At 39.0% G+C, this 144179-nt stretch overlaps 2 protein-coding genes and 2 long non-coding RNA genes across 4 annotated transcripts; 2 read left to right on the top strand and 2 right to left on the bottom strand.

The window, feature by feature from the left end:
- Positions 1 to 8386: 8386 nt before the first annotated feature.
- LOC100730113 (serine palmitoyltransferase small subunit B-like) lies at positions 8387 to 30435 on the bottom strand. The gene is made up of 3 exons (XM_013160009.3): positions 29508 to 30435; positions 20096 to 20190; positions 8387 to 9921 (listed from the first exon to the last, which is right to left on the bottom strand). Exon 3 carries the CDS (start codon positions 9884 to 9886, stop codon positions 9677 to 9679), a length of 210 nt encoding a protein of 69 aa, XP_013015463.1. The 5' UTR covers positions 9887 to 9921; positions 20096 to 20190; positions 29508 to 30435; the 3' UTR covers positions 8387 to 9676.
- Positions 22088 to 28126, top strand: LOC134476140 (uncharacterized). Its single transcript, XR_010047653.1, has 2 exons — positions 22088 to 23685; positions 26086 to 28126. It is a non-coding gene; the product is annotated as an uncharacterized LOC134476140 (long non-coding RNA).
- Positions 30436 to 40515: 10080 nt separating the features above from the next.
- Positions 40516 to 71701, bottom strand: LOC100730389 (serine palmitoyltransferase small subunit B). Its single transcript, XM_005006740.4, has 3 exons — positions 71520 to 71701; positions 57035 to 57129; positions 40516 to 42043 (listed from the first exon to the last, which is right to left on the bottom strand). The coding sequence occupies exon 3, from the start codon at positions 42006 to 42008 to the stop codon at positions 41778 to 41780; it is 231 nt and encodes a 76-aa protein (XP_005006797.1). The 5' UTR covers positions 42009 to 42043; positions 57035 to 57129; positions 71520 to 71701; the 3' UTR covers positions 40516 to 41777.
- LOC134476138 (uncharacterized) lies at positions 42039 to 47600 on the top strand. The gene is made up of 2 exons (XR_010047651.1): positions 42039 to 46004; positions 46616 to 47600. It is a non-coding gene; the product is annotated as an uncharacterized LOC134476138 (long non-coding RNA).
- Positions 71702 to 144179: the final 72478 nt, after the last annotated feature.

The raw sequence follows: 144179 nt of genomic DNA on the forward strand, positions 1-144179 counted from the left end.
AGGTACTGGATATTTTGTTTTAGTAACTAAGGCAGAATTTGGTACCAGAAAGGTGAGGTCATTGCTGTAACTACACCTGACCATATGGTTCTGGAGTCTTTGATAATGGCTTATGGGAAGAGATTGGAAAGGCTTGGAGAGATAGGCTGAAAAAGTAGTGATGGCTGCAGTTTAGGCTGTTCTGTGTAGGAGAGATTCTGGTCTGAGCTCACAAGACCAGAAGGTTTATAGAAATCCTACAGGTAAAGACCAGCCTTGGGAGTTTTCTGCTGAGAACAAGGACAGCATTGGCTGTTGAACTCCAGATGATGTGTAATAAGACTTGATGGAAAGTTCAGAATGTGGATCATCTGGAAACAACTGCAAGGAGAGAGCAGAGCAGGCCTAAGATAGAAGCCATGAGAGTTACAACCACCAGAAGTACCCTAGGCGTAGAGCCTCCCAAGCCCTTTCACATCTTGCCACACATTGCCTTAGATGCTGCATATGGAATTATAGGACTTAATGTCTGCCCTGCTGGATTCTGGACTTGCTCTGGACCCATTCCTTTGTATCCTCATGTGTAATGTCTATCTTGTGCCACTGAATGTTGGAAGTGTTTAACTTTCTTTTCATTTGTATAGGAGTTCATGGCTAAGAATGACTTAAATCTCAAAGGAGACTTGAGACTTGGATTTTTTAGCAATGCTGAAACCGTTAGGACTTTGGCAACTCTTAGAGATGGACTCAATACGTTTTGCATAAAGAAATGTATGTGAGTCCTTGGGAGTCCAGGGGTGAAATATTATGGCTTGTGTCTAGATGTCCCCCAAAGCCTCATGCACTTTTAGATGGGGTTCTTTTGGTGGTAACTGAATCTAGAGTTTGTGATTGATTCACGGTGCAATGCTGAAACTAACAGAAACGGGGTTAAGGATGAGCGATTATTGGATCAGTCCACCAAGTGGGTTGGCACTGCCCGAATCCGAACAGACTGGATAAAATAAAAGGAGTAGAGAGTGATGTGTTTTCCCCTTTTTGCTGTCACTTTTTTGCTGTCTTATGCCACCATGTTGTCTCTCTGCCATGTGCCACCCTGCCTTGGAGCCAGCCAATTATGAACTGAAGCCTCTGCAAATTGTGACCTAAATAAACATTTCCCCTTCTCTGGATGTTGTGTAGTTTGTCTCAACAACAAGAGAAATTAACAAAGACATAGCTCAACAAATACTGAATTTCTGGCACTATTGTAGTACTTGCCATGTGTTTTCTCACTGCTCACAACTTTCTAAGTGGATATGATTTCTTCAGTAAAGATTTCTTGAGGATTTGCTGGGTCCCAGGTAGAGTTTCAGGTGATGAAGATATAGCAGTGCACACCAGTCCCTGTCTTCTTGATCTTATTGTCTAAAAGAAGAATTGACAGTGAAAAAAGCATGTCATAAATCATAAAAATTTCAAGAGCAAGAAAGTGTTCTATTACTGGACTTGTGGCCATTCAAATAGGCTGGTTCCCAAGTCACCTTTGTCCTGAGTAAAGAGGGTTTGCTTAAAAAGTTAATAGAGAAAATGTCATGACATTGTTATATAAGATACTCCCATTTGTCAAGAAGTGCACAAACGGGCATGTGCAGAGGATTTGCTATAACTTGTAGAGCCTCTTTCATGTGGGCACTGACTGTAGATGATGTCAGGTAGAAACTTGTTCTGCTCCTCCCTGAAGTCTCTGACTCTCACAGGTAACTCTTTCAAAGTCCAGAATGGGTGTGCTTTGAAGGTGGGAAAGCTTGTGTTTAGCAATGAACCTGGGAAATTGAGTTAGATTGTTCAAAAGCCTCTTTAACCTTCTAAAGGTAGCAGAGAATTTGGTGTCTGCAGACATTTGTTATTAGTAGTAGAAAGCAAGGAATTTCCAGACATCCCATTCCAGCTTCTGCATTTTCTCACTTGATCTTGATACTCTATCTCTGTTTTCTGAAGCTCCTGATTATCTTCCTCTTAGCCTAGTTTCTGATCTCTGTTTTTAGCTCAGCTGGATAAATTGAAGTCTACTGGTTTCTTGTCTTTAAATTGGTTTCTCAGATTGATAAGACTCTTATCATCCTGCTAAGTTTCACTTTTTCTCTGCCCCTCATTGAGGAGGCAGGTAACTTCCATTTACAATTTCCAGCATATATGGATTGTCCTTAAAGCATATTGACTAAGCTTGGGTTTAGTGTCCTATCTTGGCAATGAACTCAGACTCACTTGGAGCAGCCTTGAGGAAATAAGAAGCATCATATCTTCCCTGTTTCTTCTTTAGGTTCTCAGTGTTATCAGGCCTTAGATAATTTTGTTTCACAAGACTTATGTTCTCACAACTCTTTGAAACAAGATCACCTTCATGATACAGCTAAAAAAAATTATCCATTATAAGTTTGAACAATGTAGTCACATTAACTAAAAAGTGAGATCACCAAAACAAAAATAAAGTAGCATTCCAATAGAGTCCTTTTTAATTCTCTCTCATTACTTTCCTGGTAGCTGAACCATCCCAGAACTAGCTCTCAGAGTATATAAGTGGAATGAGGTTTTAATAGTCTGAACTCACCAAAATGTAACATCTTTCCTTTTGTTTCTTCAAGGAGTTACTGGTTCATTATTGTTGGAGAGTTTGAAGCTCCATGCTGTGAGAAGGAATGATTTTTCTCACTTTCTTTTGTTTTGAAATATTTATTCATTTTCTAATCAAGGATTTTTGGGCTGGAGGTGCCACACAGGACGTGTGCTTAACATTATTAGTAAGGCCCAGGGTTCAATCCCAGCACACATAAGTTTTTTCATGAAATTTTTCTCTCCTTTCCCAACAGACCAAAAACATTACCTGGACAATTTAAGGCTTGTGTATGTCAAACAGTGTAGCAAAACTGAACTTTATTTTTGCCAGTAATATAAAATTTTCTTTCAATTTGAAGGAGGAATGGTCCACTCTATTTACAAAAGCAAGTCTTTTGGGGCCCAAGTAATATAACCAAGTGGCAAGAGGAATATTTACATTAGAGAGCAAAATGATTTTAGTTGCAGATTTATGGGTGGCTGATTGATTTATCATTTAAGATGTAGCTCAGGCATCATTTTCTGTAAGAAGCCTTCTCTGAATTTTCCCAGCCTCAATTTTACTTAAAGGCAATAGGTACATGAACTTGGATGGACGATCACCCTAGATTGCATTCTGCCTGTATCTCAAAGTGCTTGTGTTGTTGATTGATCTCCTGTAAACACACAGACTAAGTGAATGACAGAAGTCAAAAGAAAACAAGATTTGGAATAAGGGATGACTGATATGGATGATTTTTCAGTGACTAAATGTTTACTGTGGAATAGATGACTTCAGTTCAAATCCCATGGCTTTACCTTCAGTAAATCATGTAAATGCTCTGTGCCTTGGCTTTCCCCATTGTAAAAAGGAGATAATAATGGTATCTACCTGACAAAAATGTTTTGTGGATTATATATGTTACATAGGCAAAATGTTTAGAACAGTCTGATATATAGTATGTGCCACAAAATATTACTATTTATTCTTATGGTATGTGGTTGGCCTCATAGGAGATACAGAATTTAATATTGAGTTGGAGGAGAATAAGTTTAATTAGGAAGATAGACGCAAGGTGACAGTAAGCATGCCCACATTTTTATATCACTATGAAGATTAGTTAAGGTGTTATAAATAGATATTTTCATTTTGTTTTTATTGATTTTCAGCCACTGAAAAGGGGATTAAAATGAATTCTATGGTCTTTGGTCCAGCAGAACTTAAATTCTGCTTCCTTTCTCCTGACTTTATGATAAACATCAATATGTTGATGATGGTAATTTCTCTCACAAGCAGACATAGCCCCAGAAATCTTCAAAACATGACCCTTAAGGGGGCTTTGTCAGTAATTGAAGAGCTGATGAGTGATAAAACACATATTCATCCCCAAGTTAATCTTTCAATTCACAGTAGAAAAGGTGAAGGCCAAAGAAGTTTGATGACTTGTCAGTGCCACACATAGTTAGCCAGAGCAAGAAGTGGAGGTTGGGTTACTTCACTCTTCAATTTGTGGTTATCTTGCTCATTGGCATCATTTGATTATCTTAGTTTCTAATTAGGATGGTTTCTGCCACAAATTATATTGCTATAGTTTTAGATGATTAAAAATCGTGAATATATATGTCAAGTTATATATATATATATATATATATATATTTGTGCATATATACATAAAAGATATGGTACACTAAAGATATATAGCTGCAAGATTAAACACAAAAAGAAGCATGGCACAGTCAGTCATGTATGAGGTGCCCAGGGCATCTCTGTGAAATACATACAGCTTTATATGCTCTGCAGCTGCACTGATGGTGCACTCCATCTGGCTTAACCAAATTATTGTGACATGATCTTGTACTCAAGTTGCAAATAAAAAGTCTTTACCGAGCTTGGCAGCATCAGACTGAGTGTATTTTATTGCTTCATGCCTGTAAGCATAAACAGTGATATTTCACTGCCCTTAAATGATGCGTGGTGAAATGATTGATGACATTATGTGGAACAAAATTCAGCAGGAAGTGTGAACTTAACTATTTAGAACTTCAAGTTCTCATGGGAATTTTACCAAAGAATACTAGGGATGTGGTGTTTGTAATGATTAAGACTGTGTCTCGAGAAACAGTGGTGCCTTGACCTTATCATAGATTTGTTTGGTCAGAGGACCCATTGAGAGGGAGAGACCAAGAAGAGGATCCATGTTGCATCTCAGTTACTTAATCGATATTCACAAAAAGTTGGGGGAAGTAGTTTTCAATCTTGGCCAAATACTAGAATCACCTGCACAGCTTTTCATGCTGAGATCCCCTTCCCCAAGAGTTCACTTAATTTTTCTGTATGAGATCAAGCATTAATGGTTTTTAAAGTTTCCAGGTGATTCTAATGTACAGTCAGAGCTGAAAACCAATGGTCCAGTGTTTGAGGAGCTACCTAGTCACAGATCTTTACGAATGCATCAGGTTTTTAAAAATTTCTTTTTATTTGAAAATGTTAAAGTTAGGTATGAGACTAAAGGTAGAAGAAGCAGGAAAAAATGCAAGCAGGAATGATAGTCTCTCAAAACCTTCTCTACTATTTGAGATGCTTCATAGCTCACATATCAGTGAATGGCTCAGTACAAATTCTAGTGACAAATCAGTCTGGCATATACTTCAGTGTTGCTAACCTGAAAGCATAAAAAGCACTTCATTAATTCATCGTTCTACTACTTCACGAACTTTAGTGAGAATGCTTGGTGCAAACAAAACATGGCCTGTGTCCTCCTGGGCCCTGCCCAGCTGTGGCAGCTGACACAAGAGGCACAGAGTGTGCACCTGTGAGCCATGAATTCCCCTTTTCCTCCCCTTCTTCTCTGGCTCAGTTAAATGTAGCTCAGGGTTGACTACTGCCTTTGCAGTAAGGTGAGAGAAACAGACAGTAGAAGATCTGATTTGACAGCTGAGCTTCACCTATTGGCTAAACCTGGACACGAACCATTTCTCCATGTTCCTTTCCATCCGGTGCAAAAAAAAAAAAAAGAAAAAAGAAAAGGGCTATAGAGGGGCAGTAACCTCTCCTGGAGGCTGAACACATGAGTAGACAGGATGAGGGCCATCAAAGGGTTACAAGACCTGAGGTGACAGAATGAGAGGAAGGGGAAGACATGGATTGCTGAAATGAAGATGGACAGGGACCGCTTCCATCGAAATCAAGCCTTTTGAGTTTGTCACCTGACTTGCACATTAAGGACTGATTACTCTATGAGGTTTTGTGTCCTTACTGCTGTTTGTTATTATTTACGACTATTGTCCTCTCAACAACGATGTCACTGAGACTGTAAACACTACAGCATTTCAGAGAAGGTCAGCTTCCCATCAATAACCAGCCAAATCCAAACAAAGCTGGAATGCCTATCGTCACTAAGATTTCATAGAGTACAGATTTTGTTTTAAAGTGGAAGAAACTTTGGGGTGACTTACTGCCCCTTCGCCATTTTCCAGATGAAGCTGTTAAACATGTAGGAATGGTGATGACGTGGCCAGGAGAGGAGTGAGGCAGAGGAAACCTCCAGACAGGCTTTAGAGAAAGGAAGACACTTGTTCCCTGGAGGATGGGCTCCTTGTTGAGAAGTTTTATTTTCCCTTTGAGACAAAGTAAATTATTTTAAGCAAAAGAAGCCGAAGTATGTAAGAAGACAAAGTAAATGTAAAACATTTAGATATAATTCGTGAGGTAAAGGAAATTCATTGATAATAAGATCAGAAAAAATCTGTAATTCACTTGTGTTAAATAAAGTTAATGGGAGGCCACTGTTTTACACTAAACTCCTGCTTTAATCCCCGACAGACCAACCTAGAAAGGAATGGAGTCACTCATGCTAGGTGCAACACGATCATATTGTATTAGGAATGATTGGTTTAAAAAACTAAAACCAAATTAGAAGAACAGTAGCAACTGGTCAGATGGGGCCCCATTTACCTAGCTGCCATGATAAAAAGTTCCTTCTGCCTTGACCCCATAAAAAAAGCAACTTTCAAACATCAGTCTCTTTTCATTCTTATTTCTGCTTTATTCAGACCTTTTCTGCCTATAAACCCTGTCCTTTCTGCTCAGTCACTGGAACAGGTATTCTTTGTAGAATGAGCTGTTACTTAATTCTAGAATCACTACTAAAAGCCAATTAGATTTTAAAATTTGCTGGTATTTTGCTTTTTTACATTTGTGAGACCATCACAGTTAAGCTTAGAAAAAAAGGGAAACATTTCTCCCTTTTCCCTTCACTTTTTCTTCCCTCTTTTCTCTTCCTTCCCCTCCCTCACCCTCAAATGCCCCCTCTCCAACACCCCTATCCCTTTCTCTGGGTGTCTGGGCAATCCAAGCAAGGATTCACCTGATCTCAGTGACACGGTGTCCTTCTCTACTGTTGCCTTCCTAGTTGCAGGGACTATGCCAACCAGGAAGTGAGCATGTCGTGTGTGTGTGTGTGTGTGTGTGTGTGTGTGTGTGAGTGTGGTTGCTCCATGTGTCAACTCCTGGGCTTGACACTTGGATTCACAAATAAAATCAAATCCATGCCTTTCAGGGGCACACTGGTGACAGGACCTGAATATATTAATGATGGAAAAAGTAGAAAATGTGGACTAATCTTTTTGTTTCCACAAGTAATCAAGACGTATCAGTCAAGATCCATAATATCATTATGTTATGCCTGCTGCATTTTTTTTGGCATTTTTGTTTTGTTTTTGCTGTTTAGGTGCACAAGTGTACAGAAGGAATAGTTTTTACCAACACCAGGGAAAAATATTTTATGACTCCCAGTTCAGGGAGTGGCTGAAGTTCACTGACACCAAGGAATTTTTGGCTTTTCTTGTTTTTAAGGTTGGATACACATCATTGAAATATCCAACTAATACAAGCAAAGGAAAAGTACTTAAATAGTGTTTCTAACCGAGGAGATCTCTGGTCAACACAGAGTATCTCTGCCAAGTTGAGAAAATCAACAGAACGGAGAGTTTTCTTTCCTGGTCCACAGCGCTAGGTTTTTTCAAACTATATTTTTTTTACTCTTTATTATTTTTGATTATTCAGAAGTAATTATCTTTAAACTGTGCCTTGTGGTAATCCTCTATTAAGTTTTATTGTATCTACTCATGTTTATTTTTAGAAGGAGCATTTTGAGGTCAGGAAGTGTCTAAGTAATTATATTCCAAGGGTACTTCTCAAGGGTCCAGGTGCTTAAGGATGTTGAATCATTGTGAACTGAGAATGCATTAAAGTTCATGCTTCACTGAGACTCCTCTGTTAAATACTTCAAAGTGGCAGCAAGCTTTCAAAGTAGGTTTAGGAGGCATAGAAATGGGTCAACAGCACCCTAGCTATAGCAGCAAAGGTGGCAACTGGGGTTTGGGTTTGTAGTCCTTTCCACCTCGGCCATCTTTTCAAGCTCAAGCCTTCTTACTTGAAGGGACTTTGTTTTCTAATGTATTGGTGACTTGTTTCCTGCCGCCTTTCATGTTGTCTTCTCATGGGCTTCCGTGCGGCAAATATTTGCCTGTCTCAGTATGGTCTTACCCTGGGGATTTACATCCTTACTCTGCTGTTAGTAGCTGATGGGCCACGAAGAAGAAATGCAACCTTTGTCTAAGTTCTAGGGTCCTTACTTGTAAGTGGCAGACCTTAAAATCTTCTTCAACATGGGGAATATGTCTGCATGCAGAAGTTCCTTGGTAAATGTTCGCTTTATTCTACCACTTTAAGATCCATTACTACATTAGATTAATAATAAATAAGTTGAAGAGATACGACTCACCTAGATAAGTAGTATAATATGAGGAAAGAACAAATCTGAAGTGAATATTTTATTTATAAAATTAAACTTAATTTTATTTTGCAAAAGTCAACAAAAACATATTCAGACTTGATTTCTCTTCAAAACATGTGTTTGTTTGCTATTTAACAAACATGCAAGTTAATTTGGCATGCCAAACATTTTTCTTTCTAGCTCTCCTTGGATTTTTTTCCCTAAAAAAACAAAGGCACAAATATTGTCCAAACCCAATGTATATTACTATCTTCCAGAATTACTAACATTAGTATTTATTAAGAGGAAATAAAAGCTGCAAGGCTTGGTCTTTGGCATTCACATTTGATTCAGCAGTATAATTAAAACTTATATTTGCTTTTAAAATAACCATTTTGAAAGAAATGCAATAAATTTTGTTTCTGCTCTGCAAAGGAGCCACTGTATCAAAGCATTTAACTAGAGCTGCTGAGTTCCTGCTGGTAGACTATTACTTCCAGCCTACTTATTAGCTTTTCTTCCTGTACTCAGTACATGCTTTTTTTCCTCCACTGAGTGAAATCATAGAAAGGAAACAAGTTTTTCCCTCTCTACCCCCCAGTATCATGCAAAGGCAAAGCAACATCAAAAGTCACAATATCTGAATTTACTTTGATTATATTTAGTTTCTTAGTATGCATTATGACACTTACTTGTTTATCTAAAATTACCATTGTTGATTTCAAAATTTAAAACAACTTATGACCCATGTTGGAAAGAAAATAATTTCCCCCAGCCTGCTCTTTTGCATTCAGGTTGGAGAATTTTAAGTAAATTTAATTAAAAGAAATAAGAGCATTTTAGGTATTATCAGTTTACTAGAAAATAAAACTTTAATGGGTCAACATAACTTATTCACATCTTTTTCTATATTGTAAACAAAGATAGGATACTTTTGACAGTAGCGTATAAAGGATTTTTTTTTGTAGTATATACTTCAGTATAGAATATATATTAAGGGAGCATTTTAATACAATTCTGGTAGGGTCTCTTATCAGATTATTTTTCAGGAAAAATTGGTAAAAAGCCAGCCTAATTAAAAAAAAGTAAAGTGATAAATTCTGATTGAGTGAACGTGGTATATGAGGTCAAGTCATTGTATTTTCTACGCAGCATGTACAAAAGAAATTAGAGAAATATCTGTCTGAAACTCAGGCAGTATGTAAGAGTGCACAGAGAAGAATGCTTTTCTGGCCAGAGAGTGAAAGCTGACCTAGTAGTCACCTAAATCAATGAGTTACAAGCAACATAAATATGTAATACCACTGCAAAGAGTGCAAATCAGATCAATTGGAAATTGTACTGTGTTATCCACAAAGTTTTGAGAAAAATTCCCAAGCCAGGCGAATGTGGATAGGGACAAAGACATAGGCAGTGTACACTACCATAGCAAGGATGGTCAGTAAGACAGTGTTGAACATGGATTGCTCCCAGGGCTCCAAGACAGCACAGCATGTAATGATTTGGTATTGATAGTAGAGCCAACAGAAATATTCTTTCACATGCTTGAAATCCATGCTTGCAAGCTTCTTCAAGTTGTGGCAAATCTACCCTGTTAAGAAAAGTAATAGAATAGAAGAAAAATAAAATAAGAATCCAAACACAAAATTTTCTAACATTTTCATGACCTTAGCATACTAAAATCGGTGCAAGAATGTTAAAGATCATTGAATATATTATTAATATGAATACTACACAGAAAAATACACAATATATTAATCACAGAAAAGAGTTCAGACTATTAATGATAATTGCTGTAATTTACAGAAATTGTACTATTAATTGCATCTATCTAAAATGATAATTGCTAGCAATAATTCCAGTGATAAAACTACCTAAAATGAATTCTAACCATATTTTCTTTATCCATGTTTATATACAAATGGGATGACCATGAACTTCTCTATTTCCAACAATACATACATATTCTGGCAGAAAAATTAAAGAATGGCATGAAGAAAAGTTAATATAGCAGTCCTCAAGCTGTTATCTTCAGAAAGGTCTACTTAGTTATTTTGGTCCTTGACTGGTATCTGAGAATTTGGCTTTTGAAATTCTTCATTTCATTCCCCAAAAGGTTAGAATATTTCAGTATGGTTAGACTCTACAAACTATGCAATTTATGATGAAAAGATACCATTTGATAGTCTGAAATTTTACAAATTTATAAATTTTATAAGTTTTATAGATTTCCAGACAAAGTGTGGCTAGCACCCACTTCACAAGCTCTAGGACAAGGTGGTTTGGTCACTGAGTGTCTAATGGGCATTTCATGGGCAAAAACATGACACACACAGATTCTCTTTGGCTTGCAAGGGAGTTATTTCCCAATAAGTGCATAGTAAATTGAAAGTATGGTAAGTTGAAAAAAGTGCAGTCAGTACCCCTAACCTACTGACTGTCAGTGCTGAGGTATTAATTAATAAAGTGCTAGGTGATGTGTGGATTGTTTACCGTGTCACATGGCAATGGTGTGTTTTTCGTTGGCAGAGAAAGGAGCATACTTGGTGTGATTGCTCACGGGAACATCAGAAGCCTCCACATGGATCTCTCCTGTGTTGCTTTTCCTTGCTGATCCTGTTGTATATACCTTTGGTGTAAAAGCTCAGCTCTAAGTACAAATACAGTGTATGAGGCATCCCATGCATCCTTCTAGATGTGACCTGCATTTTTTTTTTTTTTTACCAGTTCTGACTGCAGTAAAGGAGCAAAGATGAACAGGGTTATTAAGTGTAGGGAGAAATAAGTGACAGGAGTGTGCTGATCCATTTGTGCTGTTACAACAAAACCCTGGAAACATGTAACTTACAAATAAATTTATTTCTCACAGCCTATGGTTGAGAAGGCCAAGATCAGCACCAGTAGGCTCGATATCAGGTGAAGGCCCTGTCTCTGCTTCTAAAATGGCAACTTGAAGACTGTGTCCTTACAGGGAATTTCCACCACAGGTGGAAGGTCTAAAATTGTGGGATGCTGTGTGCAATCCTCTTTATAACAGCCTAAAGCCTGTCTAAAGGGAGGAGAAACCCTAATTGCTGAATCACTTCCTAAAGGCTCCACCTCTTAATATATTGCTTTGCAGATTAGATTGCAGCATGACATTTGGAAGGGGTATAATAAACATTTCAACCATGATCATTTCAGTGACTGAGATTATCCTGGCATGAGATTTTCTATGGAAAGTTTTGAAAGTTTGCTGCCTGGGCACTCACACTTGCTTTCTGCAAATGATCAGTGTTTAGGGTAGTTCGAGGTGAATGACAGAGAATGTGGAGTCCATTAACTAGGTATCCAGTGCCAGACTGCACTGGATAAAGGTGAGCTCAGATAGATGCAGTCCTTCCCCTTAGGAAGTGTGGGCCAGGTGAGGACAAAGATAATAATCAGATAATATATTCAAGTATATGATTGTCAATTATGTAAGGGTTCTGGGAGAAAATGCAGTGTATAAGGGGATTTGGGAAACCCGATCTAGCATAAGCGTGTGTGTCAGGAAGAGATATTGGAGATGACATGCAAGAATGGTTAAGTTCCAAACACGTAAAGTGAATAGACATCTGGGAGATTGGCCACCATGCAGAGGACAACTTTTGCAAAAATTAGAGGTGGGAAGGAGCTTGGAGGCAGGTGGTCAAGGAGCCAGGGAACAGAAGAAGAAAAATAGGGAGCATAGTAAAACTAAAGAGCAGGATAGCTATCCTATACCCAGAAGTAGGGGGTATCTAGCTTCTAGTCTTTTTTTTTTTGGTACCAGGAGTGGAACTCATGAACTCACCCTTGCCAGGAAGGCACCATACTGCTGAACTACACCCCACGCTCTAGTCTTTAACCCATGAGTGAGGGAGGCCTCCTGGTTATCAATGAGGAGAGGCTGTTGTGGGATACAGAGGAGATGAGTTTAGCTCACGTTACACACTGCATCCTAAAGGCAAGTTGAAATGATGTTGGATATCAATCATCTAGAGAAAATCTGTGCCTCTACTTTTCCTATGGACACACTCTTTTAGAATTATCTGTGTCCTGATAAATGTTTAAAATATCCTTAGTACTCCTTTAAACTTTATAGATAATATAGTCCATTTGGATGTATCATTGACTTTCCTGCTCCATACTGTAGTGTCTAAGGTATACTAACTAATCTCCAGCCCATTGTTTTCTTTTTAAAGATAGTTTCTTGCTTAGGCAGTTCTGGTGGACATTGATTATGGCCTTGTGAGAGACCTGAAACCACAGGCACCAAGTTAAACTGTGTCCAGATTCCTGAGCTATAGAAACTGTGAGATAATTAGTGTTCATTATTTTAAGCTGCTGAAAGTAAATCAATCAATCAATCAATCAATCAATCAATCAAAGAGATAACACCTGAAAAGCATACAATATGTATTAGACTAAAGGACGATGTGTGATAAGAGCTTCATCACAAATACCCACATTTACAATGATTCAAAATCTGATCATTTTACATATACAACCATACTGCTAACCTACTGTTAGAATTTAAACATTTTTTTTCTTGAGTTTGAACAGTCTTTCATTTCTCACCCCTTGAAGTAGCCATCTCTGATACATGGAAATTTCTCTTGTTATCACATCACAATTTAATCTCATGGAGTCTGTCATTCCACTAAAGCATTTTCCCCCTTTCTTTGTTTCATTTTTCTCTTATTGATGAGAAGTGAGTTTAAATGTTGTTTATTACTTGTTTCTTATATGCAAAGGTGAGAAGACAGAGTTGGTTATTATTGGTAGGCCACCTGTTACAGTTTATTGTTAGAATATGCATTATTTTTAGGTTCTAGATTTACTTAGGTAATGTATTTCTCCTTTCTCATGAGTCCACTTTATTATCTCTTGTGCCACTGAGCTAAATCTCCAAGCCCCTAGTTGCTATTTTTTAAAATTTTATTTAAAAGGAAAAAGAAAGAAAAACAGGAAAAGGGTCCAAGTAATACAGAGTTTCAAAAAATAAACAGTAAGAAATCACTAGTTAATAGATTACACATTCTCATCTTACAAATAGTTGTTCAAGTTACAAAAGCATACAAAGTGGACATTCAAACAGTGAGACTGCAAGAGTTCTGTTCAATGATCCAACAAAAACAAAAAAAAATATGGTTATCTATCTTATACTCTTAAATATACTTGTGGTTATATCCTTTAGAGCACTTTTTTTTCCCCTCTGTTTTTTACAATAACAGTTACACATTTTGGGTTTTATTACTGCCACAGGTCTTAATACTTTTAGTTGCTATTTTTTAAATGTCACTACCCTTTGATCAATAGGTAAAATGTTTCTCTCACTAGATTTCTGTGCACTGGGGAAGGTGGAAAAGTTTCACCTCTTGTCCCAGACTGACAGAGAGGAGATCTGGAGTCCGCAGTGGGGAGGAGCTCTGTTCTGACCTAAGTAGGTAGGGAACTAAGCAATTGTAGTTAGTGTAAAGACATCCCTGCTAACAGAGCCCTTGGAGTCAGGACATGAAACCAGAGTAAGGGGAATATGGGGGAGGCGATAGCTAGACTTACTCATGAAGTTGTGTTGTTTTCTGCTCTTGGGATTATGAGTAGTGAGAAGTTAGGCAATTGCAGTGAAAGATGGGTTTACATGGAATTTTGCAAAGATGTAGCAAAGACTACAACCTTCCATGGTCTAAAAAAGAACATACTCCAAATTATTGGATTTTACCAATAACTGCCTTCATGATTAAAAATGACCTAGCATGTTTTGGGTTAAATTTGCTTCTGAAGCATCAGAATCAAAAGCTGAAAGTCAGAAGAAACCACAATTGATTGGGGAATAACTGCTTCCCAATTCATTTTGGAATTCTGTATTAAATTACTCAGCTTTTTTTGTGCTTTGTATTTTGAACCTGAAATCTGAGAAGTGATAAAAAGTGTCCAGCTTGTTCCAGAGAGACATTCTGTATCTAAAAAGAGGGAATGTCTACATTAGAAGTAGATGTCTTGGGAAGTATCTCAATATGACTTACTCAAAGGCAAACCTTTCTTTAAGTAATTTATTTATGAAAAAATTAAAAGCCCAGTGATTTCCTTCTAAAGAGCATAGTACAGAAAGGAGGATAAAAAGCTGTTTTACAGAGGAGAAGGCTATTAGGCACTAGCCAGCTGAAGAAGGGCAGCACTGACAGTGCTTAATCATGTTGATGATAACAGAATAACATCATAGAAGTGGCACTTTATCTCTGTGGTCTTCTCAATAACTCATAAATCTAATGGTGACAAAATTAGGTAACTTCCAGCAAAAAACTGTCCTACAAGATACTTGACTAGAGTCCGTCAAAACCCTCAAAGTCACCAAGAATCCAACAGAATGTAAAAAAATGGTCACAGCTCAGAGAAGTTTAAGGCAATCAATGACTAATTATAACATGGTATCTCAGATTGAATTCTGAATCATAAAAATGATACAAGCTGAGTAAATCCAAGGAATTTAGTTAAAAATAGAATCCTAATATCACCTCACTCATTGTAACATATGTGATATGCTAATTAAGATTTCAAAAGGTGAATCTGAGCTCAGAGTACAGGAGAACTCTGTACTACCTTCCTGGTTTTTCTGTAATTCTAAAATTGCTCTAACATTAAAGTTTTTTAAGAAAATTTCAAAAGAAAAATAACAATTAGCAAAGTCTTTCTATCAGTGTTATCTTTACTGTAAACTCAGGTTAAAATTGCTTATGCTGTTCTTCCCTTCCTGGAAAACTTTCTCCAATAACTCTTGTTCACAGGTTTTGCATATTCTAAAAACAATAAAGAGAGAAAATGCAGTGTACCCTGTTGCCTAGGGTACACAATGGCACACAGTCATAGAACTGAAACAAACACCTCAGAAAATTTCTATTACTTTTTTTTCTAGTCTTTCCTACTCTATTTAATTCTGTGCTTTCAGGAAACCTCTTCCAATTGTGACCTAGCACAACAATTGTTTGTGTGATCAAACCCAAGATCTGGCATATGGTAGGCAAACACCCTGCCACTGAACTATATCCCCATTCTTACCACATCAAGGTCTTTACCCATCAATTGCACCTTGTCATTGGAATAAGCCTTCCTTTCAGGCTTATCTCAGTGATCCCTTCTTTGTTTCTGTATTGCCAGCCTTCTTTTGCTAACCTGCTCCTCATGTTGGCAGCAGAGTGAATGTCAGCAGTGAAACATGAAGCTCAAGCCTTCAGAGTGAGCTGAAACACTAGCGTAAAAGTTTGTGATGCACCACAGCCAAGGAAGAAAGTTACACAACTACAGTGCAATTAAGGGACTTACTTTACACATTCAGGGATGAGTTGGATAATTCTAGAGACTCCCCAGAGAGGAAGAAACAAACATGTGTAAGTCAAAGCACGCATTGCTTTTAGGGAACTAAAGGTAGTCTAATTAAATTTCATAACTTTGTACTTAGAAGTGAATTACAGAAGTAATGTACTGGAAGAAAAAGTTATCACTAACAAGACAGCCAAGTTGTTGTTGGTGCAGAGTGTTTATGACTATCGGAACCAACTTTTTGCCCATAGTTTTTACTAACACCAACAAATGCAGAAAAACAGAAAACATGTTTCTCCAGTTCAACTATTAACTGATGCCATGGTGCAACATGGTGTGTGGAGTAATTGTAATTTCAGAGCAGTCCTTCCTTTTTGGCATAATATGACAGACTTGAGTGAAAGAGTCTTTGCTGGGAAAGAAAATAAGGAATATGATTTTAATGAAAATGTTTGTAATAATTTAACATATACTAAACTCAGGTTAGTTCAGTTTCAATGTTGTATGGCTGTCAAAAAGAAGGTATTGTTTTGAAACTAAAAAGACTGGCAAGTATGCGAATGGGAAGATGTTTTAAATAGGATGAGAAACTGGTGACATGTCTCATCTTCTGCCGGTTGTACTTTGACTTACCAACATGGGAACAGGGCAAATATCCCTGCTTATTTCTGGCAGTACTGGAGTAGAGACTGGGTTTCTGGCCCGGGACTTAGCTACTATGCTTTTCTAGGGATGAGGCTCTGTACTAATATATATATGCATGCCACAATTTAAAACTTGCAATGAATAACCTAATGCTAACAATTAGGACTGATATTTTAAAGTAAACTTAAAATAGCCTAAGCAATACTTTTTGAAAAGTCATTGAGAGTCTCAAGTTGGAGTGACACCAAGACTGGCTAAATTGGATAGGTGTGCTTTCAATAGCCGAGCAAACAAATCACCCTAAAAGCCTTCAAAATAATGATTTTCAGGTTCCACTTGATATTCCTTCTTGGCATTGAGGAAAACTCAAAACTGTAAAATTCCAAAGACCCTTCTGAGAGAACTGATATGTTTTGGTTCATTCTTGGTGTCAGTTAAAATTCTAGTAACTTTGATCCTGCAGTATTGTGGGACTTACAAATTCTGTAATATGATACCTGCTTTTGAATAAAGGGTTCAGAAGAGTCTAATATGTAGAGTATTTAGGCAGTACCAAGCACAGAAAAACAGTTAAACGTTTGGCTGAAACTGCTTTTCTACTGCTAGTGTTAACCCCGTTTCTGGCAATTGTGTTCCATGTTCATGGGGACAGTTTTGCCCTTTGGTCCTTTTCCTCATGTCTTTCTCAGCTGTCAATCCCACAGTGTGGTCAAGGGGCCACTTTATAATTATTTATTTCTAAGACTTTGTTTGTCTTAATAGCTACAATCTGACCATGAAAAATTAAACTTTTATCTCATCCTCTTATCATTACCAATTGTGATTATACTTCACGACCCTTCAAAAACTGAACACTTTTAGCCAAGGAGCAATTTGAGGGTGAAAGTGTATTACTGTAATATTCATTTGCCAGGAGCATACCTGCCGAGCACTTAGTCCCAGACTGTTGCCAAAGGGAATTTTGTAGGGTCATCAAAGGCCACTCCAATAGTGTTTCCGCTTTCTTGTTTCCCTGGGGACTACCTGTGGTGTGGACATATTACCTGGCTTCACCCCTCATCTGCCCCACAGGACCTGGCTGTCCACACTGCGCTCCTATTGCAGAGTGGAGAAGCCCTGAACCTGTGCTTGTTTTTTTTTTTAAATAGGAAACAATTGTTCGTTTCCTGAGAACTTATTGATTCTCAGGTGAATACAGAGAAAGCTAATGGTAACTGAACATATTAATATATATATATATATATATATTTTTCAACAGATTTTGTAAGCTACTTTTACTATGGACCTAAATTGTATACTCATTTTGAATAGGTGCATGCTTGATGTTAGGACTCATACCAAAAGAGCATCTTCTAATATGTGGATCAAGACATTGTTGATGGTTGGATGGAGGCACCCCCCAAAACATGTCTGTATACCGAAACTGGCAAATGTAACTTTATTTGAAAGAAAAGGTTTTAGATGTAATTAATTATATGTAATTAATTTTTATGGGAGTATCTCGAATTACCTGGATCAGTGCAAAATATAGCAATGCCACTGTCTTTTAGGAAGCAGACAGATAGAAGGCCTTGTGAAGCCACAGGTAGAGAATGGAGTGAATTCGACACCAGGAAGAAATGTTGGAAGTGCCAGGAGCTGGAAGAGGCAAGGAAAGAGTCTTCTATAGCCTCTGCAGTAAGCAGCCCAGCCAACACCTGGACTTCAGACTGTGCCTTCAGGACTATCTGAGAATATGTTAATGGTGTTTGAGCCAACAAATCTGTTGTAGTTTGCTACAGGAGCACTACGAAGCGAAAATGGAGATCTGTGAAAGCATGATCTCGTAACATGGAACTCCATTCAAAGAACAGAGACGCCCCATAGCATGAAGGTGTGGTGGGCCAAGGGTGAATTCTTATGGTGCATCATACCTATGTTAAAGATAGAGAAGGTAAGGCTCACGGTGCCATGGTGACCAGGCGGGGCCTGGGAGATGATTCTGCTGACTGACAGTGCTGGAGTTGTTACATACTTGGGTTCCTGGTCCTGTCTGGAGTTGAATCCCACTGCTGTTCCAACCAACTATGTGACTCTGGATAAGTAATAGACACTTCTTTCCTCATTTTTCTCAACTGGAAAACAGCAGGTCTAACAAAACTTCACTTCTGTACCTATAAGACTAAAAGCATTGAGAATAATAACAAGAGCTAAGCGAATGTTAGCTATTGTGATCACTACCAATCTACACTGCTATACTACTGCCAGAACCAGAGAAAGAAGACAGCAGAACAGGATCATCTTTAAGGCTGGACCGAAGACCTTTACCAGGTACCACTTTCAGAAAGATTATTCTACAGAACTTTCAGTTCTGCTGTGGCTGCCTTAAAGGAGACAAAAAGCCTTAGCACTCTGGAAAACTGTTCTTGCAAGGTAAGAACTATACCAAGAGGTTCAAATGTGTCACCTCCACTCAATGGTGAAAGAACTGACGCACATTAAATTTTATGCCTTGCTTATTTTCAGAAGCCAATTTGGAAAGCTGGATGTGGTGACGCATGCCTGTAATCTCAGCACTCGAAAGGCTGATGTAGAAGGATCACTGGGAATTCAAGGCCAGCTTATAAGACATAGTGAAACTCTGTCTCAAAAAGAGGAAACAGAAACAATCGTTGGAGACAACATTGGAATTCAGTCTATGATGCTCTCACTCTGAAATGTTCTTTCTGTCACACGACATTGCCTTCTGGAACCAATTTTGCAAATGCTAAGTGATCAAGAAGTAGTTTTTGAATTAGTAAAATCAAAGCTCATTGTCAATAACTTTATAGAAAAATTAGAGTATTCAAGAGTATTTTAAAAAGAAGTTATTTCCAGAACATAAATCAAAACATAAATTTCAGAACATAAATCTATTGAACTATTTCAGTAATAAGGGAAAGATTAGGAAACAGCCATTCTCAAGATAAACCTGTTCCTTTTTGTCCACAGCTGCCACCCCTTCTTGTGCTGGCTGGGAGGTCACTGTTACTGTAGATGTAACAGTGAGCATACGACAAGTGGTATTCTAGATGGCTATTTGTTTTTCTTTATTGTTTCTAAAGAATAATAATGCGGACAAAAATAAAGAAAAATGAATGTCCTACCTTGTCCTATCATTCTCACTTTCATTATGAACATTTTTGAAAGACAATGTTTTCAATTTAGTGTACTTTTCTTTGTCCCACTTAGTTCATTAAATGCTTATTTAGACTCACCCTTCTCTTATAGCAAGGCCTTGCAGGATAAGATGCTGCCCACTTAAATAAAAGATGCAGGATCCTGAAACAGAAGCAGGCTTAACCCAACACCCATAAATGAGGCAGTAACTGGTGCCACGCAGTTCTGACCCTGGCACTTGAATCAAGACTGGCTTGTTCTAGGTCACAGCATACTTAACTTGAGGCTAAGGACTTACATGGGGAAAGGGTGGAATTTTATGAAAATTTTGCTGAAATGAAAGCTTTTCTGTACACATTTCAAAGAAGTTTGCACTATCTGTAAACTAAGAACCACTTTTTGAGTGTCCTTCCTCAGGCCTCCCCCTCAACCCTGTACCTGCTGCACTTTGTACTATGAGACACTGCTAACCAAAGCTAGTTACCACATTTTATTCATTGATATCATCTTAAATGCCAATATAACGTCCATTGTATTATGAATTATCTATTGATTGCATAATAAGACAGAATGAGAAGCATCACCTTGTTAATGATGTCACCTTGCAGTCAAAGATCAGATTTCTAAACACAAGACTGCTGGACATATCCAGAGCAATTTACCTTGCCGGAGGTATCCAGCTCTGGTCTTCTGTTTCACTTCTCCTCAGGATGATCTTGAATAGTGAATTCTCCTTTCTGGGTTTCTACTGCTTCATCTGTGAAATAAGAATTTGAATTAAACCTCAAAGTGTCTTGAAACCTTAAAACAATTGTGTTCCATGTAAAATGTCATCAAACCATTAGGATGGATAGTCACTCATGAGAATTATTTTTAGAGCAGGTCACAGTGTAGGAACACACCACTGGCTGCTGATTTCTACACTCTGAGGGCTCAGGGTGCTGCAGGTGCCAGGGTTGAGGGTATGTTGAGAAAGGACAAGGAGACACGAGCTAGAAGCCTCACCTGGTCATTTTTAATCTGCTTCATATTTTGGGGTTGACTTAATGTGTAGAAAATATTTCTTGATTTTATTTTTTTTAACAAAGGAAAATGGTTTAATTTGGATCATGGTTCTGGATGCTGGAAAGGCCAAGATCAGGGACCAGCATCTGGCCAGCACCACCTGCTGCTTTGCCTCATGGTAGAAAAGCAGACCAGAGAATATGTGTAGAGTATAAGGTGATTCCAGGCTCAGCTTGTAATACCTGCTGCCCATCTGTCTGTTTGTCCATCTTTCTACCTACCTACCGCTCACTATATATCTATATAGCAATAAGTAATAATTCCACGTCTTTTAGGGATTTATCTATCTGTCTGTCTGTCTATCAATTACCTTGGACAGTTTTGATTCTTTCACCCCCATCCCGCACCTCCTCTTCCCCATCTCCAAAATTTCTGCCTATTTCCTATCATCTCACCTTTATTTTACTCCTAACTAATTACAAACAAATTAGAAGCTATAGCCAATAAAAATCAACAATTGTAAGAGTGGAGATGATCAGGTCGCAGCTTTTTACCTCTTAAAAGGTTGACTTTTTTTTTATTATTTCAGGTCAGTAGATTAATATGTTACATGACCAATCTGTACAATGATTTACTTAAATCATTACGAGAGAAGGGGCTAGGTAACATATATTGTTCACAAACCTCATGGAAATCAAGTAGGCCTTTTCCATAGCATCTGATGTAGTGAGTATTAGTGACACTGTATTTGCTTATTAAATAGAAAGCTTAGGGCATGTATATAAGTAGTTGTTGAATTTTTTATTGCATAGTATCATACTATTAGTAATTAAATGACTACATATTCAGTATCATTTACATATTTACCTATGCACAATAAAGTACATAAATTTTAGTTTTAAAGTAACAGAATTTATTTTACAATTTTGAAATAGTGAGTCAATTTTAAATTCTTAGAGTTTGTCATTGCTAAAATAGCTAAGTCTTGTTATTCATTTCTGAATTTTGTAAATTTCATAGGTAGCATATTTAACTTCAAAAAACTTTTTGAAGAGTAGAAATGTAGTTTTTAGGAACTGTTCTAGAAATAGTGCAATCAGGTTGTCATGATGACTGCAGCGACAAAAAATTGATTTTTATACAAAGGTAGAGAAATACAGATAACAGCTAAATCAGAAAAGGTTGTTGATAACTTCATGAGAAATGTTGTTGCTATGTAAATAGCTTGGTTTTTAAGAAAGAAGAATTGCTTTATCTATTAAAATCATACTTGATACTGTAAAAGTAAAATATTCTCCCTCAAAAATCACAAGAAGTTACAAAATACTGTACAAATACAGACATAATTTTACCTCCTTAAGAAAAAACATGACTCAGTATGGTAGTACACTCCTATAATCCCAGCCCTCTAGGAGGCTGAGGAAGGAGGATTACAAATTTGAGCCTGGTCCAGGCAATTTGGCAACTTGGTCAGAGTCCATCTCAACATAAAAAAGGGCTGGGGATGAAGCTCAGTGAAAAGGCCTTGGTTTCAATCCCCAAGACCACAAATTAAATACATACAACAAAAACCAAAGATATTGTTCACAATGTGGAGGTTTTTTTCCTATGCATTCTTTCCTTTAAACTTCTTTGAATTATGGTATGTATTTAATTTGTATTGTTTTTAAAATTAATTTTACTGATAAAATTTTTATATTATTGTTGTTGTTATCATCATTTTGTAATCCTGAGGATAAAACTCAGGGACTCTCTATCACTATGCTGCATTTACAGCCCTGTATAGTTTTTATTTTGAGATAGTGTCAGTAAGTTTCACAGATGCTTCAAACTTGTGATCTTGCCTCAGGCTTCTGAGTAGCTGACATTATAGTCATGTGCCACCAAGTTGTTAATGTGTTACACTTAAAAATTACCTGTCTAGTGATTTAATTCGGATAAATGTTAAGTTCACTCAAGATTTATTCTCTTGATGCCACAAATATTTGTTGTGCTACTAATATGAGCCTAGAATTTGCAAGGTAGTAATATGATACTCCTAAGCAGAGGATGCATAGACGGTATATGACAAAAAATCCAAATATTTTCAGTCATTACTCTTTGTGTCAAGATCTGAGGTGTTTATCTGGCTGTTGTTTATCAGACAAAGCAGGTAAGAAAATATGTATGCGTGTGTATTTTTTTATGTAGATAGTGTCAGATTTAATTCTGTTAAATTTAAAAAGTTTAAAATTTTCTTTCCAAACAGATGTTCAGCATTTATGTTTTCATGATAAGAACAGAAAATTTTGAGACAAAGGGCAGGTTCTTCTATTGATTGGTATAGCTTCCCTGTATCCTGGGCCGGAGTGTGCGTGCCAGGGAACAACACACCAGATATTACACGCTTTGTGTTGTGCACCGTGGTTGCCAAGCCAGGAGTTCCCAGGGCCATCCATCTGCGGCTCCAGTCTGAGTAATTAAAATAAATATTTTAAGTAGAGTTTTAAATTCCCCATGAGTTCCCTTTGGTTGGGGAAGAGTCCGAGGGTATTATTGCTGATAGAAGCAGAGGAAAGAATTAAAGTTACTGAGTTTTCATAAGCGGTGATAGGTTAACTGTTTTTGTTTAGAAGGGAATAGATAGTTCTCTGTGAGGAGGGGCTGTGATAATTTTGACTAAAGGTTTTGCACACAAAGGGTTATTAGATTTCTCAAAAGCATAAAAAACAAGGTAATTTAGTACTTTGGGCTGGGCAAGATTTAATTTCAAACAATGTTTTTTCACTTTTCTTTCTTTTTCTACATCAGCGAACAGTCACTGACACTTACTGGGCATGACATTCTGTAAGGCACAGAGTGCAGTTCCACATCATGAGCAGGGACTCCTGCCTGTCCATGGGGATGGCTGGACTTAGGTGCAGGTGCAACAGAGGTATTATTTCTCCTGACTAGTGGCTCTGGACATGCCTTGTTGAGATTTTTGATTCTTCCTGTCTTTTTTTTTTCTGGTTGTTTTAATTTTTTTCAAAATGCTGCTTAGTTATGTTCCCAAATTTTCGTTTTTAATCTTTTCACAGATTACCAGCTTGGCATCACTTCAGCTTACAATTATTAACTGACATCATTTGATCTTACAATGGAGCTGAAGAGAAGGGATGCAGTATTTCAATAGCAACTCATCACCTTGGAAGCTACTATTCTATGGTGATCATAATAGCAGACATCTATTGAGCATTTTGTGCTCTAGAAATGGACTAAGCCCTTTGTAGGTATTACCTGATGCAGCTCACTTTATGACACCATAGTGGAAGCATTGTTTCTATACCTAATTTACAAATGAAGAAATTGTAGCCCTGGAGAATTTAAAAAATCCGTTTCATAGCAAATGAAGTACCTGCTCTTATCCACTCTGTCAGTCTTTCTTGTTATGCAGAACTAATTCTAACCATAACCTGGCAAATCATCCAACTGTTTGACTACTCATCTGTCCCTCCATCTCTTCATCCAGCCATCCATCCATCCATCCAACCATCCAGCCAGCCAGCTAGACATTCAGTGAAGTATTTAGCAAGGACGGAGAAAGGTTATAAGCTTCAGTAGGATAGCTATGATCTCTATCCTCAAACCAATTTCTAGAGAGTAAGAGAGACAACGCATCCTCACACAGCATATGTGAGGTGCTATGACACAGAAGTGTTAGGCAGTCCAGGGTACAGGAGGAGGCCGTAGGAGAAAATGTCAGGATTGGGATAGCAGGTGGGAAATTCTCATTCTCATCTCAGTATTCTTCAGGTATTTTGATACCAGAGCCATATTATCTAAATTCTACGAGGAAAGGTCTTTGAAACATGGTTTTCTTTTGTCTTGTTCCCCTAGTGCCTGGTACACAATAGCTGCTGAATTAAATTTTGGTAAATAAATGAGAATTGTAATGCAGGATTTAAAAAAACTTATTTGTATTTTTATTCTCAGTGTTCTTTAACAATCTCCCTCAAGTCGAAATAAATGCTCTCTTTTTGATTTATAAAATCAAAAATAGAGCTCCTGCTCCTTGTAAACCTTTATCTAATAGCTCTCTTCTGGGAACACTGCCACACCCATTATATTTTACTAAAACAAGCCCTCTTTGGATACCTTGTAAAGTAGGTTACCTGAGTGGAAATTCTGGGACCATCTGGTGAAATAAAACTTACCGGTGGCTTTTTTCTTCCCTTTTTCCCCCTAGTTGATCTGTGGGATTTGATGCTCTACTTATTCTCAGTAATTTGGAAACGTGTCCTCTTTTAACCTTTTGAGAATGACCCTTAAGGTTTTCTGCTCCTTATTTTTCTCTACTCTTACTCTTCAAAAACTTTAACTATGAGGAACTGGATCTTAAGTGTTTATATACAATATTTTGGAAGGTTACAAGAATTCATAGCTAAACTAGAGAACAATGTCCAGGCTGATCATTTACTTGAGTGCATGAGAATTTTTGTCATTATAGGACAATGTTTTTTTAGGTTATAATCCTTCAGTGTGAGTGTTGGCTATTTCTACCTTGTGCCTGCTTAGTTTATGTTGAGGGATAATATATTTTCCTTCATGAACTGGTGGAATACCTAGGTAGCAAAAACAATGCTTGTGGTTAAAACTAATGGGAAGGAGAACCCAAAGTTCTCAAGGGTAAGAAAGAAGTTAATTTGGAGCTGGCTATCCTTGTGGCCTATTGAAATGTGAGGTTAGGGCTGAGGCCAAATCAGTCAGACAACTAACAGGGCATAATCTGTCACAGTCCTGGAGATGCAGGGCACATGTGTAGAACCCAGGAGCCAGGATGAAGGCAACTCATGAGCCTGTGCATAGAAGCTATCCAAAAATTTTCCATTTTTCATTTACATCCAGCATAAAGCCAAGCAGGTCTTTGACAGGACAATTTAAATCTGGCACCAGGCCAAGTGAGTTTTGGCTAGAAGGACCATCCTGCATTTGCATGAGAATGAAGCCAATGGGAAAGAAGCCCTCCAGGAATGCTAGATTTAAAAGGCCCCTTCCCTTTCCTCCTGGGCTCTGAGTCTGTTCACTGGCCTGCTGCCACTCTTCAGAGCATCCTTCTTTTCTACTTTCAATAATACAACCTGCTGTCTTTTCTGCGTGTCCTATCCAATTCTTTGTTCCCTGGGAGCCTGGAAGGAATTTCCCCAGGACTCTTTATCTAGTAGCACTATCATTTATATAATTATGGAATCTTACTTCCTAGGCTGATCCCACAATTTAAAAGAATACCTCACTGTGTTCCTTTATTTTTGTCCAGAACACTTATCTCCTTTCCTTGACATACGCATTCACTTGTTATTGTTGATGTTTGATGACGTCCTTTCTAAAATGTAAGCTCTTTGAAGCAGGATTTTTTGTCAGTTATGCTTATTACTTATGTAGGGCCTAAAAGTGCTGTGAGAAAGTATAGATGTAAGTAAATATCAGTTGAATAAACAGAATTTTAATCTTGATGAAAACAAAAGTAACAATGATTTAACTTTCCTGAATTTATTTAACTCATAGATAAATTGTTAAACATTAAAAAATGTTTTGTAGAAACCTTTTAATTGCACAAAAATGACAATAGGCCATGTAAAAAAGTGATGACAGAACTTATTGCATCAGCATGGTTTGATTTTCAAAACAGGTATGGAGCGCTGGGGATTTAGCTCATAAGCACTGCCTGGCACATGCAAGGTCCTGAGTTTGACTCCTGGTACCAAAACAAACAAACAATAACAAACAAACAAACAAGTATGGAAAAGGATAAGCCTGTTCTAGGATGAATGAAAAATGCTTTCAGTTTCCTACAGCAAGTAGACTTGGCGCCTTAAAGGTAAGGATACAGAGTGATTCAGTGTACTCATAACTGTTCCAGCAACACTGCAGATGTTCATCACCTCCAGGAGATTCTGAGAGTGTCTAATTTCATGTTACTATTTCAGGACAAAGCACTATCTCCCAATTCCATGATCCTTAGTACAGTCTCAGGAAGCTTGTGAGATCCCAAAGTAAAACAGACCACCAGAGAAATGAATTAATGGTTCAGAAGCTTCTTCTGCCTTGGAGATCCTCATACTCCTAGCAGATGCTCTCCTGATTGAATCGCACTGTGAGTCCTATGGTGGCCCCTCTGGCTCCTCCAGGACCAGCTTTAAAGCTCATTCTGCTTTAATGAAACTGGCTGATGTTGGCAGGGACAAGTTTACTTTTTAATGAGATTCAGACACCTCCTGCTCTCACTGAGTGTGGCTTATCACAAACTCAACACTTGATCTGAGGAACAGATAAAAGTCTAGCTTTTCTACAAGCAGGAGGAACAATTGCACTCACAGGTTCTGGATAGTACAATGAATGAATGAACCCAAAATGGGCGGACATTGCATGCAAATTTTCTATAGACCTATATTACTGACACCTGATTTTTTTAATAGAAGGAATTTTGGACAGGTGTGCAAATATGTGCAAATCATACAGCTATGTAACACCCATGCCATTTTTTAATTATTTTGTATATTTCAAAGTGGTCCTTTGGGGAAAAGGCCTCACATAACCTATTGTTGTAGTGTTACATGGGAGACTAGGAATTTCAAATTTTATATTTATTTATTTCTTACCATGTGTAATTTTAAAGCTGCTTTGTTGAGATATAATTTACTTAGAATATGATTCACCTGACTTAAAATGTATAGTTATTAGTTTTTAGTAGTATGACTGTCATAGTTACACAATAATAACCATAGTTTTAGACTATTTGTATTACTCCCAAAGACACTACATACATTTTAGTAGTCACTCCCGTTTCTTTCTAACCCACCCTTTCACTCCAGCCTCTGGCACAATTAGTCTAGTTTGTGTCTCTGTAGATTTGCTGAATGTGGATTCATTCACTGGATACCAGGATTGTTTCCATTTTTTGGCATGTTATCATTAGTATTGCTATGAGCATTTGTGTATGAGTTCGTCCATGCAGGTAAGTTTTCAGTTCTTTCAAGAGTTTCCTGGGAAGGGAATTGATGAGTTATTTGGAAACTGTGCAGTTTTAGAGAAATTGCTGAACTGTCTTCTCCAGCAATTCCATGATTTTATACTCCAATCAGCAAGGCATGACAATTCTGAATTCTCTATGCTCACGCACCAAGGATCAAGCCCAGGGTTTCCATATACTAGGTAAGCATTCCATTTCTACCTGTAGCCCTAATTTCTCCACATCTTCTCCAACCCTTGTTATTATTATTATTATTTTGCGTGTGTGTGTGTTGTAGTTGTTGTTATAACACTAAGTCTAACTATGGGTTATTTTATTTTTTGGGTTTTTTTTTTTTTTTTGTATCATCAAGCTATTCATCTTTGGCCTTAAAAGTGGAGGGTGGGATGCCAGTTGAAAGCAGAAAGCCTACAGGAAAGCTTGTGCAACAGAAAGCTGAAGAGGATGAAAATGTTGGTGGTCTACTTCTTGGACTCTATCGTAGCTGCAGACTGGAGTGTGGCTAAGAGGGAATACCATGTTCTTGGCTGTGTTTGCTCAGACAAGCACTTTTCACTCAGGTAGATCATCACCACACCCGGATGCAGAAGAGTGGGAAATGGATTGTGGCTCAAAGGCCACCAACTTTGCTCTTCTTACCGCAATGCTATAGATTGTTTTGAATAAATATTTCACTTTCTATTTTTCATTTGCCATATTACTTCACGATAATGTCTGAGGTCCACTTATTGTTGTTTTGTAAATCATGTATGTGCAAAGATTTCCACACCACTGATGTAGAAGTTGAGTCCCATTTAGGAAAATTCTGCTTCCTGGATAGATGGTGTTAAAATAATTTATGCTGACAGAGTAACAGTAAAACTGTCAAGGCTGGTTTTTGTAAAAATATTTGCTAATTTGTAAATAGTGGATTAAGAAAACCGGTGAAAATTGAGGACTGGTTGACTTTCAATATCATATCCAGTAAAATTCTAAACCACTCAGGCATTTGGCTTGACAATCCATATTAATTTATTGTTATTAAGCAGTTGTATAGAAATATTTGAGTAAGACTGACAGTGCATTTCATAGCAAAGTATGTCGGTGCCTTAGTAGTAGTCTATATACAAATCATACTTATTAAAAATCATTACAAAGATAGCTTTTAAGAAGTATAGTAATAATTCAAAGGTGGAAGTCCAGTTATTAAAACTTCATCAGTTTTTGTACAAATTTTAAAAGTTGTTTGGAAAACATGATCACATATTTCTTAATTTTGGTTTAATTCAATATAGCTACTGTATTATGAGGTCTTTTGTAAAACAACCTTGTCAACTTCCTTGATGCATTTATTAGCACTTTGAAGGCTAAGATTTTACATTTAAAATTTCCTTCCATTCTTTACTTGATCATGAGCTGGGCCTATCTGTGAACTGACAAGCTGAATACATTTTAGTTGAAACAAATCTAGAATCTCACTGTGACCTACCTAGTCTAATCTCCTTTCCCAGCCACATGCACAGTTCATCATACTCCTTAGATGCTGAAGTTTGGTTATTTATAAATGATCACTTAGGCATTTTTGAGGAAATACATACTGCTTAATAATCATGAAAAAGTGTTAAAATACATTCCGTGTTGAAAATTATTCACCTTTTTGGTAGTTGACTTATGTATATTATTGCCTAAAGTCGTTTATACTCCCCCCCACAGAAAGAAAGAAAGAAAAAAGTATTGCATAATGGCATGAAACTAGACAAAGATAACGATTTAAGAAAACCTAGTATGTCCCAAAGATACTTTTCTTGAATAGTTATTAAAGATCAATGTGGATAAATAATGGAAATAATTAATAATTTTCTTTTGAGTGGGCAAGTTTCAGTATCAAAGTTTGGCTTCTGCTGAGTGAAACATCTTCGTTTGCAACATAGTAAAAGGAAAATGGAAAAACCCATTCATCTAAAAAATTGTAACGCAGTTAAACAGTAAACTGATACACTGCACTAAAGCTCAGTATTAACCCCCCTCCTTCGGTACACACTGGAACTGTGTCCAGGCTGAGCTGCTTTAGGGTTGAAGCAGGTATTCTGGAAGATGCTTACCTCTGGGTTGCAGGCAATTCCCTGCGGCTTTAGCTGAGCACGGATGCTCTGGCTCCTCCCCAGCTGCTCTGAGCTCCTCTCTGCGCGGGGCACCCTGAGACTCCCGGAGTTAGGTGTTGGGCCCCGCCTTCCGCATCACTGCTAAAACTCCACTTCTGCCAGACTGATTCCGGTGATTAATTATTGACAAAAGGAAAACACTCTGACGCAAACTTGTGTCCAACCGCAAGGCTCCCGGCGGCTGGGTCCTTCCAGAAGCGTGTGCGGCTGCACCGCTCCCCTCCCCCCTGCTCCCGGGTCCCAACTTCCAGGCGCGGCCCCTGTCCTGGGCGATCAGGCTTGTCTCGGAGGAATGCAGCACAGCGACTTCTGCGTTTTAAAATGTAGTTGTCTGCAGCTCGTTCTCACTTCCTCGGGGACCAGCCTCTTAGGAGGGGGCGCTTTCCGGATGGCAGGGGAAACCCGGGCTCCGAGAGCAACTGAGGAGGAGGCTGAGGCGTCGCTGTCACCTCCAGCTGCTGCAGTAAAACCTAGAGCAGAGGAAGGGGGTAGTGGGGAGGGGACAGGGAGGCGCCTGCCCCTCAACCGCGCTGGGAGCCCCGACACTACCCAAGGGGCAAGTCCTTTGGTGGTAGTGCGTGTGCGTGTGCGTGTGTGTGTGTGCGCGCGCGCTCATGGGGGTGATGATAGGGCGGTGGGGGGCAGAGGATAAACAGGAGGTGCCGAGGTGAGAGGTCGGGGGCTGAGCCTAAGTCGGGTTGACCAGCTCAAGGAGAAGCCTGCGCCCTGCACGCACCCGCCAGGTTCCAGCACGAGGCAAAGGTGCCAGCTGATGCTGTCCGAACTCGTCAGGCTGCTCAGCGAGTCCGGGGCTCGGCCCGGGCAACAGCCCGCCGAGCACGCATCCCACCGTGTTCGTCCGAAACCGGAGGAAGCGAGCCCTTCAGCCCGGTGCCAGTGCCCCCTCCCGGCTCCCTGCGCCTGCCCCCTGCCCGGATGGCTGCAGGTTGACGGCTGAAAACCGCCCCCGCCCCGGGGGTGGACAGATGAAAGGCTCCTGTCTGGAGAACGTGCGTGTGCCCTCCCAGGTGCAGAGAATTAATTTGGGCCCGACTGCGGCAGGAGGGCGAGCCGGGAGCGAGGGCTGGGCAGCCCGCGGCGGCTGGTGCAGGGGCGGGCGCGGCCGGGCTGCGGCGGCTCAGCAGCTTCTGCAGGGGGCGCAGGACCCGGCATCCTCCCTGGAAAGGCGCGCTCAGAACATCGCCCAGCGCTGCTTTGCTTTGACTCAGGGCAGTGCTTACATCTCAGGCCGTGGCTGCTGGCTAGGGGCTCGGAGGAGGGCAGCACCCCCACCCTGGAGCTCGGTGGCCAGACTCCTTCTGCCCAAGGCCCGGAGGCGTCCGGGGGCGGAAGCCTCCTTTGATGAAGGAGCATTTGGGGAGCATCTGCTGCTGGGCCCCTACTGCGGAAGGAGAGGCTTTGCACATGCTCTGCCGCAGCTGACTGTGCTGAAGCGCGAATCTGAGCTGCAGGCAGGTTTCTGCTCTGGCCACAGCGCGCTTTCAGCAGGTTCCAAGCTGCAGTCCCGTGTGGACACGGGATTCGCGTTATTATGGGCAGTGGCGTCTTCCTGCAGGAGGGAGGGTTTCCCTAGAGGGAGCTGAAGGTGGCTGGGGACAGGGAAGGGAACCAATAGAAGCAGTACCTGCTGGGAGCCTGTGTTAGCCATTTCATGGAGCTATCTTTCCCTTCTGCAATTGTGTTAGCAATCCCTGCTAGTGTGTTTTATTTCTTTATCACTTGATGTTGGTCACTTTCCTTATCTCTTGGCTTCTGACACACCTTGATATGTTGGTAGGGCAGATGTGACCACCCATGGTAAGGAAAGGAGGAAGTAGAAAACCCAGAAAGGCCTGGTCTGGGCTCACCAGCTGATGTGTGGAGAGGCCAATGTTATTTATACTAGATTCTCACATCATTAATGTTTCTCACCTAGTCTTCTAGTGGCTGGATGGTGACATGCCCCCACTGGGAGAGCCAGGGCAGATCTTCATGCCATGGGTTTGTGAAGTGGATATGAGTGAGGCCTGGCAACAACTTAAGTTGGGGACTGGGAGAAACTGGAAGAGCTGGCAGCAGTCTTCAGCCCATTAGAAATAATCTTCAGGGACACACATGAAATGTAACCACATGTAGCACAGCTTTGTGCACTCTGAAACAGAGATGTTCTGTGCTTTTCGTACAAAAATAGAACCAAGTCACAAACCAAAGGTCAACCCAGTTTAAAAGCTAGTGATCATACAGACTACATCACCCAACAAATACTCTAAAGAAGGCTGGGGGTGCAGCTCAGTTGTAGAGTGCTTGCCAGCAGGCACAAAACCCTGAGTTCAATCCCGACCACCACACCAAAAGGATGAATTTACAACAAAACATTTCCTGACTAATATACAATTGGAATTTTAAAGATGCTTAAGATCTGGATTAAAAAAGCATATTATAATACTTTATAATAAAATATTTTGATGCTTTAAAATTTTCATTTTAATGGTATAAATTTATGGGGTACAGTGTGATAATTTGATTCATACATAGTTACAAATAGTATTATTATTATCAGAAGAGTTAAGTTTTAAATTTCCATAAATGATTTAAAATTCCTTTGATTAATAGATAATAATTGTAATTATTTATGGAGTAATGTGAAAGGGATTTATAAACTCATTAGGAACAAAAGAAAAGCAGAAATTGTACATAATAGAACTGGGAGAGTACAGAAAAGCCCAACTCATGAAATCATATAATGCTATATTTATTTATTCCGAGTTTTTGTTTTATTGCTCACATATGATTATACCGTGTTTACATATCATTAAGTGTATGTATTATAATACAATGTACAATCTACAGTTAGAAAAACTAAAAAAGAATTCTGTTAATAGAAATAAAATCAGAAATCAATAAAAGAAATGTTTAAAAATCCAGAAGACACTGTCAGTAAAAGAACAAAAGTTATTTTCTAAAGAGATTTGGAAACTAGTTAAGAAAAAATCAAGACAGAGAAGATGCTAATAACATTAGTCAGGAAAGATTACACATAACCACAGACTAGGATTTAAATAAAAAGCTTTAAGTCACTCCCTCAGCCTCCAGCCTCAGGAGGGTTCTCTGGTGTTGCTGGTTACTAGAACTTGTGAAATAGCTAGTGATTATTATTATTATTATTCTGTTCTTGTATTTGATTTCTGGAATTTTGATTATTATATGCCTGGGTGTTGGTCTGTTTGGGTTGTAGGTGGCTGGGGTCCTGTATGCTTCATACAACTGAGTATCTTTACCTTTTGCTAAATTAGGAAAATTCTCCTGGATTATTTCTGTGAGTAGCTTTTGTAGTTCATTTGTTTGTGTCCCTACTTCTTTTATGTTCTTAATTCTTAAGTTGTAGATCCTTTTATCATATTCTAGTCTTTGTTTTATTGCTGTTTGTTTCTTTATTTTTAAGAAGTTTTTCATTTCACGCTCCCATATTACAAATCTGCCCTTCAGTTCAGATAATCAGTCCTTAGTTTCTTTCAAGCTGTTATGCCAGTTTTCGATAGAGTTTTTTGTTTCCTGGTAATCTCTTTGAACCTGCTTCATGTATTCTATGCTTTCTCTATTTTCTCCATTAAATAATTCTCCCCTCTTTTTCTGTTCTTCATTCCACCATCTGTTTTTTTCTTGGATGGTGCTTAGCGGTTCTCTAACTATTCTGCTTATGTCTATGTCTAGCTTCAGGTCATTAATAACTTCATTCCTGAACTTGTCTATGAGGCTCTGGAGATAGTGCTTTATATCTATTGGTGCTGTGTCTGCTATTGCCTCTTTCTCAGGACTGGGGGCCGAGGAGCCTTTCTTGTTGCTGCCTCTTCCCATATTCTTTGTTCCTTATATATGTAAGCATATATAGGAGGCCCAGCTTCCTTCTCTGTCGGCCACAGTCTGAATTGCACCGGCTAGGTGTTCACGCCCACCGCAGCGCACCAGGAAATTGCAGACTAGGCAGCCTATGCAGGGCCCGCCCCTCCAGGTCAATCTACCTCAGGTGCTGGGATCTGTGTTGTGCTAGCCTACTGGGTCTCAGCCAGCAGCCAGCATCACGTAGGCCAGACACTGCTCACCAATCCCGCTTGAAGGGGGATACGTGACTGAAGTCACTGCAGCACCCTGTTCCCGCAAGTCTTCCGGTCCCAGAATGTCCTCTGTTGGAGTCTCCTAGACTGTGTAAGAGTCCCAGTTTCTCTCACTTACCGCAGGTCAATGCACAGCTCCCTGCCCGTCCTGCTTTCAACTCCGCTCACCAATTCCCATGCTCAGAGCTTTCGAGAATCTCTCTCCCTGCCGAGCCGATGTAGACCCAGCAGCAGCGACGGGAAACCCAAATCGCGGCTTCCAATGGCACGGGCTCCAGCTTCCACACTGAGGCTTTTCTGTTCCTGTTATAGCTCCAGGATTGTGTTCCCAGTTGGTTTCTCTCAGCCCAGTTTGTTCTTGGGTCAGCAGGGCATATCTCCTCTTGCTTATGATTCCTTACTCCGCACCATTCCTGAATCCTACGCTGGGTCTTTCAGAGAGCCTCCGTAGCTGCTGCTATCTGTCTGCCATGTTCCCAGAGTCCTCATAGTTGACGTTTTTTAATTTGGATTTAGTATTGGAAAGGTGGGCATATAGGATGGGGAATGTCAACAGACTAAAGACTATGCCTGAGAAATTTAGAAGCCAGAGGCTGAGTCCCCAGTGGTTCTCTGGTTTAACAGGATGTTGTCTTGTACTGGGGATTGACAACCTCACCCCCACCCCAGGCTCTTCAGCTGAGCTGCTGAGCTAACCCCAGCCTGCTGTAGCCTGGATGTTGTCTCTGGTGAGAATAGTTATAGTTATTTGGGTTTTTAAAGGAAATGACAACAGGTTGGGCATGAATTGCCCTTCCTGGGATTTTAATATCTCAAACCTGTGAGTCTATTGCTGATAAAAAATATTTAGGTATGTCTCTAAATATATTTTCTGGTGCACTTGATATTAATATTCTCAAAAAAAAAAAAAAGGGGGGGAATGAATATTTTGGTGCCAGATAAAGAGTTGTCCCTCAAAAGGCCTAAAAAAAAATCCCTTTTTAATAAGGGAGTAGGGCATTTTGGGAAAACTAGGAAAGCCTGAGTGTAAATTAATTTTTTAAAATCTAAAGGTTAGAAGCATTGTAAAGCATTTGGCCTTAGGGATAACATCAATAGCAGTTGCAATACAGTCCTTATAAGGCATATTAATAAGACTCCCTATCTGAAATAAAATTTATATTTTTATCTGTCACGTCAATAATTATTTGAGGCATATCTAGGGTAACAGCGACTTTGCTGAAAGTGGCTTTGAGAGACCTGAGAAACCTTTAACTTTTTAGGGCAGCTAACAGGAGTGGGTGGCCTCTCTTCTCCTGTGAGGAGAGGGCATTCTTACTTCAGTGTCTCCCCACTTTGTATTGGGGCACATCCCAGGTGGAGAAGGGCCCAGCTGGCTGTAGCTTTTTTGTGAGAGTCTTGGTTCTCTGTAACAGCAGCTTTGTGATCTTTTGTTTTTCTTTTTTCTAGGTGGGGTCTCCGCATCATTTTGAGGAGACAGGTATTTTTTTTAAAGTCAAAGCAAGTTGGGCCTGTTTTTGAGTTTGTTGAGCTTTGGTACTTGTCGCAAGTTTGTCTTTATTTTGAAGATGCCACGGGCCAAGTTTAAATGTTTGTTAATAGGTCTCTGAGAATGCAAAACCTGTTATTGAAGATTTTTGTGAATATCTGGGGCAAGTGGGGAATAAAGTGTGACCCATAAGTTGCACTCAATGTTAGTGTATTTACATAGGATTTTAGTTAAGTACCCCAGAAAGAAAGCAGGATTTTTTTCTTAGTCTTTGATAAATTTTCTATTCTTGTTATAATAGACTGATTTATTCATGTACTTTTTAATTTTACTAATTAAATGAGTAATCATTTCATTACATTTTTTGGCCCCTCATCTCTAATTTAGTTGCCAATCAGGGTCTCTATTAGGCACTGTTACACAGCTCTATCATTATTTTTGAATCCTAGCACGTGGGTTACTTGCTTTAGACTTTTCTGTGGTCCATACATGGACTCTTTTAAAAGGGGCACAGCAAGTAGAAAGCAGTACATAAGGATCTGTCTACCGTAGCCTTAAGTAACAACCAAAGTCTGAAGTTGACCTATAAATCCCTGAGTCTTCTGAAAACTGCCCCAGATTTTGTTAGTCTGGGCCAGCTCACTCCTGGAGAAGGGAACATGTATCCTTACAACACTTTGTTCCCTTCCTGAGACGTTTTGAAGTGGGCATATAAGAACTTTTGAATCACTGGGATGGTGAGAAGTACCACTTTTTGTTATAGCAGTAGGGCTGGATTTTGATAATAGGAGGTAGATAGGTTGAGAGGAGGTGGGAAGGGGAAGGTGGCCCTGGGAGAGAATCCAGTAGAGGAAGTAAATGCACTAGGTTTTGAGCCTTCTGGGGCCTCTAAGTCTCTGCTGGTTGTGTTGTTGGTGCCCTGGGTATCTGGGGTGTTTTGTGTGGAACACTTAAGAGTTAATCTTTTATTAGGTCTGATTTTGTTTCAGTGGGCCGTACTGGCACATGGGCATAAGTGACTGTATAAGATCTACATAATTTGGGGTCTTGATATGGAGCTATAGACACTTGAACATATGGAATTTTTATTCATTTTTCTTCTTTTTTATAAAATAGATCAAGCTGGAATACTGTATTAAAATTTAATGTGCCATTTTGAGGCTATGTCTCTCTACTTTTTAATTTATATTGACATATTGAATATTTTGTCTTTTTGAGACAGGGATTCACTGTGTGGTTCAAGCCGGCCTTGAGCTCACTTTGTAGTTCAGGCCGTCCTCAAAGGCACAGCCATCCTTTTGCCTCGGCCTCCCAAGTGCTGAGATTCCAGGTATGAGACACCACAATTGGCTTTAAAATTTAGTTTTTAAAAATGGCCTCACTTGCTCATAACGCAGCCTAATGTGCTGTTTTAGGGATAGATACCAAGTTACCCAGACATAGGAGAGTGTGTATCGCTCAGGTTTTCCTTGTGTACTTTTGTAAAGAGATAAAAAGACAAGAAAAAGAAAAAATAGGAACCAGGGTCACAGCAGGGTACAACCTAAGCCAGGGTCACATCACAGGAGTGGCCCACTCCAAACAGGTCACAGAGCAGCTGTGGCAAAAACAGGCATCCCGCTGCGGGCTGCCCATTTCCCAGTCAGAAAGGCCCAGGGGGGCAGCTCTGCTTTGTTTTTTGTCATGGCTGGAGCAGGCTTTCTTGAAACTGGAGCATGACTGTTGAAAAACCCATCAGGGAAGCAGTTAAATTGTACACAGCAGCTGGGCTTTAATCAGAAAGTCTTCCCCTGCAGATATTTATGTCTAGAGACTTGTAGCGTCTCTGTATGAGATCAAGCATTAATGGTTTTTAAAGCTTCCAGGTGATTCTAATGTACAGTCAGAGCTGAAAACCAATGGTCCAGTGTTTGAGGAGATACCTAGTCACAGATCTTTACTAATGCATCAGGTTTTTTAAAATTTCTTTTTATTTGAAAATGTTAAAGTGTGATATGAGACTAAAGGTAGAAGAAGCAGGAAAGAATGCAAGCAGGAATGATAGTCTCTCAAAACGTTCTCTACTATTTGAGATGCTTCATAGCTCACATATCAGTGAATGGCTCAGTACAAATTCTAGTGACAAATCAGTCTGGCATATGCTTCAGTGTTGCTAACCTGAAAGCATAAAAAGCACTTCATTAATTCATCGTTCTACTACTTCACGAGCTTTAGTGAGAATGCTTGGTGCAAACAAAACAAACACAAAACATGGCCTGTGCCCTCCTGGGACCTGCGCAGCTGTGGCAGCTGACACAAGAGGCACAGAGTGTGCACCTGTGAGCCATGAATTCCCCTTTTCCTCCCCTTCTTCTCTAGCTCAGTTAAATGTAGCTCAGGGTTGACTACTGCCTTTGCAGTAAGGTGAGAGAAACAGACAGTAGAAGATCTGATTTGACAGCTGAGCTTTACCTATTGGTTACACCAGGACACGAACTATTTCTCCACGTTCCTTTCCATCCGGTGCAAAAAAAAAAAAAAAAAAAAAAAAAGGGCTGTAGAGGGGCAGTAACCTCTCCTGGAGGCTGAATACATGAGTACACAGGATGAGGGCAATCAAAGGGTTACAAGATCTGAGGTAACAGAATGAGAGGAAGGGAAAGACATGGATTGCTGAAATGAAGACGGACAGGGACCGCTCCCATCGAAATCAAGCCTTTTGAGTTTGTCACCTGACTTGCACATTAAGGACTGATTACTCTATGAGGTTTTGTGTCCTTACTGCTGTTTGTTATTATTTACGACTATTGCACTCTCAACAACCATGTCATTGAGACTGAAAACACTACAGCATTTCAGAGAAGGTCCGCTTCCCATCAATAGCCAGCCAAATCCAAAGAAAGCTGGAATGCCTATCGTCACTAAGATTTCATAGAGTACAGATTTTGTTTTAAAGTGGAAGAAACTTTGGGGTGACTTACTACCCCTTCCCCATTTTCCAGATGAAGCTGTTAAACATGTAGGAATGGTGATGACGTGGCCAGGAGAGGAGTGAGGCAGAGGAAACCTCCAGACAGGCTTTAGAGAAAGGAAGACACTTGTTCCCTGGAGGATGGGCTCCTTGTTGAGAAGTTTTATTTTCCCTTTGAGACAAAGTAAATTATTTTAAGCAAAAGAAGCCGAAGTATGTAAGAAGACAAAGTAAATGTAAAACATTTAGATATAATTCGTGAGGTAAAGGAAATTCATTGATAATAAGATCAGAAAAAATCTGTAATTCACTTGTGTTAAATAAAGTTAATGGGAGGCCACTGTTTTACACTAAACTCCTGCTTTAATCCCCAACAGACCAACCTAGAAAGGAATGGAGTCACTCATGCTAGGTGCAACACGATCAGATTGTATTAGGAATGATTGGTTTAAAAAACTAAAACCAAATTAGAAGAACAGTAGCAACTGGTCAGATGGGGCCCCATTTACCTAGCTGCCATGATAAAATGTTCCTTCTGCCTTGATCCCATAAGAAAAGCCTCTTTCAATCACCAGTCTTCTTTCATTCTTATTTCTGCTTTATTCAGACCTTTTCTGCCTATAAACCCTGTCCTTTCTGCTCAGTCACTGGAACAGGTATTCTTTGTAGAATGAGCTGTTACTTAATTCTAGAATCACTACTAAAAGCCAATTAGATTTTAAAATTTGCTGGTATTTTGCTTTTTTACATTTGTGAGACCATCACAGTTAAGCTTAGAAAAAAAGGGAAACATTTCTCCCTTTTCCCTTCACTTTTTCTTCCCTCTTTTCTCTTCCTTCCCCTCCCTCACCCTCAAATGCCCCCTCTCCAACACCCCTATCCCTTTCTCTGGGTGTCTGGGCAATCCAAGCAAGGATTCACCTGATCTCAGTGACACGGTGTCCTTCTCTACTGTTGCCTTCCTAGTTGCAGGGACTATGCCAACCAGGAAGTGAGCATGTCGTGTGTGTGTGTGTGTGTGTGTGTGTGTGTGTGTGAGTGTGGTTGCTCCATGTGTCAACTCCTGGGCTTGACACTTGGATTCACAAATAAAATCAAATCCATGCCTTTCAGGGGCACACTGGTGACAGGACCTGAATATATTAATGATGGAAAAAGTAGAAAACGTGGACTAATGATTTTGTTTTCACAAATAATCAAGACGTATCAGTCAAGATCCATAATATCATTATGTTATGCCTGCTGCATTTTTTTTGGCATTTTTGTTTTGTTTTTGCTGTTTAGGTGCACAAGTGTACAGAAGGAATTGTTTTTGCCAACATCAGGGAAAAACATTTTATAATTCCCAGTTCAGGGAGTGACTGAAGTTCATTGACACCAAGGAATTTTTGGTTTTTCTTGTTTTTAAGGTTGGATACACATCATTGAAATATCCAACTAATACAAGCAAAGGAAAAGTACTTAAATAGTGTTTCTAACCGAGGAGATCTGTGGTCAACACAGAGTATCTCTGCCAAGTTCAGAAAATCAACAGAACAGGGAGAGTTTTCTTTCCTGGTCCACAGTGCTAGATTTTTTCAAACTATAATTATATTTTTTTACTCTTTATTATTTTTGATTATTCAAAAGTAATGGATATCTTTAAGCTGTGCTTTGTGGTAATCCTCTATTAAGTTTTGTTGTATCTATTCGTGTTTATTTTTAGAAGGAGCATTTTGAGGTCAGGAAGTGTCTAAGTAATTATATTCCAAGGGTACTTAGCAGGGGTCCAGGTGCATAAGGATGTTGGATCATTGTGAACTGAGAATGCATTAAAGTTCATGCTTCACTGAGACTCCTCTGTTAAATACTTCAAAGTGGCAGCAAGCTTTCAAAGTAGGTTTAGGAGGCATAGAAATGGGTCAACAGCACCCTAGCTATAGCAGCAAAGGTGGCACCTGGGGTCTGGGTTTGTGGTCCTTTCCACCTCGGCCATCTTTTCAAGCTCAAGCCTTCTTACTTGAAGGGACTCTGTTTTCTAATGTATTGGTGACTTGTTTCCTGCCGCCTTTCATGTTGTCTTCTCATGGGCTTCCGTGCGGCAAATATTTGCCTGTCTCAGTATGGTCTTACCCTGGGGATTTACATCCTTACTCTGCTGTTAGTAACTGATGGGCCACGAAGAAGAAATCCAACTTTTTCTAAGTTCTAGGTCCTTACTTGTAAGTGGCAGACCTTAAAATCTTCTTCAACATGGGGAATATGTCTGCATCCAGAAGTTCCTTGGTAAATGTTCGCTTTATTCTACCACTTTAAGATAAGTTACTACATTAGATTAATAAGAAATAAGTTGAAGAGATACAATGACTCACCTAGATAAGTAGTGTAATATGAAGAAAGACAAATCTGAAGTGAATATTTTATTCATAAAACTTAATTTTATTTTGCAAAAGTCATCAAAAACATATTCAGATTTGATTTCTCTTCAAAACATGTTGTTTGTTTGCTATTTTACAAACAGGCAAGTTAATTTGACATGCCAAACATTTTTCATTCTAGTTCTCCTTGGATTTTTTTCCCTAAAAAAACAAAGGCATAAATATTGTCCAAACCCAACTTATATTACTACCTTCCAGAATTACTAACATTAATATTTATTAAGAGGAAATAAAAGCTACAAGACTTGGTCTTTGGCATTCACATTTGATACAGCAGTATAATTAAAATTTGTATTTGCTTTTAAGATAAACATTTTGAAAGAAATGCAATAAATTTTGTTTCTGCTCTGCAAAGGAGCCACTGTATCAAAGCATTTAACTAGAGCTGCTGAGTTCCTGCTCGTAGACTATTACTTCCAGCCTACTTATTAGCTTTTCTTCCTGTACTCAGTACATGCTTTTTTTCCTCCAGTGAGTGAAATCATAGAAAGGAAACAAGTTTTTCCCTCTCTCCCCCCAGGCATCACGCAAAGGCAAAGCAACATCAAAAGTCACAATATCTGAATTTACTTTGATTATATTTAGTTTCTTAGTATGCATTATAACACTTGTTTATCTAAAATTACCATTGTTGATTTCAAAATTTAAAACAACTTATGACCCATGTTGGAAAGAAAATAATTTCCCCCAGCCTGCTCTTTTGCATTCAGGTTGGAGAATTTTAAGTAAATTTAATTAAAAGAAATAAGAGAATTTTAGGTATTATCCATTTACTAGAAAATAAAACTTTAATGGGTCAACATAATTTATTCACATCTTTTTCTATGTTGTAAACAAAGGTATGATACTTTTGACAGTAGCCTACAAAGGATTTTTTTGTAGTATATCCTTCTGTATAGAGGATATATTAAGGGAGCATTTTAATACAATTCTGGTAGGGTCTCTTATCACTTTATTTTCCAGGAAAAATTGGTAAAAAGCCAGCCTTATTAAAAAAAAGTAAAGTGATAGATTCTGATTGAGTGAACGTGGTATATGAGATCAAGTCATTGCCTTTTCTATGCAGCATTTACAAAAGTAACTAGAGAAACATCTGTCTGAAACTCCAGGCAGTATGTACGTGAGAGTGCATAGAGAAGAATGCTTTTCTGGCCAGAGTGAAAGCTGACCTAGTAGTCACCTAAATCAATGAGTTGCAAGCAACACAAATGTGCAATGCCATTTCAAAGAGTGCAAATCAGATCAACTGGAAATTGTACTGTGATATCCACATAGTTTTGAGAAAAATTCCCAAGCCAGGCGAATGTGGATAGGGACAAAGACATAGGCAGTGTACACTACCATAGCAAGGATGGTCAGTAAGACAGTGTTGAACATGGATTGCTCCCAGGGCTCCATGACAGCGCAGCATGTAATGATTTGGTATTGATAGTAGAGCCAAGAGAAATATTCTTTCACACGCTTGAAATCCATGCTTGCAAGCTTCTTCAACCTGTGGCAAGTCTACCCTGTTAAGAAAGGTAATAGAAATGAAGAAAAATAAAATATGAATCCAAACACAAAGTTTCCTTACATTTTCATGACTTTAACATACTAAAATCGCTGCGAGAATGTTAAAGATCATTGAATGTGAATACTACATAGAAAAATACACAATATATTAATCACAGAAAATAGTCCAGACTATTAATGATAATTGCTATAATTTACAGAAATTATATTATTAATTGCATCTATCCTAAATGATAATTGCTAGTTATAATTCCAGTGATAAAACTACCTAAAAGGAATTCTAACCATATTTTCTTTATCCATGTTTATATACAAATGGGATAACTATGAACTTCTCTATTTCCAATTATACATACATATTCTGGCAGAAAAATTAAAGAATGGCATGCAGAAAAGTTAATATAGCAGTCCTGAATCTGTTATCTTCAGAAAGGTCTACTTAGTTATTTTGGTCCTTGACTGGTATTTGAGAATTTGGCTTTTGAAATTCTTGACTTCATTCTCCAAAAGGTTAGAATATCTCACTATGGTTAGACTCTACAAACTATACAATTTATGATGAAAAGATATCATCTGGTAGTCTGAAATTTTATTATAAATTTTATAGATTTCCAGACAAAGTGTGGCTAGCACCCACTTCACAAACTCTAGGACAAGGTGGTTTAGTCACTGAGTGTCTAATGGGCATTTCATGGGCAAAAACATGACACACACAGATGCTCTTTGGCTTGCAAGGGAGTTATTTCCCAATAAATGCATAGTCAATTGAAAGTATGGTAAGTTGAAAAAAGTGCAGTCAGTACCCCTAAACTACTGACTGTCAGTGCTGAGGTATTAATTAATAAAGTGCTAGGTGATGTGTCGATTGTTTACCGTGTCACATGGCAATGGTGTGTTTTTCGTTGGCAGAGAAAGGAGCACACTTGGTGTGATTGCTCACAGGAACATCAGAAACCTCCACATGGATCTCTCCTGTGTTGCTTTTCCTTGCTGATCCTGTTGTATATACCTTTGGTGTAAAAGCTCAGCTCTAAGTACAAATACAGTATATGTCGCATCCCACGCATCCTTCTAGATGTGACCTGCATTTTTTTTTACCAGTTCTGACTGCAGTAAAGGAGCGAAGATGAACAGGGTTGTTAAGTGTAGGGAGAAATAAGTTACAGGAGTGTGCTGGTCCATTTGTGCTGTTTCAACAAAACCCTGGAAACATGTAACTTACAAATAAATTTATTTCTCACAGCCTATGGTTGAGAAGGCCAAGATCAGCACCAGTAGGCCTGATATCTGGTGAAGGCCCTGTCTCTGCTTCTAAAATGGCAACTTGCAGGCTGTGTCCTTACAGGGAATTTCCACCACAGGTGGAAGGGCTAAAATTGTGGATGCTGTGTGCAACCCTCTTTATAACAGCCTAAAGCCTGTCTAAAGGGAGGAGAAACCCTAATTGCTGAATCACTTCCTAAACGCTCCACCTCTTAATATATTGCTTTGCAGATTAGATTGCAGCATGACTTTTGGAAGGGGTATAATAAACATTTCAACCATGATCATTTCAGTGACTGAGATTATCCTGGCATGAGATTTTCTATGGAAAGTTTTGAAAGTTTGCTGCCTGGGCACTCACACTTGCTTTCTGCAAATGATCAGTGTTTAGGGTAGTTCGAGGTGAATGACAGAGAATGTGGAGTCCATTAACTAGGTATCCAGTGCCAGACTGCACTGGATAAAGGTGAGCTCAGATAGATGCAGTCCTTCCCCTTAGGAAGTGTGGGCCAGGTGAGGACAAAGATAATAATCAGATAATATATTCAAGTATATGATTGTCAATTATGTAAGGGTTCTGGGAGAAAATGCAGTGTATAAGGGGATTTGGGAAACCCGATCTAGCATAAGCGTGTGTGTCAGGAAGAGATATTGGAGATGACATGCAAGAATGGTTAAGGTCCAAACACGTAAAGTGAATAGACATCTGGGAGATTGGCCACCATGCAGAGGACAACTTTTGCAAAAATTAGAGGTGGGAAGGAGCTTGGAGGCAGGTGGTCAAGGAGCCAGGGAACAGAAGAAGAAAAATAGGGAGCATAGTAAAACTAAAGAGCAGGATAGCTATCCTATACCCAGAAGTAGGGGGTATCTAGCTTCTAGTCTTTTTTTTTTTTGGTACCAGGAGTGGACCTCATGAACTCACCCTTGCCAGGAAGGCACTATGCTGCTGAACTACAACCCATGCTCTAGTCTTTAATCCATGAGTGAGGGAGGCCTCCTGGTTATCAATAGGGAGAGGCTGTTGTGGGATACAGAGGAGATGAGTTTAGCTCACGTGACACACTGCATCCTAAAGGCAAGTTGAAATGATGTTGGATATCAATCATCTAGAGAAAATCTGTGCCTCTACTTTTCCTATGGACACACTCTTAGAATTGGCTGTGTCCTGATAAATGTTTAAAATATCCTTAGTACTTCTTTAAACTTTATAGATAATATAGTCCATCTGGATGTATCATTGACTTTCCTGCTCCATACTGTAGTGTCTAAGGTATACTAACTAATCTCCAGCCCTTGTTTTCCTTTTAAAGATAGTTTCTTGCTTAGGCAGTTCTGGTGGACATTGATTATGGCCTTGTGAGAGACCTGAAACCACAGGCACCAAGTTAAACTGTGTCCAGATTCCTGAGCTATAGAAACTGTGAGATAATTAGTGTTCATTATTTTAAGCTGCTGAAAGTAAATCCATCAATCAAAGAGATAACACCTGAAAAGCGTATAATATGTATTATACTAAAGGACGATGTGTGATAAGAGCTTCATCACAAATACCCACATTTACAATGATTCGAAATCTGATCATTTTACATATACAACCATACTGCTAACCTACTTAATAAGTTAGAATTTAAACATTTTTTTTTCTTGAGTTTGAACAGTCTTTCATTTCTCACCCCTTGAAGTAGCCATCTCTGATACATGGATATTTCTCTTGTTATCACATCACAATTTAATCTCATGGAGTCTGTCATTCCACTAAAGCATTTTCCCCCTTTCTTTGTTTCATTTTTCTCTTATTGATGAGAAGTGAGTTTAAATGTTGTTTATTACTTGTTTCTTATATGCAAAGGTGAGAAGACAGAGTTGGTTATTATTGGTAGGCCATCTGTTACAGTTCATTGTTAGAATATGCATTATTTTTAGGTTCTAGATTTACTTAGGTAATATATTTCTCCTTTCTCATGAGTTCACTTTATTATCTCTTGTGCAATGACACGCACTATTAAAAAAAGAAACATTTTAGACTATTTGATTAGTATTGTGGGTAGGAAAATGTATTCATTCATTGAATAAACATAGTAGTAACAGTCTCAGAGAATTCTGTCCTAAAAGGTGCTGCAGACAGAGAGGCTCTTCTGAAGGCATCATAAGGAGCACAATATGGAGTTGGGATGCATGCTAAGTGGAAAAATGTTAAGAAGGGTGTTGGGAGCCGTGGCACTGTCAAGTCATCAGACGCGGTGATTGCGAGGCCTGTGGGAAAGTACAAAAGCCTGGGCTAGATTACCCCTCTCATCGAGCCCGCCTGTGTAGCACCTGTTTCTTATCACCCCACTAAGTTCCCGCCTCACAGGGTAGTCTGCCTAGCTATTAATCCTATATATAGCCAGTGCCTCCACCCCCGAGAGAGAGAGACTGAAGCACAAAAGGAGCCGCGGGGAGCGGACCGGTAGAGGCTTCGGGGCAGACTGAAGCACGGAAGGAGCCGCGGAGAGCGGACCGGTAGAGGCTTCAGGGCAGACTGTATAAGGAGAGAATAAAGAAAAGCCTGACCACCGCCAGACCTTGTTGTGTGTCTTTCCTGCCGGCCGGGAGCAACATCGACATTTGGAGGCCCGCACGGGGATTGATCAACCCCGAGACGCGGCGGTGGACTGCATTCTCCTACACAGTGCTGCAGCTGCAGGACAGGTGAGTAGAGGATAAGCCTGGGCCCTGGGTGGCGCGCACCTACAGGGTTTGTAGACTCCTCTCAACCTCACGCGTAAGTGGCGGGTTTCTTGGGCCTCACGCGGTGAGTATGAAACATAACACCAGAACTTAAGGTAATAAAAGAGTGTAAAACATAAACATAGAAGTAAAAATAACAGAAGATATATTAAAAATGGGAAACATGCCAAGTAAAGATACACAGCCTTGGTGTTGGTCCTTCGGAGACTCCTAAAGTCCAAGGACCTCAAGGTGGGGCGTAAGACTTTAGAAAATTTCCTTGCAGAGATTGACAGCTTTGCTCCCTGGTTTCTGCCTACAGGGCATGTAAACCTGCCCTCCTGGGAAAAGTTGGGCAGAGACCTTTCCCTAGCAGAGCAGGAGGGTAGAGCTTCAGTCTCTGCTCGTCCATTGTGGGAAATGATACACACGTGCCTAAAGAGTGAGGGTAGTTACGGGGGGAGCTCTCAAGAACTTGTAGAAGTACGCGAGGTGTTTGAACAGGCACAGTGAGGAAGCTCCCGAGAAGGGTCCGTCAAGGAGGGCAGAGATACAAAAGAGGAAGCCGAGGCGCGGTTTGTGTCTTTCCGCAGGAATCGGGACGAGAACCAATGTGGGTCCCAGAGAGGTTGACGCGACAAGTCCCTCGACTGAAGATCAGGCCTGTTCCACCAGAGGCCAACCGCAGACCCAACAACAAGATGAGCCCTAAAAGAACTGCAGGACAATCCCTTTTTGGGGGCCTGGAACGGCTTGCTCCCCTATGTGCTACCCTTGTATACGCATGGCTCGCTCGCATGGCCTACGACCGCGTTTAAAAGTGACAGGCTTCCCACATTCTCCTCCCTAGACAACAACATGTAGCAGGGTGGGTGAGTCAATGACGGGTAAGAGCGTGCCTCCCCAGCACGACTCAACCTAAGCCAGGCCCTACCCCGTTCCGCTCGAAAGCCGCTGGATTGTTAGATAAATTTCTCTCCGAGGGGATTCGTGGAGAGAAATGAGTGCATGCCTATGTGCAACCAGGTTCCGTCCGGTTCATTCCTGGCCCTAGAAAAAAGGACGAGGGCCTCAGGGCCTTGGTGGACCCTGGGACGGCCGACCAGGGTCTACGCTAAGGGCCTACGGTGGGCCTCAGTTCGGGGCATAGTCCTCTGCACTCTATCCAGGACGGGCTGCGATGCGCGTAGCCATCATTTAAAATAAAATAGGGGGAGATGTTGGGAGCCGTGGCACTGTCAAGTCATCAGACGCGGTGATTGCGAGGCCTGTGGGAAAGTACAAAAGCCTGGGCTAGATTACCCCTCTCATCGAGCCCGCCTGTGTGGCACCTGTTTCTTATCACCCCACTAAGTTCCCGCCTCACAGGGTAGTCTGCCTAGCTATTAATCCTATATATAGCCAGTGCCTCCACCCCCGAGAGAGAGAGAGACTGAAGCACAAAAGGAGCCGCGGGGAGCGGACCGGTAGAGGCTTCGGGGCAGACTGAAGCATGGAAGGAGCCGTGGAGAGCGGACCGGTAGAGGCTTCGGGGCAGACTGTATAAGGAGAGAATAAAGAAAAGCCTGACCACCGCCAGACCTTGTCGTGTGTCTTTCCTGCCGGCCGGGAGCGACATCGACAGAAGGGAGTTGAGGAAAGAGGTTACATTTGGGCAAATAAGAAGATAGAAATACCTCAAAATTAGTTTTCTGTAAATAACCTAGAACTAAATTACAGCAGATATTTTAAAACCTTGATTTTTCACAGTGGAATGTGGAATGAATTTACACACTTCTTTAAAGACCTAATGCCATACACTACCAAGGACTTGAGATGATGACTCAAATACACTGTGAATCTTGGGGTTAGTTATGTATTTTTTAAAGGGTAACTTGCTGTGTATAGGAAAGGAGAAAGTAGTTTCTTTCCTTTTTTTTTTTTAATTCCTGTAACCCTAATGACTTTAAAACTGGCTTAGATCACATAGATCTTTAATGAGCTTGTGCACTGGAAGTGGCACTGACGGAAGTGACCACGGAGAGTCTCCTGGCCTGCCTGATGGACTCATCTGAAGACACTTGCTATACACTAAATGCGCAGGTGCCCGAGTTCTATGTTGAAATCTTAACCTCCAAGTGATCATATTAGGTGCCAAGGGCTCTGGGAGGTGATGATGCCAAGGCAAAGCCCTCGAGAATTAGAGGGAAGCCAGAAAGCTCCCTTCCCCTTTTGCTGATTGAGGATGCAGTTAGAAGACAGCTGTCTACAAACCGGAAGAGGCCCTCACCTTAGTCTAGGTTTTCGACCTCCATAGCTGAGAGAAGTATGTTCTACTGTTGATAAGTCACCCACTTTACCGTACCATTACAAGCAATGTAGACACACCAAGACGGTATTCTTGGATGAAGGGGAGCATAGGGGGTTCTAAAGGAGCCCATCATCCAGAGGACTGTAGTTCTCAGGAGGGCCCAATGGAAACAAAGCACTTGAAGTTCCCTGTTAAAAACAGGGGCTCAGATAAAGCCAGCATTGATACTGGAGAAATGGGCCTTCGAGTCCAAAAGGAAGTTCTTTCTTTGTGCCATGCTTTTAAAACGGTGATAAAATCATCTTCAGAGACAACCACTGTAGTGCCATATTCTAACATGTCTAATGGATTTAGTGTTTCAGAATCTTCTTCATAATAAGAAAACAATTTATGCTTTCACAGGATTATTTAGTTAGAAAGCACTTTTATTTTACTAGCACAATGCAGAGTATATGAGAATAGAGTTCGATCTTGATTCAAAGTTTGATTTTTTTATTTACTGGCTATATGACCCTGGGTGTTTACTTAATTGTTCTTGGTCTCAATTTCCTCACCTGTAAAAGGGAGATCATAACCTGTACTGTTCAGGGCTGCTTCGAAGAATAAAAGTATTGCAAGTAAGGCATACATTGTAGGCACTTGCTTATGGAAGAAATGCTTTACTTAAAATCTTTCCCCTCTCCTCCACTTTCATTCGTTTATCGGAAACAATTTTCCGCAGGATAGATTTATACTCAGAATATTCTAGTGGAAATTACAGTGAGTAGCCTGTGTTGATCAAAATAGTCATAGCCATTGCTTTCAAGTATTATAATTTAGCCAAGTATATTCCACCAAAACACATTTTAAACAATATACCACCTGTGTTAGGTAGTTAACATGTATCCGAGAGTGACAGTAGCTGGATGGACTATCATACATTTTCAAACTGAGTCGCTCATTTTAAAGAAAGGACCAAGCCATAGGATAATGTTAAACTGATATTAAGCTGGCTAGCATTAATTTAGTTTGTCAAATCAAGTGCAAGTGACAGATGCATGTGGGAATTCTCATCAGTTCTATGAATCGACACTAGAATGAGAAGTAGAAATTCAAATGGAGATTTTCTAGGCTCTAAAGCCAAGGGCAGTGGTGGAGCCAAGTGGGAAGGGCATCTGGAAAGGCCCAGGTCCACTTTATCAGTTCCCCAGACCCTATCCCATCCTCACAGAGCACTTTTTCCCGATGTTCTGTAGTTCATATTTTTGTCCTGCCACTGAGGTGTTGAATGTGCATTTATTGTAAATATTCCTGGGAACTCATTGAGCCTATGATTTTTTTTTTACTGGAAATGTATATTAATGTGGATGAAAGGCCCAAAGCAGAGCTTTGTCAGATTAGGGTTCGAAAGACAGAGAAGAATCATTAGAGTCTTGAGAACAAAAAGCAGGAGATGGAATCCTAAGCAGAATCCACTGTTTGAACAGAAACACTGGGATGGTAAATAATTTAAAGATTTGGAATTTCTCTACAAAGATATGTCATAATTATATGGTAAGTTAGTTTCTATTTTTTAAAATTTTATTTAAAGAGAGAAGAAAAACGGGAAAAGGGTCCAAGTAATACAGAGTTTCAAAAAATAAACAGTATGAAATCACTAGTTAATAGATTAAATATTGTCATCTTAGAAATACTTGTTCAAGTTACAGGATTAAAGCATACAAAGTAGACATTCAGACAGTGAGACTGCAAACAGTTCTGTTCAGTGTTCAACAAAAACTCAGTAATATGTTTGTCTATCTAATACACTTAAATATACATGCAGTTGTATCCTTTAGAGCTCTTCTTTTCCTCTCTTTTCTACAATAACAATTATACATTTTGGGTTTTATTACTCCCACAGGTCTTAATACTTTTAGTTGCTATTTTTTAAAATGTCACTACCCTTTGATAAACAGGTAAAATGTTTCTCTCACTAGATTTCTGTGCACTGGGGAAGGTGGAAAAGTTTCACCTCCTGTCCCAGACTGACAGAGAGGAGATCTGGAGTCCGCAGTGGGGAGGAGCTCTGTTCTGACCTAAGTAGGTAGGAAACTAAGCAATTGTAGTTAGTGTAAAGACATCCCTGCTAACAGAGCCCTTGGAGTCAGGACATGAAACCAGAGTAAGGGGAATATGTGGGGGGTGTGATGGCTAGACTTACTCATGAAGTTTTTGTTGTTTTCTGTTCTTGGGATTATGAGTAGTGAGAAGTTAGGCAATTGCAGTGAAAGATGGGTTTACTTGGAATTTTGCAGAAGATGTAACAAACACTACAACCCCCCATGGTCTAAAAAAGAACATACTCCAAATTATTGGAATTTACCAATAACTGCCTTCATGGTTAAAAATGACCTAGCATGTTTTGGGTTAAATTTGCCTCTGAAGCATCAGAATCAAAAGCTGAAAGTCAGAAGAAGCCACAATTGATTGGGGAATAACTGCTTCCCAATTCATTTTGGAATTCTGTATTAATTACTTGCTTTTTTTGTGCTTTGTATTTTGAACCTGAAATCTGAGAAGTGATAAAAAGTGTCCAGCTTTTTCCAGAGAGACATTCTGTATCTAAAAAGAGGAATGTCTATATTAGAAGTAGATCTCTTTGGAAAGAACTCAATATGACTTACTCAAAGGCAAACCTTTCTTTAAGTAATTTATTTATGAAAAAAAATTAAAAGCCCAGTGATTTCCTTCTAAAGAGCATAGTACAGAAAGGAGGATAAAAAGCTGTTTTACAGAGGAGAAGGCTATTAGGCACTAGCCAGCTGAAGAAGGGCAGCACTGACAGTGCTTAATCATGTTGATGATAACAGAATAACATCAGAAAAGTGGCACTCTATCTCTGTGGTCTTCTCAATAACTCATAAATCTAATGGTGACAAAATTAGGTAACTTCCAGCAAAAAACTGTCCTACAAGATACTTGACTAGAGTCCGTCAAAACCCTCAAAGTCACCAAGAATCCAACAGAATGTAAAAAAATGGTCACAGCTCAGAGAAGTTTAAGGCAATCAATGACTAATTATAACATGGTATCTCAGATTGAATTCTGAATCATAAAAATGATACAAGCTGAGTAAATCCAAAGCAAGGAATTTAGTTAAAAATAGAATCCTAATATCACCTCACTCATTGTAACATATGTGATATGCTAATTAAGATTTCAAAAGGTGAATCTGAGCTCAGAGTACAGGAGAACTCTGTACTACCTTCCTGGTTTTTCTGTAATTCTAAAATTGTTCTAACATTAAAGTTCTTTAAGAAAATTTCAAAAGAAAAATAACAATTAGCAAAGTCTTTCTATCAGTGTTATCTTTACTGTAAACTCAGGTTAAAATTGCTTATGCTGTTCTTCCCTTCCTGGAAAACTTTCTCCAATAACTCTTGTTCACAGGTTTTGCATATTCTAAAAACAATAAAGAGAGAAAATGCAGTGTACCCTGTTGCCTAGGGTACACAATGGCACACAGTCATAGAACTGAAACAAACACCTCAGAAAATTTCTATTACTTTTTTTCTAGTCCTTCCTACTCTATTTAATTCTGTGCTTTCAGGAAAACTCTTCCAATTGTGACCTACCACATAAATTGTTTGTGTGATCAAACCCAAGATCTGGCATATGGTAGGCAAACACCCTGCCACTGAACTATATCCCCATTCTTACCACATTTCATGGTTTATGTCTGTGTCCCTATGCCTCATGAGTTTGCATTCTGTATTTGTGATCGGTTCATGGTCTAGTGCTTGGATTGATAGTGTCAGTGCTCCACCCACCTAGGGGTGGAGCCAGGATGTGATGTAATGGCAGGAAGAAGGTGTGTCTTGCTCTTTGCTGGTTGGAGCTTGCTGTTTGCAGCTGCCATGAAGCCCAGCCAAGCCTGCCTGCCTTGGAGTCAACTGAGTGTGGACTGAAAGCTCCAAAACTGTAAGAAATAAACCTTTCGTTTCCCAACTTTGGGCTTCAGGTATTTTGTCTCAGTGACGATCATAAAGTAACTAAGACACCACATCAAGGTCTTTACCCATCAATTGCACCTTGTCATTGGAATAAGCCTTCCTTTCAGGCTTAACTCAGTGATCGCTTCTTTGTTTCTGTATTGCCAGCCTTCTTTTGCTAACCTGCTCCTCATGTTGGCAGCAGAGTGAATGTCAGCAGTGAAACATGAAGCTCAAGCCTTCAGAGTGAGCTGAAACACTAGTGTAAAAGTTTGTGATGCACCACAGCCAAGGAAGAAAGTTAAACAGCTACAGGGCAATTAAAGGACTTTCTTTACACATTCAGGAATGAGTTGGATAATTATAGAGACTCCCCAGAGAGGAAGAAACAAACACGTGTAAGTCAAAGCACGCATTGCTTTCAGGGAGCTAAAGGTAGTCTAATTAAATTTCATAACTTTGTACTTAGAAGTGAATTACAGAAGTAATGTACTGGAAGAAAAACTTATCACTAACAAGACGGCCAAGTTGTTGTTGGTGCAGAGTGTTTATGACTATCGGAACCAACTTTTTTTTCCACAGATTTTACTAACACCAACAAATGCAGAAAAACAGAAAACATGTTTCTCCAGTTCAACTATTAACTGGTTCCATGGTGCAACATGGTGTGTGGAGTCACTGTAATTTCAGAGCAGTCCTTCCTTTTTGGCATAATATGACAGACTTGAGTGAAAGAGTCTTTGCTGGGAAAGAAAATAAGGAATATGATTTTAATGAAAATGTTTGTAATAATTTAACATATACTAAACTCAGGTTAGTTCAGTTTCAATGTTGTATGGCTGTCAAAAAGAAGGTATTGTTTTGAAACTAAAAAGACTGCCAAGTATGCGAATGGGAAGATGTTTTAAATAGGATGAGAAACTGGTGACATGTCTCATCTTCTGTCGGTTGTACTTTGACTTACCAACATGGGAACAGGGCAAATATCCCTGCTTATTTCTGGCAGTACTGGAGTAGAGACTGGGTTTCTGGGCCGGGACTTAGCTACTATGCTTTTCTAGAGATGAGGCTCTGTACTAATATATATATATGCATGCTACAATTTAAAACTTTCAATGACTAACCTCATGTTAACCATTAGGACTGATATTTTAAAGTAAACTTAAAATAGTCTGAGAAATACTTTTTGAAAAGTCATTGAGAGTCTCAAGTTGGAGTGACACCAAGACTGGCTAAATTGGATAGGTGTGCTTTCAATAGCCGAGCAAACAAATCACCCTAAAAGCCTTCAAAATAATACTTTTCAGGTTCCACTTGAGATTCCTTCTTGGCCTTGAGGAAAATTCAAAACTGTGAAATTCCAAAGACCCTTCTGAGGGAACTGATGTGTTTTGGTTCATTCTTGGTGTCAGTTAAAATTCTAGTAACCTTGATCCTGCAGTATTGTGGGACTTACAAATTCTGTAATATGATACCTGCTTTTGAATAAAGGGTTCAGAAGAGCCTAATATGTAGAGTACTTAGGCAGTACTAAGCACAGGAATACAGTTAAACATTTGGCTGAAACTACTTTTCTACTGCTAGTGTTAACCCCGTTTCTGGCAATTGTGTTCCATGTTCATGGGGACAGTTTTGCCCTTTGGTCCTTTTCCTCATGTCTTTCTCAGCTGTCAATCCCACAGTGTAGTCAAGGGGCCACTTTATAATTATTTATTTCTAAGTCTTTGTTTGTCTTAATAGCTACAGCCTGACCATGAAAAATTAAACTTTTATCTCATCCTCTTATCATTACCAATTGTGATTATACTTCATGATTCTTCAAAAACTGAACACTTTTAGCCAAGGAGCGATTTGAGGGTGAAAGTGTATTACTGTAATATTGATTTGCCAGGAGCATACCTGCCGAGCACTTTGTCCCAGACTGTTGCCAAAGGGAATTTTGTAGGGTCATCAAAGGCCACTCCAATAGTGTTTCCGCTTTCTTGTTTTCCTGGGGACTACCTGTGGTGGGGACATATTACCTGGCTTCACCCCTCATCTGCCCCACAGGACCTGGCTGTCCACACTGCGCTCCTAGTGCAGAGTGGAGAAGCCCTGAACCTGTGCTTGTTTTTCTTTTAAATGGGAAACAATTGTTCATTTCCTGAGAACTTACTGATTCTCAGGTAAATACAGAGAAAGCTAATGGTAACTGAGCATATTAAAATATACATACTTTTCAACAGATTTTGTAAGCTACTTTTACTATGGACCTAAATTGTATATTCATTTTGAATAGGTGCATGCTTGATGGTAGGAATAATACCAAAAGAGCATCTTCTAATATTTGGATCAAGACATTGTTGATGGTTGGATGGAAGCACTCCAAAAAATATGCCTGTAAAATGAAACTGGTAAATGTAACTTTATTTGAAAGAAAAGGCTTTAGATGTAATGAATTATATGTAATTAATCTTTATAGGTGTATCTTGAATAACCTGGGTCAGTGCAAAATATTGCAATGACACTGTCTTTTAGGAAGAAGACACATAGAAGGCCTTGTGAAGACAGGGGTAGAGAACGGAGTGAAGTAGACACCAGGAAGAAATGTTTGAAGCGCCAGGAGCTAGAAGAGGCAAAGAAATAGTCTTCCTATAGCCTCTGCAGTAAGCAGCCCAGCCAGCACCTGGACTTCAGACTGTACCTTCAGGACTATCTGAGAATATGTTAATGCTGTTTGAGCCACCAAATCTGTTGTAGTTTGCTACAGGAGCACTAGGAAGCGAAAATGGAGATCTGTGAAAGCATGATCTCATAACATGGAACTCCATTCAAAGAACAGAGACGCCCCATAGCATGAAGGTGTGGTGGGCCAAGGGTGAATTCTTATGGTGCATCATACCTATGTTAAAGATAGAGAAGGTAAGGCTCACGGTGCCATGGTGACCAGGCGGGGCCTGGGAGATGATTCTGCTGACTGACAGTGCTGGAGTTGTTACATACTTGGGTTCCCGGTCCTGTCTGGAGTTGAATCCCACTGCTGTTCTAACCAACTATGTGACTCTGGATAAGTAATAGACACTTCTTTCCTCATTTTTCTCAACTGGAAAACAGCAGGTCTAACAAAACTTCACTTCTGTACCTATAAGACTAAAAGCATTGAGAATAATAACAAGAGCTAAGCGAATGTTAGCTATTGTGATCACTACCAATCTACACTGCTATACTACTGCCAGAACCAGAGAAAGAAGACAGCAGAATGGGATCATCTTTAAGGCAGGACAGAAGACCTTTATCAGGTGCCACTTTCAGAAAGATTATTCTACAGAACTTTCAGTTCTGCTGTGGCTGCCTTAAAGGAGACAAAAAGCCTTAGCACTCTGGAAAACTGTTCTTGCAAGGTAAGAACTATACCAAGAGGTTCAAATGTGTCACCTCCATTCAATGATGAAAGGACTGAGGCACATTAAATTTTATGCCTTGCTTATTTTCAGAAGCCAATTTGGAAAGCTGGATGTGGTGACGCATGCCTGTAATCTCAGCACTCGAAAGGCTGATGTAGAAGGATCACTGGGAATTCAAGGCCAGCCTATAAGACATAGTGAAACTCTGTCTCAAAAAGAGGAAACAAAAACAATCGTTGGAAACAACATTGGAATTCAGTCTATGATGCTCTCACTCTGAAATGTTCTTTCTGTCACACGACATTGCCTTCTGGAACCAATTTTGCAAATGCTAAGTGACCAAAAAGTAGTTTTTGAATTAGTAAAATCAAAGCTCATTGTCAATAACTTTACAGAAAAGTTAGAGTATTTAAGAGTATTTTAAAAAGAAGTTATTTCCAGAACATAAATCAAAACATAAATTTCAGAACATAAATCTATTGAACTATTTCAGTAATAAGGGAAAGATTAGGAAACAGCCATTCTCAAGATAAACCTGTTCCTTTTTGTCCACAGCTGCCACCCCTTCTTGTGTTGGCTGGGAGGTCGCTGTTACTGTAGATGTAACAGTGAGCATACGACAAGTGGCATTCTAGATGGCTATTTGTTCTTCTTTATTGTTTCTAAAGAATAACAATGCGGACCAAAAGAAAGAAAAATGAAAGTCCTACCGTGAACACGGATCATTCTCACTTTCATTATGAACGTTTTTGAAAGACAATGTTTTCAGTTTAGTGTACTTTTCTTTGTCCCACTTAGTTCATTAAATGCTTATTTAGACTCACCTTCTCTTACAGCAAGGCCTTGCAGGATAAGATGCTGCCCACTTAAATAAAAGATGCAGGATCCTGAAACAGAAGCAGTCTTAACCCAACACCCATAAATGAGGCAGTAACTGGTGCCACGCAGTTCTGACCCTGGCACTTGAATCAAGACTGGCTTGTTCTAGGTCACAGCATACTTAACTTGAGGCTAAGGACTTGCATGGGGAAAGGGTGGAATTTTATGAAAATTTTGCTGAAATGAAAGCTTTTCTGTACACATTTCAAAGAAGTTTGCACTATCTGTAAACTAAGAACCACTTTTTGAGTGTCCTTCCTCAGGCCTCCCCTCAACCCTGTACCTGCTGCAGTTTGTATTCTCAGACACTGCTAACCAAAGCTAGTTACCACATTTTATTCATTGATATCATCTTAAATGCCAATATAACGTCCATTGTATTATGGATTATCTATTGATTGCGTAATAAGACAGAACGAGAAGCTTCCCCTTGTTAATGATGTCATCTTGCAGTCAAAGATCAGATTTCTAAACACAAGACTGCTGGACATATCCAGAGCAATTTACCTTGCCGGAGGTATCCAGCTCTGGTCTTCTGTTTTCGTTATCCTCAGGATGATCTTGAATGGTGAATTCTCCTTTCTGGGTTTCTACTGCTTCATCTGTGAAATAAGAATTTGAATTAAGTAAACCTCAAAGTGTCTTCAAACATTAAAACAATTGTGTTCCATGTAAAATGTCATCAAACCATTAGGATGGATAGTCACTCACGAGAATTATTTTTAGAGCAGGTCACAGTGTAGGGACACACCACTGGCTGCTGATTTCTATACTCTGAGGGCTCAGGGTGCTGCAGGTGCCAGGGTTGAGGGGATGTTGAGATAGGACAAGGAGACACGGGCTAGAAACCTCACCTGGTCATTTTTAATCTCCTTCATATTTTGGGGTTGACTTAATGTGTAGAAAATATTTGATTTTATTTTTTTTAACCAAGGAAAATGGTTTAATTTGGATCATGGTTCTGGATGCTGGAAAGGCCAAGATCAGGGACCAGCATCTGGCCAGCACCACCTGCTGCTTTGCCTCATGGTAGAAAAGCAGACCAGAGAGTATGTGTAGAGTATAAGGTGATTCCAGGCTCAGCTTGTAATACCTGCTGCCCATTTGTCTGTCTGTCTATCTTTCTATCTACCTACCGCTCACTATATATCTATATAGCAATAAGTAATAATTCCACGTCTTTTAGGGATTTATCTATCTGTCTGTCTGTCTATCAATTACCTTGGACAGTTTTGATTCTTTCACCCCTAGCCTGCACCTCCCCTTCCCCATATCCAAAATTTCTGCCGATTTCCTATCATCTCTCCTTTATTTTACTCCTAACTAATTACAAACAAATTAGAAGCTATAGCCAATAAAAATCAACAATTGTGAGAGATGATCAGGTCGCAGCTTTTTACCTCTTAAAAGGTTGACTTTTTTTTTTTATTATTTCAGGTCAGTAGATTAATAGGTTACATGACCAATCTGTACAATAATTTACTTAAATCATTACGAGAGAAGGGGCTAGGTAACATATATTGTTCACAAACCTCATGGAAATCAAGTAGGCCTTTTCCATAGCATCTCATGTAGTGAGTATTAGTGACACTGTATTTGCTTATTAAATAGATAGCTTAGGGCATGTATATAAGTAGTTGTTGAATTTTTTTATTGCATAGTATCATACTATTAGTAATTAAAGGACTACACATTCAGTATCATTTACATATTTACCTATGCACAGTAAAGTACATAAATTTTAGTTTTAAAGTAACAGAATTTATTTTACAATTTTGAAATAGTGAGGCAATTTTAAATTCTTAGAGTTTGTCATTGCTAAAATAGCTAAGTCTTGTTATTCATTTCTGAATTTTGTAAATTTCATAGGTAGCATATTTAACTTCAAAAAACTTTTTGAAGAGTAGAAATGTAGTTTTTAGGAACTGTTCTAGAAATAGTGCAATCAGGTTGTCATGATGACTGCAGCGACAAAAAATTGATTTTTATACAAATTAGCAAAGGTAGAGAAATACAGATAGCAGCTAAATAAAAAAGGTTGTTGATAACTTCATGAGAAATGTTGTTGCTATGTAAATAGCTTGGTTTTTAAGAAAGAAGAATTGCTTTATCTATTAAAATCATACTTGATACTGTAAAAGTAAAATATTCTCCCTGAAATATCACAAGAAGTTACAAAATACTGTACAAATACAGATATAATTTTACCTCCTTAAGAATAAACATGATTCAGTATGGTAGTATACTCCTATAATCCCAGCCCTCTAGGAGGCTGAGGAAGGAGGATTACAAATTTGAGCCTGGTCCAGGCAATTTGGCAACTTGGTCAGAGTCCATCTCAACATAAAAAAGGGCTGGGGATGAAGCTCAGTGAAAAGGCGTTGGTTTCAAGACCACAAATTAAATCCATACAACAAAAACCAAAGATATTGTTCACAATGTGGAGGTTTTTTTCCTATGCATTCTTTCCTGTAAACTTGTTTGAATTATGGTATGTATTTAATTTGTATTGTTTTTAAAATTAATTTTACTGATAAAATTTTTATATTATTGTTGTTGTTATCATCATTTTGTAATCCTGAGGATAAAACTCAGGGACTCTCTATCACTATGCTGCATTTACAGCCCTGTATAGTTTTTATTTTGAGATAGTGTCAGTAAGTTTCACAGATGCTTCAAACTTGTGATCTTGCCTCAGGCTTCTGAGTAGCTGACATTATAGTCATGTGCCACCAAGTTGTTAATGTGTTACACTTAAAAATTACCTGTCTAGTGATTTAATTCGGATAAATGTTAAGTTCACTCAAGATTTATTCTCTTGATGCCACAAATATTTGTTGTGCTACTAATATGAGCCTAGAATTTGCAAGGTAGTAATATGATACTCCTAAGCAGAGGATGCATAGACGGTATATGACAAAAAATCCAAATATTTTCAGTCATTACTCTTTGTGTCAAGATCTGAGGTGTTTATCTGGCTGTTGTTTATCAGGCAAAGCAGGTAAGAAAGTATATATGCGTGTGTATTTTTTTATGTAGATTGTGTCAGATTTAATTCTGTTAAGTTTAAAAAGCTTAAAATTTTCTTTCCAAACCGATGTATAGCATTTATGTTTTCATGATAAGAACAGAAAATTTTGAGACAAAGGGCAGGTTCTTCTATTGATTGGTATAGCTTCCCTGTATCCTGGGCCGGAGTGTGTGTGCCAGGGAACAACACACCAGATATTACACACTTTGTGTTGTGCACCGTGGTTGCCAAGCCAGGAGTTCCTAGGGCCATCCATCAGCGGCTCCAGGCTGAGTAATTAAAATAAATATTTTAAGTAGAGTTTTAAATTCCCCACGAGTTCCCTTTGGTTGGGGACGAGTCCGAGAGTATTATTGCTGATAGAAGCAGAGGAAAGAATTAAAGTTACTGAGTTTTCATAAGCGGTGATAGGTTAACTGCTTTTGTTTAGAAGGGAATAGATAGTTCTCTGTGAGGAGGGGCTGTGATAATTTTGACTAAAGGTTTTGCACAGAAAGGGTTATTAGATTTCTCAAAAGAATAAAAAACAAGGTAATTTAATACTTTGGGCTGGGCAAGATTTAATTTCAAACAATGTTTTTTCACTTTTCTTTCTTTTTCTACATCAGCGAACAGTCACTGACACTTACTGGGCATGACATTCTGTAAGGCACAGAGTGCAGTTCCACATCATGAGCAGGGACTCCTGCTTGTCCCCGGGGATGGCTGGACTTAGGTGCAGGTGCAACAGAGGTATTATTTCTCCTGACTAGTGGCTCTGGACATGCCTTGTTGAGATTTTTGATTCTTCCTGTCTTTTTTTTTTCTGGTTGTTTTAATTTTTTTCAAAATGCTGCTTAGATATATTCCCAAATTTTCTTTTTTAATCTTTTCACAGATTACCAGCTTGGCATCACTTCAGCTTACAATTATTAACTGACATCGTTTGATCTTACAATGGAGCTGAAGAGAAGGGATGCAGTATTTCAATAGCAACTCATCACCTTGGAAGCTACTATTCTATGGTGATCATAATAGCAGACATCTATTGTGCATTTTGTGCTCTAGAAATGGACTAAGCCCTTTGTAGGTATTACCTGATGCAGCTCACTTTATGACACCATAGTGGAAGCACTGTTTCTATACCTAATTTACAAATGAAGGAACTGTAGCACTGGAGAATTTAAAAAATCCGTTTTATAGAAAATGAAGTACCTGCTCTTATCCACTCTGTCAGTCTTTCTTGTTATGCAGAACTAATTCTAACCATAACCTGGCAAATCATCCAACTGTTTGACTACTCATCTGTCCCTCCATCTCTTCATCCAGCCATCCATCCATCCATCCAACCATCCAGCCAGCCAGCCAGACATTCAGTGAAGTATTTAGCAAGGTCGGAGAAAGGTTATAAGCTTCAGTAAGATAGCTATGATCTCTATCCTCAAACCAATTTCTAGAGAGTAAGAAAGACAACACATCTTCACACAGCATATGTGAGATGCTATGACACAGAAGTGTTAGGCAGTCCAGGGTACAGGAGGAGCCCCGTAGGAGAAAATGTCAGGATTGGCATAGCAGGTGGGGAATTCTCATTCTCATCTCAGTATTCTTCAGGTATTTTGATACCAGAGCCATATTATCTAAATTCTATGAGGAAAGGTCTTTGAAACATGGTTTTCTTTTGTCTTGTTCCCCTAGTGCCTGGTACACAATAGCTGCTGAATTAAATTTTGGTAAATAAATGAGAATTGTAATGCAGGATTTAAAAAAACTTATTTGTATTTTTATTCTCAGTGTTCTTTAACAATCTCCCTCAAGTCGAAATAAATGCTCTCTTTTTGATTTATAAAATCAAAAATAGAGCTCCTGCTCCTTGTAAACCTTTATCTAATAGCTCTCTTCTGGGAACACTGCCACACCCATTATATTTTACTAAAACAAGCCCTCTTTGGATACCTTGTAAAGTAGGTTACCTGAGTGGAAATTCTGGGACCATCTGGTGAAATAAAACTTACCAGTGGCTTTTTTCTTCCCTTTTTCCCCCTAGTTGATCTGTGGGATTTGATGCTCTACTTATTCTCAGTAATTTGGAAACGTGTCCTCTTTTAACCTTTTGAGAATGACCCTTAAGGTTTTTCTGCTCCTTATTTTTCTCTACTCTTACTCTTCAAAAACTTTAACTATGAGGAACTGGATCTTAAGTGTTTATATACAATATTTTGGAAGGTTACAAGAATTCATAGCTAAACTAGAGAAAAATGTCCAGGCTGATCATTTACTTGAGTGCATGAGACTTTTTGTTATTATAGGACAATGTTTTTTTAGGTTATAATCCTTCAGTGTGAGTGTTGGCTATTTCTACCTTGTGCCTGCTTCGTTTATGTTGAGGGATAATATATTTTCCTTCATGAACTGGTGGAATACTTGGGTAGCAAATACAATGCTTGTGGTTAAAACTAATGGGAAGGAGAACCCAAAGTTCTCAAGGGTAAGAAAGAAGTTAATTTGGTGATGGCTATCCTTGTGGCCTATTAAAATGTGAGGTTAGTGAAAGGGTTTTGGCCCAGGTAGGACACTGTAGCCAGGAAAGCCACAACCGGAAGCAGGAAGCCCCATCTTGCCCTGCCCCTAGGAAGTTACCTGTGACGCCATCTTCCCACCCCTGGGAATTTACATATGGTGCCAAACCTAGGACCAATGAGCTACTTGTGTATCCGTAATGCCCGCCTTAGTTTCCACCCCAAACCGAGACTATTTACAGACCCCCACGCCACGTGTCCGACGGAGAGATCACCGGACGCCAGCGGTGGGGGTGCTGGTCATCTCTCTTGTGTTCTCAGAATAAAGGCCGCTTTTTATTTTATATTGCTCATCTTTTGTTAATATTTTTCATCTTTTGGAAATAACTCTATCATTTGGTGCCGTGACTCGATCGGCAGGCAACTGACTCTTGGGCCACATAACCAGTTGAGTCTCCTAGCCGATAACCAGATAACATCCTGGATTAATCCTGAGTGTTTTCCTCTCCCAAGACATTCCTGTCGCCAGCCGCCTGCACTCTGCATCGGCCAGACTGATTTCAGGTGAGCACTCCCCAGGGAACTTTTTGCACTGTGCAGCCCCAGTGGAATGTTCTCCCCGTCTGCGTGGGTCTGTGCATTTTCACGTCCTTAGGACCGCCCAGGGCAGGGTTCTTTCTGGGCAAACCTGCGTCCACAAAATCTCTCAGGTTCTTTGGGTTCAGATAGCCCAAAGCAGGGATCTTTGGGACCGCCCACACTGAAAGAACGCCTCACTTCCCTTAAAGCCTTTCGCTTTCACGGGCAAAACTGTTACTGACCCCACGTAGGCTCCACTCCTAAATCTCTCAGTGACGACTGGAATTTATGAGTTTTTGGAACCTTAGCCACCGCGTGGTACCTCAAATAAGTGACGACTTGTTCTGGAGCTCCGGTTTTTTTCTTGCCTGAATCAGTCATGGGGAACGTATTTTTTAACTCCCGAAAGATGCCTTTACAATGCCTAATTTCCAATTTACGTACTCTAAAAATTAAAGGTACCATAAAAACTAAACAACTAACTTTTTACTGCCAGGAGGTCTGGCCAACCTACCCGCTTATCGGCAAGCCTTGGCCCAAAAAAGAACATTTGACCCCTGCATTCTCAGGAACTTGTACGATTTTTGTCAAGCTGGCAACAAGTTATTAGAACTCCCTTATGTCCAAGCCTTTCTTATTCTGAGAACACGCCCATCTCTCATTAAGTCTGTCCTCCCACTGAGATACTTTTAGCTAAGTCTACTGCGCCGCAAACTTTTCTGCCCTGCCCTCCGGTGTTTTCACAGCCACCGCCTGCCTACCACCAAACTCGTTCCCTGTCGTTACCTCTCGCTGGACCACTCTCTCCTTCCCCTATGCCTGATTCTCTCAGCAGCTCTAATCCCTCTCCATCACAGATACCTCCTTCTGTGCGATCGTCTCCCTCTCCACCTTCCAGGACCCATAACTCTCCCAGCAGCTCTAATCCCTCTGTGTCACAGTTATCTCCCAATGTTCGATCCTCTCTCCCTCTGTCTCCAGGGACCCATATCTCTCCCAGCGGTCTGATCCCTCTGTTAGTGCTTCCTCTCAGTTTCCGACTTCTCCTGAGAATTCTGTATCCCCTACAGCATTCTCACCGCCCGCCCACCATACTAGGTCTCGGTCGCTATGTCCTTCCAGCAGGCCGCGTGATTGTTCCAGCTTGTGCAGGGAACAGTCGCCATGTTGCAACCCTCTGCCACGTGGCATGGCGCCGCCATGTTCAGGAGGGCCACATGGTGACAGGGCGCTGCCATGTTTTGAGTCACGTGACAGGGCGCTCGCCGCCATGTTTCCAGGACCCTCACTGTCAACAGGCGTCTCCTTGTGGCTCCTCTTGTGAACTGCAACAGCCGCCCTGTTGCAGTGCACATGACGCTTCATTGTGCTGCCGACAGCAGTCCTCTCACTGCAAGGCACACAGTGAGATGCCATCTGCTCATGTTTCTCAGGGTGACCGGCAGCAGCTCTGTAGCCGCTCTACAGATGATTGCTCACATGCACCTACCGGAAGGATGGCTGCTCAATGGCCCTCTGCTCCGGAATCTCCTCAGGCTCTGCTACCTCTTCGGGAGCAAGCTGGCCCTGAGGGACTTGTTAACATCCGTGTGCCTTTTTCCCTTTCTGATCTATCCCAGATTACCCTTAAATTAGGTAGCCTCTCTGTTAACCCACAAAATTATATCCAGCAATTTAAATTTATTGCTAATTGTTATGATTTACATTTTAAGGATGTTTATGGGATTCTAAATACCACTCTCAGCTCACAAGAACGGAATCAGCTGTGGCAAGCAGCTCAAAAAGAAGCTGATTACAACCCAGCTGTGTTCCTAAATTGGCTTTCTAATCCTCGCACCCTGCAAGCAGTTCCAGCTTCGCGCGCTGTGTCGGGCCACCTCCCAGCCCCTCCCCCATGCGCCGTCCCAGCCCCTCCCTCCCCCATGTGCCGTCCTCGTCACCGCCGCCATCTTACCTGTTTCCGGGGGCAGTCTGAGCCCGCCCCTGCGCGCTACATCCCAGCGCTTGCCCCACCCACTGGGCGTGCTCTGCCAGAGCGCCGCGAAACAGCAGCTCAGCGGCTCTGCTCAGGCATGCTTTTTTTACAATTTGGCTCCGCTCAAAAGATGCTTTTTTATTACAATTCTCAAACCATTTAATCAAGGTTATTGGCCACCTGATAATTTTACCAGCCTTGTTTATCAATCAAAGCCTTCACCAATCTCCTGTTTAACAACTAAGGTTATAAATTCCTTTTTGCTGGGAACCACTAGCTCTATTTCAAGACAAGGGTTTTCTTCAAAGTTTTATTTTATTTGTCTTGGTCCATTCTACTGCAAATAACAACTTTAAAAGTAAATGTGTTCAAAATTTGACAGTATTAGATCAGTTTTGATAGATTTATTCATAAGATTGCTAAACCTTTACTGCAAAACGTTTCCATTAAAGCCTTGTTTGGCAGACTAAAGCTTTGTTAATTCTACGTGTCACCCTATAAAAAAAGTGATATGCCATCCAGGTAAAGCCTGCTCTCTAATCCAAAATGCCAATATTAAATTCCTGCATACTTACTTAATTCTACTGTAGTCCAAATCCCAAACAAAAAGGCAAAACTTGACCTTCAAACCTTATAGAGATCTTAATATGGTTTTTCATATTTTTAACATTTGTGACACTTGGAGTTCTGAGACAGATAAACCTACACAAGGTGGAGCTGCCTGCCCCCTCCATGGACCATGCTCAAATGCAGCAGAAGACATTGGGCAACAAAATGCCCCATCCTGGCATTCTTTGAGACCTTACTCCAGGGCTACTGGACTGTCCTAGCCACCAGAGAGTGGGTAAGTCATCCTAAGTGCTAGCCCTCACAGGAACTGTCGACACTGCCAGATTCGTCACCGACAGAAAATCGCTGCTGGATACTGAGGGAGTTCAGGGCAACAACAGCCCCCTTTAAGGTGTCCATCTCAGATTCCAAGTCACACTAAAGTCTCAGGTAAGACATTCTCTATATTTGTGGACATAGAGGCCATATATACAGAGTTCTTCCTGAGTATTCAGGCTGCTATATTAAGTCCTCAATCTCTATCATGGGGTATTGATGGTCAACCTATGCCATTTATAAACAGGGCCTATTTTGTGTAGGTCCCAATCCTAAATCTTAAAATGCCTTTTATACAGGCTGACTTAGACACACTGAGGCCTCTACATCTTCCTCCTGTTGTTGCTGGTAGACCCTTCCTCAGTGATATAGACCACCCCCTTCCTTTCTTGTTCACCAATTTGTCAGACAACCCTGGTCAAGACTGACAGATACATTTTTGTCTTCTCACTTGGTTTATACTTTTTCAGGACACATAAAAGCCTTTCTCATACATGCTAAAGTTCTGTTACAGCAAATCATTCCAAGGACTACAACCAGGTTACAGTGACCCATGCCTAAATCAAAGTTGCTAGACTGCCATCCTGGTTTCACATCACTCAGGCTAAGAGGTGCCCTTCCAGCCCCAAATCTGATCATTCTGAGTGGTCATCTCATCTTCTGTCGCCTACCCATCTCCGTCTCACAAAGGCCTCGCAGCCACAGTTAACAGGCTAAGTCATGTTTTGTTATCCACTTTGGTTCCTAATTTCTTACATTCTATTAATGATCATTTTTACAGCAGGACTCTTTAACAGTATTGCCTACAGACTCCAACATCATGCATACCAGAGACAAGCCTCACCAACCTACCCTCTTAACTTTTATGCTTTCAGATGGGGGAGTAATCACCTCTCATAACTCCACTCCTCCTAACCCCACATTTAATTTTCAGAATTCTGCCTTTCTGTGGAAATGTTTCTACCTCAACATGGTCCTGATAGAATGATATGTCTAAATCAAAGGCACCTTTCCCTCTACCTCACCTGGGTCCTTAAATATGACAGTGCCATGTCTCCTCATAATATCTTGTCTCTTTGTTTTTCCAGTCTGACAAACGTGCATTCACCAGTGAAGTTGTCCTGGCCAAAACGCCTGACACCAGCGTCTACCTGGGCATCAACCTTCATCCCGTCGACTCCCCTAGGCTCCAGTACAGCGCCCTTTGCCAGCAGGAAGTAATTAAAGAGAGAAATCTTCGCCCCTTTTCATAATAATAATCATAAGACGGGATATGAAAGGGTTTTGGCCCAGATAGGACACTGTAGCCAGGAAAGCCACAACCGGAAGCAAGAAGCCCCATCTTGCCCTGCCCCTAGGAAGTTACCTGTGACGCCATTTTCCCGCCCCTGGGAATTTACATATGGCGCCAAACCTAGGACCAATGGGCTACCTGTGTATCCGTAATGCCCGCCTTAGGTTCCACCCCAAACCGAGGCTATTTACAGGCCCCCATGCCACGTGTCCGACGGAGAGATCACCAGACGCCAGCGGTGGGGGTGCCAGTCATATCTCTCCCTGTTCTCAGAATAAAGGCCGCTTTTTATTTTATATTTCTCATCTTTTGTTAATATTTTTCATGTTTTGGAAATAACTCTATCAGTTAGGGCTGAGGCCATTTCAGTCAGACAACTAACAGGGCATAATCTGTCACAGTTCTGGAGATGCAGGGCACATGTGTAGAACCCAGGAGCCAGGATGAAGGCAACTCATGAGCCTGTGCATAGAAGCTATCCAAAAATTTTCCATTTTTCATTTACATCAGGCATAAAACCAAGCAGGTCTTTGACAGGACAATTTAAATCTGGCACCAGGCCAAGTGAGTTTTGGCTAGAAGGATCATCCTGCATTTGCATGAGAATGAAGCCAATGGGAAAGAAGCCCTCCAGGAATGCTAGATTTAAAAGGCCCCTTCCCTTTCCTCCTGGGCTCTGAGTCTGTTCAGTGGCCTGCTGCCACTCTTCAGAGCATCCTTCTTTTCTACTTTCAATAAATTTACAACCTGCTGTCTTTTCTGCGTGTCCTATCCAATTCTTTGTTCCCTGGGAGCCTGGGAGGAATTTCCCCAGGACTCTTTATCTAGTAGCACTATCATTTATATAATTATGGAATCTTACTTCCTAGGCTGATCCCACAATTTAAAAGAATACCTCACTGTGTTCCTTTATTTTTGTCCAGAACACTTATCTCCTTTCCTTGACACACGCATTCACTTGTTATTGTTGATGTTTGATGGCGTCCTTTCTAAAATGTAAGCTCTTTGAAGCAGGATTTTTTTTGTCAGTTATGCTTATTACTTATGTAGGGCCTAAAAGTGCTGTGAGAAAGTATAGATGTAAGTAAATATCAGTTGAATAAACAGAATTTTAATCTTGATGAAAACAAAAGTAACAATGATTTAACTTTCCTGAATGTATTTAACTCATAGATAAATAGTTAAACATTAAAAAATGTTTCATAGAAACCTTTTAATTGCACAAAATATTATTCCATCAGCATGGTTTGCTTTTCAAAACAGGTATGGAGCACTGGGGATTTAGCTCATAAGCACTGCCTGGCATATGCAAGGTCCTGAGTTTGACTCCTGGACCAAAACAAACAAACAATAACAAACAAACAAACAAGTATGGAAAAGGATAAGCCTGTTGTAGGATGAATGAAAAATGCTTTCAGTTTCCTACAGCAAGTAGACATGGCGCCTTAAAGGTAAGGATACAGAGTGATTCAGTGTACTCATAACTGTTCCAGCAACACTGCAGATGTTCATCACCTCCAGGAGATTCTGAGACTCTCTAATTTCATGTTACTATTTCAGGACAAAGCACTATCTCCCAATTCCATGATTCTTAGTACAGTCTCAGGAAGCTTGTGAGATCCCAAAGTATTACAGACGACTAGAGAAATGAATTAATGGTTCAGAAACTTCTTCTGCCTTGGAGATCGTCATACACCTAGCAGATGGTCTCCAGATTCCATTGCACTGTGAGTCCTATGGTGGCCCCTCTGGCTCCTCTAGGACCAGCTTTAGGGCTCATTCTGCTTTAATGAAACTGGCTGATGTTGGCAGGGACAAGTTTACTTTTTAATGAGATTCAGACACCTCCTGCTCTCACTGAGTGTGGCTTATCACAAACTCAACACTTGATCTGAGGAACAGATAAAAGTCTAGGTTTTTCTACAAGCAGGAGGAACAATTGCACTCACAGGTTCTGGATAGTACAATGAATGAATGAACCCAAAGTGGGAGGACATTGCATGCAAATTTTCTATAGACCTATATTACTGACACCTGATTTTTTTAATAGAAGGAATCTTGGACAGGTGTGCAAATATGTGCAAATCATATAGCTGTGTAACACCCATGCCATTTTTTAATTATTTCGTATATTTCAAAGTGTTCCTTTGGGGAAAAGGCCTCACATAACCTATTGTTGTAGTGTTACATGGGAGATTAGGAATTTCAAATTTTATACTTAATTATTTCTTACCATGGGTAATTTTTAAAGCTGCTTTTTTGAGATATAATTTACTTAGAATATGATTCACGTGACCCTAAAATGTATAATTTAATAGTTTTTAGTAGTATGACACTCATAGGTACACAATAATAACTATAGTTAGTTTTAGACTATTTGTATTACTCCCAAAGACACTACATACATTTTAGTAGTCACTCCCGTTTCTTTCTAACCTACCCTTTCACTCCAGCCTCTGGCAAAAAAATTAGTCTAGTTTGTGTCTCTGTAGATTTGCTGAATGTGGATTCACTGGATACCAGGATTGTTTTCATTTTTTGGCATGTTATCATTAGTATTGCTATGAGCATTTGTGTATGAGTTCTTCCATGCAGGTAAGTTTTCAGTTCTCTTCAAGGTTTGCTTAGGAAGGGAATTGATGAGTTATTTGGAAACTGTGCAATTTTAGAGAAATTGCTGAACTGTCTTCTCCAGCAATTCCATGATTTTACACTCCAATCAGCAAGGCATGACAATTCTGAATTCTCTATGCGCACGCACCAAGGATCAAGCCCAGGGTTTCCATATACTAGGTAAGCATTCCATTTCTACCTGTAGCCCTAATTTCTCCACATCTTCTCCAACTCTTTTTATGATTATTATTATTTTGTATGTGTGTGTGTGTGTGTGTGTGTGTGTGTGTGTGTGTGTGCGTGTGTGTGTGTTGTTGTTATAACACTAAGTCTAACTATGGGTTATTTTATTTTTTGGGTTTTTTTTTTTTGTATCATCAAGCTCTTCATCTTTGGCCATAAAAGTGGAGGGTGGGATGCCAGTTGAAAGCAGAAAGCCTGCAGGAAAGCTTGTGCAACAGAAAGCTGAAGAGGATGAAAATGTTGGTGGTCTACTTCTTGGACTCTATCGTAGCTGCAGACTGGAGTGTGGCTAAGAGGGAATACCATGTTCTTTGCTGTGTTTGCTCAGAATGAAGCACTTTTCACTCAGGTAGATCATCACCACACCCGGATGCAGAAGAGTGGGAAATGGATTGTGGCTCAAAGGCCACCAACTTTGCTCTTCTTACCTTAATGCTATAGATTGTTTTGAATAAATATTTCACTTTCTATTTTTCATTTGCCATATTACTTCAGCGTAATGTCCAGAGGTCCACTTATTGTTGTTTTGTAAATCATGGATTTGCAAAGATTTCCACACCACTGATGTAGAAGTTGAGTCCCATTTAGGAAAATTCTGCTTCTTGGATAGTTGGTGTTAAAATAATTTATGCTGACACAGTAGCGGTAAAACTGTCTAGAAAGTATAAAGGGTGGTTTTTGTAAAACTATTTGCTAACTTGTAAATAGTGGATTAAGAAACCTGGTGAAAATTGAGGACTGGTTGACTTTCAACATCATATCCAGTAAAATTCTAAACCACTCAGGCATTTGGCTTGACAATCCATATTAATTTATTGTTATTAAGTAGTTGTATAGAAATATTTGAGTAAGACTGACAGTGCATTTCATGCCAAAGTATGCTGGTAGTAGTCTATATACAAATCATACTTGTCAAAAATCATTAAAATGATGGCTTTTAAGAAGTATAGTAATAATTCAAAGGTGGAAGTCAAGCTATTAAAACTTCATCAGTTTTTGCATAAATTTTAAAAGTTCTTTGGAAAAAATGATCACATATTTCTTAATTTTGGTTTAATTCAATATAGCTACTGTATCATGAGGTCTTTAGGAAAACAAACTTGTCAACTTCCTTGATGCATTTATTAGGACTTTGAAGACTAAGATTTTACATTTAAAATGTCCTTACATTCTTTACTTGATCATGAGCTGAGCCTATCTGTGAATTGACAAGCTGAATACATTTTAGTTGAAACAAATCTAGAATCTCACTGTGACCTACCTAGTCTAATCTCCTTTCCCAGCCACATGCACAGTTCATCACACTCCTTAGATGCTGAAGTTTGGTTATTTATAAATGATCACTTAGGCATGTTTGAGGAAATACATACTGCTTAATAATCATGAAAAAGTGTTAAAATACATTCCGTGTTGAAAATTATTCACCTTTTTGGTAGTTGACTTATGTATATTATTGCCTAAAGTCGTTTATACTCCCCCCCACAGAAAGAAAGAAAGAAAAAAGTATTGCATAATGGCATGAAACTAGACAAAGATAACGATTTAAGAAAACCTAGTATGTCCCAAAGATACTTTTCTTGAATAGTTATTAAAGATCAATGTGGATAAATAATGGAAATAGTTAATAATTTTCTTTTGAGTGGGCAAGTTTCAGTATCAAAGTTTGGCTTCTGCTGAGTGAAACATCTTCGTTTGCAACATAGTAAAAGGAAAATGGAAAAACCCATTCATCTAAAAAATTGTAACGCAGTTAAACAGTAAACTGATACACTGCACTAAAGCTCAGTATTAACCCCCCTCCTTCGGTACACACTGGAACTGTGTCCAGGCTGAGCTGCTTTAGGGTTGAAGCAGGTATTCTGGAAGATGCTTACCTCTGGGTTGCGGGCAATTCCCTGCGGCTTTAGCTGAGCACGGATGCTCTGGCTCCTCCCCAGCTGCTCTGAGCTCCTCTCTGCGCGGGGCACCCTGAGACTCCCGGAGTTAGGTGTTGGGCCCCGCCTTCCGCATCACTGCTAAAACTCCACTTCTGCCAGACGGATTCCGGTGATTAATTATTGACAAAAGGAAAACACTCTTACGCAAACTTGTGTCCAACCGCAAGGCTCCCGGCGGCTGCTTCCTTCCAGAAGCGTGTGCGGCTGCACCGCTCCCCTCCCCCTGCTCCTGGGTCCCAACTTCCAGGCGCGGCCCCTGTCCTGGGAGATCACGCTTGTCTCGGAGGAATGCAGCACAGCGACTTCTGCATTTTAAAATGTGGTTGTCTGCAGCTCGTTCTCACGTCTTCGGGGACCAGCCTCTTAGGAGGGGGCGCTTTCCTGATGGCAGGGGAAACCCGGGCTCCGAGAGCAACTGAGGAGGAGGCTGAGGCGTCGCTGTCACCTCCAGCTGCTGCAGTAAAACCTAGAGCAGAGGAAGGGGGTAGTGGGGAGGGGACAGGGAGGCGCCTGCCCCTCACCCGCGCTGGGAGCCCCGACACTACCCAAGGGGCAAGTCCTTTGGTGGCAGTGCGTGTGTGTGTGTGCGCACGCGCGCTCATGGGGGTGATGATAGGGCGGTGGGGGGCAGAGGATAAACAGGAGGTGCCGAGGTGAGAGGTCGGGGGCTGAGCCTAAGTCGGGTTGACCAGCTCAAGGAGAAGCCTGCGCCCTGCACGCACCCGCCAGGTTCCAGCACGAGGCAAAGGTGCCGGCTGATGCTGTCCGAACTCGTCAGGCTGCTCAGCGAGTCCCGGGCTCGGCCCGGGCAGCAGCCCGCCGAGCAGGCATCCCACCGTGTTCTTCCGAAACCGGAGGAAGCGAGCCCTTCAGCCCGGTGCCAGTGCCCCCTCCCGGCTCCCTGCGCCTGCCCCTGCCCGGATGGCTGCAGGTTAACTGCTGAAAACCGCCCCGCCCCGAAGGTGGACAGATGAAAGGCTCCTGTCTGGAGAACGTGCGTGTGCCCTCCCAGGTGCAGAGAATTAATTTGGGCCCGACTGCGGCAGGAGGGCGAGCCGGGAGCGAGGGCTGGGCAGCCCGCGGCGGCTGGTGCAGGGGCGGGCGCGGCCGGGCTGCGGCGGCTCAGCAGCTTCTGCAGGGGGCGCAGGACCCGGCATCCTCCCTGGAAAGGCGCGCTCAGAACACCGCCCAGCGCTGCTTTGCTTTGACTCAGGGCAGTGCTTACATTTCAGACCGCGGCTGCTTGCTCGGGGCTCGGAGGAGGGCAGCTCCCCCGCCCTGGAGCCTTGGTGGCGAGACTCCTTCTGCCCGAGGCCCGGAGGCGTCCGGGGGCGGAAGCCTCCTTTGATGAAGGAGCATTTGGGGAGCATCTGCTGCTGGGCCCCCACTGCGGAAGGAGGAGGATTTGCACATGCTCTGCCGCGGCTGACTGTGCTGAAGCGCGAATCTGAGCTGCAGGCAGGTTTCTGCTCTGGCCACAGCGCGCTTTCAGCAGGTTCCAAGCTGCAGGCCGGCATGGACATGGGATTCGCGTTATTATGGGCAGTGGCGTCTTCCTGCAGGAGGGTGGGTTTCCCTAGAGGGAGCTGAAGGTGGCTGGGGACAGGGAAGGGAACCAATAGAAGCAGTACCTGCTGGGAGCCTGTGTTAGCCATTTCATGGAGCTATCTTTCCCTTCTGCAGTTGTGTTAGCAATCCCTGCTAGTGTGTTTTATTTCTTTATCACTTGATGTTGGTCACTTTCCTTATCTCTTGGCTTCTGACACACCTTGATATGTTGGTAGGGCAGATGTGACCACCCATGGTAAGGAAAGGAGGAAGTAGAAAACCCAGAAAGGCCTGGTCTGGGCTCACCAGCTGATGTGTGGAGAGGCCAATGTTATTTATACTAGATTCTCACATCATTAATGTTCCTCACCTAGTCTTCTGGTGGCTGGATGGTGACATCCCCCCACTGGGAGAGCCAGGGCAGATCTTCATGCCATGGGTTTGTGAAGTGGATATGAGTGAGGCCTGGCAACAACTTAAGTTGGGGACTGGGAGAAACTGGAAGAACTGGCAGCAGTCTTCAGCCCGTTAGAAATAATCTTCAGGGACACACATGAAATGTAACCACACGCAGGCACAGCTTTGTGCACTCTGAAACGGAGATGTTCTGTGCTTTTCATACAAAAATAGAACCAAGTCACAAACCAAAGGTCAACCCAGTTTAAAAGCTAGTGATCATACAGACTACATCACCCAACAAATACCCTAAGGAAGGCTGGGGGTGCAGCTCAGTGGTACAGTGCTTGCCTAGCAGGCACAAGACGCTGAGTTCAATCCCGACCACCACACCAAAAGGATGAATTTACAACAAAACATTTCCTGACTAATATACAATTGGAATTTTAAAGATGCTTAAGATCTGGATTAAAAAAAGCATATTATAATACTTTATAATTAAATATTATAATGCTTTAAAATTTTCATTTTAGTTGTACAAATTTATGGGGTACAGTGTGATAATTTGATTCATACATAGTTACAAATAGTATTATTATTATCAGAATAGTTAACATTTAAATTTCCTTAAATGATTTAAAACACCTTTGATTAATAGATAATAATTAGTACAGTGTGAAAGGAATTTATAAACTCATTACGAACAAAAGAAAAGCAGAAATTGTACATAATAGAACTGGGAGTGTATAGAAAAACCCAACTCATGAAATCATATAACGCTAAATGTATGTATTTATTTATTCCAAGTTTTTGTTTTATTGCTTACATATGATTGTACCGTGTTTATATATCAGTAAGTGTGTGTATTATAATACAATGTACAATCTAGACTTAGAAAAACTAAAAAAGAATTCTGTTAATAAATAAAGATAAAATCAGAAATCAATGAAAGAAACATTTAAAAATCTAGAAGACACTGTCAGTAAAAGAAAAAAAAGTTATTTTCTAAAGAGATTTGGAAACTAGTTAAGAAAAAATTAAGACAGAGACGATACAAATAACATTAGTCAGGAAATATTATATGTAAGGACAGATTAGGTTTTAAACAAAAAGCTTCAAGTCACTCCCTCACCCTCCAGCCTCAGGAGGCTTCTTGTTATAATAGACTGATTTATTCATGTACTTTTTAATTTTACTAATTAAATGAGTAATCATTTCATTACTTTTTTTGGCCCCTCACCTCTAAGTTAGTTGCCAATCAGGTTCTCTATTAGGCACTGTTACTGTGTTCATATCTCTATCATTATTTTTGAATCCTAGCACGTGGGTTACTTGCTTTAGACTTTTCTGTGGTCCATACATGGACTCTTTTAAAAGGGGCACAGCAAGTAGAAAGCAGTACATAAGGATCTGTCTACCGTAGCCTTAAGTAACAACCAAAGTCTGAAGTTGACCTATAAATCCCTGAGTCTTCTGAAAACTGCCCCAGATTTTGTTAGTCTGGGCCAGCTCACTCCTGGAGAAGGGAACATGTATCCTTACAACACTTTGTTCCCTTCCTGAGACGTTTTGAAGTGGGCATATAAGAACTTTTGAATCACTGGGATGGTGAGAAGTACCACTTTTTGTTATAGAAGTAGGGCTGGATTTTGATAATAGGAGGTAGATAGGTTGAGAGGAGGTGGGAAGGGGAAGGTGGCCCTGGGAGAGAATCCAGTAGAGGAAGTAAATGCACTAGGTTTTGAGCCTTCTGGGGCCTCTAAGCCTCTGCTGGTTGTGTTGTTGGTGCCCTGGGTATCTGGGGTGTTTTGTTTGGAACACTTAAGAGTTAATCTATTATTAGGTCTGACTTTGTTTCAGTGGGCCGTACTGGCACATGGGCATAAGAGACTGTATAAGATCTACATAATTTGGGGTCTTGATATGGAGCCATAGACACTTGAACATATGGAATTTTTATTTTTCTTCTTTTTTATAAAATAGATCAAGCTGAAATACTGTATTAAAATTTAATGTGGCTGTTTAGCTGCCGTGCCTGGCCACAGGTCTGCAGAGGAGGAGCTGGGCAGATCTGGGGTGCCCTCACTGGCCTCTCTGCGTGTCTGGAGGACTCTGGATTTCTGCGCCCAGACTGCTGGAGTTCCCTCAGGCTTCCAGGTGCAGTGAAGGAGAGAGGTGGGTTTAAGGCTTCCACATCAGCCTCCCCATTCCCGGCTTCATTTGGAGACCTGCTGAGCTCCCCATAGGTGGGCTGGCCCACACTACCAGCCTAGCCCAGCCTGTTTAGCTGCCGCGCCTGGCCACAGGTCTGCAGAGGAGGAGCTGGGCAGATCTGGGGTGCCCTCACTGGCCTCTCTGCGTGTCTGGAGGACTCTGGATTTCTGCGCCCAGACTGCTGGAGTTCCCTCAGGCTTCCAGGTGCAGTGAAGGAGAGAGGTGGGTTTAAGGCTTCCACATCAGCCTCCCCATTCCCGGCTTCATTTGGAGACCTGCTGAGCTCCCGATAGGTGGGCTGGCCCACACTACCAGCCTAGCCCAGCCTGTTTAGCTGCCGCGCCTGGCCACAGGTCTGCAGAGGAGGAGCTGGGCAGATCTGGGGTGCCCTCACTGGCCTCTCTGCGTGTCTGGAGGACTGTGGATATCTCTGCAACCAGGGAGGGTCCACAGGTTCCTGAAGCACTGCGGCCTGTGGTGAGTACCCTAACCCGGCTGCGATTAAAGAACTGTGGAGCTTCCAAGGGGCAGGTGGGCGCACAGTGTCCCTGAGGCCCAGCTTGTCTGGAACTGCGGAGTTCTGAGCAGGCAGAGGAGGGCCACTGGTTCTGTAGGCCTAATGGCTTGGAGTAGCGCGGCACCAGAGTCCCAGTAGCTCCAAACATAGAAGGGGATTTTCAACAGATCCTGAGGAAGCTTTCAAGCAACACTTGAAACACAGAAATATAGGAAAATGACAAAACGAAAGACCAAATTACAACCTCAAACCTCCAGCCCATCTCAAGAAACCCTAGGAGCGACGTATATAGAAGAAAATATATCCCATCCACCTCATATATCGGACACAATAGCCACTGAAATTGACAAGCAACTCCAGGAAGCTTTAAAGAAATTCAAACTCGAAATAATCTCCCAGATAAAAGAAGAAATGATAAAAGAAATGAAAGAGATTCTAAATATATCTAAAGAAAACACAGACAAAAAATTGGAGGAACTAAACAAAAAGATAGAATCCCTAGACGAGCAATATAAGAAACAAACAGAATACATAATGCAGATGCACAGAGATATACAGGAAATAAAAACTCCACGGAAAGTTGTAAAAACCGCCTTAATGAAAGTGAAGATAGAATTTCAGACCTTGAAGACAGGATTGCAGCTAGTGAACAGGAAAGGAAAGATCTTTTGAAAATAACAAGGAACCAGGAAACAACAATTCAACAACTGCAAGACGATGCAAAGAAGAATAACATAAGAATGATAGGGATTAATGAAAGAGAGGGAGACAACATGAAGGATGTCAGGAGGATATTTAGAGAAGTAATAGCTGAAAATTTCCCAAGCATGAGATCAGAAACTGACATCAGGATCAGTGAAGCATATAGAACTCCAAACAGTCATAACCAAAATAAAACTACACCCAGACATATAATAGTCACCATCCCAGAAATCCAACACAAGAATAGATTATTAAAAGCTGTCAGAGAGAAAAGACAAATCACTTATAAAGGAAAACCTATCAGAATCACAGCAGACTTCTCAGCACAAACGATAAAGTCAAGAAGAGCATGGAGTGAAGTATTCCAGATCCTAAAGCAAAATGATTTCCAACCAAGACTGATATATCCTGCAAAACTATCATTCAAAATAGATGGTGCAATACGATACTTCCATGACAAAGAACAGCTGAAGAACTTCATGAACACCAAACCAACCCTGCAAAAAATATTGAAAGACAGTTTAGATACACAAAGGAAAAAACCACTAAGCAAAGCAAATAATTAAACAGAACCAAAAGATAAAGATGCAACAGCAGAGAGATAACATTCCTACAATTAACCAGCATTTAACAGTAATAACCATTAATGTAAATGGTCTCAATGCACCAATCAAAAGAAACAGACTAGCAGAATGGATCAAGAAACAAAATCCAACCATATGCTGTTTACAGGAAACCCATCTAACCCAGAAAGATACTCACAGACTGAAAGTCAAAGGATGGAAAACAATCCTTCATGCAGCAGGAATCCAAAAAAAGGCAGGAGTAGCCATTCTGTTTGCAGACAACGTGAACTTTAAACCAACAATGACCATAAAGGACAAAGAAGGTCACTACATACTCGTAAGGGGAAAACTCCAAGAGGAAGAGATAACTATCTTAAATATATACGCACCAAACTCCAGAGCACCCAGTTATATAAAACAATTATTAACAGAAATGAAAACTCAAATTATCAGTAACACAATTGTAACAGGAGACCTTAATACACCACTGACACCAAGGGACAGATCAACCAGACAGAAAATGAGCAAAGAAATAACAGAACTGAATCACACCTGTGAACAAATGGGTTTGATAGACATATACAGAATGTTCCACCCAACAACATCAGAATACACATTCTTCTCAGCAGTACATGGATCATTTTCTAAAATAGACCATATATTAGCTCACAGAACATATTTAAGCAAATGCAAAAGAGTTGAAATCATCCCTTGCATATTATCGGATCATAGCGCTCTGAAATTAGAAATTAATGACAAAGGATACTGCAAAAATTCCGCAAACACATGGAAACTAAATAACACACTCTTGAGTAATCAGTGGGTCACAGAAGAAATTAAAGAAGAAATTAAACAATACCTAAAAGAAAATGAAAATGCAGATACAACTTACCGGAATCTGTGGGATGCAATGAAAGCCGTTCTGAGAGGAAAATTTATTGCACTGAGTTCCCACATCAGGAAAACAGAACGAATACAAGTAAATAACTTGATGCTACACCTCAAACGGCTAGAAAAAGAAGAGCAAGTCAAGCCCAAAGCCAAAAGAAGAGAGGAAATTATAAGAATCAGAGCAGAAATCAATGCAATAGAGACTAAGAAAACAATCCAAAGAATCAACGAATCAAAGAGTTGGTTCTTTGAAAGAATAAATAAAATCGATAAGCCCCTAGCCAACCTTATTAAAAAAAGGAAAGAAAAAGCTCAAATTCATGCAATAAGAAATGAAAAAGGAGAAATCACTACAGACCCAATAGAAATACAGAGGATCATCAACACCTATTTCGAAAACCTCTACTCTCAAAAGTTTGATAACACAGAAGAAATAGACAGATTCTTAGAAGCATATGAAGTACCAAAGCTAGATCAAGAGGATATAAAACTGTTGAATAACCCAATCTCTGCTAATGAAATTGAGAATGTAATTGGGTCCTTGCCCACCAAGAAGAGCCCAGGCCCAGATGGATTCACTGCAGAATTCTACAAGAAATATAAAGAAGACCTAATGCCGACACTCCTCAAACTATTCAATGAAATTGAAAGGGAAGCAATCCTTCCTAAGTCATTCCTGGAAGCAAATATTACTCTAGTACCAAAACCTGAGAAAGACCCAACTATAAAAGAGAACTATAGACCGATCTCCCTAATGAACACAGATGCAAAAATCCTCAATAAAATATTGGCAAATAGGATCCAGCAAATCATCAAGATGATTATACACCATGACCAGGTGGGATTCATCCCAGGAATGCAAGGATGGTTCAACATACGCAAATCAATAAATGTAATCCACCATATCAATAAAGCCAAAAATAAGAATCACATGATCATCTCTATAGATGCAGAAAAAGCCTTCGATAAGGTCCAACACTTATTCATGATAAGAACTTTACAGAAAATTGGAATAAATGGTCTTTACCTCAATATAATAAAGGCCATTTATGACAAACCAACAGCCAGCATCATACTAAATGGCCAAAAATTGAAAGCCTTTACTTTAAAATCGGGTACAAGACAAGGATGTCCTTTATCACCACTCCTATTTAATATAGTACTGGAAGTACTAGCCAGAGCAATTAGGCAAGAAAGAGAAATAAAAGGGGTAAAGATAGGAAAAGAAGAAGTTAAATTATCATTGTTTGCAGATGACATGATACTCTACATAGAAGACCCCCTAAACTCCATTGAAATACTCTTAGATACAATAAATAAATTCAGTAATGTGGCTGGATACAAAATCAATACTCAGAAATCAATAGCATTCCTATACACGAACAACAAAATTACAGAGAGGGAAATAAGAGAAACTGGACTATTCACATTAGCAAGCAAAAAAATGAAATATTTAGGAATTACTCTTACGAAAGAAGTGAAAGACTTATATAGTGAAAATTATAATACACTGAAAAAGGAAATTGAAGATGATCTCAGAAAATGGAAAGACATCCCTTGCTCATGGATAGGAAGAACAAACATTGTGAAAATGGCCATTCTCCCAAAACTGTTATACAGATTCAATGCAATCCCAATAGAAATACCATCAACATACCTTATAGATCTAGAGAAATCACTCCTAAATTTCATCTGGAACCAGAAGAGACCTAGAATCGCAAAGGCAATTCTAAGCAGCAAAGACAAAGCAGGAGGCATCACAATCCCTGACTTGAAGTTATACTACAAAGCAACAGTAGTAAAATCAACATGGTATTGGAATCAAAACAGAGCTGAAGATCAGTGGAATAGATTAGAAGATACAACCACAACTACGAACACACTCAACCACCTTATTTTTGATAAAGGAGCCAAGCAGGTTCACTGGAAGAACGACAGTCTCTTTAATAAATGGTGCTGGAAAAACTGGCTCTCCATTTGCCGAAAACTAAAGCTAGACCCATGTCTATCACCATGTACTAAATTAAAATGTAAATGGGTCAAAGATCTGAATATTAAAACAGAAACACTAAATCTATTGGAAGACAAAATAGGTAGAAACCTTGGAGACGTAGGAGTAGGTAAAGAATTCATGAACAGGACTCAAACCGCACGGGAAATACTTCCCAGAATCAATAACTGGGACCACTTCTTATTAAAAAGTTTCTGCATGTCAAAAGAAATCTCCAGCATAGTGAAAAGGAAACCCACAAACTGGGAAAAGATTTTAGTGAACTCTCTCTCAGACAAGGGCCTCTTGTCTAAAACATACAAAGAATTAAAGAAACTCAGACCTCCGAAATTCAAAGATCCAATCAAAAATGGGCATCTGAGATGAATATGCAATTCTCAGATGAAGAAATGCAAATGGCAAATAAATACATGAAAAAATGCTCATCATCATTGGTCATTAGAGAAATGCAAATTAAAACCACACTGAGATACCATCTCACTCCTGAAAGAATGGCCAGGATCAAGAAAACCGACAACAAATGCTGGAGAGGCTGTGGGGAAAAAGGAACTCTCCTGCACTGCTGGTGGGAGTGTAGACTGGTACAGCCTTTGTGGAGATCTGTCTGGAGATTTCTCAAAAAGTTGGGACTGGAAATCCCATTTATTCCAGCTATTCCACTTCTAGGCATATTCCCAGAAGAACTGAAAGCATCATACCACAGTGATATATGTGCACCTATGTTTATAGCAGCACAATTTGTAATCGCCAGATCTTGGAAACAACCCAAGTGCCCATCAACTGAGGAATGCATAAAAAAGTTGTGGTATTTCTATACAATGGAGTATTATTCAGCTATAAAGAAGGATCACATTGAGATATTTATCAATAAGTGGGCGCAGCTTGAGACCATACTCATAAGTGAAATAAATCAATCTCGCATGTGTGAATACCGAATAGTTTCCCTAATGTAAGTAATGATTCAAATATATAAAAATATGTGGTAATCATGATTCCCCATTAGGTGGCCTTGGAGCCTTATAAAGTTTTCACTCATTAATTAGAAAGGCTTTATTCTGGGCTTCTTGATTTGAAAATATTTGAAGCTAGAGTATATGAAGTTTTATCCAAATATATCAAGGAAAAAGACACTATGGTAACTACTATTAAGTCAGGTTATATGGTGGTGAAGTACTAGGTTGTTGAAACAGTCATGCTGTGACCTCTACTGTTATATTGTTATGTCCTGCTTTATCTCAATCTCCCCCTTATTGTTTTAAAAAAATTATTTAGTCATTTCTTATGTTTGTCTTAATTAAAGAAAAAATTCAAAAAATTAGGATATATAAATAGTAACTCTTTTTGATTTCCTATTAACTTGTTTTGAAGTCCTGTAGTACTCCCACGATCTTGTTTTGACTGATTAGACTCTGTTCCATTCTATATGGTAGTATCAAGTTTGAAGACATAGGCAACTACTTTGAAGACAATAAGATTCAGTAAGATACCCATTCTGGTTTGACTATTGTCTTCTTTGGAAGTCCTGTAATGTTTACAATGCTTAAGTTTTATTGGTCTTGTTCTCTACTGTTTTGTCCAACTTTATAATATCTAATAAGATAGACAATTCTTTTTAAGGAAACAAGGGACAACGTTGATAACCATTGTTGATAAACTTGTACTCTGTTCTACACCATGTGCTACGTCTATCCTTGGTATTGACTGACAGCTTTGTTTTGCCATATTTGACTGTATTCTTCCCCCCCCCCAAAGAAAGTAATAAGCACTAAGGAGTAATAAAATCCAAGATGTGTAAATTTTGTTGTAAAAAAGAGAGGGAAAAAAAAAAAGAGAAAAGGAGCTCTAACGGATATAACAGCAAGTGTGTTTGGGGGTGTTAAATAGCTGACTTTATCAATGTTTTTGGAACATTGAACACAGCTGTTTGCAGTCTCCCTGTTTGAATGTCCACCTTGTGTTCTTTGATACTGTGATTTGAGGAACTATTTTCAAGAAAATAGTGTGTAATCTACTAGCAGGTAATTTCTTACTGTTATGGTTTTTTGTTTTGTTTTGTTTTGTTTTGTTTTGTAGTTCTGTATTGCGTGTACCCTTACGCCGCTTTGGTTTGTTTTGTGTTTTTCTCTTTTTCCTCTTAAATAAAAAAAAAAAAAAAAAAAAAATTAATGTGCCATTTCTGAGGCTATGTCCCTCTACTTTTTAATTTATATTGACATATTGAATTATAAAGAAAAATCATCTTTTTTCTTTTTAAAATTTATTTATTTTTGTCTTTTTGAGACAGGGATTCACTGTGTGGTTCAAGCTGGCCTTGAGCTCACTTTGTAGTTCAGGCCGTCCTCAAAGGCACAGCCATCCTTTTGCCTCGGCCTCCCAAGTGCTGAGATTCCTGGTGTGAGACACCACAATTGGCTTTAAAATTTAGTTTTAAAAAATGGCCTCACTTGCTCATAACGCAGCCTAATATGCTCTTTTAGGGATAGATACCAAGTTACCCCAGCATAGGAAAGTGTGTATGCTCAGATTTTCCTTGTGTACTTTTGTAAAGAGATAAAAAGACAAGAAAAAGAAAAGAAAGGAACCAGGGTCACAGCAGGGTACAACCTAAGCCAGGGTCACATCACAGGAGTGGCCCACTCCAAACAGGTCACAGAGCAGCTGTGGCCAAAAACAGGCATCCCGCTGCGGGCTGCCCATTTCCCAGTCAGAAAGGCCCAGGGGGGCAGCTCTGCTTTGTTTTTTGTCATGGCTGGAGCAGGCTTTCTTGAAACTGGAGCATGACTGTTGAAAAACCCATCAGGGAAGCAGTTAAATTGTACACAGCAGCTGGGCTTTACTCAGAAAGTCTTCCCCTGCAGATATTTATGTCTAGAGACTTGTAGCGTACACAAGGAACTCAGAGAGCCTGGGAGTCGGGATATTCTCCTAACTGTAGATTATATACAAGGAAAGCAGAGACCACGGGCTTCTGCTCCCTGCTCCAGGCGCGGAGGCATTAGGCTGCTTTGGCTTCCAGCTCCTTACTTTTCTGGTATCCAATAGAAAACAAAGCTAAAGGTCGGAGGTTTTTGACAGGTGAAATCCTGAGGAGGTGAGACAGAGGAACAAAAGGTAAACCTTTGGGAAACTGTACTTGAAAGGCAAAAGATTTGAAAGAAAACTACGCCTAGAGAAAAATTATGCTTTAAAGAGAACTATAATGTAGAGAAAATGAGGCTCCCAGGGCAAAGAGGCTGGGGAAAAATGGGGACAAGAAAATAAGTAAATACATTTTTTAAAAAGCCATTTGTCTGAACTTATTAAAGGATTTACTTTGGTCGTATCTCCTGGCTGGCTTGGCAAGAAAGATGTCAGGGGCTGGGTGTGAGGGTTCTCTGAGCTGAAATAATGAACCTAACCCACTCCTTTAAAACAAGTATGTAGGTTCACTGACCCATCATGGAAAAAGGATTTTTAGGATGCATCGGCAAAAGAGGCAAGAGAAGGATCAGAGGTAGGTTAGGATGCACTCAAGAGCAGAGTGTGGGTGCTCAAAGAAATGAAGCATGTGACAAGCCCGAGTGGGGTGCATTTAAAGCCTGTTTTTAACGTGGGTGATCTTGGATGAATAGTCTTGCTGTCTGCCAGGCTACAGTGCAAGCCACACGGGTTTGAGGAGGAGATACGTGTCTGAGGTTATGACACACTTCCTCCTGACAGGAGACCAAGAAATCAAGAACTTAAAACTGTACTTTTAAGAAAGACTTCAGCTTCAGGAGCTCTTTTCCTGCTTCTGAAGGTGACCCTAGTGTGTGACCTCCTCCTTCTGTCCTTACAGAGAATAGTGTTCAATTCCTAATAATCCTTTATGATAACCTATAAGTTCCAGGCACCAGATTCTTCCTACCTGCAAACTGCCTTTTGTTCCAGGCTAGAGAGGCAGATTCGTTGGAGACAACATGTCTTAACCTCAAACATAGGTTTCCTCTTCAAACCCTTATAGATGGCTCACACTGTAACCCGGCAGATGGTGAGAATACACAACCAGGATCACCCACATTAAAAACAGGCTTTAAATGCACCCTACCCGGGCTTGTAACATGACTCATTGTCTTGAGCACCCACACTCTGCTCTTGAGGGCATCCTAATCTTCCTCTAGTAAATCTTTCTCCTGTGTCTTTCACCGATGCATCTTAAAAATCCTTTTTCTGGGATGAGTCAGCGAACCTACACACTTATTTTAAAGAGGTAGATTAAGTCCCTTATTTCAGCTCCGAGACCCTCAGACTAGCCCGTGACAGAAGAGTATAAAATAATGATAGCCGAATCCACCAGCCATTTTGAGCCAGGCCTTTCGTTGTCATTATCATAAGCTATGGTGACCTAATACCTGGAGCTGTTCTGTCAGGTAATGTGGGAGCGCTGGTGACAGATGTTACGGGGAAGGGAACTGAATCACTTTGTAGTGTTGTGTTTATGACCAGAATGATTGTTAGAAGGCTTTTGATGTTTAGACTTCCAGGAAGGAGAGGGAGTTGATGTTAAGCTCACAGAACTAATCACAATGACAGGGTTGGAGAATGTGTAAACCAGCTGTGGTTGCAAGACTCAGCTCTTCATACTAACCAGCTTTGAAGTCTGAAATGAGTTATCTACTGTCTCTGTATCTGGTTTCCTCAGTTTTGAAGTAGAAATAGCATTGACTTCAGAGTGTTCATTTAAACATGAAGTGAAACACAATTTACAAAATATTATTTATGATATATAGTACTTTTTCTTTCTTTTCCTCTCTTTTCTTGTTCTCTCTTCCTATTTTCCCTAAATATCATCTTTTTAGGGAACTTTTCTTCTGTTCATTTACCTTTTTGTTTTTGAGTGGAACCTTACCCTTCTTTATGTTCCCTATCACCTAACGTGCGTCAGTAATCAGAAACCCAAGGATCATGACTTGGGAAAGACCTGTACACCCACTAAATTTGGAAGTAACCCAGTCCTTGTTTTATAATTGCTCCCTTCATTCTTCCTTTCTTCCCTCCCTCCTTCCTTGTTTATACTTTCTTAACACATTTTTTGAGTTCCTGTAAAGCTGTGCATGAGTGACACTGGTTCTAATTTTATACATTTGCATATTTTTAGGCTAAAGTTTTTCATGAGGAAAATTGTAACTTTTGTGTTCTAAAATATAAAATTAGAAAAAAAATCCAGTTAATAATGAGACTCAGTAGTTTGTTCAAAAAATTGGAAAAATAGCATTCCACTAGGAGAATAATATAACTTTCCCCATCAGTCATTAATGTTGAGAGTTATCATAATGATACAATTCTTGTTCTTAAAAGACCACTGTCTTAACAATAAAGAGACCTCACAAGCCACAGTAAAACAGGTTTAACAAATGGTTTCCTACAATATCTATTCTAAAACAGCACCTAAAACTAACTTTGTGTATATTATTTATTTTTAAGTAGCAATGTCTGTTTAGGGAAGTGAAGAAGCTAATTAAAAATAAACAGAATGCGAAGAAAAGAAAGACTCCTCTTCACCATATCAGTGGCACCTCTTCTTATTAACTTATTTATCTTATCAAAAAGGAGAAAAAAAACTAGTAATAAATACAGATAATTAAAAGTAAGAACAAAAACTTGAGGAAGATTTTACTTTTTTCTAATTTGATTTTACAGTGTGACTATTTAGCCTTTTCTATTTTTCTCTATAACCTTGCAGTATTTGTATCATTTATTTTTGTCATGGATGAAAGATCCTGGGAGTCTTCTAAATTAGAATGCTTTATAGTACTGATAGAATTCTAAAGATATTTGAAGGTATTGTTATGTGGTAAGGGAGATTATATATTCTACTCTAATCTAATCAGAGTTATCAACTGGTTTATGCCTCAAATAGAATTAGCTGACTTTCCCAAGTCTCTACTTGAATGGTCATTGTGCTACATGGCTTCTAACTTTCTGGAATTCTCTTTATGTGACCATAGTCATAGTTTTTATGCTACAGGTATTTGTGCCAACAGTCCTACCAGTCACACAAAATTGCCAAATGAATATGATACATCTTCTTGGACTTTTAATCTTGTAATTTGATTTGGAGGTCAAAGCTCAAATTACTTTATATTTTAGTGACATAAAACATTATGTTTTTGCTCAGTAGTTTCTGTTACATTAAGGGGCATTCATTTGTTTATTCTCGGTAGCTTATTTAAGTAATCCCTATATACCAGGCATGTTGCTAAGTACTTTAGTAGAGTACAATTATTACTGTATTTATTTATCCTTTGGTACTGGAGATTGAATCAAAGGCAATCTGAAGACTATGTCTTCAAACTTTTTTAGTATTTTGAGACAAGATCTCCCTACGTTGCCCTACCTGGCCTCAAACTTGTGGTCCTCCTGACTCAGTCTCCCAAATAGTATTACAATCCTTTGCCACCATGCCAGGCAATCATCATGATTTCTATGATAAAAAATTACAATGCAAAAAACATTCTGAGCTTGATAGTCTGTTTCCATGTCCTGCTGAAAGCATTTGGTTACTTCAAAGAAAATGTCAAGGTAGCAAGGTGGCGGAGTGGAAGAATATATATTTTCCTATTATGGCATTCATTCGATCATTTGCATATGGAGGCAAACATTTGTGTTGTTTAATTTTTCTCTATTAAAAGTTGTCTAATAATAAATTGTTATTGCAGTTTTAAGCATTTGACAGTGTTGCTTATGTCAGATTATACTGTTGTACTTTTTTGTGCATGTGATGTCATTTTTATTGTGGTACATTGCCATAAAATTTACTATGAAATTCATTGTAAAATATGTAATTCATTGGGATTAAATACATTTATAATGTTGTGTAACTCTCACTACCATCCAGATCCACAATTTTTTGTTATAAAACCAAAACTCTGTGCCCATTAAACAATAAATATATGTTCTTTCATCCCTGGAAATCACTATTGTATTTTCTGTTTTTATGCTTTTGGCTATTATAACTGCCTCAAGTAACTGTTATCATATATATTTGTATTTTTTGTGGCTAATTTTATTAAGCAGATGTCCTCAAAGTTAGTATTATAGCATATGTCAGGCTTTCTTTGCTTTCTAAAGCTAAGTAACAGTCCAATACATCTGCATACACATTTTATTTATCTATTCATTAGCCATGGACATAATAATGTACTTTTATATTAAGTGGTATGTCAGTAAATGAGTTGGTTACCTCAGGTTGGATGTTGTTTCCTGTAGCTACAAAACTGCAGGAGTGAGGATGGAGCTCAGTGGTAGAGAACATTTACCTTGCATGCAAGAAGCCATGGGTTCAATCCCCAACACCACAAAAGCTGTATCATATTGTAACGGAACTCAGGATCTTGGATAAGTTGCAGAAATACTTCTATATATCATCTGAGTTTCCTTTTGGCTAGCATAAGGAAATCATATTCATGATTTTCTTGTACTAGGAATTGAAATTGGAGCACTCTATCCCTAAGCTATATCCCAACTTTTATTTTTTATTTTGAGATACAGTCTCGATGAGTCGCTCAGGCTGGCCTTGAACTTGTGAACCTCTTGCTTCAATGTTCCAAATAGCTGAAATTACAGACATGAGCTAGCCCTCCAGACTCTATTATTAATCTTGTTTTCTCAGAATGAGTGAGAAATTCTATTTCTATGTAAAATGAAAAACAATTTCTCTCTCATTGTTGTTTTGTTACAAAGATGCATTGAATATCTCCTACTATTATCACCAATATTTTTGTCTTAATGTACATGCACTATCACCACTTCTGTTTAACCTAATATCTGAAACATTAACAAGAGCAATTCAGCAAGAAAAAGGAATTAAAGGGGTAGAAAAGAAAGGAGTCAAATTGCCATTATTCGGAGACTACAGGATCCTCTACATGAAAGACTCCCCCAATCCACTAAAAGATGCTTAACATTAATAACCAAATTCAGTAACATAGCACAGTACAAAATCAACAGAGCTCCTGTACCCTGATAAAGAACCTATACTGAGAAAATTAGCAAAAAATACTATTTATAATAACACAAAGAAAAATTAAATTTAGGAATTGATGTAGCTAAAGAAGTTAAAGACCTCTACGATGAAAATTATACCACTTTGAAAAAGGAAATCAAAGAGGACATCACAGAATGGAAAGATATCCTCTATTCCTGGGTAAGCCAAACAAATGCAGTCAAAATGACCACAATTCCAAAACTGATATATAGGTTTAACACAATCCAAATCAAAATACCAACAGTGTTCTTCACAGAACTGGAAAAAAAAGTCCTGAAATTTATATGGAACCAAAAGAGACCCAGAATAGTGAAAGCAATCATGGACAATAGCAGCAAAGCAGGAGGAACCAAAATCTTGGACATGTGGTTATGTGATAAAAATAGCATGGTATTGGCAAAACAAAACAAAACAAAAGCAAACAAACAAACATGAGGATCAATGAGACAGAAGCAATTCCAGGCACATTCAATTATTTGGTCTTAGAAGAAGGGCCAGAAAACATACACCAGAGAAAAGGTAGCCTCTTTAATAAATGGCACTGGGAAAACTGATTATGTACATGCAGAAAAGTGAATCTAGACTCATATCTGTCACCGTGCACCAAACAAAAATCAAAATGGATCAAAATGTAACACAGAAACAATCTGCTGGAAGATAAAGTATGTAAAACACTTGAAGTCATAGATGTAGGCAAGGACTTCCTGAACAGAACCCCAGATGCACAGGAAATAGTACTGCGAATGAACGAATGGGATCATATCAAATTAAAAAGCTCTTGTACAGCAAAAGAAACAGCCAAAGAGTGAGAAGGCAACATAGAATGGGGAAAAATGCTTGCAAGCTATTCCTCACACAGAGGAATATATATAAAGAAGTAAAAAAATTGGACTCTCTCCAAAAAAAGACATTCAAAATATGGGTAAGTGAAATGAATAACCACTTCAGAGAAAAAGTATAAAGGGTCAAAAATACATAAAGAAATGCTTCACGTCATTGACCATTAGAGAAATATAAATTGAAACAACACTGAGATTCCATCCTACCCCAAAAGAATGCCTTTCATCAAGGAATCAAGTAATAACAAATGCTGGCCAGGCTGTACAAGTGGGAAGGGAAGGAATCCTTCTACATTGTTGGTGGGAATGTAAACTAGTACAGTTATTATGTAAATCAGTATAAAGATCTCCCAAAAAACTAGAAATAGAAATTCCATTTAACTTAGTTGTTCTCATTCTGGGTATCTTCCCAATAGAGCTAAAGGAATCATATTATACTGATGCAAGCACACTCTTGCATGCCTATGTTTATAGTGAAACAATTTATAATAGTTAAATCATGGAAGCAGCCTGCATATCCAACAACAGATATGAGGAAAATGTGGTGTTTATACAATGGATACTTCTCTGCCATAAAGAAACATAAACAAGACATTTGTAGGAAAATAAATGCATCTTGAAACTATACGTAAAGCAGACACAAAAGTTTAAATATCACATGGTTTTTCTTACATGAGAAGCCCAAATAATAAAGAACAAAATAAAATTTAGGTAATAAAAAGTAGGGAGATAGCTCTTTATCAAAGGAGAAAAGGGTCAAGAGGTTGAGCAGGGGAGAAGGGCGAAAGAGAAAAGAAAAAAGGAATAAAGATACATTATGTATGCATAGGAACTCCACACAAGCAATGTACACATTATTTACTACAAATATGTACTAACTTATCTGAAAAAGGAGAAAAACAAAACAAACTTTCATAACTTGTGCATTTAAATTCTGTATGAAGCTCAAAAGAAGGAGAATAAGAGCCAGGTTTTGTGTCGTGTGCTTGTAACCCCAGCACTCAGGATGCTGAGACAGGAGGACTGCAACAAGTCCGAGGTCAGCCTTGGCTACATAAAGAATTCGAGGCCAGCCTGAACTACCTAGCAAGGCCCTGTCTCAAAATGATACAAAAGAAAACTGATATAGAAAATCTACTGCCGCCAAGATTTTCACAAACCATCACTTTTTTTCACAAGTTTCCAAGGGAGGATGAGATAGCTCAGACCCTAGAATAAAATCCAAGAAAGCAAGAAATTTGGGAGCAAAGGCTTTATTTCAGGCCTGGTGATGCAGCCTCCTCAGGATCGACCCAGAGACTGCGCCCCTACAGACTAAGGGAGGGATATTTAAAGCTAAAAAACCACAAAGCTGTAAAGCTTTGACTTAGTTCTGATAACATCTGGAGCTCTTGGTACATTCCACTACTCCCACCCTGCGGTTGAACATTATCCTAGAATAGCACATCTGCAATAACACGTGGAAAGGGGTAGGGGAGTTACAAGAAGCTGAAACTTAAGCTTTTACAAGAATTAGAAACTTAACCCTGTCGAGACGGTGCATACAGAACAACACGGAGGCGCATTGGTTAGAGTTAAGCCGTAACAAGAAGACTTTAATCTCATTTTTATAAATAATAAACCCAGAATTAAAGAGTTTATAACTTTTTAACTTTTTTAAACTATAAACTTTTTAAAAAAGTTTAACTTTTTAAGAAAGTTAAACTTTAACAAAGTTTCTTAAAGATAAAATAAGACAATTTATTTAAAGGTATGGGAAAAGGAGTGGGGAGAGAGATATGGCAGGCAGCTACTCTGGACAAATAGGGAATATTCTGGAAGGAAATGCTCCAAGATGTCAGAACTTTTAACGTGGAGCAATTGAGACTCCATCTTGGTTCTTGGACTCCATTTTAGTTTGTAATCACCCTTCAGGTGAACTCTGACCCTCATTCCTGAGAATCTCTATTCCTAGTGTCATAAAACCATAAAAAGAGAGACAAATGATTTTAGCATAGAATGGTCATCCCCTGTTGATTAATGAGCCAGATGTTGAGAAAGGTCCTAAAACACTCTTGTGAGACTTTAGGTATGCTGATAGGATTGCCATGGTAGCTGAGGAACTTGCAGATTCCAAGAAAGGTGATAGGGTTACCATGGTTACTGGGAAGCATATAAACTTCTGGAGAACAAAGACTGGTGTGGATGTGTATCTAGCTGGAGTTCTGACCACATCACCCACCTAGCTGAATAGCACCTTGCTTATTTCTTGCTTATGGCCTTCTATGTGTAATTTCTTGCTAATTTTGCCACAACATTAAGGGTTAGATCTAAGCTTGTTTTTTGCACCCCATACAGTACTATACTGACACACTCTAAACTATCCCCCCTGCAATTCCTTTTTATTTCAAGGAGAAAAAGAAAAAGAAAGAAAGAAAAAAAAGGCTAAAACAAAATTTCAAAACACGTCAATCAGGGGCAACAATGGTACATGCATTGCACATTGTCATCCCAAAATCATTCACCCAGAACACACGGCATCTGCATTTGTTATTTGAACAATACTGACACAAATCTTTCTCTTCAGTGAACTCAGAAATCACTAGTATAACTATCTTAACTATTTTTTGTATACATGTACATATACATACACATATACATATGCTGTTTCAGCTTCTCACATTGAGACAATAGATGTTTATACAATTATTGCTTTATTTCACTAATGAATATGATCTCAAGTTGCATTCATTTACCTATAAAAGTCTTCAGTTTATTCTTCTTTATAGCTAAGTAGTACTCCATTGTATAAAAATATCACATCTCTTTTATCTATTCCTCAGTTGAAGGACATTAAAGTTGTTTCCAAGATTTGGCTACATTACAAATTGTGCTACTATAAACATGGATACAATTAGATCACTGTAGTATGATGTTTTTGGTTCTTTTGGGAAGATACCCAGAAGGGGAATTGCTGGGAAGAATGGGACCTCCAGTCTTAGTTTTTTGAGGAATCTCCACACTGATTTTTCCACAGTGGCTGCACTGATCTGCATGCCTACCAACACTGGAGAAGGGCTGATTTTTCCTCACAGCCCCTCCAGCATTTGTTATTGCTTGATTTCTTGATAATAGCTAATCTTTCTGAGGTAAAGTAGAATCTCAGTGTTGTTTTAATATGCATCTCTCTAATGATAAGGAAAGCTGAACATTTTCTGACATATTTATTTGTTGTTCATGTTTCTTCATCTGAGAAATATATATTCATCTCAGATGCTCACTTTTGGGTTAGATCTTTAAATCTGAGAGGACTTTATATGTTCTCAGTATAATTGTCTGAGGTACGGCTGGCAAACATTTTCTCCAATGTTGTGGGTTGTCTCTTTCTCGGTTGTGCAAAAGCTTTTCAATACGGTGAGATTCCAGTTGTAGATTCTTTGTGATAGTTCCAGCGCAGTCAGGATTTTGTTTAGAAAGTGTTTGCGTACACCAACATCTTTAAGAATTTTACCTATTCTATCTTCCAACAGATTTAATGATTCTGTTTTAATATTAAGATATGTGATCTATTTTGATTTTAGCATGGTACATGGTAAAAGATATAGGCCCACTTTTAATCTTTGGCCTATGTACAGCCAGTTTTTCCAGCACTATTTACTAAAGAGACTATCTTTCTTTCAGTGAGTGTGTTTGGCTCTTTTGTCAAAGATAACGTGACTTAGTGTGTCTGGAGTTGTTTCTGCATGTTCTAATTGATTCTACTGATCTTCAGATCTGTTTTATTTTGCCAGTACCACAGTTTTTATTTATAGTATAATTTCAAGTAAGGAGTTGTGATATCTCTTGTCTTATTTTTGTTGTCCAAGATTGTCTTTGTTATTGTAGGTCTCTTCTGGCTCCAAAGGAATTTTAGGAATATTTTTTCTAATTCTGTGAAATACACTATTGGAATTTTGATTGAGATTGCATTGAATCTGTTTATCAGTTTTGCAATTACAGCCATTTTCACTATATCAGTTCTTCCTACCCAAGAGCATGAGTTGTCACTCCATTTTCTAATATCCTCTTCAATCTCATTTTTCAGAATACTGTAGTTTTCAATGTAGAGGGCTTTTACATGCTTCATTAGATTGATTCTTAGGTATGGTAAAAGATATTATTTCTCTGATTTTTCTCTCAATGAGTTTGTTATTTGTGTACTGGAATGCTATAGATTTTGAGTGTTGACTTTGTAACCAGCTATGTTACTGAATACACTTATTAAATCTAGTAGTCTTTTGGTGGAGTTTTTGGGGTCTTCTAAATAGAGTATCATGTCATCTGCAAATAGTGATATTTTGAATTCTTCCTTTCTTATCTTTATTCCTTTTATTTCTTTCTCTGGTCTAATTGCACCAGCTATAGTTCCCCGGACTGGGTTGAATAAGGGTGGAGACAGTGGACATTCTTGTCTAGCTTCTGATTTTCGAGAGAAAGATTTCAGTTTTTGCCCATTTAGTATGATGTTGGTTGTTGGTTTGTCATATATGGCTTTTATCACATTGAGATAAAGACCATCTATTCCAATTTTCTGTAGGGTTTTTATCGTGAATGGGTGTTGGTCTTTGTCAAAAGCCTTTTTTCGTACTTACTGAGATGAATCATATGATTTTTGTCCTTGGCTATGTTAATATGGTGTATTAAATTTATGGATTTATGTATATTGAACCATCCCCGCATCCCTGGGATGAATCCTACTTGATCATGGTGTATAATCTTCTTCTTTTTTTTTTTTTTTTGTCTTTTTCCTTTTTATTAGTACCACACACTTGCAAGGCAGGTGCTTATGCTGCTGAGCTAACCCCCAGCTCCAGTATATAATCTTTTTGATGATTTGCTGCAGTCCTGTTGCCAGTATCTTACTGAGAATTTTTGCATCAATGTCCATTAGGGAAATTGGCTTATAATTCTTTCTTAGTTGGGTCCTTCTCTGGTTTTGGTATCAGGGTAATGTTTGCTTCTAGGAATGAATTTGGAAGTATTGCTTCCCTTTCATTTTCAGAAAGAGTTTGAGAAGTAGTAATGTTAGGTCTTCACTAAATTTCTTGTAGAACTCACCAGTGAATCTGTTAGGGCCTGGGCTTTTTATTTTGTTGATAGGTTGTTAATCACATCTTTGATTTCATTTATTGATATTGGGTTATTTAGGATTTTTATATTTCCTTGGTTAAGCTTTGCTAATTTATATGATTTAGAAATCTGACCATTTCTTCTGTATTTTTCATCTTAGAATACAAGTTTACAAAGTAGATATAGATGGTTTTTCCGGATTTCTGCAAGGTCTGTTGTGATTTCACCCTTTTTGATCCTAATTATGTAGATTTGAGTCTTTTCTTTCCTTTTTTGGATAAAGTTGGCTAAGGGTTTGTCAATTTTATTTAATCTTTCAAATAACCAACTCTTTGATTCATTGTTTTTTTGTATATTTTTAGTCTCCAATACATTAATTTCTGCTCTGATCTCTATAATTTCCTCTTGTATATGAGATTTTCACTTAGCCTGTTCTTCTTCTAGAAGTTTGAGGTTCACTGTTAAGTTATTTAATTGTACTTGCTCTGTTTTCTTGTTATGGGTATTTATTGCTATAAATGTCTCTCTTAAGATTGCTTTCATTGTGACCCACAAGTTCTGGTATGTTGTATTATCATTATCATTCACCTGTAAAAACTGTTTAATTTCTTCTCTAATTTCATCTGTGATCCATTGATTGTTCAATAGGATGTCATTTAATTTCAATTGTTTATAAAATTCTTATGTTTTTCTCTGGCATGAATTTCCAGTTTCATTGCACTGTGGTCTGATAGTATGCATGGGATAATTTCAATTCCTTTGCATTTACTTAAATATGTTCTATGAATCAGTATATGGTCTATTTTGGAGAATGTTCCACATGCAGCTGAGAATAATGTGCATTCTAATGTTGTAGGGTGGAACACTTTATAGACATCTACCAAATTCATTTGTCCAAAAGTTTGACTTAGTTCTAGTATTTCATTGAGTTTTTGCCTAGTTGACCTGTCTTTTTGTGACAGTAAGATATTAAGGTCTTCCAGTACAATTGTATTAGTGCTTATTTGATTTTACATGTCCATTAGTAATTGTTTTATATAGTTAAGTGCACTGGTATTTGGTGCATATATATTTATGATTGTTATCTCTTCCTCTTGGATTATTTCCTTTATGAGGATGTAGTAATCTTCTTTCTCTTAACCAGTCTTGGCTTGAAACTCACTTTGTCTGCAAATAGAATAGCTACCCCTGATTTTTTCTGGGTTCCTGTAACATGGAGTATTGTTTTCCATCCTTTGACTTTCAGTCTATGAATTTTTTTTGAACTGTGTGTTTTTTGTATTGCTGGATCTTGTTTCTTGATCCATTCTGCCAGTCTATGTGTTTTGAATGGTGAATTGAGACCATTAACCTTGATTGTTATAACTGAAAAGTATTGACATCCTTGCCATGTTGTTTTCCTGTTGTTGGCACTCCTTTCTTTTCTTTCCCTTTCTTTAATTGTTTACTTTCCCTAGTGGATTCCTTCTGTTTGGGTTCATGGAGTTGTAGTCCTTATTATCTCTTTCTAGAATGTCCTTCCGAACATTTTGGAGTGCTGGCTTCGTGGTCATAAATTTTCTTAGATGTTCTTTGTCATGGAAGTATCTTATTTCTTCATCAATTTTTAAAGAGTTTTGTGGGGTACAGAAATCTGGGTTGAAATTTGCTTTCTTTTAGAATTTGGTGTACTTCACTTCAAGCTCTCCTTGACTTGAGTTTGTGCTGAGAAGTCATCTACAATTCTGATGTGCTTTCCTTTATAGGTGATTTGTTTCTTTTTCTAACAGCTTTTAGGATTCTACTCTTGTATTGAATTTTTGGAACCTTGACCATGATATGCCTGACTGTAGATTTTTTTTTTTGATTATTGCTAGTTGGAGTTTTATATGCCTTATTTGTCTGATGTCAAAGTCTTGTTCTGTAGCAGAAAAGTTTTCTGTCACGATATCTGTGAACTTTTTTAAAAAATGTCACTGACTCCCATTAATATTAAGTTATTTTTCTTTGTCTCATCTAGCAGCTGCTGGATTGATTTTTCATGGTATCTCACTATTTTTGAGAAATCGGTTTTTTCCTGGTTGCTAACTGCAAGCCTGTCTTCAGTGTCTAAGATCCTGTCCTCACAATGGCCTAATCTGTTTTGAATACTTTCAGTGGAGTTTTTATTTTCCTTGGCAATGGCTTGAATCCGCTTTATGGATTCCATTTCTTTCCTAGGCTGATCTTTCATAACTGTCTTAAGCTTGTGTTTTTTTTGTTTCTGCTCAAACATCACTAAGCGTGGTATATATTTTGGTAATCCCAATTTGGGGAAACTGCTGCAGAAGAGTGAAGGAGCAGAGAGATGGAAGAGATAAAAGAAAAAACAGAACAGACCCACACCTACAAAGAAGTTGCGAACCACTTTCACACTCATAAAAATATGAAGGAGAAAGGGGGAAAAAAGAGAGAGAGAAAGAAAAAGAAATACAGTCTACTGTATTTCTCTCTGGGTTCTCTCTGGGTTTACTAGTAGGCTGCCTGTGGAAACAGAGTCCCAAATTGTTCCACTCTATCCCAGCCAGCTGGCAATAGCTTTCTGGTGGAGTAGTGGATAATCTCAGCAGTCCTGCCTTGAGACCAGATTCATTAGGTTTGCTGCAGTCCAGGCAGTTTCCGTGGGCCTGCGCCCAGCTGGGAGCTACTAGAGGAAGCTGGCAGCAGTTCTGGGTCCTGAGCTTATCTGGTCAGTCTCCAAAATGGCTCCCAGCTAATCACTGTCTCCCACGGGAGGACTAACTCCTCTGTACTCACCACCACCCAGTGCAGTCCTCCATGTCTGCCATGCCCCTCCTATGAATGTGGGATCCAGGCATGGGCCCAGGGCCTGACTTACAGCCTACACTGTTAACTACTGCTTTGAGAATATGACTACCCTCTCCTCTGTGCATTCCTTCTTCCTTTACCTCCTTCTCCCTTCTTTTCTGCTTCTCTTCCTCCCTTTCTATGGCATGTAACTATGACTTTGTTGTGCTTCTTATGAATGAATTTGTTTAGGGAAACTCATTTCTTACCCCACGCAGAGAACTTCAAAGCTCAGGGACATCTCAGGACGCCTGAGGGTATCACCCCACTTGTCTAGCACAGGTGCACAATGAGATATAGTTATGTGATCATGACTTAGCACAGGTAAACAGGCATGCCCTGGTTACCACACTGTATAAGAATGTAAATATGAGATAATGAGCTGTATAAGAATTATACAACAAAAGTGCAAACATTCCTGGCTGTAGCTCTCATGCTCTTTTGCTCTTGCACTCTGCTCAGTGCTGCCTGCTGTGGTCGCTGATGTCTTGTACACAACCTTGAAGCTTCACCCTCAAGGATTCCTCCCCTACCCAGGGCAGACTGATACCCCAATATTCCAAGCAAAATAAAATATCCTTAATTTAGTATGATATATTAGGAGACACAACACTCAATTTTTCACCTCTTTAATAGACTTATTAAAAACAGTAGTTGATAAGAAATAAGTATCTGTGTTTTGAAAGTAGAAATTAGCTTGAAGAAAAAGAATCCATGAGAGAGAGAGAGAGAGAGAGAGAGAGAGAGAGAGAGCGAGAGAGACAGAAACAGAAACAGAAACAAACAGAAACAGAACTTAATGATAATGATAGAACTCTTAATATCTGAGCTACCAATGGAGCTTAAAGTGATCAAACTTTTGGGTTACTTAACAGTTTTGCTTTGGAGTATAGCATGCAACCAGGTCTCTGCCTATAGCTCTGCCTATCACTCTGCCTGTTCTTTACTAAGAGACTTTATTTTTTCTTTGAAAGTTTTCATTTTAGCAACCAACTACCCCATTACTTCCTTATCCTTAATTACTTGGTTTAAGACTAGCTGTATTGACAGCTTACAATGACACTTAAAATGAAAATTCATAGGTAGCTGTTTTTGTGTCATAACATCATTTTTCTGCAGAGAGTTTGGTATTCACTACAAAGGTATTATTTTAATTCGTGTCAAATAAACTTCCAGGTCAGAGCTGCTATTAGGGATATAACAGCAAACACAGAGTGAAAATAAGACAACAAGACAATTCAGATCTTTTTTTTTTTTTTTTTTTTTTTTGGTCTTTTTCCTTTTTATCGGTACCGGGGATCGAACCCACGACTGCCTGCTTACAAGGCAGGCGCTTATGCCGCTGAGCTAAATCCCCAGCCCCGACAATTCAGATCTTAAGATTACACAGAAAAAGAAGCTCATGGAAACACAGTGACAACTGGAAGTAAAGCCTTCTTAGGTATCTCAGGTTTCAATATCTGAACAATGACCTTCTTGTTAAATTCATATAATAGCCTAGTGATACACAGCGGGGAATTTGGAGAAGTATCTCACAAGACACATAAACATTATCTAAGAAACTTCTTCCCAGCAGGATCAGATGTTTCAGAAGCAGACAGGTCACAACATGCCATCACCTATGCAAATCAAAACAGACTCTCACCACCACTAGCAACCAAAAGTCTATGTGAATTTCCATCTTTTTGTTTTATTAACAAAACATATTATTTATTTATTATACTTTTTAAAAGTAGTGCCATTCACCCATAATTGACACATCAGTCCACTTATTTATAAGCTACAGTTCAGTGGCTTTTAGCAAATTCAGAGAATTATTAATGGTAACTCTAGAACATTTTTATGACCCCCAAAAGAAACCCCAGTCTTATTAGGAGTCACTTGCTATTCTCCCACACAACTCCCAACCCTAGATAACCAGTCAGCTATATTTTGTCTATAAAGATTTGTCTATTTTGAGCATTTCATATGAATGAAATCACATGACATGTGACATCTGTGAACGATTTGTTTTATTTAGTAAAACATTCTCAAGGCTCATTCATGTTGTAGTGGGTACCAGTGCTTCTTTTCATAGAAGAATAATGTGCTATTGTGTGGTAATACTACATTTTGTTTATGTCATCAGATGATGGGCATTTGGATTTTTTTGGCTGATTATTAAGCACAATGCTGGTATTAACATTCATATATGAGTTTTTATGACAATATGTATTTTCATTTCTCTAGGTAAATACTCAGGAATAGAATGCTGAGTCATATGATAGGTCTGTTTAACTTTTTGAGCTACTATAAACTATTATCAAGATGTTTCATTATTTTTCATTCCCACCAGTGATAAATAAAATTCTAATTTCTTTACATCTTGGTTCATGATTGTTAGTCTTTGTGATTTTTGTCACTGATGAGTGTGAAATGGTATCTAATTGTGATTTTGATTTTCATTTCTCTAATGAATAATGACATTGTACAGCCTCTTATGTGGTTATTGCTGGATAAAGTCTTAAATATTAACCCACTTGTAATACCCTTATTTTTGCCTGATAAAACTTTGTACATTGTTAGAGAAATGTTTCTTTAAATTATTTTCCCATTTTATTTTATTTGTTTATTATTTACCCATTTTCAAATGAGATTACTTGTCTTTTTACTATGGAGTAGTAAGAATTTTTTGGTACATTCTGGATATCAGTTGTCAGATATAAAATATGTAAAGATTTTTTATCAACTTGTGGGTTGTTTGTTCACTACTTGATGGTACCCTTCTAAGCATACAAGTTATCTCTTTTTTTCTTTTGGTTTCTTATAGATTTAATATTGTATATAAGGAAATTATTGTCTAATCTAAGACTGCAGATTTACTTCTACTTTTTCTTCTAAGAGTTTTATAGTTTAGTTATTACATGTAGGTATGTTCTCCACTACAAGCTAATATGTGCAGGGTCTGAGGTTGGTACCTAAATACATTCTTTTTGCAAATTGTCCCAGAATTATTTATTGGAAAGACTATTCTATTCTCAGTGAGCTGTCTTAGTACTTGTACCAAATCAAATGACTGTGAACATAAAGGATTATTTCTGGAAAGTTAGCTGTATGCCAGTACCATGTTGTTTTAATTACTATAACTTTATTGCAATAAGTTTTGAAATTATGAAATGTTGGTTCTTTAATTTTGATCTTTTTTTGTGACATATGTCCTCTTTAATTGAAAGATTAGTCAATAAATTTGAAGTACATAAAATGTACTAATTTTAAATGTTTTAAAATACATGTATGCATTCAGTTTAAAATAGTATAACTACCACCCATATTAAGTTGATAAGAACAGAAATCTTACACATGAATGCCACATGTCTTCAATGCAAAGTATTTTGTAATAATCTTATTTCTACCTAATAAAAGTTACTCTCCATTCCTATGACCTAAGCAGTTTGTATTACCTTGAAGTACTCTTAGATTTTACTTTATATGAATGCAAATATCTTGGAAAAAATTGATTTTTTATTCAATCTGAATCTTATTAATTGGGAATTTAAACATTTTATAATTTAGCTCTTTCTCTGCCAAGATCTTTTTTATTTTTTGAAACAGGGTTTCACTACATGATTCAGGCTGGCTTTGAACTCATGGCAATCTTACTGCTTCCTGAATGCTGGGATTATAGGCATGGGCCATCACACCTGGCTGTTAACATCTGTTATGCAAATTTTAACACTGCCTTTCTTATTTTTATTTTGCCACTTTTTTCTTTTTAAAAAATTCTTATCAATTCCAGAAATATGGAATGTATATGTTTTATTTTTTCCACATCTCAGTGATCAATTGACATATAAAAGCTACCATCTGATGCAGTAATTAGTTTTCCTAATTCAGTATTTCAAACATATGCACCGCTCTCCAACATTTCTCCTTACATTATCAGTATTAACATTATAAATTTGGTTTATAAGTTAATATAAACCAAGGAAGTAAAACCAAAACATTTTCTGATTTTTGTCAGATTAACATTTCTTAGAATGTCTTACTTGTCCTGTCCACAATGACAAAACACTTTGTCCAACATAATTTAGCTTAACCACACACATCTTTATTTATATCATTACATGACAAAAATAAAACAGCATTTACTTGCCTAACACACTGAATATTTGGCATGTATTTTGGTAGTTGATAGGTACATAAACTGAAAGTTTTAAATCTATTTTGCATTTATGTTTATTACTCTATAACAATTTTAGACTTTATGCTTTCTAAGTTTTAATGATTAAGTTTTAAAGTTTTAATGATTTCCATCAGCCCTTTCATACAGTTATCTCCCAACTCTTAAATTTTAAATGACTGCAGTAAATCATTAACAAGTTTTCCAAGAAGGTCGTTGGTTGTCATACTTTCTTAACCCCTTGCTACTTGAGAATGTCTTCCAGTGACTTTCATACTGAAATACTAGCTTGAGAGATGTGTGACTCTTGATTGAAAGTATTTACCCTTAAAAATCTATAGATGCTGTTCCTTGTCTTCTTTCTGTTATACCCCCAAAAACAAGGCCCCAAGATGTTGTTCAAAAAGAAAGACAAGCCGTCTTAAAATGCGCTTTATTTTAGCTGGCACCCATCAACACACCTGCATTGGAATCTGCAGAGCTGTGCAACCAGGTTAGGTTGCGGGGCGGGGGGGAGGGGTGTTTAAAGATGAAGACAGTAAAGCAGAGGAAAAGGGGAGGGAGCTTATACAAAAAGAGAGTTAATCTCTGCAAAAATGTTTTACAACAAGAGCCAATTGGTCCTGGGATTGAGTGTTTTACAATCAGTGGTCAGCAAATGTCTTACAATCCAGAGTCAGTGGGTTGCGAGTCCAAATTGCTGCTCTGGAAAGGCATAATTCACAAGAAATGAGAGCTGAAACACAGGTCAGGGTAACAACACTTACAGACTGGATAGTGATGCTTAAAACAGGTTATAACACTTTCATTTACAATTGCAAGAGAAATCCCTGAGGTCAGTCTGAATTTTGTCCTTTTAGAGGTAACCTGCTTTCTTGGTCTATGGATACTTGCAAAATTTTTTCTTTACTCTTGAAATTTATGAACCCATCAGAAATGTGTAGATGTTGTTTTCTTTTCATTACATTTTAAAGCTATCCTGTGAATCTGTATCATTTTCAGGCCTCCTTTGTTCTCCAACTCTGGAAAGTTTTCTTTAGTTTTTTCCTTAATTACTGCTTTGGTTTTATTTGCTTTGTTCTCTGCCTCAAATATTCTATTACATGTAGATTATATTTCCCAGATGGACCCTCTACATATTTCTTTCTCTCCTCTTTTTCATATCTTAATTTCTTTGGTGTTTTCTTACTTATTTGTGAGGATTTCTTTTATTTTTCATTTACAATACTTCAATAATTTTGTTTTTTGACCAAGCCTCCTGACATACTTCTTTTAACTCCATAAAGTCCAAGAAATCTTGGTGCTCTAACATCACCTGCCTCATGTTACTTATGAACTCTCTTATGAGATGTTCAACACTTTCTAGATCATCTCTGGAAGCCAGTATCTCTGTTTCAGAAAGAAGCATTTTCTTAACTACCTACCTCTGTTCCTTTCTTCTGAACTGTGTACTATGACATCTCCAATGAGCATTCTTTGCAATGGAGTCTAAAAACATAGTCTTCCCTAGTACAAAAGTTGAAGACTTTCCGATTTTGATCTTGTAATGTGCTACTGCTTCAGCTACTTTTGATTATTTGCATTTCATATGACTTTTACAATTACCTTGTCAATTTTTGTGAAAAAGGTATTTGGAATCTTGATAGGCATTGTTACCTTGTTCTACATATTCAATTTATTGATTAATTTGAGAAGAATATCATCTTTATCAGGATTTCTGATTTGTGAACATAGGAGTATTTCTCTTTTATTTGGATCTTTATTTTTTTCAATAGAATCTTGAATTTGCATTATAAAAGTTTGCTCATCTTTTAGTAAACTATTGATTTATGCACCAAATGTAAATGAAGCTTATAAAAGCTCATATCTTCATCATGGTCAGGCCCTCACCCATGGCTATTTTGTATATGATGTAATATATGGAGTTATGCTTGGAAATCTTTGTTGAAGTGAGCTGGAAAAATATTTTTCATATTTATAGAAAGCTTACTGTGCCATTTCCTTTCTTGCTATGTTATGCCATGGAGAAAACAGAATGCTACAGTATACCACTAACCCCATTCAATAAGAAAGTTTAGTGTTGGATAATACTTTAAGGGCAAGAGGATAAATTTACATGGTCAAAGATAGTCAATGTCAAATCAAAAATATTGGAGTACAGTTCAACATTTCTCTGAAGAGATGTATTAATTTTAAAAGCATTTAAGGCAAAAAAGGACATAAAAATCAAGAGAAAAAGTTGTGGCCCTAAATGATTTTTATGAATTACATTAAAAATATACATTTTCATATCTCCCAGTTCCTTTAGTACTGAAAAATAAATTTCACTTGGGAGATACATTTCTTTCTTGAATGTCTAAAATAGCAAGCATTTGGAAAGCTAACTTCCTAGCATGCTTCAGTGACACCGATGTGAGCATACAAGAACCTTGACTTAATGAAAGTTAAAATCTGACACCTACAAATGATGTGTTTTTTTTTTTTTTTTTTAGAGACAGGGCCTCATTATATTGCCCAGGCTGGAGTGCAGTGGCTATTCACAGGCACGATCCCACTACTGATCAGCACAGGAGTTTTGACCTGCTCTGTTTCCGACCTGGGCTGGTTCACCCCTCCTTAGGCAACCTGGTGGTCCCCCACTCCCTGGAGGTCACCATATAGATGCCGAACTTAGTGCGGACACCTGATCGGCATAGCACACTGCAGTCCAGAACTCCTGGACTCAAGCGATCCTCCCACCTTAGCCTCCCGAGTAGCTGGGACTACAGGCGCGGGCTACCACGCCTGGCACAAATGATGTTTAAGGTGTACAAGATTTCTATGTTATGTTTTCTACTTGTGTTTCAAAGGTAAGACTGTCTTTAATCAGTTCAAATCTGTTATAAGTTGTGCCTGCTTCAAAATTTAGAATTGAGCATCCAGTTAAGCATCTGGTTTAGCATTTAATAGAGACACCTAGGAGGGCATGAAGCAAATTTAGATTAATGCTAATGAAGGGAGAGCAGGGTAAGACTGTCCAGCATTGGTTGAGAATGCTCACCAACTAGAAAGGCGTTGTCAAGTGAGGTGGCCAGATGGAAAAAGAGGAATGTGCTATACTGTGTATAAGGTTCTGATTATACAACTCTCATTGACAAAGGTGAAGGATTCCAAACAAGGATTTCTTAAGGATGAGAACAGAAAATATCACAAGAGATTCTCAGTGCCACGGTATCAGACACTTTGGCTTGAACCACTGCTCCTTAGTGATAGAATTGTGGTGTGGCTGAAAAGATAAGAAGTATGAAATATAAATGACCTTTATTTTAAGAATGCGGGGAGAGACCTCCCCAGCCCCCTGGGGTCTGGCATCTCCCCAGGGTCGGTGATCTCTCCGTGGGATATGTGGAGTGGGGGCATACATGTAGCTTAGGTTTGGGGTGGAGCCTGAGGGGCATTAGGGATGTACAGGTATCTCATTGGTTTTCGTTTGGCACATGGGTAAATTCCTGGGGGTGGGGAAGATGGAGCTCCTTGGTTCCGCCTCTAAGGCTTTACTGGCTACATTGTCCTGTCTGGGCCAAAAGCCTTTCATTCCCGTCTTATGATTATTATTAGGAAAAAAGGTGGAGATTTCTTTTTTTTTTTTTACTGCTTCCTGCTGGAAAGGGGAGCTGTATTGGGGTTTAGGAGAGTCAATGGGATGACAGTTGATGCCCAGGTAGAAGCTAGTGTCAGGTGTTTTAGTCAGGACAACTTTATCACTGGTGAATACATGTATGTTAGACTGGAAAAACAAAGAGACAAGATGATATGGGGAGGCATGGCACTATCATATTTAAGGACCCATGTGAGGTAAAAGGAAAGGTGCCTTTGATTTTGATATGTCATTATATCAGGACCACACTGAGGTAGAATCATTGCCACAGTAAGGTAGAATTCTAAAAAATAAACATGGGGTTAGGAGGAGTGAAGTTAGAAGAGGTGATGGCTCTCCCATCTGAAAGGGTAAAAGTTAAGGGGGTAGGTAAGTAAGGCTAGTCTCTGGTATGCATGATGTGAGAGTCTTCAGGAAATACTGTTGAGTCCTGCTGTAAAAAAGGATAAGAAGTTAGAAACCAAATTGGATAACAAAACATGACAGCCTGAGAGTTGTGGCTGTGAGGCCTTGGAGATGAGTAGGCAAAAGGATGGTTAGATCTAGGGCTGGAAGGACACCACTTAGCCTGAGCGATGTGAAACCAGGATGGCAGTCTAGCAACTTTGATCACTGTTGAGGTTGCCAAGAAGACCAGGTATGGACCTCTTTAACTTGGTTGTAGTCCTTGGAATGATTTGCTGTAACAGGACTTTAGTAAGTCTCCCTGATTGTGTGAAAGGCTTTTATGTATCCTGAAAAAGTATAAACAAAGTGAGAAGACAAAATTCATCTGTCAGTCTTGACCAGAGTTGTCTGAGAAACTGGTGAATAAGAAAGGAAGGGGATGGTCTTATATCACGGAGGAGAGGTTTACTAGCAATAACAGGTATAAGCTGTTGAGGCCTCAGTGTCTGGGTCAGTCTGTATAAACACAAGGGAATAAAAAGCATTTTTAAGATTTAGGACTGTAGAGTGAGTGGTGGAGGGAAGATTTGGCACAACTGGGTGGACTGGAAAGAAGCAGTGTGGAACCTGCATGAAATAGGCCCCGTTTGTAAATGGCATAGGTTGACCCTCAATATCCCCTAGAGATTGAGGACTTAATATAGCAGCCTGAAGACTTAATATAGCAGCAACTCTGTACCTATGGCCTCTATGTCCACAAGTGTAGAGAATGTCTTACCTGAGACTTTTAGTGGGACTTGGGACTCTGAGACAGACACCTTAAAGTGGGCTGTTGTTGGCCCTGAGTTCCGTCAGTCTTCGGCAGCAAGTTTAAGCAGATCTGTCAGTGATGAATCTGGCAGTGTTGGCATTTTCTATGAGGACTGGAAGTTAGGATGGCTTACCCACTCTCTGGTGGCTAGGACAGTCCAGTAGCCCTGGGGTAAGATCTCAAAGGAATGCCAGGATGGGGCACTCTCTTGCCCAATGTTCTTCTGCTGCATTTGAGGCATGGTCCATGGCGGGGCCCAGCTCCACCTTGTGTCTGTTTACCTGTCTCAGAATTGCAAGTGTCACTGTTATCTCTGTTGTTGAAACCATGAAAAGCCATATTAAGGTCTCTATGAGGTTTGAAGGTTAAGTTTTGCCTTTTTATTTGTGATTTGGTCTACAGTAGAAGGTATCTATAGAATTAAGTAAATGTGCAGGAGTCAAATATAATCAACAGAGTATTTATGACTTTTAGTAATGACTTCCCCCATAAGGAGGGCAAGGTCCAGGGAATTTTAGGAACTGACATGTTATTTATGTCATATATAAGTATCTCTTTATTTTATTAAAATGTTTAATGCCATCTGATTTTTTGGAGGATGGCCTGTTTAATTAATTTTTACCTTTTTATTTAGGAGAGAGATCAGCTACGGTGTTATTTAATATCAGTTGAATATAGTTAATTATGGCTCAGTGGAAGGCTGAGCCAGGGCAGGCAGACAGGCTGGGAAAAGTTTAAGTTTGGCTTCTGCTGCAGAGTTGTTTTTGGTGTTTTGTATGTATCATATAACCCTCGTTTTGGAAAAGAGCCAGTGGTTCCCAGCAAAAGGAATTTATAATTATTTCTTAATTTTAGTTGTTAAACAGGAAATTGGTAACAGTACAGTATAATATGTACAGTATAATATAAGCAGTAAGCTTAACACAGAACATTACTATTGTTTTACAGCAAAAGGAATTTATAAGTACCTCTTAATTTTAGTTAAACATTTAGGAGATTGGTAACAGTACAGTATAATATAGGCAGTAAGCTTAACATAAAACAAGAAATTTGTGAAACATCTCTAAGCATATGTCTGGATCTGAAAGAAAACATTTGTCATGGCTGGAACACAAGAAAAAGGCAGCAGAAACAATCTGAACTTTATATCTGAAAACATGAATACAGCATCAGATCAGCAACAATGAATTGTCTTAGTTATATGAACTTTAGCTGAGGTATCTCATATAAAGCTATGGAGATTACGGAAGGTTTAATTGATAAAAAAGGCTGGTAAAATTACCAGGTGGCCACTTCCCCGTTTATCAGCCAAAGTCTTGTCTATTGCTGGCTTATTTAACCTAAATAAACCTTGATTAAATGGTTTGAGAATGTAAAAAAAGGCTGGTGTGAACCAAGAAATAGTATCTCTGAGCCAAGCCACCGAGCTGTGTGGGTGCTGGGACTGTTTGGGAGACGCACAGTGCCTATGGCGGGACAGAGCTCTGAGGGTGGGCGGGTTGTGCCCAGGGTGGGGGCGGCCTATGCAGAATGGGTGGAGTGAGCGCCAGGGTGCGCAGCACTCAGGACGGGCCGGAATTGGTCTGGGGACACACACAGGGTGGGGTGGAGCATGGAACGGTTTACAGCATGAAGCTGGGACTGCTTGCCGAGGTGTGGTGGGTAGCTGGACCGACTCGGAGCTGGGCCACCACGTGGAGCCGGGACTGCTCTCTGGGTGCGTGGAGTAGGGCAAAGCGTGAAGTCGGGACCCTGCACAGAGCACAGATCCGGGGCACCGCATGAGAGCTTAAAGCAGCCCATGCACACCTCTCAACACTGTTTGGGTGTACCTCCCTCATCTTGGCAGGGAATGGGTCAGTGCACACGGCGGAAGGGGAGGGGAAGCAGGGAGGAAAGGAGACACTGAGAAAGCTTTGAAAGGCTGTAAAGAAAGACGCTATTATCTCTTTAAGTGCGGGGAGGGGGAGGGATCCTGGAAGAGTGGGAAAGGACGCACATTCCCAAAACAAAGGTTTAAAGATAGTTTTGTAAACTTGTCATCAGTGTGATAAGCTATAAATAGTATGGTTTTTTTGGGGGGGACAGGAAGTGGTCCCCAAGATAAAATCTAGTATGGGGCCTGGCCCACGGAGTTACAGCCAAGGTGAGGCAACGGACCGTGGTCTACTAAGTTTAAGTCATCACCTGTACTTGTTTTAGACCGAGCAGTTGTATTTTGCTTCCAAAGCTTGTAATAATTGGCCATCACCAATATATATACGAGTGGATTTTTCCATGGATTTTAGTAATGGCTCTGCCCATGAGAACTTAAAAAGCTCTAAAGGACGTGAGAGTTTCTCAGTGTGGGTCCTGGCCCAGAAAAACTCTGCCTTCGGCTGTCTAAGGACATGACAGCATCATGCAAATCCAGGGAAATGGGGAGAAAACCCTCTGGGGCCTGGCCCAGTGGCAATCTTCAGGGGTTGCTCACCCGTGGTAAATGAATTAGACTGGTGTTGTTTGCAAACCAGCAGCAACAAGTTTAACAGCTCCCGTGTTGAGAAGTGAGAAATTAATCCAGCAAGCAGTCCAGTCTGCAAACGACAGGGGACTCAGACTGGGAGGGTCCCAGGAATCTCTCGCCTGCCATTCCCAGTCAGGGAACCATATGATAGAATTGTGGTGCGGCTGAAAAGATAAGAAGTATGAAATACAAATGACCTTTATTTTAAGAATGAGAGACCCTCCAACCCCCTGGGGTCTGGCATCTCCCCGGGGTCGGGGTCGGTGATCTCTCCGTGGGACACATGGAGTGGGGGCATACATGTAGCTTAGGTTTGGGGTGGAGCCTGAGGGGCATTAGGGATGTACAGGTATCTCATTGGTTTTCGTTTGGCACATGGGTAAATTCCTGGGGGTGGGGAAGATGGAGCTCCTTGGTTCCACCTCTAAGGCTTTACTGGCTACAGTGTCCTGTCTGGGCCAAAAGCCTTTCACTTAGTAATGCCATTCAGATTTAAATTGAGTAATCTTCATGGTTACCTGTACCAGAGAAGCAGAAAATTTTAAATTATAAATGATTAAAAGAAGACTCTGTACTTTAGAAAGGGTTGACTAAGAAAGTCAAGTTAAACCTGTGATATACATTCTCTGTAGAAACACATAAGCATAGGAGTAGAGGATTTCTGAAATAGTAATGAAGCAAAAAAAAACCCTCACAGGCTGTTTTTTCAGTTGTTTAGGAGTAAAACCAATGGACTTAATTGTTAAATGGTGAAGGCCACAAAATACACTCTTGACACACATAGTTGTAATTAACTTTTGTGATTCTACCGTATTCAAAGAATTCTAGAATTCCATGAAATTTGTAATTTTGCTGAACTGGAGCTTGAATTCTGAATTTAAGATTGAAATAATCAAGTTGCTGAGTTAGGAAATCATTTAACTAATAAGAGGGAACCTTAAGAAAGTTTTCATTTGATTTTTGTTCTTAATTTACCAACAGCTCCAGTAAGATTAGCTAAGATTTAACATGAATTTTTTTTGAGACAAGGTCTCACATCTAGTTTAGGCTGGCCATTTTCTGTGCTGCTCTGGAACTCATGGTGATCTTCCTACTTCAGCCTCCAAGAGTGCTCAGATTTCAGGTGTGTGTCACCATGCCTGGCTAACATGAATATTTATAGTAAAATATTTCAATTACTTAGCTTCCTGTTATCCCTGTCTCTCATTTATATTGCTAATTGAGTTTATTTGAAGGAGACAGAGCAATTCTGATGTCTACTGAGAAGTTTCTTAGAAGGGGAAAACAATGGGAAGGAAGGCTTTTGTTATGTAGCTGCATGGTATATGCAACTTTAATTCAGTAGAAAATTAAATAAAAATTAGAAGGGTTTGCTTTTTCACTTTAGTTTCAAATAAGCTCATAGTTTCTTAGAAAGAAATGAATCTGATTATTATTTTTGCCCAGAGAAGTTGAGATACAATTTTAGTAATACAATTTTAGTAATAGTAAATTGAAGTAAATAGTATTTTCTTCAAACTTAATGAATAAAGTTCAATTACATTTAATGCTTTCAGTTTTCAAGAGTGAGGGCTATTTTTTTCTGCAATGACTGCTTCAATGTAGCCTGTAAAGGGCATAATCTGAATTGTCTCTGACAGGTCTTTAGAGACAGTCAGAATGATAAGCTTAACTTTTTTGAGAATTAAGGATCTTTGAAGTCTCAGGAGAGTGTAGTCAGAGTGAATGTATTAGTGAGCCTTTCTGTTGTTGGCACAAAGTACCCCACGCTTATAATTCAAAGGAGGAGAGTTTTTATTTGGTGCACAGTTTCAGAGGATTCAGTCCAAGGTCAGCTGGCCTCAGGCAGGTACATTGTGGCAACAGGCATCCCATAGCAAAGCTGCCTTCATTAACAGAGCAGCCAGAAACCTTCGCTAGATAGGAAGGGTTAGGGAGCAAATACAGTATCCATGGTCAGACCTCTGTGGTCCACACACACACATAGTTGTGCTTTATTAATCCCGTAGGTGATTCCAAAGGCAATCAAGTTGACAATTAAGGTTAACCCTCCTAGTGAGACTCATTGGGTTTAGCACTAAAGAACTTTATTTGGAGGACCAAATAACAAAAATCATGTATTTGAACCCATATAGGACTTGGAAGTGGTTCAGATGTGCCAGTACAACTTTTCTTCCTTGATTTCATAAGCAGAGCAAGCATTTTCAGTTAGCAGTGTATCAACATTCATGTCTTCCCTTTTGAAGCATTTGGTTTAGTGGCTGTCTCTAAGTTTGCAGAAGCAAGAAGATACCTTTTTCCTTTTCCTGTCAGCCTCAACTCCTCAAAGGCATCTGAGGACAAAACAAATGAAAAAATGGTAAACCCTGTCCTGATTTTGAAATCAATAATAGTCAAAGGAGGAGTAATTAAGAAGTAGATCAATTGCTGAAATGAAATGAATGATAGGGATAAAATTTGTCTTTACCTTTGAGAAATGTCCTATGTTCAGGAAAATTCTTTTTTTTTTCTTCAAAATGTTTTTCTCTGCTTCAGGTTTTATTCTTTATATTGAAACAATATAGTGTGTGTACTCTTCCTCCTGCTCCTCCTCCTCCTCCTCCTCCTCCTCCTTCTTCTTTCTTCTTTCTTCTTTCTTCTTCTTCTTCCGTACTGGGAACTCAACTTATAACCTTGCACTTGCCAAGCAGGTGCTTATGCCAAGTTATATCCTTGATCACTGAGCTATATCCCCAGCCCAAGGCAAGACATTCTTAAGGGAAAACTATACAACTTTCCAGTCAAAGACTATAATGTTGAGGGATAAATATCACTTGAGCCTGTTTGAGATCAGTTTAGGCAAAATAGGGAGACTGTCTCAAAGCAAATAAGCAAAGAGATTGGTTGAGACAAAAACACACACCCCTCCCAACTAGATGAATAAAATTGGTTCAGCTACTGAGAGAGACAGGATAGAACATGAGAGATAGGAGAGAGATTTAATGGCAGATGACATCCAGTTCAGGTGACATCCAGTGGTTTAACTACTTTGGTAGACATTATAGTTTTATTTGAGCTCCCCTCTCCTATATTTTGGGAAGATTTCTCCTATATCTTGATCTCCTGTGAAGAATGGGTTAACCTCTCTGTAACCTTCTTAAAAATTATTTGTAGTCATTTTCATTGACTTTTTGTCTATGAAAAAATAATGAATGCCCACATTACAGTTATAACAAATTATATAGCTGACTAGGCTGGGAAGTATTGTATCTTTTTTTGTTGTTATGTACTGAAGTCAGCGCTTGTTTTCTCTAAGTCTTGTCATGTAACACAGGTATGAAAGTTGTACTAGAAGTTAGAAATTTATTCTTCAGCTTTATAAATGTGACACTAAATTTAAAGTAACATAAAAGCTACTTGATTGACTTACTGTTGCTTAGTAGATATCAGGATTAGCTGGATATAGCATCCCATCAATCCAGTGAATAAGATGATGTTGTAATGACTGTTTCCCATTACCTTGTACATAGCAGATGCTCAGTGGCTATTAACTTTTCTTTTTTACTTAATAGTGGAGTCAAAAAATAAATTTTTAAGTGGCAAAATTGCCATCTAAGATTAAATGTGTTAAATAAGCTTCAGTTTATTTTTTCTCAGTAGATGATATGTGCTGTGGTGGGTTGACAGCTGGTAGTCAACTTGTGACACCCGCTGAACCGAATCGGCATGGTGCTGGGTATGGATGGCCACCTGAGGACTGCTGCCAAGAGCATAAAAAAGAGAGCTGTAGAAGGAGTGGTGGTGCTGCTGGTTCTCCTGGAGAAGCTTGTCATGCTAGTTTTGTGACATGAACTCGGCTATTCTCATTGTCAGAGGAGCTCGGGACCTTGTCATTGAGGATGGCTGTGGTATTTTTTTGGGGGAGCTCTGGTCCTTAGGCTGAGCATCACTTCCTGATTCCAGTGCAGATCCTCACCCTGCTGACCCAGACCCTTCATCCCACTGGTCCAGACTTTGTATCTTCCATAATGACCTTTGGGTTTTCCCAGGGCAGATATATGAAACAGACTTGCATGAGATACTGTTGTGGGCTCTAGGACTGCACTTGGACTCATGGAGGTATATTTTTATGGGCTCAAAGTCTTCAGCTGGACTCCCGCAGAACATTACTGTACAATCCAGGCCTTCATCTGGATTCTTTAGGTCTTCAGTGGGTGGATAGATTGCCTGAACTCTTCTGTATCTCACTCTTTGGGTGACTATTATAAAATAATGTTATAAATTAGATGTCTGGTATTAAATTATTTCCCTTATAAACCTTGACTGCAACAAGTTCATGCAAGAAGAGAGGTTTTGGAGTCTGAGTAAAGTTCAGTAGTAAATATTTGCCTGACATTTGCAAAGCCCTGAGTTTAAAACCCAGCACAAATATTGGTTAGAAGGTTTTTTTTTTTTTTCCTTTTGGTACTGAGAATCAAACTCAGGGCCTTGTATTTGACAGGTAAGTGCTTGTGCCACTGAGCTATATCTCTGGCCCTTCCAGAATAAATAGATAGATAGATAGATAAATAAATAAATAAATAAATAAGAGAGCTTTACTATGTTCTTTTTTTAAAAAAAATTTATTTTATTTTTTGCTATGTCCTGATTACAATTAAAAATTCAAAGATTTTACAACATGAATACTTTAATATTTCACATTTGCATTTATTGATTCATACAGTTACATTTCTTGGAAGTCACTAGCTGGTATTTCAGGTATAAAACTGATCCTTTTGGTCTCAGACCAAAACTCTGTATTTGCCTTATCATAGGCTCCTCATCAATAAGCACATAATTTTGGATAATTCTGGAAAATTATAAGAATATTATCAGAGCCACGAATACCTATGATGGCCTACTTGAAGACTAATTTATCTAGAGGACAACTGAGCATCTATGGCCAGCTGTTATGGGTTTATTATGCAGTGATGACAGACTGACTGGCTTCCTCTCTCATGACATTCTCATATTTAGTGTGTTCATTGATTTAGCTATGCAGTCTTGACTCTCTCCCAAGACTGTTGGTGATACCTTTGGTTTAAAGGTTTAAAACACAAGCATGCCAGTTGAGGAAGAGGTCTGGGAACCAGGTAAAGTTACTCTGACATGAAGTCCTGAAGATCTGTTATCTTTTCTAGTCCAGAGACTCTCATATTTACATCTCCCAAGCATGTTGTAGGAAATATTCTTGCAACACAGGCCGATGAACACTTAAGTCATGAAATGCCTTTTTTCACAACTAGGATTTGATATTATGTAAGAAGTGGGAGTTAAAGAGTGAATCTCTGAAACAGCCCCAAATCCAGAAAAACATAGACAGCCTCTAATAAGTGCTACTTGGCTTCATAACAGGGTCAAGCTCATTAGCAGACAGTCATGAGTTATGTGTGCCACACTATTGAACCCTGCCCATTCTTAATTGTTTTTGCAAAGAAAGTCCAAGGATTGACAGAAAAGCTTTATGGAGCGTCTACTGATCTCTGCTTGTTGCTGTGAACTGGAGTTAGAGATGGATTAAGCTAAATGAGCTTAACTGAGACCCAGGATTCACTGTTTATGTACAGCCTGCACCTTTGCTTCTTGTTCTGTAGGAGTTTTCTCTTGACAAAGCACAAATGTGGAACAAGGGCAGTTTGAAACTGGCCTTTAGGTGTTACATAAAAATTTAGAGTCTGCTTTTTTATATTCTAGTGAAATATTAGCTATGGGCAAGTGTCTGTTTTTATTTTAGAAGTGACATGTTTAGACTTCATTTTTTTTTTTGTCTTTTTCCTTTTTATTTGTACCAGGGATCGAATTCACAACTGCCTGCTTGCAAGGCAGGCACTTATGCCGCTGAGCTAAATCCCCAGCCCTTTAGACTTCATTTTTTTTTCACTTTTATTAGTGCATGTTTGCAATATATAATGACATTCACAGCAGGGAATTAATACATTTGCTTAACACATCTCAATTCTTTTCTTTTCCTCTTCTCCCACTTTTATTTTCAGAATCAGATTCATTTATTTATCTTATAGGACCTTATTAAGTCAACTATATGTACAGATTAAAAATCAGACTAATAAGCCAAAGAATGTATAAAACATGTAAGACAATTGTAACAAGTTAAATTATACTTTCAGATACATTTTCCATGCTGGATTACAGTACATTTTTTATTTCTCTTTTTTCCTATTATTTTATTTCATACTTTATACATGTATTTTTAGTATACGAGAAACAATGTGATATTTAAGCTTGTATGTCTGAGTTACTTTATTTAAAATTATGGTCTCAAGGTGCATCCAATTTCCTACAAATGAACCATCCTTTTTCATGGTAGTGCAGTACTCCATTGAGTATAAATGCCACACTTTATCCATTCATCTGTTGACAGACATATATTTATGATTCCTAAAACAGGAAAGGACGGATCCGGGTATTCTGGTCACTCACCTGGGTGTCTGATGCTGGATTTCATGGATTGAGTGGTACCAATTATAGCATAATCTTGTTTCCATTTATCCCTTAGGGAAGTATGGAGGTCTGGACTTGTAACTTTAATCTTGAACCATTTCCTGCTTCACATACACCCCAAGCCACAGTTTTGATGTGTTCTCATATTTTGCAAAGACTTCCTTGAGGGCTTGTCTTATCTGACTGCCTATTAATTCCTACCTAACTTAACTATGTGTAAGATCTTTTCAATCAATTCCTTATCCCACATTCCACCCAAACATTATCCTGATTTCTATAATCATTGTTTTCTTTTTCTTTTTTACTATAGAACTTTATATAAATGAAGTTCTGCAGTCTTTAACATAATGTTTTTAAGTTCATTTGGTGGTGTTATATAATCAGTGATCATCTGTTTTCCTCACTTCCCAGGTTCTAAGACTGATTTAAGAAGTTCTAACAAGTCTGAAACTAGAATTTGATCTTATCCTGCTTTATCTTTGACTGAAAAAAGACATAAAACCACAAAATTTTGGAATTCAGCATACTCAGGGGGTAAGTCTTAGGGTGTGTTTAAGGGAGCTGTACAAAATTATATAGATGTGAACCTTGCTATAGGAGTTCTACTGTAAGGGAAACCAAATCCTTCCTTATTTTTAAAGATAATTTGTTGTTTATAAAATCTGGATAGAACAATAAGCCTGTCAGTAAGGTCCTCATAAAAGTAAAGCAAAGGAGGTACACAGAAAGATTCTTTTGCTTTAAGAGAGGTGAGAAAATAGAGATGAATATATCCTTTAAAGAGATTCCTTTGCCTTTTTTTTCTCCAGAACAAGGCAAGCGTATTCAAAGAGATGTCTTTTGTTTAGAATGCTGGTTAGGCTTCATGGTTAAATACAGCTTGTAGGAAAAACAAAAGGCGTGAGCCTTACTGTTTGGCTTACATCATTCCACTTTTGCCCTGTTACAGATTTTGTAATGCCCTGGTCTGCTTCTTCATATATAACCCAGAAATAGCACTTGGTGTCGTATACCTCAGGATCTGATGTGAAACTTGAGGAGCACATTTTTTCAATATTTTACATTAATGCAAAGATTTATTTGAAATGTATTGGTGTTTACAGTAAAATCTGCTGCCAAAATCTTATACTGTGGTCAAAACAAAAATTAGAAAGAGTTGTAGAACTTAAAGTTGGATGATTAGATTTGTGAATAAAATCTTCTAAAGGAAATTTCAAAAATCCATGAGATCATTAACCTTTCCCAGCCCAGACTGAAAATAATGCTGTCAAGTGATTCAAGGAATATTTGTTCCTTTGCAAATACAGCTTTGCCTTCTTCCTGTCATTTTCCTTCAGAATTTACCAAGGAGGGTACACACTTTTAAACACTTGGTGCTTGTGTCTGGAGAGAAAAAGCAATTCTAAAAATCTGGAAACCATTGTGCTTCATAAGTATTTATGTAGGGGACTAGACAATGTGTCTTCTTTATGGTTTTCCATAATTGGCCCCTAAATGCTGTTGCTCTTCTGGTTCAGGGCTTAAGGTAACAGCTCTTTTGAGTGTGGGAGGAAGGAAGAAAAAATATGCCCCTGGGTATGGGGTGCCCTTTTTTATTGAAGAACATTTGAGAGAAAAGAGATGACCCATAGGCAGAGGTAATAAGTTAAATGGTGTAAGCACACGAGAGAGAGAACAAAGGAGTTCCTATGTAATTGATGTATATATGGCAATTTCTTGATTTGGACTTTTTATTGGAAAAAATTTTCTTTGAAACTAATTTTATGCATCACTTTTTGCAGGGGCAGGGATTGAAACAGGTTTGCTATGTAGTTCAGGCAGGTCTTGAACTCACTATGTAGCCCAGGCCAGTTTTCAAATTTACAGCGATCCTACCTCAGTCTTCTAAGTGCTATTATGATAGGCGTGCACCACTGTGTCCAACACTTTTAAGTGTACTGCAAAAATTTCTGTATTTATTTATATAACTTTCTCCACTTCTAAGTGTGAAAAAAGACATTTAGAATTTCAGGTGACAACACAGGATATGATTTTAGACATTTATTTAAAAGTTAACATTTTACTGTGTTTGTTTATGTGACACATTCTGCAATCATCAATTTCATATAGATAGATACAGAGATATAGATATTAATTTGATTCTCATAACAACCATATTAGGAAAGTATGGTTACTATTTTTGGTAGTATCCTCATGTTTAAGGAAACTGAAGGCAAGAAGTTAAGCTTCCATGTTTGGATAATTGGTAGCTGATGTCAAGGCTGGTTGCAGAAGTTAAGACTATCACACTTGAGAAAATGGCGGCTAGCTAGAGGATTGGGCGGAGAGTCTCTCTGGAGAAATCAAAAGAGAAGCTAGAATATGACAACATGGAGAGGGCCAGACAAATGGATAACGATTCTTATTAACCAAGACAGTGCAGCTGGAGGATTTAAAGTCGTGCTGAGACTGTGAAGGCTGAAAACGGGAAGATGCAAATCCCGCGCCTTTAAATCAACAGTTTAACCCATGGACGCAACAGGAAAAGCTGTGTTGGCTTTTGACTGCCCAGCTACACCAGAGGAAATTGTGAAAGACTCTCGAGCTCCAAAGCCAAACGCTGCTCCGCACTGTGCCGGGAGTGCACGCAGCGCGGATTTCTGACCACTCCGCACTGTACCAGGCGCTGCGCGGATTTCTGACTGTTCTGTGTTGTACCGGGTGTACACGCTGCGCGGATTTCTGACCGATCCGCCCTGTGCCGGGAGCGTGGGAAAGGTGGGCGGCGTGGACCCTGGTGAGTACTGGGGACCCTGCGACTGCTGGGGTTGGCCAGAGAACATCTTGGAACGGGACAGTGCCCGCCACCACGGAGACATCAATAACACAGAGTCTGGTGGCAGCCATTTTACAGTTGGGCAGAACCTACAGCTCAGTGGTGTCACTGAGCACCCTGTAGGGAGGGCTAGTGGAAGGCATCTTGGAATTGGGCAGAGCCTGAGTACGTGTTGGCTTCAGCCTCATACAGAGAACTGGTGGGAGACATCTTGAGTTTGGGCAGTTCTGCTGTGCTGGTGCTCGTGACACAGAGAGGTCTGGAAGAAAACAGCTGAGATTTGGGCAGGACCCTGTGCCATAGTGATATTAGTCAGCTGCTTCTGGTACAAAGAGAACTGGCAGGAGATACTGGGGCTAAACCAAGCCTCTGCTTGGGGCCCAATAAGCGGATACAAAATAGTCACAACTCAGTGACAACCAGAAAGTACAGCCTAATTTAGGAACTAACTGGCACAGAGGCTAGAGACTAGCCTGTACCGCCCCTGCATCCCAGCCCACCCCAGATAACAGTAAATTGGGGAGGACAGCAAAAACTCAAGCCAGCACGCTTCTGAAAGGCCCTAAGCAATTCGGAGAGGGCCAGAGAACTCCAGGACAGTCTGAAAGAAACCAGAAACATGACAAGAGATAAAAATAAAAAAAAATCTCCAGCTGCCCAACAGGAGAAAATAAGCCCAGGAGAACTAAACACTGAAGAGAACAAGCACAGTAACCATCCACTACTCGACACAGCATCAGCCGAAATTAAAAAGTACCTACATGATCTCATAGAGGAATTTAAAGCTGTACTCCTGATCCAAGTGAGGCAAGATATAAAGAGATTAATTAAAGAAATGACAAGCCCCGCCCAAGAGAACACATATGGAAGAACTGAGGAAATCAGAAAAGAAAGAGAAGCATCTGAAGAAGAATTTAAGCGTAACTTAGAATACATGAAACAGATCCAAAGAGAATATCAGGAAACTAAAAACTCCATTGAACATTGGCAAAATGCCTTGACAGAAACTAAAGACAGCCTTCTGAAACTTGAAGAGAGATTTAGGACATATGAACGTGAAAGAAAAAGCCTCTTAAAAATAACAAGGAACCAGAAAGAAGCAATTCTAAAACTGGAAGATGACAAAAAGATACATAACCTAAGAATAAAGAATGTGAGTGAGGAAGCAGGAACATCCAAAAATGAAATACAAAAAATATTCACAGATATATTAAAGCAAAATTTCCCATGTATAGCAAAAAGAAATGATATCCAGATAAAAGAAGCATACAGAACACCAGCTACCTACAACCAAAACAGATCTACGCCTAGACATATAATAATCGAGATCCCAGAAATCCACCAAAAAAACAGAATATTAAAAGCAGCCAGAGAAAAGATGCAGGTTACCTATAACGGGAAATCTATCAAAATAACAGCAGACTTATCAACACAAACTCTTAAGTCAAGAAGGGAGTGGGGAGAAATATTCCAAGTCCTGAAAGAAAAAAATATGCAACCAAAGTTCATATATCCATCAAAACTCTCTCTAAAAATTAATGAAGAAATAAGATACTTTCAAGACAAGGAGGAACTGTGGGAGTTCGTGGCCACCAATCCAACCCTACAGAGAGCGCTGAAGGACATTACAGAGAAAGAGAGGAAGAGATACCAGGATTCCAGCAACAGTGGCAGAGAGGCCTCAGTGAACGGGGCAGACAGTGGAATGAGGGAGTAAGGTGGACAAATTATAGCAGTAAAGTGGAGTAGCAGACATGAGGCAGAGACGGTAAGCTAGTCTTTAGTATAGACAGCTCTGAAACTATATTTTAAAAAAAAGCAGAGGTCATTGCTAATGGTGTATAACGATTTAAAAGACACAGTAGTCCTAGTGCCATATTTAGATTGAATTTAATTTGTTCTGGTCTGTCCACTCATGTCAGATTTGAGGACACAGACATCTTGACCCAAAAATAGCAGGTTATACCATGGTAACTATCCTTACTTTCCTATTAACTTAAACTGAAATCCTATAATACTTACATTGTCTTACTGATCTTAATTGTAAGACTGATCTTAATTGAATCTGAATCGTAAGACTATGGGTTGGCCATGGCTGATTTTATTTGAAATTGGTATGCTTGTCAGTATCAACCCTAAAAGTAGAGGCAACTACTCTGAGGATGACGAGATGTAAAGAATATCCATACTGGTATTAATTAGTAACAACTTCCAAACCCTACAATGCTGCCAAAGTTAAGTTTTTATAAAAATAGGTGATACTATATTTAACTATAATAAGCCAGTGTGGTGGTCAAATCTATTGAAAATAACAAGAAGAAACATAGTAACTATGGAAGATCATCTATATTGTGGTCTTACATGTTTTATCCATTGCATGTTTTTCTAGGAAATTGTTTTGCTGTCTTGCTATGACTTGGTATTCCCTATAACACAGAGAGGATAGATATATATGTAGAAATTCACACATGGGTTCTTTTTTTCTTTTTAATTATTTATGGGAACAGATTATATAATGTAAGATGTAATGAACAGATACTCTGAGAAAGAGACACTAAGAAACCCGAGGCTAATTTAGTAGCATTATGATAGAAATTCTAGCAATACTAATGTTTGCTGATTAGAATGACATTGGACTGGTTTCTTGAGTTCAATTTCAGCATATGTAGAGATGGGGACAGCTATCACAAAGAGAAGGAGAGATGCGTTGGTAGTTACTATTGTCTTCCCTAATTTGGTACTTGAGGACCTAAAAAGTCTTCAATGATTTGATTAGTTCTATAATATACACTAAGTATATAAGGTGGGTGAAGATGGGGACAACTATTTGTAAGAAACTAGAGACAGTTAGATAGACAATCAAGATCTCCAGTGGGCTTGCTACGAAATCTGTATTTCTTTAAATTGTTTTTTTTAACTGTTATGTTCTGTTTTGATATGTTTAATCTTACCCTCTTTGAGAAGTAAAACAAATGTGTAGGACTGATAACCACGTTACTGAGCTCTTGTTCGATCATAGAGCAGAAGGGTTTGTAGTGTCACTTTATGAATGTCATTCTAAATGCTTTAATTCCATAACATGAACAGCTACTTCTAAGATGACAATGTGTAACTTATCAACCAGCAATTTCTTACCGTTTGTTTTTCTGTAAGTTTGTATCATTTCTACCCTTTTTTAAAATCTCCATGTATTCTTTTATTTCCTTTTCTTTAAATAAAAAAAAAAAGAAGTTAAGACTATGAGTTTACATTACTAAACAGAGCATCTTCATGGTGGAGGTCCTGACTTGTCCATTTTCAGCTCTCCATTTGGTGACCATAACTGAATAATTCACAAAACCTACACACATTTAAAGCACTTTTGCAATATGACTAGTATTCTTAGATCTCCCACTTTCCACACACTTCATCAAGATGTAAAAGTTACTAAGGAGAAAACTGGTGTTCCCTTTTCCATGTGTTAACTTTGATCCTCAAACATAGATGTAGGTAACGGAGTGAGTACTCAGGCCTGACACTATCAATACAGTTTTCAGCAAAGGCAACTTTTAAAACTGTAATAACTCGGACCCCGGTATAAAATCCAAGGAAGCAAGAGACCTAAATTTAGGTAGCGAAGGCTTTATTTCCAGGCCTGGCGACAAGTCTCCAGGAGCCAATTTGGAGACTGTGAGCCAGAGACTGAAGGGAGGACTTTAAAAAGAGGCTGGAGGAAAGGGGGCGGGGGGGGGGGGACAAAAAAACCTGCAGAGCCATCAAACTTGTTGACCCGAATCTGGAAACTGTATAGCTGTCCACTTAGTTCTGACAACCTTGGGAGCCTTTTGAGTTACTCCCATCCTGCAGATACGAATTATCTGCAATAACATTTGGAGAAGAAAGTAGAAAGCTAATTATCTCAGGACAGTTCATTAACACTAACAGGTGGGAAGGGATCGAAAGTTATAAGAAGCTAAAACTTAAGCCTTCACAAGGATTTGGAACTTAACCCTTTTGGTGCATTAGGGTTAAGCCACAACATTTTCCTGTAATTTCTCTGAAGCTAAGGCACATTTTATAACAGACCACCACCGGGTCAGGAAGAGGCCACCAGAAACCCAAAATCTTTATGGCCTAGCATACATAGATAGGTGAGGGGAGAGGGGAGGCAATAAGGCGCCATACAGAACAGAAAACAGCGGTTATGTTTTTCTTTCTTTCTGGGGAGGGGGATCAAGGTCAGGTAAAGGGTTATGCTAATAAGCAAATCTCCCTACACACAAGCAAGTTACTTCAAACAAGTGTAAATTCAGCATATGCAGAGATGGGGACGGCTATCACAAAGAGAATGAGAGATGCGATGGTAGTTGCTATTGTCTTCCCTAATTTGGAACTTGAGGACCTAAAAAGACTTCATCATCCTGTAATGATTTGATTAGTTCTATAATATGCAATAAGTATATAAAGTGGGTGAAGATAGGGACAACTATTTGTAAGAAGCTAGAGACAGTTAGATAATGAAGATCTCCAGTGGACTTGCTTTGAAACCTGTATTTCTTTAAATTGTTTTTTATTTATTTATTTTTTTAAATGTTCTGTTCTGTTTTGATATGGTTAATCTTACCCTCTTTGAGATGTAAAACAAATGTGTAGGACTGATAATCATATTACTGAGCTTTTGTTCGATCATAGAGCAGAATGGTTTGTAGGGTCACTTTTTTGAATGTCATTCTAAATACTTTAATTCTATAACCTGAACTGCTATTTCGAAGATGACAATGTGTAACTTATCAACCGGCAATTTCTTACCTTTAGTTTGTCTGTAATTTTGTATTATTTCTACCCTTTTTTTTTTATCTCCATGTATTTTTTTTTCGTTTCCTTTTCTTTAAATAAAAAAAAAATAGAGGGCCATCCTAGTTTTCTTTAGCTCTTTAGTGGAGAATAGAGGCACCTAACAGTGATTAACAACCCTTGTTAGCTTGTTTTAGCACCACTTCTGTTATGTAGAGGGCAACAATGGTTAACATATCAATTCGGTAAGGTTTTACAATTCTTTACAGAGAAGAGCATTGCTTAACATATCAACTAGGTCATTGAAAGGGAAAAGGAAAACACATACATAAGCCGTGTTTCAGGTTTTATAATACACATATAATGAAGCTATTTTCTTAGAGTACAACAAAAACTATGGCTTAGAAGAGACCTATGGTGTAGTGGGGAATGGTGTGGAGGAGCTGGAAAGAAAAGATCTAGTCATGGGCTTCTATAGTTAGAAGTTGGGCCGAGGAGAAATAAAGTGAGTTGGAATTGAAAATCCAGGGACAAGTAGTCATGGTGACTCAGGAAGATGAGTGTAGGCAGCTGGGTCAAAACGGAGCGAAAGGGCAGGTTGCTGAGAAGCCTTACCCATCGGGTTTGGTGTGGCTGAAGAGTCTGGATGAGAATTGGTTGACAGACATGCTGGGATGAAGGAGAGTTAGAGTGAGCTCAAAAGAATGAAAAATGAAGATTAATCAATCTTTTATGGCTTTTCTATAAAGTGGAGTTAAGAATAGAGCAAAAGTTGAATGTGGACACAAGATTAAGGGAAGGAATTTGCTGGGTTTTAAAATTTTGTGATCTATGTAGATCAGGCTGGTTTTGACTTGAATTTGCAACACTTTGGCCTCAGCCTCTTGAGTGCTAGAATTACAGGTATGGAGTTGTTGTGATGGATACATTGTCTCCACGAAGCAATTGAGAAGTTTGACTAAGAGACTCAGCAGGGAGCCCGGATCCTTACTTTGTAAATATCCTCATCCTGTGCAAGAGCAGGTAGAGATTTTGTGAGTGCTACACCTGCCCTGGAGAAGGGTGGTGGCCTGTGTACAACATAAGGGAGGAGAAGAGGCTTGTTCTTGCCTTCCTTTTGCTCTGGCTGCCTTGAAGAGCTGCCCCTGTTCCATGCCACCCTGCCTTGGAGCAAGATAATTATGGACTGAAACCTCTACAAACAGTGAGCTAAATAAACCTTTCCTTCCTTCATTTTGGGTGTTGGGTATTTTGTACTAACAATGGGAAAAAAAGTAACCAATGTAGGAGTACCACCGTTGGCTTGATTTTCTTTTTCTTTCTTTTAATAGGTGTTACTTTATGCTCAAGAAAAATATCTAGTCATTGTTAAGAGGGAGAAACTGAAGAGTCAGGTGAGTGAGCAGAATCAATGGAATGTAGTCCCTGAAGTAAAGAGGGGAGAGGGGCAGAGCCCCAGCTGGGGAGGCAGGACACTTGTCATTCATGAGAGAAGGCAGGATCTGTGGTATTGACTAAAAACACTTCTCCCACTGATTCCTATTATTAAATTCCCAAGAATAGATGGATTTTGCTTATGCCAGCTAATATGTCAACATATATAAGCTCATTCTTCTGGACAATACATACAGGCCACAGTTAAAAGTTCTTGGAAGAAGAAGTTAAAATTTAATGATAAAAAGCATTTCATGATTATATCAACGTGTAGGGTTGAACTAATCTTTTGGGTTTTTTTGGTCTTTTTTTGAGACAGGGTCTCGCTATGCAGTTCTGGCTGGACTTGAGCTCACTTTGTAGCCCAGGCTGGTCTTGAAGGATCCTCCAACGTCAGCCTCCCGAGTGCTGGGATTACAGGTGTGAGCACCACACTCTGCTTGATCTTTTGTTTTTGAGACCAGGTCTTGCTAGGTAGTTCAGGCTGATCTTGGACTCCCTGCCGAGCCCAGGCTGGCCTTGAACTTGTGCAGCCTCAGCCTGTCTGAGTGCTAGTATTAGAGGTGTGCACCACTATACCTGGCTAGAATGGAAGTTTGAACTTCATGCAATTCTATGAAGTTTTCCAAGATTAATGAAAAAAATAAGCCCTAAAATAAATGTACAAAGTCTTTAATAAAATGGTAAAGCATGAACATTTTAAAATCAAGAATTATACCTTTCATTTTGCTCAAAGCATTTAAGCCTTTGCAGAAGTAACAGGAATGCTGGTGCCTATAATCAATTTTTGTAACTTCTGTCTACTAAAAGCCTACCAGGGGAGAAATCAGGGCTGGAGACAGAAATATAGTTGTAGCAGAGAATAGATAACATTTAAATCCAAGACAGCTGTAGTTGGGGAGAGTAGAATGGTTGTACAGGAGCTGGCTAAGAGAAGATAACATGTTCAAACACTTGCACTGAGCTTCACCACAAAGCAATTACAATTTGACAAAGAGGACACACCAGTGAGGTTCTGCTAGTGTTAATGATTTGCTCAGGGTTGCCCAGGTGGAAAGGTGAGATTTAAATGAAAGCTCTTCTGGATTTGGAGTTGCTTTCCTTTTTCACAGTCTTGCTATGCAGATGTTTTGATGTATTTAACATGTGGAAAACATGCAGCTCACAAAATTAAGTTGCCAAAATTTCTATACAGATAGCATTTATTTGCACATCGTATAGTATTTTTATTTTAGTCTATTATATAAATGTGTCAGGAAGGAAGAACAGAATGAAGAAAGAGAAAAAGATGATGAAAGAAAGCAGTGACGAGTGAGAACAAAGAAACAGCTAAGACTGAGTTGCTTGCCTGATTAATAAGTTTAGCAAAGTCAGTGAGTGACTGGAATATATTTTCACCTACTTATGAATACAAGGGGTACCAGTTTATTCTGTGTTTTGATTCTGACTTGATTTTGAAGCCGTTTTTCCCCCGTGTGGTTTTATAACATTTATTCATAGAATCTTTTCATATTTTGAAAGGTGGTTAGAACACACATTCTCTGATTCTGTCAGCTGACAAGATGGATACTTGCTGAGTTCATTCTTCTCTCTCTTTGCCTCAGGGACTGTATGCTTCACTTTCCCCCACTAAGGTCACAAAAGACCCTCACTGCTGTACACTGGACCCGTCACCCAGGCCTTCCAGAATCCACCTGGCGGGCTCTTTCTTCCACGCCTGACACGTGGCTGGATGTCCACTAGGTTTTTTGGATGCTAGCGCGCACTAAGCTTCCTGGCCCCTTCTGCGAACTTCCAATCTCCGAATGCCACCCACCCCTCCGAGGCAAAATGGAGAACCCTTTATATCAGCTCACTGCACTTGACAGCTAGATTCAGCAGTGGGTAGCTGGTAGGGGGTAGGACATGTGCAAACCATTGTGTTGCCCGGGGTCATGTGCCAAGCTCTTTGTGTCTGGGGGTGATAGTATTTGCTAGTTAGGGATTCTAGCATAGAAGTGGCTTTGATGGGGCCGTGGTGGCAAGGCAGACAGGTTCTTGATCAGAGGATATCAATGGCATAGTTTTGAGTATGTTTTCTTTAATCTTCAGCCTTGAACCTTCCTCTCCAGTCTTTTTAATGGTTCTGTGAATCATCAACATCTTTCTGGAAAAACTCTTTCAAAATCTTCACCAGATGTACAATGTTATGGCTTGTCTTTAGATATCCCTCAAAGCCTCATGTGGTCATAGGTGGGGCTTTTTGGAGGTGGCTGGGTCTAGGCTATGTGAATATGGATCAAGGTTGTGATACTGGGAATAAGAATGTGTGGTACCAGATTAGTCTTACTAACTGGTTTATCCTGGCACCAGGTATGAGTAATAGAAGACCCACCTTGGGTGTGGGTAAAACCACCAAAAAGGCTTGTAGCCTGAATGCGGCAAAAGGGAAAGGGACCTTGCCACTTTGCCACTTGCTGTTTTTGCTGCCTCCTCCCTGTCACACCATGAACTGCTGTTTTTGCTCTGTGATGCCCTTTTGCCAAACCAGCCTGCCTTGGATCCAGCTAACTGTGGACTGAAACCTCTACAAACTGTGAGACAAACAAATTCCCTTCTTTAACTTGTGGGCATCATTATTTCTTAGTGATGAAAACAATTAACTGAGACATACACCCTCCAATCTGGCTTCAACAATGAAACCAGAACAACTTCTAAGAACCTAAGTCTGCTCCTATGCTTTCTTACAACCATTAGCTATTTTTTTTTCTATTGTTATTAGAAACCATGTTTTATAGAATGGAGCATTGCATCTTTTGAAAGGCACACTTTATTTTATAGATCAACAGCGATCAATTCTTGGCCAATCTTGTTTGTATCCCCATCTCATCTCCTTAGCACTATATTATTTTGAAGTAAATTCCAGACAGGAATTCCATCAGGAAAACCATTAATAATTCAATGCATATTTCTTTTTATTGTTTGTTGTGCTAGAGTTCAAAACTACGGCCTTATACATGCTAGGCAAGCTCCCTGCTACTCAGACACACCTTTAGCCCTCAGTGAGTAGTTCTAAAAAGTAAAAGTTATTTTTTAAATGTAACTTTAGCACCATTATTACATAATTAAAATATTGATGATAACTACTTGGTTAGTATTCAAATTGCCCCTATTATTTCATAAATGGTTTTTATGTTCATCTCACTCCAACTCAAGCAAGAGCCACCCAGGGCAGCTGTTGAAGACTTTCCTATGCTCACTTTATTTAAATGCTACAGCGGTTTGAGGTGCTAGAGTGTGGGACATTACGATTGGTGCCATTCCCGAGCTGGCGGCTGCACAGCACCAGTGAGTCCTGGGGGATCCTAGCTTGTGCTTATCATGATGCCTGTTGTACTCTACTCAAAAAACAAGGCCCCATGATGAAAAACGGGGCAAGACCCCAAAATGACAAACGGGGCAAGATGTCTTTTTAAAAGAAGTGCTTTTATTTTAGCTGGCCCAGTGACACAGTGCAGATGGAATTTGCAAAGCTGTGCAATTGAGAGTTTTGACTGATTTTTATAGTTCATTTATGATTAGCTCATTGATCATTAAGTACATAGTGATGAGAAACAGAAATAAGGTGGGCCTTTGTTCCCTTTTGCTTGAGGTCAGAGGCATTTCACAGTGGGTGGTTAGCCAATTGATAGCCCTTGGTCTGTCAATTCCAGGAACATTTGTCTCCCATAAAGGGAACAATGGTTGACACAGCATCATTTGTCTCTTACAAGGGGAACAAAAGTTGACATAGCGCACAGGTCACTAAGATGGGGGGGGGGGGATGATACATTACACAACAGCAGAACGATGTGGTCAGTTAATTTATAACTATGTGGTTGGTGCTTGGTTACTAGGGTAATGAGCTCAGTACAGAATGACAATATTACTAATAACTATCTTTTAAGTAACTATTTTTGTTAATTATCTTTTAATCAATTATTTTAATTTTTAGCATCTTAGTATAACAATGACCTATTTTTACGTTTCTTTTCCTTCTTTTGTGGTATTGGAGATTGAACCTGGGGTACTCACAGTATGCCATATCCCCAGCCTTCTAAAATTCTTTTATTTTGAGACAGGGTCTTGCTAAGTTTACTCAGTTGCCTAGACTGGACTCAAATCTGTGACCTGTGATCTTCCTGCTTCAGGCTTCTAGAGTGCTAGGAGTAAAGACATGTCACCACACTTTTTTTCTCGTTCTTTTTCAGTGAGAAAATAAATGCCTTCAGGCAAAATGCAAAGATTATTTACTACCATCAGTAAAAAGGGCAAAGATTTTGGTCCATGACAAAGAGGGAAACAATCAAAAAGACCACCCAGAATCATGGTTGCACATCATTCTTGGGTCTGCTTGTTTGAGACGGAAGATCCAGTGGAAGCCTGGCTTCCTGGACAGTGTTCTGAAAAGGGCCTTCTAAAACCAAGGAAGCGATGCTGCCTGGGACATCTGTCTACATGGGGCAGGGATAAGCACAGTCAGTAGGTGAAATTCTAGAATACGCTGTGGACCAGGGGCAGGGAAAGGCTACTTTATGGTTATAGTAATAATTAGCATATTAATTGTCCACATTAAGGGACTTTATCACTGTATTTCCATACACGCATACCTCATGCACTGATCGCCTCCTTACTCTTCCCTTTCCCTTTCTTTTTTCTTCTCCTGACCTCTATCTCCGTCCCTTGAAACTCTTCAACTTTCTTGTTTATTTTTTAGAAACTTTTTCCTTAGTTGCCACATATGAGAGAAAACAATATTGCTCTTTCTGAGTTAGGGTTATTTCACTTAACATGATATTCTTCAGTTTGAACTGCTTCCCTGAAAATGACATAATTTTATTCTTCTTTATGGCTGAATAATTCTGTGCTGTTCGTACAGAGCACATTTTCTCTATCCATTCCTTCACTAACTGGTACCTGGTCTGCCTCTGTATCTTGGCTATTATAAACAATCCCTCCAGAACCCTGCATGTGTAAGTATCTCTTTTGTATGCTGGCTATACTTCCTTTGGATCATCACAGCATGCACTATTTTCTTTTTCTTTTTTTGTGATAACCATTCTAACTGGGGTGAGATGGAGTTTCAGAATAGTATTGATTTGCATGTCTCTAATGGCTAGAGACACAGCATTTGACAAATATATTTGTTGGCCATTTGTATTTATTCTTTTGAGAAATATCTATTCAGGTTCTTTGCCCATTTTTATTGGATTGCTTGTTTTTTTCTGTTGATTTTTGAGTTCATTATTTATTCTGAATATTAATTATCTGTTGGATAAATAGGCAGCAAAGATTTTTCAGGGAGGGATCTTTTTATAACTAGTCTTAAAAATCACATATCAAATGACAAAAACTGATTAAGAGAAATTAATGATTTGTTTTTAATGAAACAAATTTCCATAACTCAGCAACACTCTTGAGGGGTGTGTGTGTGTGAAGGCTTACACAGATCCATAAAAAGCCCATGTGACAGGGCATTTCAGTGTTATTTGGAACAGGCAAATATGGCAAATTCATACCAGCTAACCTGAGATACACCTATAGATAGCAACATGCATGAAATTTAAAATCCTACAGCTTAGTGAAAACCATACAAAAATATAATTAAATCGAAAACTGGAAGCGTTTACAGATATTAAAATGAAAACTATATTTATACAAAACAAAAATATTCATTTGTGAGAACTTATACAAACAAAACAATACACATTGAATACCTTAGCATGAACCAGGAGTAGCATCACATTTCTGTAGTTCAGAAGGCTGAGGTAGCAAGATTTTTTGAACTCAGGAGTTTAAGACCAGCCTGAGTAATATAAAAACAGTTCCTCTTTAAATTAATTAATAAAAAGAGGCAAAAAAGAAACAAAACAAAACCAGAGAATGACTATCCAGTGACCAGTGTCCACATACCAATCAATCAGGTAAGCAAGTAGGGAGTTTCAGAATAAAATGTGGAAATCGCAAGTTTCTTTCATTGCTTTAGGTCTTGCGATCTTATGCTGTCTAATTTATTCCTTGCGGATGACACCTGGCCTCAAAAAATGTAGAATTGAAGCAGTAGCCTGACTTTCTTTATTTTCTGTACAATCTTGTATAAAAATGTCTTTCTCCCTGTTTTTTAGTTCTGATTATTTCCTGTTATTGCAGTCAAAGCTGACAACTATTTGGTAACAGAGATGCTTGGTACAGAACTGATATCACTATTTTTGATTGGAAGAAACTGTAGAAAATTAGCTAGTGTTTTTTGTTTCACTTTTTAGTTTTTTTTCGAGACAGGTGCATGTAGCCTAGTCTGCTATCAAACTCATGATCATCCTGCCTCAAAATCTGAGTCTCAGGATTATAGGCACGTACTACAATATAAGATTACATTTGTATTTTTTTCAGTAATTGTTCAATTTATTTTAAAAAGGATAAAACCAAGGAAAATAAAACCATAAAATCCATCAAAATAAACCAGTATAAGTGATACAGGACTTCAAAACCTTACAAAATCAACAAGAGTTATCATAATGCCTTTTGTTGTCTTCAAAATAGCTGCAGATAATTTTGGTCATGATAAAAATTGAACAGAACAGAATAGAATAGAAAGAATATAAACACAACAAGGAATGAAATAAAGGACATCAAAACAAGACAATAGTAAATCCAAAATAGCTACCATAATATGTCTTGTTATCTTTTAAATAGCTGCTCATGTCATCAGATTTATCGTAATCAAACAAAGCAAAAGAGAATAAAACCCAATCCATCAAAACAATGAAGATGATATGGTTTCGGGGTGAGGGGATCACCTCCTGGTAAGGCCTGGTTCTGTCTTCCTGCAGTTTCAAGATTACATTTGTATTAACAGCTGGGAAATCCCTTGTTTTGTACAGGACCTTATTTCAGTGCCTGTGCATACATCTGCTTTTTGGGAGTGAGGAAGAAATGCCTGCCTTTAACATTCACTGTGAAATTGAAGACTTAGAGCTTTCAAAGTTATAGGAGTAAGCTCTGAATTGTATGTAGAAAGTGCAAATATAACACAAAGATGGAGGCAGATAACATCAGAGGCTTAGTGAAGAGGAGAATTGTTTCACGCAAAGTCCCTCTTCTCCAAAGCTAGCTTCCTGATGAGAGGAGTCACTTTCAGAGTAAATTCTCACACTGGACTTACAGCGTGCAATAACTTTGGAAGTGTTCCTGAACTTGAACTGCGGATCCCTCCTTAGTTTTTGGGGGCTGCCGGCCCTCTTGTGGCTTCCCTTGTGCAGAGTTGGGTTCCCTTTTTTCCAGAAGCCGGGGCTGGAGTTTTGGACTGTTTTGTTCTTTTCTCTACAGTGCCTTTCTGCTTCTGTGATTTGTATATTTCTCATCACCTCTTTCTTGACTCCCAGAGCTCTTTGTCATCATGTGGCCCTGAGTTATTTTCCTACAAGCTGTATTACACAGCTATGTTCCAGCTGTTTGGATTCCAGAGCACAGAGAGGCTTTAATTGCTGACTGTGACTACTCTTGACTTTTCCTTTGGTTCCTATTAATCATTTAGATAAATAGATTGGAAATAAGAATTCTATTGTCTTTGGATTCATTCATTTATGTTTAATTCTTAAAAGGTAATTGGATCTGAGTTTATCAATAAAGGAAGAGCACAAAAAGCAGAACTTTCTTTCGTATTCTAAGATTTTTGAAGAATAATAAAGTTTTTTCTCTTCAGATTTTACATTCAAAGTAATCACGATCCATCCAGGAGATTTCATGTAAGATAGAAATTTTGGATTTAATCAGTTTTTATCCTAAAATATCTTAATAATCTTATCTTTAGATAGGAAAGAACTTTTTTCATTTGAGGTTAGATAGGTTGGCTTATAAATTTAGAATTTGAGAAACTGAAGGACAAATGAGGAAAGCAGAAGCCAGAAGTAGAAACATCACCAAACTGGTGATACTGAAACATCACCAGGACTTAAAAAGTGTCGTGGCCCTCATTCTTTGGGTCATTGTCAATAATTCTTAAGTTTTTATTTGAAATAAGAATCTTTGACAACATGATAAGCTTTCAGGAAGACTGTGGAAAGCCCAAAGCTAAATCCTTAGAGAAGAGTAAAATTACTAATTTGAATAATATTATGCTTGTTCTTATAAATTGATTATCTTTATCAGCAAAAGTCATTCTGCTGGAATCAGATTTTCTTATTTCAGCTTAAGAGATCTAAAGCCGCTCTTCTGTCTAGATTTATCTATGGTTATTATGGAGTTGGCTTACTTTGTGTCAGGATTTACATAGATCTTCCAGAAGGGAAAAAAAGGAAAAGTTTGAGCTACTGAATTTTTCAAAGGCCTTATGAGGTGAGGAGAGACCAAAAGCTGCTCACATCTTGCTTGAGGCAAGTCAGGAATGGATGGGCATGTGCTCCGCACACAGTGACAGCCTTCTTCACAGCTGCTCTAACTTCACACACACTAGTGACAGCTGTTGGGCAGCCCTTCTGTTCATGGCTCTCTCTTAAATTTATAAGCTGTATCTAATAGGCTCAGGATTCAAAAGAGCATGCACTTACAATTTCTACTAAAAGTGAATGTAGAGAAAATAGAAAGGAATTTTAAAAGATGTTCTGATTCCCAGGAAATCTGAGCTCTTCCTCATCACGTGGCCCTGAGTTGTTGCTTTCATCCCAAGACTTGTTTCTGTGGTGTGAGTTGGACTGGACACACCATCAGGGTGCCCACATTCTGTGGAGTGTATCCACCTTCTTCTTTCTCACCCAGATCCTTACACATGCTCCTACCTACCATAGTGCTAAATTTATTTTCAGTCTTCCATTTAAAATGAAGAAAGAATACAAAATATATATCCTCTCTCTACATACTATGCAAAACAACTAAGATAGTTATACCACTAATTGATATTCGTTTCTTGCAAAGAAAGGTTTGTGCCTATATTGTTTGATCAATTTTTTATACCTATAACCTGTAATAGGAGCAACTACTTTGAAAATAACAATACACAGTGTACTAATGATTGCTACTCTCCTATCATCTTCCTGTGAAATTTTGTACCATTGTTGTTACTTTTTCCCTTTAAAATAACAAATATATTTTAAGGTACAATGTGTTAGTGTAACGATTTTAATATAAATTATATTACATCAATAAATTTCCTCAAATCTTTAAATAAAAACATGCTTCAGATTAATGAGCTTAGTTCCTTGTGATTAAGTACAACACACCGTAGTGCCTTACTCTCAGAATTCCATCTGAGAAATAGCTGAGGATTTTGACAAAGCTGTGAAGGAATATTATTATCAGGTGTGTCTCTAATTCAGCCAACTGAAATGGTGTTCTATGACTGTACTGTTCGACAAGTAGCTACAAATGAGAGTAAGATAAAAATTCATACCATAGCAGTGCTAGTGATGACTCGAAGAACATACACATTTATGCAATGATAGTTGCTTAATAACCTGTCATGAAGGAGATGACTAATGAAAATTGAGTAACAGCTCAATATTTTAGAAGTGAGGAAGCCTAAATAATGATCTAGAAGTTGTAGAACTAGTTGAGAATTTCTAGACGACCTGGATCTTATCTAACTGCTATGACTTAACGTCTAGCAGATTGGAAGTACCAAATTATTGCTTATTGAATGAACAATTGGGAAACATGTCACATTTCAGATCCCTGTAATTTCTTCTAGAAACATAATTACATTAAATCAAAAGATTTTTGCTGTGTGTTCCACTGATCAACCTGGAACCAGGTTTGGAAGACTCATATTTATTACCTCTATGCATTCTATGCCCAGTCTTATAAATTCTTTCTGAGATTTATATTGATAGATTGACTTACCTTTATTTTTCTCTCATTCACATTTTTGTGCTTTCCCTTCTGGACAATTATACTAGCCTTTTAGTTGTGAGGAAGATTGTTGTTTTGGACTGAGCTTTTGCACTAGCACTCAACAGAACAGAATGGAGTCACTTGTTTTAGATGCCACACAATCAAGGAGAACTTAGGAAAAAACCCCAGAATTTAGAAACTGGCCAACTTTCCAAAGCACATGATATTCACAGCAATTAGCCCAAAGGGTTCCAGACAAAGAGAAACTGCAAGTTAAGAAAATCTCCTTCTCCTTTGATTCTATAAGAAAAGCAACTTTGAAATGACTTTTTAAATTATTTCTGCTTCTTTCAACCTTTTACCTATAAAGCCTACTCCCTCTGCTTACTCACCAGAGCTTTATTCAATTTTATAGATAGGATGCTGCCTGATGCATAAATTCCACTGATTAGATCTTTAAAGTCTATTTGTTGAACTTGTTCTTGGGCACAGCTGATTGCTTTGCTTTTTGACGTTTCCTAGTGCACTACTCTAGGCTAGTATTACTAATGCACTCCTCAGTCACACTACCCTTTGCATAAAGCCTTTATCGATGGCCTGTGACACACTGAACACAGCTGAACTTCTTTCCGGGTACAGAGAATGTTCTACTTTCATCTAACCAAATGTTCAGAGCTTATCTACAAAGCCACTAATATAAGAATCTACATTCTTGACAATCTAGCTGTCTCATAGTATTTCCTCATGCCTGAAACAATGGCATGAGAAACTTTTATTACATTATGAGGCCTAATGGTAATAATTTCTAGGATGGGAAGGCATCTGATACCTCTGTGGAAATGCCCACCAGGGACTTCAGCTTTGGCTCTTTCATGGGTCCTCTGGCATGAGCGTTGCAGGGTATAGAACTTGGAAAATAATCCCTGGTACAGAAACAAAGGGCAAGGGGATATGAAAGGATGAATAAGGGGCTGAAAGTGGTGGTGAGAGTGGGAACTCGCACACAGAAGATGCAGTTTCTTAGTTTATGCTTCCTGGAAAGGTCAGAACACCATGAGCAATCCTGATGTTTGCTGAGTTACTACAACAGCAGGTGTGCAGACTGCTATATCATTAGACAGAATATCTGACCAGGCTGCAGACTAACATTAAGGACTGAGTTCAGGTGGGTGGAATCTACTGAAAAGTAGCACACAGGTTATTAGATTGAGAAATGGGACACATGAACCAGACTAATGATCAGCTTTCCTGGACTGGGTATGAGGATGCCACGATGGTCTGAATGTGCCCCCAAAATTCGTGTGTTGACATTTAAACCTTAATGTGGCAGTATGAGGAGGCAGAACTTTTGGGCAGTCATGAGAGATCTGCCTCATGAATGAGTTAATGCTTATTGGTGGACTAGAAGGAACTTCTTTAGGTCCCCTTTTCTTCCTCTTTCCTCCCAATATGAGGACACACAGTGTGAGGACATCCAGATGACATCACCAGACACTACCTGATTGCATCTTGATCTTGGACTTCTCAGCCTTCAGGACCATGAGAAAATAAATTTATGTTTTCCAGAAATTATCCAATCTCGAGTATTTTATTACAGCAGCATAAATGGACTAAGCAACCTTGGTAGAATAAAGATTGAATTGTAGTTGTTACCTAAGGCTGCAATCTCACTGCATGTAAAAGTTGGTCTTAAAATTTCATAGATATGAAACTAATATATTCCAGGGTTTGAGAAATGGGACATATATATTGGATGAGACGTAAGAGGAAAGATTGTTCCCATGATGCTACATCTTCTTGTAATCACACACCAAAAAACCTAGGAAAAGGGGTTGCTAACTCCAGAGCCACAAATAGGGTCTATGACAATTCTGCTCAAACACACTATTGGTATTCACTGATAGAGCACTTATATTTGTGATTTATACCTTGATTTCTGATGCCCCAAATACAGCATATGCATGCAAATGATTTTCACTAAGAATAGCATATATATTTCCCAGTTCCAAAAATTCTTCTCAAAGCAAATATGTATACTTGATACTTGCAAATTTTGAATGTGTGAATACTGATTCAGTAGATGGATGAGTCCAGGTCAATCATACTAGTTTGTTTTTTTCCTCAAGGCTTGACCTATTATGATTCTAACAAAAGTTATATATATTTTCCTTCCTTGCTAATGAATTTTCTAGAATGGTATGGTTTTCCTGCTTTGCCTACAGAATATATAACATCTGTGTAAAATGCTAAACAGGTTTTTATCACCCAGGGTTTCCCAGTTGAAAGTTCATTTTATGGTTAAATTTCAATACTTATCTCTGTAACTTTAGTGACCCACACTGATGACTCAACTTGAGAATCTCCAAGCTGTTTTATTTATTTGATTTTAAATGTTTCTCATTTGGGAGTTTTGAAAAATTGCTCTCATGTAAGCAATGTACCTTGAATAATAGAATTTCAAAATGATTTCAGTATAGCTCTGAAGATACACAAATGAGAAACATGTACATTGACTCTTAAACTATAAAGTAGCACACTTTCAAAAATTATAAACTCTAATGCAGAGTACAGAGTTAGTAGTTTTTAAGTAAGGTGTACGAAGCAAGATTTTCATGACTGAATCATTTTTCAACAGGCATTATCAGGGAATGGCAAGCCTTAACACTTGGAATTTCTACTTTGGAGCTGAAGAGCAGGGGATTCATTTTATAAAAGACCGTAATATCATCCTCAAAAAAGTTGCATTTTGAATTATTTTCAAATATATGATTTTAATCTATGATGTATTGACATTTTTGGCATTATATATATATATATATATATATATATATATATATATATGTATGTATATATACAGGCTACTAGTTTATTGAGACCTGCAGGACACACCATTTTTCCATAAATAGTTTGCCCACTGGTTTTGAGTCATGTCTCTAAGTGGACTTCAATCATTGCCTAGGGGAAGCTGCATTTGAGTAAAGAGACTTTGATTTCCTTGTACATCTGGATCATAAGGACATGCATTGCCAATAGTTGTTTATATTCTGCTTTATGCTTCAAAAATAAATGTCTTGAAGATCCTGGAGTCAAACATGTAATGGTGATCTAATTTGAATTAACCGTGAATTTTTTTGTTTGTTTGTTTTGGGAAATGAACTCATGTCCTTGTGTTTGCCAGGCAGGTACTTACGCCACTGAGCAAAACTCTGGCTCCATTAACTGTGTTGTTAATCAAATCTTAAAATCTTGCTTGAGCAGTGTACAGACATAGTGTTACACTGGAAATTGACACTTGCTCTCCATGATAAGCAGTGTGGATCAGACTTCAGACATTTCATTCTTTAATTCTTCTGTTGTTTAACTGTGATAGTCATGGGAAGGTTTCACAGAGCAACCCTGGCAGAATTTTAAAAATCAATTCCTGGAATATTATTTTTGGAGTCGATGGGGCTCTGGACAAATGAGGCCTCACCTATGTGATGGCCTTGTGTTGCCCTCTTGTGGAAACTTGGATATTTGCAGAATTCTTTGCTGACAGGTTTTCAGACTGAGACAAAATTCACTGCTTTATCATTTCTCAGGAGAATATGCTATGTTACAATTGTCATATACTGCTTAAATTTAGTCATATTTAAGGAAAATGTGATTGAGGATAAGTCCACAGAAAGTTTTTCTGTAATAATTTCTTTTTAGATTTTATAACCCTCTTTACCATAGCCTCAAGATTAGCCTGTTTGCACACTTTAAAAAATAAATGTATCTAACAAAGTGATAAATTGTCTCAATATTTTAGTAGACTTTGGGCATAAGACAGTGAATTATTTTAAAATTTTTCTAGCCCGAGAAATAGTTGGGAGTTTGCTAAAATATTTTTGAATGTGGATTTGATTTTCAGTCCTGCTACTAGATGGCTGCATAACTTCAGACAAGAACCTTAATTTTTTTTTTTAATTTCGGCATCATCCTCTGTGAAATTGGGAAGAAGAGGATCATATGTGACGTTTTGGAAATAATGTTGGTGCAGAGAATACATGCAAAAGTAAAAGTAGACATGGTCGTGGTAGTCCGAATGAGCCCTGGATCACTGATCTTTACTCCTCAGCCTTATCGTAAAGAGATTGTACTGGAGGAGCTCTAAGGCAGCTCCTTTCCAGTTCTCACACCTCTGACTGGGTGGGTGGAGGGCACAGAGGAAGGAGCAGGAACCTAAGCAGAGATTTCTTTGCTTCCCTCCTGGAAGGACCTTTGTTCTCCCATAACGCATGGAAGGAGCAGCAACTTGAGCAACGATTTGTCTCTAGGAGCTGCTGGTTCTGGCCACAGTTTCTGAGTACACACAATTTTTGAGTGGAATTAGATACAGTGGGGGTTATTCCTGTTACCAGAACCTGTCTGGAGCTGTGAGTCCTATCTGTTTTTAGGAATGCCTAAGATGACTAGCGATCTCAGAGGCGCTCACACTTTGGAGATTCAATAGGCAAATAGAGGCTAGTGGTGTGCAGTGGAAGCCTTTGTAGGACATTGGGAGGGGACTATAATCAGTGTCTAAGAGTAACCTGGAAGAAGTCATAAGAGGGGAACACTACACAATGTCTCAGAAGCTCAATTGCACTATTGTCGAAGATGAAAAAGCTAAATTTTAGTTAAAGTGGTGAAAGCAGACCTTATTAAGTAATTTCTGGCAACAAAGAGGTATGCTGTCTTCCAGTCTGTGCAGAGATGACTGAATGTTTTGTCTTATTGTATTTTTAATCTTTTAATAAGATTTTATTGTGCATGCTGAAGTTACCTATAAAAATTTGTAATATATTTATATTGTTTATTGATATTTTATAGCTCTATTGAGCTATACTTTATATATTAAAAATTATATACTGTAATTGCATATATCTCAATGAATTGGAGCCTTTGCAGGTACTCATGATATCATAATCATATTAAACACATCCATCTTTGCATAGAAATATACTAGTGGGATGGAAGCAGATGAAAACCTGAAAAACACCAGTGCACGTGTGGTTAAGCCAGCCAACTCTGCTAGCTAGCAGTTATCAAAGTTAGGATTCTATCCTGATGATTGCATTTCAAAGATTCCATCTCAAAGGCCTTTGCAAAAAGTCCTCAATTGTAGGACAGATATATACTTTTCAAAGCCATTTTTAGTAAAAATCCTAATACAAGGAGTAACTTTCTGTTCATCAGACACTGAAAGTCTGAAATAAGTAAGTTATAGCCTTACTGGCTTTTTTCACAGGAGGAAGAATTTAAATGCATCATACGGCGCAAACTCACGTCTCCTGTTTTTGACATCTCCTAAAACATATTTGCTGTTTGTTTCCTGAAGTACAAGAAAGAAATGAATCATAGGTGATATTAAAACAGTATTTTTCTGCTCAACTATTTCAAAGAAAAGACACATTATGTTAGCTACTGTTGATGTCCAGTTGTTTTGTTGTGAAGTGCTGTGTTGCTTGCATCTTCCTGTTCTGATATGCTTTGTTTCATTCTGTTTTCTTTTGTTCCCTTTAAAATTAAAAAAAAAACAGCATATTTTCACTGTGGTATGATGCTTTTAATTGTTTTGGGAAGATATCAAGAAGGCAAATAGCTGGGTTAATTGGCATTTTTAGTCTTTTTTTTTTTTTGAGGAATCTACACTGATTTCCATAGTTGTTGCTCCAGTCTACTCTCCTTCCACCAAGGGTGAAGAAGGGTTTCTTCTCCCCTACATCCCCACAACATTTGTTATTGGCTGATTTCTTGACAATAGCCATAGTTCTGGAGTGAGGTGGAACCTCAGCATTGTTTTAACTTGCATCTCTCAAATGACCAGTGATATTGGTCTGATGAGTCCAGGTCATGTATTTATTTGCTGCTTGTACTTTTTCATCTGATACATGTGTATTCATTTCAAATGCCCAATTTTGTTTTTTTAAATTTTATTTTAAAAAGGGTAAAATTAAACAGAACAAAACAGATCATAAGGAAACAATTTTAATAAACACGGATTTCAAGGCAAGTCCACTGGAGATCTTCACTGTATCTTATTGTCTGTAGTTTTCTTCCAAATAGTTGTCCCCATCTTCACACATATTGATTACATATTGAACATTATAGAACTAATCAGATCTTAACAGGATGATGAAGGCTTTTTAGGTCTTCAAGGCCTGACATTGGGGAAGTCAATAATGACTACCATTATGTCTCTCATTCTCTTTGTAGTAGCTGTCCTTATCTTTACGTATGCTGAAATTAAACATAAGAGACTAGACTAACATAACTCTGAACAGTGAATAGTAGTATTGCTATATTTTATATCATGATGCTACAGAATTAGCACTGGGTATCTTAGTGTTTGTTCTTCTTCAGAATATCTATACATTACATCATGCATTATATAGTCTGTTCCCATAAACAGTTTAGAAATTCTCCCCATGTGTGACTCTCTACATGTATATATATATATCCTTTCTGTATTATAGGGAAAAACAGATCAAAACAAGACAACAAAATAAATTCCTAGAAAAACATGAAATGAAAAAGACATATAAAACCACAATATTAGGTGATCTACAGTAGTTACTAAGCTTTCTCTTGTTATTTTCAATAGAATTGTCCACATAATCAGGCATAATATAATTGAACATAACATTACATAGCTATTTTGATAAAAACACAACTTTGGAGACATTGTAGGACTTCGAAAGCAGTTAATAATCAAACCGGAATGGGCGTCTTATTACATCTTGTCATCTTCAGAGTAGTTGCCTTACTCTTAGACTTGATACTATCAAGCATACCAAATTTGAATAAAATCAGTTAAGGCAAAACAGCAGTCTAACAAACCAGCTTCAAATAAGATCAGTCATAGTAAGACGATGTAAGTAATACAGGTCTTCAGTTTAAGTTAATAGGAAATTAAGGATAGTCACCGTGGTATAGCCTACTATTTTTGGGACAGCTGTCTGTGCCCTCAAATCTAGTATGAGTAGACAGACGGGAACAAAAATAAAATCAAACTAAACAGAAGACTAGTATGGCTTTTAAATCCTGATACACTTTTAATGATGTCCTCTGCCTTCCTTTTTTAGGCAATTCCTCACCTTTCCTCTTCTCAGGATGCTTTGTATATTTTGGGTCCCACTAGCTCCTTTAGTTTTTAGACTAGGGGCTCAACCTGTTATCTATCTGAGTGGTGCTGAACCATTTTACCCCTGAGCTTGATCTTGAGCTGTACTCCTTTACTTACTAAAGCCACAAGGTTTTCCTTCCTTCCAGCTTTCCAACCTATCTGCAGCTGTTGGACGAGTTGTCCTTATTTCTCTCTGGTTCCCTGTCACATAGAGCATCATTTTCTCATCTTTGACTTTCAGTTTATTAACCTTCTTTCAGGTTGAGTATATTTCCTATTCAGAGCATCTTGATGGATCTTGCCTCCTAATCTACTCTGCTTGTGTTTCTTTTTGTTAGTGCATCAAGGCTATCTATGTTAAAGATTATAGCCCACCTTCTCTGCCTCATCTCTGCTATTCTGTTTTTCTGCTATTATTTGTCCACTTTTCTCCTTCATTCCACTGTCTGCCCCATTCATTGAGGCCTCTCTGCCACTGTTGCTGGAATCCTGGTATTTTTTCTCTCTCTCTCTAGAATGTCCTTCAGTATTTTTTATAGGGTTGGATTGGTGGTCATGAACTCCCCCAGTTCCTCCTTGTCTAGGAAACATCTTATTTCTCCATTAATTTTGAGAGAGAGTTTTTCAGGGTACATCAATCTGGATTGGAGGTTATTTTCTTTCAGAGCTTGGACTATTTCCCCCCAGGCTCTTCTTGATTTGAGAGTTTGTGTTGATAAGTCTGTCATTATTTTGATGATTTTTCCTTTGTAGGTAATCTGCTTCTTTTCTCTGGCCGCTTTTAATATTCTGTTCTTGTGGTGGATTTCTGGGATCTTGATTATTATATGTCTGGGTGTAGATCTGTTTTAGTTGTAGTTGGTTGGAGTTCTGTATGCATCATTTATCTGGATATCATTTCTTTTTTCTATGCTTGAGAAGTTTTCCTTAATTATTTCTGTGAATAGTCTTTGTAATTCATTTGTGGTTACTCCTGCGTCTTTGCTCACATTTTTTTTTTTTTTTTTTGGTCTTTTTCCTTTTTATCAGTACCAGGGATCGAACTCTCGACTGCCTGCTTGCAAGGCAGGTGCTTATGCCGCTGAGCTAAATCCCCAGCCCTCTTTGCTCACATTTGTAAATCTCTCTTCAAGTTTCAAAAGGCAAGCTTTAGTTCCTGTCAAGGCATTTTGCCATCTTTCAATGGAGTTTTTAGTTTCCTGGTAATCTCTTTGGATCTGTTTTATGTATTCTAGATTTTGTTTATATTCTTCACCAAAGGTTTCTCTTCCTTTTCTGGGTTCCTCTCTTTTTTCCCCTCTGTGTTTTCTTGGGAGGAGCTTAGCATTTCTTTAATTAATCTTTTTATGTCTTGCCTCACTTGGATTAGAATTTCAGTTTTAAGTTTGTCATTGAGGTCACAAAGGTACTTTATGTTCGCTGATGTTGTGGCTAATATTGCATGATTGTTGTACTGGTTTTCTTCTGTATTTACCTCTCCTGGGCTTATTTTCCCAGGGTCAGTGGCTGGAGGTTTTTTTTTTTTTATTTCTATCTCTTGTCATGTTTCTGGTTTCTTTCAAACAGGTGTATGGTAGAGGACTCAGGCCCTCTCTGTATTGCTTATGGTGTTTCCGAAGCATGCTGACTGGGGTTTTGCTCCAATTTGCTGTTATCTGAGGTGCACACAGGGACGATGTGGGCTAGCCCCTCACCTCTGAGTCAGTCAACCAGCAAGTGCATTCAGCAACTTAGGCTGCGTTGTGGTGGATGTCACAGGGTCAGGACAGTTTCGTCCCTGGCTATTGGGTCCCAAGCAGGGGCATTACTCAGCCTAAGCAGATCCCACCAGTCCTCTCTGGGCCAGGGGCAGCTGCTGACTGAATCCACCGTGGTGCCAGGCTCTGCCCCACTCCTAGATGTCTTCCAGCCAGTGACACCATGGCGGGACTCAATTTCCAGCACTCACCATGAACTATTACGTTCTCCACCTTGGCTCCACTCCATGCTGTGCTATGTCCTCCTGCCAAGGGCCCGGGACTCACCAATTTCCATTATTGGCAGCTGTGGCTTCAAGCGCAACCTTGAATTGCCCAACTCCTTGGTGCTCCCAGCAGAACATGGACTGGTCTCAGTGAGCGCATTGGGCTCCAGCCCTCCATTCACGTTTTTTCTTCCTCTTCCTATTTTTTTTTTTCCTTCAGTTTCCTCCTGGATTCGTGAGAATCTTTCTCCACTCATCCAGCCCTCTCCACGTTGTCAAATTCCAGCGTCTGAGCTGTTTTTCCCAGAGAGGCTCTCCACCCAGCTACCTATTAAGCCAATATCTTCTCTAGTCCCAGCCCATTTTGGACTGGGTATTTAAATTAGGGGGAGTTGGTTATTTTCAATTTTTTATATACTGTAGATATCAGCCTTTTGTCTGAGGAACCACTAGAAAAGTCTTTTTTGCTCTGACTATAGGTTGTTTCTTTACTCCATTGATGATTACTTTTATAATGAAGAAGCTTTTTAATAAGATGACATTCCAGTTTGTTCATTCTTTGTAATATTTCCTGTGGATTTGGAGTTTTGCTTATAAAATCTTTGCCTACATCAGTGTCTTCAAGAGTTCTCCCTATTTTCTCTTCCAGCAGATTTAGTGTTTCTATTTTAATATTTAGGTGTCTGATTCATTTTAACTTTAATTTAGTGCATGGTGAGAGACATGGGTCCAGGTTTAGTTTTGGGCATATGGAAAGCAAGCTTTTCCAGCACCGCTTATAAAGGAGGGTATGTTTCTTGCATTGAGGGTGTTTGACCCTCTTGTCCAAGGTAAAGTGACAGTGTGTCTTTGGAGTTGTTTCTCCATCTTCTAATCAGTTCCATTGATTCTTGAGTCTGTTTTGTTGCCAGTACCATGCTAATTTTATCACTGTAGCTTTGTAGCATAATTTCAGGTCAGGAATTATGATGCCTCCTGCATTGCCTCTGTTGCCCAGAATTGCTTTTGCTATTCTATGTCTCTTTTGGTTCCAAATGAATTTTAGTAGTTCTCTGTG

Source organism: Cavia porcellus, unplaced genomic scaffold, assembly GCF_034190915.1.
Source record: "Cavia porcellus strain 051 isolate PalLab524CR breed Dunkin Hartley unplaced genomic scaffold, mCavPor4.1 scaffold_5, whole genome shotgun sequence".
In the NCBI taxonomy this organism is placed as follows: domain Eukaryota; kingdom Metazoa; phylum Chordata; class Mammalia; order Rodentia; family Caviidae; genus Cavia; species Cavia porcellus.

Excerpts from the sequence above, each read along its gene's own strand:
- LOC100730389 (XM_005006740.4), bottom strand. The coding sequence starts at position 42,008 with ATGGATTTCAAGCGTGTGAAAGAATATTTCTCTTGGCTCTACTATCAA.
- LOC100730113 (XM_013160009.3), bottom strand. The coding sequence starts at position 9,886 with ATGGATTTCAAGCATGTGAAAGAATATTTCTGTTGGCTCTACTATCAA.